The following is a 132,687-nucleotide window of genomic DNA, read 5'->3' on the forward strand; positions in this document are numbered from 1 at the left end:
CAAATTGTATCTTATATCTTGGGTATCCTAAGTTTTGGGCTAATATCCACTTATCAGTGAATACATATTGTGTGAAAAATAACAGTTTTTTATTGGGAGTGGGAGTCCCCAGCACTCTGTACTTCTGCGGAATAAAACACACTTTGCTTTTACATAACAAAAAATAATTAAGACGTGCAAAATAATGATCGGTCACCTTATAAAGACCAACTTCTTTTGAGGGGGTTGTTTGTTTGTTTGTTTTTTGAGACAGGGTTTCTCTGTATAGCCCTGGCTGTCCTGGAACTCACTCGGTAGACCAGGCTGGCCTTGAACTCAGAAATCCACCTGCCTCTGCCTCCCAAGTGCTGGGATTAAAGGCATGCACCACCACACCACCGCCCGGCATAAAGACCAACTTCTTTAATGTTCTCAGAAACACTCTGGTAGCTAGGCTTAGTTCAAATGTAATTCATTTTACAATGATACACTTTTTTTAGCCTCCTGTACGTGTGTTCAAAGTTTTTAAAAATCATGTATATTTAATAGATTATGGTCCTCAAACTCTTCAGAGATCTTCTGAATATGGCATTTAAAGTGTTTATTGAAAAAAGTTTCCAGTGATAGATAGAAATACCAGCTCCTAAAGAAAACTCAAAGGTCTCCAAAATAGACTTTGAGGCACATTAATTACTGGAGAAAAAAAATACCCACTACCTTACCTGCCACCAGGACCCTGCCCAAACTGTGAACAAGCAGGATACTAGAGTTGATTGCTTCACTTTACCTATACAAGGAAGGCCAGTCTCCTAAGTTCTTTCTCTACAGGAAAGTCTCTTAGATCTTCTGGGCCTTGAGGCCAAAGACTGACACTACCCAGAGACTTCTGCCCCTAACAAAGCTATTGAGACCACAGGAACCCCAGATAACTGTCTAGGTAGTGGGTAAGTCTTTGTCATTTAATGGATTCGTAGGCCATTTGGATTATATTTCCTGCTATCATGTACCTTTCTCAGATCTCTGATGGCATTGAAGGCTAGGTCAACTGTACATTTGTCACTTTAGCAGCAGCAGGCAACCAGCTTCTCTTCCCCAAAGCTTCAGCTACCTTGTTTGTTCATCTCACATGTAAAAATAATCAGGCCTTGCTTTTTCTAGAGCTACTTAAATCTCCTGATGAAAAAGGCAGATGGGTTTGTCTTGCTAATAGGCTTCATATTAAAGAATAAATAGGTTTTAGATGGTCTCAGAGTTTCTGCTGCTGTGAAGAGACACCATGGCTGTGGCAACTGTAATAATATTTGCTAGGAAAATATTTCATTGGGGGTGGCTTACAGTTTCAGAGTCCATTCTCGTCATGGTGGAAAACATGGTGGTATTCAGGCAGACATGGTGTAGAAGAAGCTGAGAGTTCTACATCTGGATGGGATGGACAGACAGCAGCAGCAGGAGGAGGCTGCCCACTAGGCCAAGCTTGAGCATAGGAGACTTCAGAGCTTGACTCCACAGTGACATACTTCCTCCAACAAGGCCCCACCTTCCAACAGTGCCACTCTCTATGTGACAAGCATTCAAACACATGAGTCTATGGGAGCCATTCCTATTCAAAGCACCACACAGATGTAACTTTTATGAACTTGCTTTGCAATGAGTGCTTTCAGTAAGCAATCACTTGTGTCTCTTGGTCAATGATTGGAAATGATTGTGGAATGCAGAAGCTTTTAATGTTTTTAGTGTATTATGTGTATGTATGAAACGTTTGGCATGAGTGCATAGTAAGAACTTTTACCTAATGATCCATCTTGTCAACACTGAGACTTAAAGGAGCTGCTATCCTAGAGAGCAAGTGCCATGGGTATCATTGTTGCAGGGTATTTTCGATCATATTGTGAACTGGTTACTGTGAACTGTTTCTGATGGTGGTATGGCTCAGCCTTTGATCCTAGAGCTTTCTCTTTACTATAAACACATACTTGGTTTTTTGTTTGTTTGTTTGTTTTTGTTTTTTTGAGACAGGGTTTCTCTGTGTAGCCCTGGCTGTCCTGGAACTCACTCTATAGACCAGGCTGGCCTTGAACTCAGAAACCTGTCTGCCTCTGTCTCCAAAGTCCAGGGATTAAAGGCATTACCACCACTGCCCAGCTACCACAAACCTGTCTTTAAGCAAGTGTAAGCCATACACCTTTAATCCAAAAGCTAAATAAAGTCAACCCTAGGTCAAGAAGTACACCAGGTACCCAGGGAGTGAACATAAGTTACAGAAAGGAGGGGTTCTGAGCAGAAGGGTATTTTAAGATTGTGCAATGAGAAGAACAGGGTTTTTTTTTCCCTTCTGGGAAGTTGGTGGAGTAGGGGGGTCTGCTGGTTGCTTTCTTTGCCTCTCTGAGCTTTTACCACAGTGTCTGGCTTCTGAGTCTGCATTTGGAATTTAGTTTTTTTAAAACAACATTTTGGCACTTCAACGTGTGGCAAGACCCTGTGGACTGAGAGATCACTCCAGCTGTAGAGAAACCTAGAAGCTATCAGATTTGGTAAGTTATCCAAAGTCCTCAAGGAGAGCGTGAAGGATGGGAAGTACCAGTCTAGAAAGCTTTGGGACCCTGTATAGAGATACTCTAGATGGCCTGAACATAGAGACAGAAAATGAAAAGCTAAATGATTTAACTGATATGGGCTCAATACAGACTACAATTATTACAATTTATGGGGACGTGATTTGTTGCAGCAGTGGAAAACACAGATTAACATTCCTCCAATCTCAGAAACAAACCATAAAATAGATAATGGTTCTGAGAAAAATATGAAAACGTCTCATCAAGAACAGTAACAGGTTGCCAGGACACAACGTGTGTCGGTCTTTCAAAGGTGCCACGTGGTTAACTGACAAAAACCTGTTGAACATTAGCTTTTGAGTTTTCTTCTTAAATAAAAAAAATGTTTTTGTTGTTTAGTATTAAAGGCACAGGTAAGAGATTTAAAATGTTTAAAGTAAATTCAAAGGGATACTACGCTTCAAAATTTCTTTTCTAAATCTCTAAGATTTAGAGCGATTTGGAGCTAAGATAAACTATTTGAACAAGGTGGTGAGAGCCCATGCCTTTAATGCCAGCAGATCTCTAAGCTAGGTGGTTTATAGATTCAAGAGTATCACAGTGGACAAAGTGGTGGTGCTTCATACCTTGAATCTGAGTGAGCAGACTTTCACCACACCTCTGGCTCCCGAGTCTTCCTTCATTTCGTAAAATCAAATGTTTAGATTTTAGGTTTTTAAACAACATATCATGGTATTTGTATCTTTACAAGCAGTATCTCAGAGGTAGCCAAGTCACACATTGGGAATTCTGTTCTTGCTTTATGGTACTGGAGATCACCATGCCCCACCAGTGAGCTACATCTATTTGTTCTTGACTGGCCTGGGACTCAGTAAGTACACCAGATTGACCTTAAATTCGCAGTAATCTTCCTATCTCTACCTCCCAAGTGTTGGGATTACAAACATGAGCCATTACAACTGGATTCTACAACTGTAGCTCTAGTTGGCCTCTACCTTGTGAGAATCCTCCTGCCCCAATCTCCAAATCTCTAGGATTAGAGGTATATACCACCATGCCTGACTCATATTTCTTTACTAGTATTCCAAAAGAACCAGTACTGATTTCTTTGTAATTTCATTAACAAAAAGCAAGTTATAGGTTAAGTTTATGCCAACATTCAAATAAAAAATCAAAACATAGATTAAAGTTTTTTTGGGGGGGGTTGTTTGTTTGTTTGTTTTCAGTGTTTTTGAGACAGTTTCTCTGTGTATCACTGGCTATCCTGGAACTGACTGTAGACCAAGCTGGCCTTGAACTCACTGATCCATCTGCCTCTGCCTCCCGAGTGCTGGAATTAAAGGTGTGTGCCACTACAGCCTGGCTAAAATGCTGACTTTGATTTGCTCCTTTTCTTTTTTGTTCAGAGTCTCCGTGAGAATCCTAAATAGGCCTGGCACTCACGCTCTCCTTGCCTCCTGCATACTGCACTTATAGGTGTGTGCTCCAACTCTATCAATTCTGAACTTTATGGTGACTTAAGGTGAGATTCGTGGGTGAGGCAGGAAGCCTGAAAATTCAATGCCTGCCTTGGCTACAAGTGAGTTCAAGGGCAGACTGGGTAACCTACTGACAACAAGTCTCCAAAAGAGTCGGTTCTCCTTGGCCTATACTATACAAAGTGATGTTATTGGTATATTTTAAGGTAAACTATTGCAATCTAATGCCCTCTTTTTTTTTCCTTTTTTCTTTTTGAGAAAAGACTTCATTCTACAGCTCTGATTGGCCTGGAACTCCCTTTGTAGAAAGGCTAGCCTGGGACTGACAGACACCCACCTGCTTGTGTACAGAAGGAAAAAAAACCCCACCTATTGCAGTGGTACACCTGTAATCAACACTTTTGGAGGTAGAAACAGGAGGAAAAGGAGTGCAGGCCAGCATTGGCTACAGGAAACCTGTCCTCAAACAAACAAATGTAGCTATAGTGGCTTGCTTCTATAGTGGCTAAGCACACACCTTAGAGATGCATGCTCACCAGCTTATCCCAGTAAATAAAGACTCTGTCATGTCTGATGGGAATTTTGTTCTTGGGAGCAAGAATGAGGACTGAGGGAAAGAACTGCTTAATCTGTAGAGTGCTCATGGGTAAAGTGCTTGTTATACAAGCATGAGCAGTACCTAGGGAGAAGCCAAACACAGAGATGGGAATCTCTAATCTCAGTGATGGGGCTACAGAGACAGGTGGATCTCTGGAGCTTGCTGGCCAAGGCAGTCTAGTCAACCAGTGAACTCCAGGCTCCATGAGACCTAAAAGTGGGACAATGTCAAGGAAGTTATAGCTTCCTTCTGCTGCTGTGCTAGAACATTCTGACCAAAGGCAACTGAGGGGAGGAGAGGACTGATTTCCGCTCACAGGCCACAGTTGATCCTTAAGGAAACTCAGCACCGGAACTTTTGAAGCAGAAACCAGGAAGGAACCCATGTTGCTTGCTGGCTCACTCAAGCTGAGTAGCCCAGGACCACCTGCCCAGGGAATAACACTAATTGCAATGAGCTGGGCACTCCTGCATCAATTAACAACTGAAACAATTCCCCACAGACACTGTGTCAAGTTGAGAACTGAAGCTGATTAGAACAACACCCAATGTAAGATGTGCACACACACCCCTGCACATATTCCCATACATATTTGCACATACATGAATACAGAACATACATATGCACACAAAAGAAGACCTTGAACTCAGAAATTTGCCTGCCTGCCTCTGCCTCTCAAGTGCTGGGATTAAAGGCATGTGCCACCACACCCAGCTCAAGAATGACATTCTAAGAGAAATACTGACATCCATGTGGAGACTGTCACACTGGTAGTTAGAAAGCTTTATATTTATCTTTGGAGATATTTATCTTCTCTGGAGATCAATTCCATGGGGGAATGGCTTGCAGTTAATGAAATAAAGCAAAGAACTTGTGTGTCAGTTAGAGAATAAGAGATCTTGGGGGCTGGCGAGATGGCTCAGCGGTTAAGAGCACTGACTGCTCTTCCAAAGGATCTGAGTTCAAATCCCGCCATGTGGTTACATGGTGGCTCACAACCATCTGTCATGGGATCCCGATGCCCTCTTCTGGTGTGCCTGAAGACAGCTATAGTGTACTTACATATAACAAATAAATAAACCTTAGAAAAAAGAGCTCTTTGAGAACAGTAGTTCTCAACCTTCCTAATGCTGCAACACTTTCATGCAGGTCCTTATATTGTGCTAATGCCATCCTAAATGATTTTCATTGCTACTTCATAACTAATTTTTCTATTGTTATGAACCACAATGCAAATATCAATATGCAGGATATCTGGCATGTGACCCCTGTAAGAGGGTCGATGGGCCCCAGGTTGAGGAGTGCTGTTCTGGAGTCAGGACTGAATGAAGCTCAATGGTAGCATACTTGTTGGCACGAGAAGGCCCTGGGTTCCAGCCCCATCATCACACAAAGAAAATTCTTTTTTTTTTTTTTTTCCGGTTGTTTTTTTTGAGACAGGGTTTCTCTGTGTAGCCCTGGCTGTCCTGGAACTCACTTTGTAGACCAGGCTGGCCTTGAACTCAGAAATCCGCCTGCCTCTGCTCCCAAGTGCTGGGACTAAAGGGGTGTGCCATCACCGCCCTGCTCAAAAATTCTTACTTTAGACTCGTATAGTGAAATAATATGAAATGAAGTATATAGGACAAACTTGTATAAATTATATTTGCCTCATGGTAGGAACCTGGAAGCCAGAGCAAGCAAAGAGAGGAAATCCTGAAAGACCTGAAAGTTCTGCTCCCCTTCTCAGTCTCCACTGCAAAGGAACGAACTCTGTCTCACATGGGACGCTTCCCTTACCCAGCATTCAAGGTTCTGGTAACCCTGTGCAAACTATCTCCAGTAAAAGGTCACAGGTTGCCATCATGTCACTCACACATATGCCGGTATTATGGAGTCAGATTTCAAATTTGCATAGGGGAGAGAGAGAGAGAGAGAGAGGGAGAGAGAGAGAGAGAGAGAGAGAGAGAGAGAGAGAGAGATCCCCAACTTCTGGATAAGATTGTGTGAAACATCCTTAGGGAGCCTGTCAAACTGCAAGGAAAAGTCAGAGGTTTTTGACTTTGTCCTTTATCTCAGAACTATTGGGATGATTAACCATGAAGCTCGAAAAGTAAGCAAATTGCTTCAGATAAAATATAAGTAATACTAGCCATTCCCTAATTTTGCTTCTTCAAACTATTCACCAGAAATAAGGGCTGCTGGGAAAACTTGTTTTCCTAGTTTTATTACTTTGTGTCTAGGAAATTATAAGCAGTGGTTCCTTGCCCTTAGAAATCACCCAGGAGCTTTTTCAAATAACTCCGATGCCTCGTACCTCACATTCATCCCATTAAGTAAAAATCTCTAGGGTAGTGTCCAGGCATTAATGTTTTTTTAAAAAGCTCCCCGGTTCAGTCTATGTGAATTGTTGAGAACTGTACCTTCTGTTGCCTTATACTAATATACTGTGACCAGACTTAAGGTCTTTTTAAGCAACAATTTTTGAGCCTTTTCAACACGTCCGCGTCTCGTACAGTCTATGTGGCTGTGCTCACTAGTGGCATTTATCCAGCTCCCTAAACTTGTCTTTCCATGATCGGTGGGGAAATACCGACGTTCGTTCTGGTCCCTTAAAGTAAACATCTAGTGGGTGTTTGGGGGGGGGGAAGGGTAGAGGACCCGCCTCTAAGACACGGAAGAAGGCGGTGCCAGGTGAAGCAACCCGGGTCCTGGGTCAGACCCCGCCTCTGGCATCGCCAGGCTCCGGAGCCCGGAACCGCTCCCGCAGCTTTAAGGCTGCGGAGAGTTACGGACTACATTTCCCACAATGCACACAGGGGCGGGCTGGGGCTGGCCAAGAGGCTGGAACCGGGCCTCCGCCACCAGAGGCCGGTGAAAGCTGTCTTCCTGCGCCGGTGGCCGGTTAAGGGTCGGCAGGAGAGATCGGTTCCTCCGCCGTGGCCATGTCTGTATCCTCCAGGGGCGGTAGCCCCGCGAAGTTGCACCCTAAGGCCAGGCACTGCTGGACACTTATATCTCCCCAGGGGTCTGGCAGAGGGCAGTGACTGGCACCCTCGGTAGGTCCTGTGTTTCCCCAAGAAACAGGTGAGTTCGACTGCCAACCCACGTGGCCTGGGGGCGGCGAGAGGCGGGCAAGCTGTCATCTTTAGAGGGAGGGGCTTGAAAACAAGGGGGGGGGTCCCGGCCATCTACTGCCCCGATAGGGGTACTGCGGCTCTTTGGGGTCCTTAAGAGGGCTGGTCCCAGCTAGGCACTACGAAAGATGAAGCGAGAACTCATTCTTTGGCCGGGAGAGCAATGTCCCATAGGCAGCAGACACCAACCCCCAATTCGGACATATTCGGCCCACAGAGTTCTCTTTAAAAGCTACGGAGGATGGTGGAGTGAGACAGGCAGGTCTGGAAGGGTGAGCCAACCCTTTCTAGGTAGAGTTTGCTTGGGAACTGTGAGTAGCCTTTGTCAGGAAGGGGAGTGGCCTCTAGAGGTGACAAGGAGCTAGGCTCATTGTAGATCCAGGAGGCATCTTGCTGAAGCAGGCACATCGCAGTCCCAATTGAGCCCTGACTGTCAGACTTTCTGAGTCGTTCTCCCAAGTGCGCCAAAGGGGTCAAGACCAAAAGTGAAGCGCTCTTAGAACAGGAAAAAGGATCAAGGTTGTTTGGAGCTAGTAAGGAGTGGTTTTTGCAAGACCCTCCTCTCTCAGGAGCAATCTGAAGGAGGAAAAGCATCAGCGTTTTGTTTGTTTGTTTTTGTTTTATTTTGTTCTTGGTGATTTTGTTCATAGGCTCTGCTAGAGGCTTCTAGGGAAAGTTGCATGCCCTGGGAGCACTTAGAGGAACTGCCTAAAAAAGTGTTCCTGTAGAGACCACTGGGGCTGTTCTCAGACACCTCCCTTGCATAACGGCTTCAGGACCAGCTTTCCAGGAGCACTAGCTGTAGAAATCAAAGTCTATTGGAGGTGGGAGGTGGGCTTTATCTGCTCCACTCAACCTTCTTGCCTGAGTGGGTGGGTATCCAGAAAACGGTTCGCTTCACCAGGCCTTCTGGTTGGAACCCCAGACTGACCTTGGAGAGGATAAAAATGCTATATGATCTCACACAGAAGGAGAACTTTTGTGGAAAAAAAAAAAAGCACCGGCTAGCTCTAGACAGCTGGCCCTGCTCCCTTCCCTGTGCAGGTCCTATGCTGGGGACACTCAGAAACACTGGATTTATTTAACACTCAGAAGCACAAAAAGTGTCCTGAAGGAGCATGTTGTCAGGACGGCATAGCTGGTGTAGAACTTGTTTGGAGTTTGAAGGCAGAAGTACAACGCCACAGAGAGGGCATTGTGCAGACCTAGGAGGTAGATAAATTTGGGAGAGATAGCTAGAAGCAGCTGAGAACTGGCAACCTGGCTCTGCAACTGCAGAGAAGGTAAGAACAGCTTGCTTGATACCCGGGAGACTGAGGCCCGTGGCTCTTTGACCTGATGTCCTGGGGCAGGGGAGAGGGGGACAGGAGGAGGGGTCCCTCAAACTAGAGTTCATGATTCCTGAGGTGAGAAGTATGTTTGATCAGGTCATTCCTCAGGCCCTGGCTGACTGAGAAAACTTCCAAAGGATTGATTGGCAGGACAGAGGCCACTGGATCTGTGTGTAAATCCAGTCTGAGTGCTAAGAAGAACCACAATGTGCTAATAACTTCAGCTGAGTATAGGGTATGCGTACTCTGTATAGCCAGACCACATGTATTATCTCATTTAATCTTCCCACCCCATACATCATTCCTGGCTGTTTGCAGCCATTCGGTACCATTTTATAAGTAAGAAAACGGACCAGGAAAACCAGTTCCTCTAACTGCAGAGCTGCTTTGCCTGACTGCTTCCAACGACAAGCTGTCTCCACAGGCAGGAGTTTTCTTGCCTGACCCCAGGTACACTTGAACTGGGTGTTCACAGACCTTTCCTTTTCTTTATCCTCCAAAGATATCCTCCAAAGATGTGTTAAATGCCGATTTAATTCCTCCTGCACTTGTCTAACATAGCAGGCCACAGAGTGACCTTCAATCTAGGAAAAGAAAAGCCCTGGTGAGCAGATATACTGCTGATAAGGTATTCCGGCAGCAGCCTGAAGTGAGGGAGTGAGTCACTGTGCTAGCCTAGGAAGAGATATGAGTGACTTAGGGTGTTGGTAGACTGAGGGCAAAGGTCAAGTGAAGAGATCCGGCTATGCTGGGCTGATGTAGAAAGGGGGCAGGAAGAAAGGGTAGAAAATAAGCTCCGAGAAATGAAGGAGAAAGGATCAACGGAGGGGCCTCCTGTGCCGTTGGGGGAAGTGACTTTCTTCTAACTGAGGTATTAATGTAGTGAGCAGAGGAAGAGCCTGACCCGACCTACCTTTCAGAGGCTCACCTCGATTACAAAGGCCGACCTGGTGGAACACATTACTACTGGTTAGGAGGTTGTGGCAATAATTTGCTAGGGAGATAATAGCGGCTTAGACCCATCAGATAATCAGGGAAGAGATAAGAAATGGTCAACTATTGAACCGGGTGTGCTAGGTGGTGGTGGCGGCATTCCCCTTTGATCCCAGCACTCAGGAGGCAGAGACAAGTGAATCTCTTGAGTTTAAAGATAACTTGGTCTACATAGTGAGTGCCACGACAGCCAGAGCTACACAGAGGAACCATGTCTCAAAGCAAAACAAAATAAAAAAGTAATAGTCAACTATTGGATATAGACATTTACAACTTTGATGTGTTATTCTGGGAAAGTTGGTCATTCTATCAGGAACCTCTTATTGTCTCCCTCCCACTATTATTTACTTATTTTTTTTTTAAGATTTATTTATTTATTATATGTAAGTACACTGTAGCTGTCCTCAGACACTCCAGAAGAGGGCGTCAGATCTCCTTACGGATGGTTTTGAGCCACCATGTGGTTGCTGGGATTTGAACTTGGGACCTTCTGAAGAGCAGTCGGCGCTCTTAACCACTGAGCCATCTCGCCAGCCCTATTTATTTATTTTTAAGATTTTAATTTTATTTATTTTGATTATGTGTGAATGTTGGAAGAGGAAGTGGCGTATGTGTGTGCAGTGCCTGCAGTGGCTAGAAGAGGGCACTGGGTCCACTGGAGCTGGAGTTCTAGACATCTGTGAGCTGCCTAACCAGGGTGCTAGGTATCAAACCCAGTCTTCTCTAAGAGGAGTACATACTCTGATCTAAACTGCTGAGCCATCTCTCCAGCCCCTATTTGTTGCTTTTTATGAGACAGAGTCTCATATATCCCAGGTTGGCTTCAAACTCATTACATAGCTGAAGGAATTGAATTTGTGATCTTCTTGCTCCTGTCTCCTAAGAGTTGAGATCACCCACATTTGTTTGTTTATTTGTGTATGTAAATGTGTGTATATATGTGTGTATAGGTGCCTGAGGAGGCCAAAAAAGAGCATTGGGTCCCCTGTGAGCTGGAGTTACAGGTTGTTGTGAGCCCCCCCCCCCTCCAACATGGGTCCTGGGAAATGAGCTATGATCCTCTGCCAAAGCAGTAAATAAATAAATAAAAATAAAATGAAATAAAATAAAATAAAAAATTCTTAGCCACCAAAGCTATCACTCCAGGCCCATCCATGGCTCTGTGTGTGTGTGTGTGTGTGTGTGTGTGTGTGTGTGTATGTATGTATGTATATGTGTATACATGGACGGGTGCACATATTGAGGCCACAGGTCAACTTAAAATATAATTTCTCAGGTGTTGTCCACCTTGGTTATTTGCTTTTAAACTTTTTCTTTTTAAATTTGGGGTGAATGTGAAGGTCAGAAAATGACTCACAGGAGTTCTAGGGATCAAACTCAAGTTGTTAAGTTTGGCTGCAAGCAGTGATCTAGCTGGCTGGCCCAACATTGGTTATGGTTTTGATTTCTTTGTTTTGCTTTATTTTTTGTTTTTGAGACAGGGTTTCTCTGTGTAGCTTTGGCTGCCCTGGAACTCTCTGTAGACCAGGCTGGCCTTGAACTCACAGGGATCCGCCTGCCTCTGCCTCTTAAATGCTAGGATTAAAGGCGTGTGCCACCATTCCCTTGCCCAACCTTGGTTTTTGAGATAAGGTCTCTCTTTATAGCTCTCTCTCTCTCTCTCTCTCTCTGGAACTCATCTTGTAAGGCTACTTTGGCCTTAGAGCCCCAGGGATCTAGCTGTCTCCACTTCTCCAGCCCTGAGATTATGCGGGTGCACCATGCCAAACTTTTTACAGGGATTCTTGGGATTCAACTGGGTTCTCATGCTCACAAGGTAAGCATTTAACAACTGGGCTATCTCCCCAGTCCCATACATGATATTATATAGTACAGGGTTCAAACCCAGAACTGTATGTGTTATAGGCCAGCACTCCTTCAACTAAATTACATACCTAGCCCCCAGTTTTGTTTTTATTGAGACCAAGTAGCATTCACTGTAGCTCTGGATGGTCAAAGCCATGGCTGGTGGTGACACCCTAAGTGCTGGGGCTATAGCTATGCACCAGCACCACAGCCTCTGGCCGCATTATAGTTTATCTTATCTTCCTCTCTCTGGTAAAGATAGGTTCTCAGGTATCCCAAGCTGCTGCTCCTCTCTCTGGAGTGCTAAGCATGTCTTGTCACCATGTCATATTTTGAAGATCAAACTGAGCTGCAGCCTCATCCCCTGCTGTTTGTTTGTTTTGGTCTCACTGTAGCTCAGACCGACCTTCCTGCATTGGCCTACCAAGTTTGAGATTTTAAGCCTAAGTCATAATGGCTAGTTGTTTTTGTGCTTTTTAAAAAGACAGCATCTCATTCGGACCGAGCTTACATCACACTCACTTTTCTAGCTAAAGATGCCCTTGAGCTCCTGACCCTCTGCTCTCATCGCATGCAGGCACCACCAGTTTAAGTAGAACCTTCGAGCATACTAAGCGAGCAGAGCACTCTACCTCCCGAACCATATTCCTAGATCTCCTGCTCCTCTTCCTCCTCCTCTTCCTCTTCTTCCTCATTATTATTGGGGGTTTTTGTTTGTTTTTTGTTTTTGGAGGTTTTTTTTTTTTTTTTGAGATCTGGTTTCTCTGTGTAGCCCTGGCTGTCCTGGAACTGACTCTGTAGACCAGGCTGGCCTTGAACTCTGAGATCCACCTGACTGTGCCTCCAGAATGCTGGAATCAAAGGTGTGCGCCACACCACCCACCACCGCTCAACTTTTTTTCTTTATCTTTTCGTTTTTGAGACAGGGTTCTCCATGCCCAGGTTGGCCTAAAACTGCCTTTGCCTCCCAAGTTCTGGGATTAAAGGCGTGTGCTGCCACCACTGTCTGGCTAGCTGTATTATTTTCTTTTTTTATAAATCTTTTTTTTTTTTTTTTTTTCGAGACAGGGTTTCTCTGTGTAGCCCAGGCTGTCCTGGAACTCACTCTATAGACCGGGCTGGCATTGAACTCAGAAACCCGCCTGCCTCTGCCTCCCAAGTGCTGGGATTAAAGGCGTGTGCCACCACCATCCGGCTTCTTTTTTTTTTTTTTAATTTATTATTATATATAAGTACACTGTAGCTGTCTTCAGACCTGCCAGAAGAGGGTGTCAGACCTCATTGCAGGTGGTTGTGAGCCACCATGTGGTTGCTGGGATTTGAACTCGGGACCTTCAAAAGAGCAGTCAGTGCTCTTAACCTGCTGAGCCATCTCTCCAGCCCTGTATTATTTTCAATGGGAAAAATAATGCTAGTAAAGTTAGAATATTGCAATATAAGATGTTTAAAGTATCTCCTCATCAAAGGTCATTGTTTTTGCTTTTATGTGTTATTATTATTGTTTTTGCTTTTATGTGTTACTATTGTCTGTGCGTATGTGTTCATACCAGAACACATCCACATGGAGCCCTCAGAATCGTTCTCAAGAAAGCTGTTTGCCTTCTATGAAATAGGGTCTCTCATCACCTACCAGTTAGGCTATCGGCTGGCCAGCAAGCACCAGGCATCCTCTGTCTCTGCCTCCACAGTACTGGAATTACAAGTGGCAACAAAGCCAGCAGCACCTCACGCTGGTTCTGGGGATGGGATTCATGCCTTCTTGTTTGCGGGGCAAGCATTTCACTCGCCGAGCCATCCCTGACATCCCCTGTTGGTTTGGATTGACTTATTTTATTATTATTAATTATTATTATTATTTTGGTTTCTTTGAGACAGAGTTTCTCTATGCAGCCCTGGCTATCTTGGATCTCAGACCAGGCTGGCTTCAAGTTCAGGACCCTCCTGCTCTGAGTACGCCACCGCAGCCTGTCTAGCTTAGTGTTTAAAGATGTGAAGATGTGTTTTTATTGTTTTTGTGTCTCGGTAAATGCATGCCACTTGGGTGCATGCCTGTAGAGGCGAGAAGAGGACACCGGTTTCCCGAAGTGGGACTTACAGGCAGTTGTGGGCCTAATGTGGGCCTGAGAACCAAACTTGGCTCTTCTAGAGAAGCAGTAAATATTTTTAAATGCTGAGCCATGTTTCCAGCCACTCTCCCCAATAGTCTGTTTTTTGGGGGGTTTTTAGGGGTTGGTTTGGTTGTTGTTGTTGTTGTTGTTGTTGCTGTTGTTTTTTACAAAGTCTCATTTGGGCGAGACTGGATTTGGAGTTTCTTGCTTTGTAGTTTAGAATAACTTTGAACTCCAGGACCTCTGGCCCAACTCAAGTGCTAGGATTTTGGGGGTGTGCCACCACACCCAAGAAACCTTCTCTAGAAAAATTGGGAGCTTGGTTGGGGCATATAACCTAAAGATAAGAAAGGAGAGTTCCAGGTGTATGCCTGTAAATCAGGTGGAAGCTTTGGGCTAGAAATAAAGTTGGATCCATTAACGTGCAGAGGTAACTTACAAGAGTGGAATAAGATCCCAAAGGCATTGAGGACAGAGAAGAGAAACGAGGACTGAACTCTGGGCCCTCCAGTCAGAACTGTAGAAAGCACACACATGGGTAATCCCTGAGTCAAGAGAGCCAAGAAAAGAGAATGGTGTTCTAGAAGCCAAGAGCCAGCCGTAAGTGCTTCAGGAGAGAAGGAGTAAGCCAGGGTTGGTGGCATAGTCCCAGTACCTGGGAAAAGGCAATTCCCTCAAGTTCAAATCCAGACTGCACTATTTAGTGAACCTCAGACCAGCAGAGCAGCCTTAGCCACAAAGTGAGACACTGTCTAAAAATATAAAGATAGGACAAGGGCTGGAAGAGAAATAGGGGGCTGGAAACAGAGGAGAGGGAGAGAAGATAAGAACATATCAGGGGGATCTATTACCGCTCAGGGGTGAGGTGAGTTGACCTTAGAGGTCATTGGTGGAATAGTGTCTGGATGTGGTGGATTCCAGAGAGAACAGGGTAAAGGCAGATGCTGTGGCAAAGACCTCACTGCTTAGGAGTTGGCTGTGGACTTTCCACATTTCCCAGCCCCCTTCGCTAGGACACTAATTCTAGGCAGCTTTGATTCTGAAGTATTTCAGAGCTTATAAATAATCTTCTACCTATGTTTCCCCATGTCTCTGTATGTGAAAGGCAGTGTTCTGAAATGGTAGAGGCATAAGATGTTAATAGAATGGACCACTGCTTGGTCTGAGCCACTCAGAATTATTACCAGACAGGGACTGAAGAGATCGTTCATTCAGTCATTGTGTATTTTCTCAAAGCCATGAGGACTGGAATTGAGGTCCAGCATACACACGTCTTAGTTTGGGGTTTACTGCTCTGAACAGACACCGTGACCCAGGCAACTTTTATAGTGGACAACATTTAATGTAAGCCCTAGCCAGGTGTGGCTCACAGGAGGCAGGAAGATCCCTGAACCTGAGGCCAGCCTGGTCTACAGAGTGAGTGTGGAAAGTCCACAGCCAACAGGACAGCCAGGGCTACACAGAGAAACCCTGTCTTGAAAAACAAAAAAACAAAACAAAAAAAAAACATATATATGAGTATATAAAGAGTATATATGGGCTGGTGAGATGGCTCAGTGGGTAAGAGCACCCGACTGCTCTTCTGAAGGTCCAGAGTTCAAATCCCAGCAACCACATGGTGGCTCAAAACCATCCGTAACGAAATCTGACTCCCTCTTCTGGTGTGTCTGAAGACAGCTACAGTGTACTTACATATAATAATATATATACTCTTTTTTGTAACTCTGGCTGGCCTTGAGCTTGGCTCTGTAAATCAGGCTGGCCTCAAGCTTACAGAAAGCCACCTACCTTAGCTTTCCTGGTGCTGGGATCAAAGGCATCCACTGCCATGTCCACCCTGGTAAATGCATGGTAGAGTGTGGCATGAGAGAACCATTGTAGAAGTGTTTCAACTCTTGTGTCAAGTTCTTCCCTCCTGTAGTAACATCAGACAAACCCGAGCTTCGTTTCTCAGCTCTGTAGACTAACCTGATTAGAGCTGTGCTCTGAATTGTAGACTCAACCCACATACACTTCATAGAAGGCTAACCTGGTTTTTTTTTGGTTTTTCGAGACAGGGTTTCTCTGTGTAGCCCCGGCTGTCCTGGAACTCACTTTGTAGACCAGGCTGGCCTCGAACTCAGAAATCCACCTGCCTCTGCCTCCCGAGTGCTGGGATTAAAGGCGTGCACCACCACGCCTGGCTGAATTTTTTTAAGACAGGATTTCACTATGAATTTCAGGCTGGCCTTGTCACTATGTAGCCCAGGCTGGCCCAAACTTTGAACAACCCTTCTGTTTCAGTCTCTCAAATATTGTACTGGCTAACCTGACAGTGTTACTTCCTTCTGGTCCTTTTTATGTATTTTAAAATGTGTTTTATTTTATTTTATTTTATTTGACATATAAACATTGTACTTTGTCTTTTTGTGTATATAGGGGCTCATGAGATGGTTCCGTGGGTGAAGGCACTTGCTGCCAAAGTTGAGTTTTATCCTTGAACCCCACATGTGAAAAGACAGGTGCAGTGGTCAGTATCTGTGATCTCGGCACATCTATGGTGAGACAGGAGGCAGAGGCAGGAGAATCGGCAGGAAGTTGTGGGTCATCCAGCCTGAGCACACTGCCCAGTGACAGAAACAAGAGGGATTCTGCCTCAAAGTGGTAGGAGAAAGCTGACTCCTGAAGTGTCCTTTAACTCTGCATGCATTGTCGCACCTGTGTGCCTTCACACACACACACACACACACACACACACACACACACACACAATAAATAAATAAATAGTTTATATTTGTTTATTTTGAAACAGGATTTCTCTGTGTAACAGAGGCCTGACTTCCTGGACTTAGAGATCTGCCTGCCTTTCCTTTCTAAGTACTGGGATTAAAGGTGAATGCCACCACACCACACACCTTTAATAATTTTTAATTATTTTAAAGATTTATATATGTCCATCGCTTGTGTGCCTGGTATCTGAATGGAACTAGAATTATAGGCATTTGTGACCCACCATGTGGGTGTTGGAAATGGAACTCAGGTCCTCTGGAAAACTAAGTGCTCTTAACTGCTGAGCCATCTTTTTTTTTTTTTAAAGATTTATTTATTTATTATATGTAAGTACACTGTAGCTGTCTTCAGACATACCAGAAGAGGGAGTCAGATCTCCTTACGGATGGTTGTGAGCCACCATATGGTTGCTGGGACTTGAACTCAGGACCTTCAGAAGACCAGTCTGGTGCTCTTACCAGCTGAGCCATCTCACCAGCCCCTGAGCCATCTTTTTAGGTTCTAAATAACTAGGTTTGTTTGTTTGTTTTGTTTTTTGGTTTTTCGAGACAGGGTTTCTCTGTATAGCCCTGGCTGTCCTGGAACTCACTCTGTAGACCAGGCTAGCCTCGAACTCAGAGATCTGCCTGGCTCTGCCTCCGAAGTGCTGGGATTAAAGGCATGCGCCACCACGCCCGGCTAAATAACTAGTTTTAAATGCAGATGAAATGTACGGTTTCAAGCTGGTGGAGCACACCTGTGACCCCAGCCCTGGAGGCAAAGGCAGGTGTGTTGGAGGCCAGCCTGGTCCATGTCTCAGGCCCCAGGGCAGCCAGAACCACATGGAGAACCTGTCTCAAGAAAAAAAATTAGAAGCATGTTTTGAAACAAACTAATAATAGCAGCTAACACCGTCAGGATAGCTAGGAAGATTGAGTGGGAGAGAGAATGAATAACATTTCTCTCGGCTTCCGATGTTTCCAAGTTTTCTGCAGTGAATGTGTGTGTCTTCTTATAAGCAGAAAAGGAACATGATGACTGCTAAAGTGTCTACCTACTATGTACAAGGAACACTATGGCTGGTAAAGTCTACCTGCTATGTACAAGGCCCTTCAACTCCCAGGAGAGGGAGAGGGCAGAGGGGAGGGAAAGAGATAGATCATAGGTTTTAAAACAAGGTTTTACTATGTAGCCACAGCTAGCTGGTACTTTGGGGAATTCTTCTAACTCAAGTCCCCCGAGTCCTAGGATTATAGGTACCAGACACCACATCTAGAAACAAACAACTTATTATTTTTTAGTGAGTGAGAGAATCCTCAGAAACCATCCCCAGGTCGTTGACTTAGTGGGGTCCTGGTAAGAAGCGTACTGTACTACTCCCAACCCCATCGATGTCTCCGCCAGAACACCTTACTCCTTTACTCTCTGTGATGTCCTTCTTTTACCTACCTCATAGGACAGCCCGAAAGATGGCTGCAGACATGCAGAGGAAGAGAAGCAGCGAATGCCCCGAGGGCACACTGGCTCCTTCCAATGGCCAAAGTGTGGAAAGAGCTGAGAGCCCCACGCCAGGACTGACCCAGGGAACGGAGCCAGGTATGGGCAGAGACTGGTAGAATAGCCAAGCCTCCAGGGAGAGGCAGGGCTCACAGTCTGTCTTCCTTTCCTTCCTACATGTTGCTCAGTCACTAGTCAGGTATTTGTCACACTCTGGGGACTATGCAGAAAGCAGGGCTCAGTTTACAGCTTTCCTTTCTAGCCATTTTCTGTCAAAACAGGCTCTTTTTTTCTTATTGATCTTACCTAAAAGTCTATACTTAAAATACCTTTTTTTATTTTTTGTACAGGGGAGGGAGGTTTGAGATAGGGTATAGCCCTGGCTATCCTGACTATCTCTGTAGATCAGGCTGGCCTGAAACTCACAGAGATCCACCTGCCTCTGCCTCCTGAGTACTGGAATTAAAGGTGTGCACCACTGGCACCCAACTAAAGTATCTTGTAATAAAACCTCAAACTGTTTGAAAAGAAAAAGAAGAGCTGGATGTGGTGCTGGCCACCTGTGATCCCAGCACGCGCGGGTCATCCGTGGGCTGAGGCAGGATTGGTGTGAATTCATGGCCAACCTGGGGCTACATAGTGAGTGAGTATGAGGCTAGCCACTTACTTATATACTAAGACCACGTCTCCAAAACAAGGAAAGTATGGACAGGGTCAAATTCTTGCCTGGCATGGCTTCAGGCCACAGGCAGTAGTCAGAGGCTATGGTAGCCCTCCCCCATGGTAAATAAGTCCATGCTCTTGGGGGTTACCATTGGAGTGACTAATAAGTGGTCAGTGTTCCAAAGGAAATCAAAGAGAGAAGAATGATACTGACTGTGGTTGAACATCAGGTGTATAAGTAACTACATCTTCCCTGAGAGCTGACATATGACAAGTACTTGGCCACAGTGGGAGGGGGTCGGGGGGGTGCTGATGATGCCTTCAGGTAAACAACCTGTGCAGGGCTCCTGAGCCAAATGTTAAGTGCGGAGGGGTCCAAAGTGCAGGTTAATAAAGGCCAGTATGTTTGGAATGGGCAAGGGGTAAGCTGTTCAATGTTAGCGAGAGGTTGGCAGATACCAATTTCCAATGCTGCCATGAGACCTGAGGCTTTTAAGTTGTAGATTAGCATGGTCCACGGCAGACAGGGGGGGAGGAGGTGTAGCTTGGCGCCAAGCAGCGGAGCATCTCCTTGGAGAGTGGTGAGTGTCTGGTAACAGCTGCCTCTCTAAGCACCGGTGCTTTCGGTCTGCAGGTGCTGGGCAGGAGGGTGCAATGTTCGTCCATACACGTTCCTATGAAGACCTGACAGAGTTAGAAGACAGAGAAGCTTCTGGGGACAGCCCCAAAGAGTGCGTTGGGAGTCCCCCGCCACTGGCTACGGACATGCGCCAGATTAGCCAGGACTTCAGCGAGCTAAGCACCCAGCTGACCGGTGTGGCCCGGGACCTGCAGGAGGAAATGCTGCCAGGAAGCTCTGAAGACTGGCCGGAGCCCCAGGGCGCAGCTGGCCGAGGAGCAGCCACAGAGCCCTCCCAAGAAGGCTCAACTGAAGGGGAAGAGGAGGACGCTACGGAGGCGTGGCGTCTCCACCAGAAGCATGTGTTTGTACTGAGTGAGGCAGGGAAGCCTGTGTATTCTCGATATGGGTCTGAGGAAGCCCTTTCCAGCACTATGGGTGTCATGGTTGCCCTGGTGTCCTTCCTGGAGGCAGACAAGAATGCCATCCGCTCCATCCATGCAGGTGAGCCGCCTGAAGAGGGGTGTGGGGAAGGCTCCAGTGGCAGGGCTTGTTCATACCAAACTTTGGACAGATGGACAGACAGACAGACAGACATACACACACACACACACACACACACACACACCCCTAGAAACCTGGGTTGTCTTTGGCTGAGAGACAAGTACTTCCATCTCTTGGGCCATAAGCTCTCACAGCACAGTAGGTAGGATAACAATAGAGGCTCCCTGAGGTGGTGGGAGAAGTTTTGCCATCAGAAAGGATGAAAGCCTCCTGGGGCAGTGACAAAAGAATGAATTAAAAACAAACAAGCAGTAGACCCCAGATCTTTAGCCCAGATCTCTTGCTAATTGAGCACTTACCATAAAAACGTGCTTTCTTGAACTGGGGTCTGGTGATGTCCACATACCCTGTAAATCCCAGCACTTGAGAGATGAGGGCAGGAGAATCAGCCTCAGCTGCATTAGCCAGTCCCAGGCCAACCTTGGCTACTCAAGTGAGACACTCTCAGAAAGCAAACAGATTGTGAAGCAGATGACAGGGAAGTGGGGCGACTGGCTAAGCACACCCAGTAAGCCCCTTCAGAGTTCCCAGCAAGAAAACTGTGTGCCCACTGGGAAAGCCTATCCGGGAGGGCATCTGGGAGGAGGGCTGAAGCTGACCCCATCCCCACACCCTCAGATGGCTACAAGGTAGTATTCGTGCGCCGGAGCCCTCTGGTGCTGGTGGCGGTGGCCCGCACGCGGCAGTCGGCCCAGGAGCTGGCGCAGGAGCTACTGTACATCTACTACCAGATTCTGAGCCTTCTTACCGGCGCGCAGCTGAGCCACATCTTCCAGCAGAAGCAGAACTACGACCTGCGGCGCCTGCTCTCGGGCTCGGAGCGAATCACCGATAACCTGCTACAGCTAATGGCTCGAGACCCCAGTTTCCTGATGGGTGCGGCGCGGTGCCTGCCCTTGGCAGCGGCCGTGCGGGACACGGTGAGTGCCAGCCTGCAGCAGGCGCGTGCTCGCAGCCTGGTCTTTTCCATCCTGCTGGCCCATAACCAGCTGGTGGCGCTCGTGCGCCGCAAGGACCAATTCCTTCATCCCATCGACCTGCACCTGCTTTTCAACCTCATTAGCTCCTCCTCCTCCTTTCGTGAGGGCGAGGCTTGGACCCCCGTGTGCCTGCCAAAGTTCAATGCGGCCGGCTTCTTCCACGCACACATCTCTTACCTAGAACCTGACACCGACCTCTGCCTGCTGCTGATCTCCACTGACCGTGAGGACTTCTTTGCAGTCTCTGACTGCCGACGGCGCTTCCAGGAACGCCTCCGAAAGCGGGGAACCCATTTGGCCCTGCGGGAGGCGCTGCGCACACCTTACTACAGCGTTGCCCAAGTGGGCATCCCTGACCTTCGCCACTTCCTCTATAAATCAAAGAGCTCAGGACTCTTCACCAGGTGAGAGGAGGCACTGCTTCAGGGAGACAAGAATACAGAGATGGGGGAGGCTGGTTGGTCATGAGACCTGAGACGCAGCCCTGAATCGGACCACTCCTTTGAGAGTGTACCAATCTTCTGGGGCGGATTTACTCTGGCATCTCTCGATGGGCACACACCTCTCTTACTTCAGTACTTATAAGGCCTGGAACAACTTGGGAAAGAGGCTGGAATTCAGGGTTTCCCACGTCCTTTGCCCTGTAGCAGCTCTGCTTTTGAGGTAATTTTGGTCCAGGCCAGAATGCAAAATCGACCCCCCCACCCCCACCCCAATAAAGGAGCTGGCCAGATGTGTCAAAGTCTGGCTTCCCTTCCTGTTCCCTCCATTTTGGGCTCAGGTTTCCCAGCTTGCCTTGCTCCACTCTAGACTTGCTACTCTGTTAGATACCTAAACTCAGAAACAGCCTCTCCAATGAAGGGTCACCATGAGCCTGGCTAGGGAGTGGGTCTCCCTTCTGAGCTGGGTCGTCTTCTGTAGCCAGAAGACAATCTCTTCCAGTAGGGGCGCACCTGGCGAACAGGCAGTAAGATCTCCCTGTCCAGAAATAGATATTTCTAGATCTCCAGAGAAGACAGTGAAAGGCCTTCCCATGTGAACCCACTTCTCCATTTGCAGTCCTGAGATTGAGGCCCCGTACTCCAGTGAGGAGGAGCAGGAGCGACTGTTGGGCCTCTACCAGTACCTGCACAGCCGTGCCCACAATGCCTCTCGCCCACTCAAGACCATCTACTACACAGGCCCCAATGAGAACCTCCTAGCCTGGGTAAGGTAGCCCTAGAGAAACTGGTCTTTATGCGGACCCTGGGAAGATGCCACAGGGGCATACCGACCCTAGATGATGACCCTTTGCCCCTCCTCCAGGTGACAGGTGCCTTTGAGCTCTACATGTGCTACAGCCCACTGGGGACCAAGGCATCAGCTGTCAGCGCCATCCATAAGCTGATGCGCTGGATCCGTAAAGAGGAAGACCGTCTCTTCATCCTCACGCCCCTCACCTATTGATGGAGGTGGGAAGGCATTCTGGGCATGGGAAGCCATGGGAGCTTCCAGGTGAGGCTGGCTTCCCCTGCCCAGCCAGCAGGCAGGGACTGTGGGCTGGTGCGTGCATTAAAGTGCGTTGAGAAAAACACTGTTGCCCTTTGTCATTGGTTCTTTGTTCTGTTTTGTTGGTAATTTTTTTGTTTTGTTTTGTTTTGTTTTAAGATTTGTTTTATTTATATGAGTACACTGTAGCTGTTTCCAGACACACCAGAAGAGGGCATCATATCCCTTTACAGATGGTTATGAGACACCATGTGGTTGCTGGGAATTGAACTCAGGACCTTTGGAAGAGCAGACAGTGCTCTTAACCACTGAGCCATCTCTCCAGCCCATTTTGTTGGCTCTCTCCATATAGCATTGGCTGTTGGAACTCACTATGTCCAGGCTGTCCTCTAATCTACAGAGACCCTGCCTGTGCCTCCTGCATGCTGGAAGTTAAGTTGTGCGCCAGCATGCCCAGCCTTGCCACTGGCCCTTCCCAACCACTCTCACATATAGACACGGTCCTCTTCCTGCCTCTTCACATTCCCTGTTCATGGACACACATGCTCATTTGAGCCCCTCTTCTCCCACCCTTTTGCCAGCATCAAGACACTCACATGTGGAATCGGATTCTAGGCTAGGGCTGATTTGGTTCCACCAAAGTCCTGCCATGTGTAAAGGGTTCGTAAGCACCCTGCTGTCTTTCCCTTGTCTGCCTCCATCTTTCCATACCCTGTCCTCCCAGTGCTAGTCACTCCTTTACCCCTTGGTGGAGCCCAGAATAATGCAGTCACCAGCACGCTGGTTGTGGCTCTGGTTAATGGACTGCTGTAGGGAAGGCCAGGCTGAGCTGAGTAAGACAAGCAGGAATGACCTGGGCCAACTTCTGGGTAGGAGCCCTGGGCAAGGCAACCCAGTGTTGAGTATGATTGGATTCCAAGTCTAGTCTCCCTATAGCCACGGGCCTCTGGGAAGCATGCTTAGGCCTTCCCATGAAGAGCTGTCTGCCTTCGTTCCTGTATCTCAGCCAGGCAGTTCATCAGCACAGCACCCCAAGAAAGCAGCAAGAGAAGTCCACTTGATCTCTGGAGCCGAGAGAAATAAACGTACAAGGTCACTAGATATGCTAGGTTGTTCCTCAGCCTGTCCTACATGAAGTACTGTGGACACTCCAGGAGCCTCAGCAGTAAAGGACTGGTTCCATTCACTCCACCATAAGACCTTTGGGCCACCCAGGGCATAGTATGGAAGGCCTCCGACTTGCTCCTGGGGAGTTCTGATCCTGCTACAACCTAACTAGCATTGATTAAAAAAGGAGAAAGCCTAACTAGAGATCAGAGCGCCCAATGAATGTGGTCTTCTGGCTGTCAGAATCACCTCCCTGCAGTCTCAGAGAGTAGGGCCACACGAGAGAACATGTATGAATTAGCACAGGCCACGTTCAGGTACACTGTGGCGTCTGTGCGTGCTTTGCAGCAGAATCGCTGTTTCTGGCTTCCGCCTAGATTGTGTGAGAATTAACATGGCAGCAAGCCTCCTTCCTGGGCTCTTAAGATCCTCAGAAGTACACACTGCACACCTGCCCTGGGTCTCTCTCCTAGCTATTGGATGCTTTTCTTCAACTTGCTCTTGACCAGGGATTTCAGATCAACCCTTTGGGACCAGGAGCATGCAAAGTCAGACATCCTTGGATGTTCAGATCAGCAGTTAGCCCCTAAGTGCTCTGGTAGCCACTCTAGCACAGCTCAGCTTCTGTAGTTCAGCATTGATTCTGATCAGGAATAAGGAAAGAGGGTCAGAGATAAGCATGCGTCCCTAGGACAGTAGGCATCTAGAAGGGCAGGGTTTACCTATTGGGGGCTCAGGGATGAGATGACAGGCAAGTAAAGGAGGTATTCCTAACAGAGGCATCCACATTTGGAAAGGGAACCTGATATAACTGCTCTGCAGTGAAACTGGCAGAGTCCACAAGTCCAGGGATTTTCAACCTCTGGATAAAATTACAGCAGGCAAGTCAATTAGGACTTCAATCTGATGTGTAGTTATGAGAATCATACTGTAGTTAGAGAGAAACCCACTAATGTGATTTCTGGGCTGGAAAAAGAAACTCGTCCTAACCTTCTGAGGTGTTCAGAGAGGTCTGAGCCCATGGAAGGCAAAGTGGCTAGCATCCCTTAGTGGTGAGAAGACGCCAGAGTAGTTTAAGCCCTAAGCTAGCAATAGGCCAAACCCAGTGAGCTTATCTTATGGTAGTGTAGGGCCTCATGCCTACCTTGAAGGTCCTGCAGAACACACAGATGAAAAATAACAAAGGGATTCTCCTGTGGGCGCCACAGTTAAGAAAACTAACCCCAGTGGAGCTTTGTCCTGGGGGGTACAGTCACCATCGTGGCCATATGGTGGCAGCAGAGAACCAACTCTTGGCCGCTCCCACCTCCAAGTGGATTGGGCAAAGGCATCCAAATGTGTGAAGTCTGCCCCCAGTGCCCAGAAATGTCTCACAATCTCTGGAGGCAAGACAACATTCACAAGAGCCCCTGTCTGGACGCTGTGTGGAGAGTATTTCAGTTTTCTCTGCATGACTATCTTTAGACATGTTGACCGTGGAATACTGGAGGGGTGCCATGTTTTGCTTTGTGTTATTTATTCATTTCTGAGCTGGGGAGTCCTACCCTGGGGATGGAGGAAGAACACAAACTGTGTTGGGAGTGTGTACTAAGCCCAAGCTCTTGGTGGCCCATGAGATGCATCTTCCTCAGGCTGGATATAAAAGGCCTTCTTTTATACAGTACAGAGATTAGCATGTCCCTTGTGTAAGGGTGACTCGCAGATCTGTGAAGGGTTCCATATTTTTTGATGATTTTAATTAATACTATTAAAAAAAAAAAAAGCTGGGGCTGGAGAGATGGCTCAGTGGTTAAGAACACTGACTGGGGCTGGTCAGATGGCTCAGTGGGTAAGAGCACCCGACTGCTCTTCCGAAGGTCCAGAGTTCAATTCCCAGCAACCACATGGTGGCTCACAACCATCTGTAACGAGATCTGGCGCCCTCTTCTGGAGTGTCTGAAGACAGCTACAGTGTACTTACATATAATAAATAAATAAATCTTTTTTTTTTTAAAAAAAGAACACTGACTGATCTTCCATAGGTCCTGAGTTCAATTCCCAGCAACCACATGGTGGCTCACAACCATCTGTAATGGGGATCTGACGCCCTCTTCTGGTGTGTCTGATGACAGCAACAGTGTACTCACATACATGAAATAAATAAATAAATCTGAAGGAGAAAGAGAAGGAGAAGCAGTAGCAACAACAACAGTAGCATGGTAGCACACATGCCCAATACTTAGTCCTAGTACTTGGAAGGCTGAAAGGCTGAAGCAGGTGGATCTCTGAGTTTGAGGGCAGTCTGGTCTACAGAGTGAACTCTAAGACAGCCAGGAAAAACCTGCTTTGCCCAGAGAAACCCTGTTTCTATGTAACAAAACAAAACAGGCATCCTAGGATAATACCATCTCAACTATGAAAGGATGAAGGGATGAAGCACTAGCTAAGGCCATGTTAGAAAGGAGAAGCAGGCAGTGAAGTTTGTCCTGGGCGTGGAGTAGAAAAGGTAGAATTCCCCAGCCTGGGTTCCTCCCTCCCCAGCTCTCTTATTCTCTGCTGCCTCGGGACTCAAAACTGCCTATGCCCACCCTGTGAGGAGCCCTCAAGAGCTAAGGAAGCTGCCTGGCTAAGAATACCTCTTCCTGCTCCATTACCCTGAGGTATTGAGAAAGAGTCTTACCACGAGACAGCGGCTGAGTCCCGGGAAAGAGAGGTGGCAAAGCGGAATGGGCTTCCTTCTCTCACCCATCCTGGAAAGAGGACTCTGGATTCCAACCAACTGAGGTGTTCAGAGAGGTCTGAGCCCATGGAAGGCAAAGTGGCTAGCATCCCTTAGTGGTGAGAAGACGCCAGAGTAGTGTTCCAGAGCCACTGGGTCCACAAAGCAAGGCTCGGAGCAGATCAGAGGTGTCCAGGAATTCAAAGACCACACCTCTCCCATACCAGGGCACCAGAGGAGAGGCATTTTCTACCGTCACTCTTCCCTTCTGTCCCATATATGCCTTCTCATGCTGAGGCCACAATGACAGGATCCGAGCCAGAGGGCTAGGTCTTCACAGAAGACCTCCTCTAACTATTACCACCCAGGGCGGGTCAGACTCCATTAACCTTTATGGGTCTTGGCACACAGGACAGGGCGGGTCAGACTCCATTAACCTTTATGGGTCTTGGCACACAGGACAGGGCACAACATACCTTTCTCTGACACTTCTCAGAATAGGCACATGGAAAGATGGTCTCTGACCACACAAGGTCTGTTCCATGTATTCCTTTCTGCAGCGCCCCCCCCCCCCCGCCCGCATTACTCTGTCCAGTGCATTCTGGTCTCCGTCTCCGTTCCCCACATGGTGAACTGGTGCCTGACAGTGTTCCTATGAAAGAGGGCCATGGGGAGAGAGGAGTCAGATTGTCCTGCAGCGTTCTAACCTCAACCAGGTGGGTTAGGTTGAGGAATACTCCTTCCCAGGTCACAACAACAAACCTTCTCACAGCTGGAAAGAGTCAGACAGAGCTGGAAAGAAAGCAGGGCCTTCGACAGGGCTCCGCCCGTAGCCCCGCCCCCAGCCCTGCCGCACCCACTGGGGCCCACCTCCCTTCGACTTTGATCCAAGTAGCTGTAGCAGCGGCAGCTAGAAGCAGCAGCTGGGGCCCCTGGTGAGGTGATCGTGCCATTGCCGTGTCCGTGGGTCCACAGTCAGGTGCTCAGACCACAAGCCAGAGAGAAAGGTTGGGTTTGCCAGGGACCAGGGCAGGGGGGCAGCTGCCCAGGAGCTTTCAGTACCGCTGCGTAAAGCTGGTCTCAGCTCGGATCCTGAGTCTGGTTCGATCAAGTCCTGGACCTTCTGGGATTCCCAAGGGGCCCCAGCTCAATGGGGCTGCCTCTGCCGCTGCTTCAATCCTCTCTTCTGCTAACGCTTCTTTTGCGGCTGTCGGCGGCGTCCACCAACCTGAACTGGCAGTGCCCACGAATACCCTACGCAGCCTCCCGAGACTTCAGTGTCAAGTACGTGGTCCCCAGCTTCTCCGCGGGGGACCGGGTACAGGCCACCGCAGCCTACGAGGACAGTACAAATAGTGCGGTGTTTGTGGCCACACGCAATCACCTGCACGTGCTTGGGCCTGACCTGCAGTTCATAGAGAACCTGACCACTGGCCCTATCGGGAACCCTGGCTGCCAGACTTGTGCGAGCTGTGGTCCAGGCCCTCATGGACCACCAAAGGACACAGACACACTGGTGCTAGTGATGGAGCCAGGTTTGCCAGCCCTGGTCAGCTGTGGCTCAACCCTACAGGGCCGCTGCTTCCTGCATGAGCTGGAGCCTCGGGGGAAGGCATTGCACTTAGCAGCTCCAGCCTGCCTATTCTCAGCAAACAATAACAAGCCCGAGGCCTGCTCGGACTGTGTGGCTAGCCCCCTGGGCACTCGTGTGACTGTGGTGGAGCAGGGGCATGCTTCCTACTTCTATGTGGCATCTTCGCTAGACCCAGAGTTGGCCGCTAGCTTTAGCCCCCGCTCAGTGTCCATCCGTCGTCTAAAGTCTGATACTTCTGGATTCCAACCAGGTTTTCCGTCGCTGTCGGTACTGCCCAAATATTTAGCCTCTTACCTCATCAAATATGTGTACAGCTTCCACTCGGGGGATTTTGTCTACTTTCTGACTGTCCAGCCCATCAGTGTCACAAGCCCTCCCAGTGCCTTGCAAACACGTCTGGTCCGGCTCAATGCTGTAGAGCCAGAGATTGGTGACTACCGGGAGCTGGTCTTGGACTGTCATTTTGCACCTAAACGCCGGCGCCGTGGAGCCCCGGAAGGCACACAGCCCTACCCAGTGCTTCAGGCAGCCCACTCTGCTCCAGTGGATGCCAAACTGGCTGTGGAACTGAGCATTTCAGAGGGCCAGGAAGTGCTTTTTGGGGTCTTTGTGACCATCAAGGATGGTGGCTCTGGCATGGGTCCCAACTCTGTTGTATGTGCCTTCCCCATTTACCACCTGAACGTCCTGATTGAAGAGGGTGTCGGATATTGCTGTCACTCTTCAAATTCTTCTTCCCCGTTGTCGAGAGGCCTTGACTTCTTCCAGACGCCCAGTTTTTGTCCTAATCCGGTGAGCAGAAAGAGCGGGCCCCTGACCTGTGAGTACCCTGTGGAGCTGAATACGGGCTATTTCCTTGCGATCTCTGAAAGGGCCTGGGTGGGAAAAGGCAGTGGGCTAAGACACACAAATTATCAGCCGTGTCCCAGAAGGTCACTCAGCACGAGGCTGTCATCCTTCCTGCCATCTGATTCTTTAAGATAGCTTCCAGGGTTGTGTGAGGAGGGGCTTACATCATAGTTACCCCTGCCAGCACAACTTCCAAATTTCCCTCCAACCTGTCCTGTTCCTAGACCCTCAGGGACACCGAGAAAAATATAGACAGAGGCAAAAATTCAGGGGGCGGATCCTCACAACAACAGAGGCTTGCCAACACAGTTTTACTTTCCTATGAAAGCACTGTTTTGCTCTGCTTTTCAAAGAGGGGTGGTTGGCAGGACTGCCAGAGAACTCCTCCCCGCCCCACCCCACCCCCACTCTGTCAGGTTCCAGGGAACCCTGGAAGTCTGGGAGTTTTTTGGAGAGCCTGTATGATCTGTGATTTACCAACCCATTCTCCACACGGTCGTTATGGGAAAAATCTGGGACATAGTGGAAAGGCAGTTTTAGCTCCGCTCTAGAAAGTTCTGGGAAGCCTCACCCTAGTCTTATGCAAGCAACGATAAGCAATTGAGGAAGGATGAATAAAGGCGTGGGAGGGGGTGGTTTCGATTGGTCCACCCTGGACATTTTGTCACTGTAGCCAAGGCCCTGCCCCAGGTAGGAGGTCTCACAGCTGGTGTTATAGCACATTAGGGAAGAACAGAAGGAACAGGAAACAGAATGTCTTTAAAACGCTACTGAGGGGCTAGGACTTTTGAGAGGTTAGTGGGAGACATTGAATGGAGCATTGGATGAGCCATCAATCCAGCTCACAGTCACATTCTTGGAGGCTCTGGCCACCCAGGGCCCTTGCTCTGTTGTGACAATTTTTTGTTTGCCTCCTACTCCCAACACCCCTATTGGCCATACTAGGAACTGGGGGTTGAATCTGGGGCCTCCCACCTGCTAGTCAAATGCTCTACCACCACCGAGGCATATCCCCAGCCCCTCTCCTCTCCCTTGATAATTTTAATTTTGAAACAGTCTCACTAAAGTTGCCCAGGCTGGCCTTGGACTCATTCTCTAAACCCAATCCATTCTTAAACTTGTAATCCTCCTGCTTCACCCTCTGGAGGGGGTGGGGGGTGTTCTTGGGCCTGTGCTGCAGGCCTGGCCATGGTTGTGATACTCTTGACTGGCTCGTTTGTAGCTTCTGTTAGTGGAGGTGTGAAATTTACAGCTGGTGTTGCAGTCAAAAGTCATTTTTCTTCAGAATCTGAAGACCAAACCCAGGACCTCACACATACTAAGCCTCTACCACAGGTTATATCATCAGCCTTTTGTTGTTGTTGGTTGTTGGTTTTTGAGACAGGATTTGCTATATAGCCAAAGCTAGCCTTGAGAACATTGTGTAGTTCAGGTTGGCCTTGAATTCAATATTTCCCTGCTTCCATCTCTCAAATGCTGGTATTACAGGCATACACTACCAGGCCTGGTGCTTATTTTTTGTTTTGTTTTGTTTTGTTTTGTTTTCATTTTGAGAGATTAAACTCATGGCCTTAGACATATAAATGTTCTCCTGCTGGGCAACACCCCCAGCCTTGGTGTGTGTGTGTGTGTATGTGTGTGTGTGAGTGGGGGACATCTTTAGCCCGTGTCCCTCAGCTGAGTATATTTAGGTTGAGAAGTCCTATGAGCAAGAATGTTTGGTCTGAACCTAGACAGGAAGTCAGAACCTCTCCCAGCTTAACTAGTGCCGAGTGGATCAGGACTGCATCGTGCCAGGCACCTGGAGAACTAATCTTAGGCCCTGCCTATACGCTCTAGGCATGGAGGTATGCCAGGTCTCCGAAGATATGTAAATCAGTGTTTATCCAATGAGTTCAAGTATGACGCCGTGTTAGTACCAGCCACTGTGTGTACTCAGAATGGTTGATCCTAAAGACTAGTGCCTGGCTACGTGGATTCAGATTGAGTGTGGAGCCTGTATGAGGAAGGGGACACTGAAGGCGAGTGTTTTCAGGGATAGGCACCTTTGTCAATCCTAGGGCCCAGATCTAAGACAGCGTGTGCTTACCTGAGCCGCTACCTCCTTAACGCCACAGCCCCACCTGTGCCTGAGTCACGGTGAAAACAGTTGGCAAGCTTCCGGCTAGGGCCAGGCTCCTTTCCTTCTCAAGTTAGGACAAGGTTCCAGTCCACACCCAAGCAGGATATAGACCCAGATTGGGTGGGGTGTCTAGACCCAACACTGCTTCCTCTTGCCCCTCCCCATGCCAGCTTCTGCTTATCACTAAGGCCCAGGAATGGGTTAAACCTGTGCGACCTGAAGGAGGTTCTGAACACCTAGGCCTCTCCTGACCCTTCTTGCTCCTCTAACCCAGCCCCACACTGGCTTCCTGCTGTCCTAGGACCATTCATGGTTCTGTCCTAAGAACTTACAGCCCCCAACACTCCTGCCTAAAAGCCAGGGAGAGGTTTGTGTCCTGCAAACTTCTGAGGCTTAGCCCGCCGCCCCCCCTCCCCGCTCAAGGTTAGAGGGCCTTGCATTTTTTTTTTTTTAATTTTTGTACCTGAGGGAGGTGTAGGTAACTGTAGGACTTATGGAGTCCCACGGAAAGGAACCATGTTGCCAACTTTGGGAAGCCACCTAACCTCAGGATTCAGTCCTCTACACAAGTAGGGAAACTGAAATTCGGGAGGGACATTGGCTAAGATGCACGCACAGAGGCAGAGTGGAGCCAGCAGGAGCTGGGAGAGTACCCTGGATCCTGAAGGGTTCGTGAGGCCTTGGATAAATGAATGGATGTGTGAGTGGGTTGGGTCTAGGAGATTTTATAACAGGTCACCAGACTGGACAGAGCAAGGCAAGGCATTGAAGTAAGGGATCTGGCTTTCTAGACTGGGCCTCCTTTCTTCCCTGCCCTTGCTGTCTCCAGGAGCCTCTGGGCATGGTGGTAGCAGACGAGGGGCAGGCTCTAGGCCTCCTCTAGTCAAGCACGGTGGGGGTCACAGTTTGGGATTGCTGATAGACTAACAAAAGCCCCCAAGAGTCAATGCCCAGGCCTGGCCCCGACTCTCCTCCTTGCCTTTGCCTTTGCCCCAGCCTGGTGGAGAGGCCTCCGGCCCCAGCTCCCGTTGCCACTACTTCCCTTTGATGGTCCACGCTAGCTTCACCCGTGTGGACCTCTTCAATGGACTGTTAGGATCAGTGAAGGTCACCGCACTGCATGTGACACGCCTTGGCAATGTTACAGTGGCCCACATGGGCACTGTGGATGGGCGTGTCCTACAGGTAGGTCCTTTACCCCACAGCCATCTGGTCCCGCATTCCTGTCCCCTGCCCCTGCTATTTTTTTTCTCATAGCTGACCTGTCACAGGTGGAGATAGCCAGGTCACTCAACTACCTGCTGTATGTGTCCAACTTCTCCCTGGGCAGCAGTGGACAGCCTGTTCATCGGGATGTCAGCCGCCTCGGGAATGACCTACTCTTTGCTTCTGGGGACCAGGTGAGGTGTGCGGGCTCAGAACTTAGGGTTCGGGGTAATGGGAGCCCAGAGAGGCATTGGTAGGAAGACCTTACCTCTCCAATCTACAAAGGAACCAGGAGGACCAACAGTTCCCACCTTTAGCCATTCCTGATCTACCCGTTTGTCACCCTAAGGTCTTCAAGGTGCCCATCCAGGGCCCTGGCTGTCGTCATTTTCTCACCTGTTGGCGTTGCCTGAGAGCACAGCGCTTCATGGGATGTGGCTGGTGTGGGGACCGGTGTGACCGGCAGAAGGAGTGTCCTGGCTCCTGGCAACAGAACCACTGTCCGCCTGAGATCAGTGAGGTACAGCCTACCCATCAATCAGGGCACAGTAACCATGGGGCAAGCAGGGCACAGTAACCATGGGGCAAGCGGGGCACGGGGGTTGGGGAGGGACAAGCAGGTTGCGGTGGGGGCTGGGGGGTGTGAGTGTCAAAAAGTCCTGACCATGATCTTCCTCGGGGAATCCTTGTCAGAGGGGATGACACATGGGAAACTCGGGTGATAGGAAAAGTCTGATAAGGACTAGCAGGTGACTCAGAATGGCCAGAGTGTGAGATGCACAAGGCATATGACACGGGACTCTTGGGAAGGCAGGTGGGGCCGAGAGAGTGCAATCTCACACAAAACTCTGGGGCTCTTCTCTCCCTTTCAGTTCTATCCTCACAGCGGGCCTCTAAGGGGCACTACGAGGCTCACCTTATGTGGCTCCAACTTCTACCTGCGACCCGATGATGTCGTACCTGAAGGAACACACCAGATCACCGTGGGCCAAAGTCCCTGCCGACTGCTGCCTAAGGACTCTTCAAGCCCTAGGTATAACATGATCCCTGCCTTCCCTATCCCCGATGAGATTGACCAAGCAGCCCCTCATTTGTGAGACCCACTTATGTGAAGGATATGGGACAAGCTGTAATGGCTCTGGCTTCTTGTGCCTGAAATGTCCCTGTCCCTTTTTGAGCCTGTGTGTACTCTACTTGCTTGTCTGTTTAGCTGTGGACTAGACAAGGTTAGCCCACTTGATCCTGTCCTACTCGATCCTTCCTGCCTTCAGGAGAGGGCATGGGTGGAGACGCTCCTCTGAGGTTCAGAGAAGCCTCGTGACTTACGGCAGAGGCGTAGCCAGCCCTACATGATTCCCAACGCGGTGCCCTTCCTGGTCTTCCAGGCCAGGGTCCCTCAAGGAATTCATACAGGAACTTGAATGTGAGCTGGAGCCCCTGGTCACCCAAGCAGTGGGGACTACAAACATCAGCCTCATCATCACCGACATGCCAGCGGGCAAGCACTTCCGAGTGGAAGGCGTCTTTGTACAGGAAGGCTTCTCTTTCGTGGTGAGGCCACAGGGCCCGGTCTTTGCCCTTGGACCATGGGTGGTACAAGAAGGGTGGGCTTGGAATGAATGGTTTGTTTCAGCTGAGCCACTTCCACATCCTCTCAGGAGCCAGTGCTGACATCAATAAAACCCGACTTTGGCCCGCGGGCTGGGGGTACTTATCTCACCCTTGAAGGCCAGAGCCTGTCTGTCGGCACCAGCCGAGCCGTGCTGGTCAATGGAACCCAGTGCCGGCTGGAACAGTAAGTGTTATCAGGTAAACTTATGGGAAGCCACAGGACCCTATCTTTGGGAGACTCCAAGTGGTATCTGCGTCCTGAGGTGGCTCTCCTGGCTGCTGCCTGAGGTCACCTCAAGTCTCAGGTACAACACAGTCCCTATCTTCCCTGTCCCCCAACGGAGACAACCAAGCAGCCCCTTCCTCGTGAGACTCTTTCCCACCCAGGGAGCCTCACCAGGTGGGTACCTAGTTTCTGCCAATATGGAGAGAAGAGAGTCAGTTGTATGGTCAAAGTAGGGATCAATACCAGGAGAGATCTGCTGTCCTCTCCAGCCCAGAGACAAGAGAGCCCACCACAGAGGCCACTGTCTCCGGCCAAGGATATAGGAGCTTGTTACCTCTCTGCCTTCTTGAAGGTCTTACTGGGAGCCTCCTATCTCCAGTCCGTGGAGTGTAGATGGATGGAAAAGACAGCCAGCACAGGAAGTGGAAAGGATTAGTGAGCTCTGGAGGAGGTAACCCTGCTCATCTTAAGAAGGTGTCCCTGTGCCCAATCCCTCCTTCCTGCAGGGTCAGTGAGGAGCAGATCTTATGTGTCACGCCTCCTGGAGCTGGCACGGCCAGGGTCCCCCTTCATCTGCAGATAGGGGGTGCTGAGGTGCCTGGCTCCTGGACCTTTCACTACAAGGAAGACCCTATTGTGTTGGACATCAGTCCCAAGTGTGGCTACAGGCAAGTTCCACCTCTCTGAATACTTTGGCCTACAGGACATGAGAGCGCCAGCTCCCTGAGTCCCTTAAACCCACCACCCTACCCCTTCTCACAGTGGCTCCCACGTCATGATCGATGGCCAGCATCTGACTTCAGCATGGTACCTCATGCTATCATTCCATGATGGACAAAGTACAGTGGAGAGCAGGGTGAGCAGAGCCGGGGACGACCAGGAGGGAGGAAAGCTGGAGCAGTCCCCTGATGTCCAACTTCACCTGGGCTGAGGAGACTGGAGCAGCCAGGGGTTGGCCATTTGCCTAACTACTTTCCCATGGGTCTCAGCAGTGTGCGGGGCAGTTTGTGGAACAACAGCAGCGTCGGTGTCGCCTGCCTGAATATGTGGTCCGAAACCCTCAGGGGTGGGCAACAGGGAATCTGAGTGTCTGGGGTGATGGAGCAGCTGGCTTCACGCTGCCTGGTTTTCGCTTCCTGCCCCGACCCAGTCCACTCAGAGCTGGCCTGGTTGAGTTGAAACCTGAAGAGCATTCAGTTAAGGTTGAGGTGGGTTTAAAGGTTAGGGGAGGGACAGCGGGAGATGAGGCAGAGCCCAGACTCTGGCTGATCCTTCTGTCTGTCTCGGCAGTATGTCGGGCTGGGCGCTGTGGCAGACTGTGTGACTGTGAACATGACCGTGGGTGGTGAGGTCTGCCAACATGAGCTCCGGGGGGATGTGGTGATCTGCCCCCTGCCCCCTTCCCTGCAACTTGGCAAGGATGGTGTCCCATTGCAGGTAGGTGACACAGCTGGCCCTCTCAGGAAACCATGAGCTGAGGGTCTGCAGTCTGGGTTTAAACTGCCATCTGCTTTCAGGTCTGTGTAGACGGTGGGTGTCACATCCTGAGCCGAGTGGTTCGCTCAGGCCCAGGCAGGGCTTCACAGAGAATACTCCTTATTGCTCTTCTGGTCTTGATCCTGCTTGTGGCTGTGCTGGCCGTTGCCCTGATCTTTAACTCCCGAAGACGGACAAAGCAGCTAGGTGAGATCCTTACATTCATCTAGACTAAGCCTAACAGTAGACTCCCCCCAGAACAGCAGCATCTTCAATCTCCAGACTGGGGGTGGGGGCGTCTCCCACTTGGTCCCCGGGAGCTTGGCAAGGCGCAGCACCATAGGCTGTCTTTCCACAGTCCTTGCTCCCAATCTGGATGACCCGGCATCCCTGGATCCGTCCCCCAGAGCCATGCCCCTGTCTATATTCCGCTGTGGCTCTGACTACAGAAGTGTCCTTGGCGAGATGGGGGAGGCAGCAGGAGTCAGAGCTTGCCTTTCCCCACAGGTGCTCACTCCCTCTCCCCAACAACACTCTCTGACATCAATGATACTGCTTCCGGGGCTCTGAACCATGAAGAATTGTCAGAGAGTAGGGATGGGACAAGTGTCCCACTGCTGCGGACAGAGTCTATCCGGCTCCAGGATCTGGACAGGACGCTCCTAGCCGAGGTCAAGGATGTACTGATTCCCCATGAACAAGTGGTCATCCATACTGACCAAGTCATTGGCAAAGGTGTGGGGGATGGATTGGGAGGTGGGGCAGGGGTATTGCTGTGTACTCGATCGAGACAGCTGGAGCAGTCCCCACTTCGACCCGCACACTAACTTATGTGACCTTGAGGCTGCCAAACTTCTGAGATGTGGTCATCTTTGGAACGAGGTTTTGGAGAATTTGCTCTTTGGTGGCTTCTGGTGTGGCTGTGTGGGCGCGGGAGGACTGTAAAGGGCCCCACCATTGGGCTGCCGCTTGCTTTTAAGGTCACATTGGCCAATTTGGGGGTTCTGAGGTTGCTAGTTATAAAGGGCACACTGTGAGTCTGGGCACCGAGTCCTTCTTTACCCTCTTGCTCTTTCTAGGCCACTTTGGTGTTGTCTACCATGGAGAATATATAGACGGAGCACAGAATCAGACCCACTGTGCCATCAAGTCTCTGAGTCGTAAGTGAGGCATAGGAAGGGCGGGTAGAAGGGTGACCTCAGGCTGCAGGTCCTCTGTTTCTGCTATGCTGCCACTTAATAAAGTGAGCCTTGCGTGGAACCTTCTCCTCCCCGCACTGTTTCCATCTGACCCTTGTAAAGGACCTTCTTGCCCTTGGCCTGACCTATGCTACTCTGCAGGCATTACGGAGGTGCAGGAGGTGGAGGCTTTCCTGCGGGAGGGGCTGCTCATGCGTGGCCTACATCACCCAAACATCCTGGCTCTCATCGGTATCATGCTGCCCCCGGAGGGGCTTCCCCGGGTGCTGTTGCCCTATATGCGCCACGGAGACCTGCTTCGTTTCATTCGCTCCCCTCAGAGGGTCAGTGATCATTGTCCAGGGTGGGAGGTGTCAGCCAGCACCCACCTCTGCCTACACTCACCAGTCTCCTTGTGCCCCCAGAACCCCACTGTGAAGGACCTTGTCAGCTTTGGCCTGCAAGTAGCCTGTGGTATGGAGTATCTGGCAGAGCAGAAGTTTGTGCACAGAGACCTGGCTGCTAGGAACTGCATGTGAGTGGCTCAAGTAACTGAGGTGAAGCAAGAGGGCAGGTTACTCGAGGATCTGCAGCTCCTAAAGGCTACCTCAAGGGGAGGACCCAGCCTTTGCTCTGCGGCCTTAGGCACTTTCAGTCTTTCTGGTATAGGGTTAGACACTGTGGTTCTTAAGGCCTTCGAAGGGCTTGGGTCAGATCGGGGCAAGACATGGTGGGAAGTCAGTTCTTAAGCAGGTACCCAGCCAGTGAGCTACAGCCCCAGCTGGGTTCCAGTTCAACCTGTGATTCCCTCTCCTCAGGCTGGATGAGTCATTCACAGTCAAGGTGGCGGACTTTGGTCTGGCACGGGGCGTCCTAGACAAGGAATACTACAGTGTTCGCCAGCATCGCCATGCTCGCCTGCCAGTCAAGTGGATGGCACTGGAGAGCCTGCAGACCTACAGGTTCACCACCAAGTCCGATGTGGTAAGGTGCCCTCTGCTCCAGAACTGCTTGACCCCCGTAATGCCTTACAGGATGTTGCCTTGCTTTTCTGCATGATCCAAGCATAGAGACTCCCCAAGTTAGGCAACCCCCATACCTCATCTGTCTTGGACAAATGTGAAATAGAATCTGATGCCGGCCAGGACAAACAAAGTTTGTGAATTTATTGGTTCCGTATGAGTAACCCAGGGCTTGCAGCTCTGAAGTTGTGAGAGTCAGGGGAAGAAACTTGTGTGCTATTGAGGATTGAGCTCTGGGCAGAGGGGTGGGAGTGTCGCTTCTTTCCAGTGAAGGACTCTGAGAAGTGGAAGTCCTGGGGGACCCACCTGCCCCCAAACTTGGGGTGATCATTTGAATCAGTCCCCTCACTTTTCTCCAACAGTGGTCATTTGGGGTGCTGCTCTGGGAGCTACTAACACGGGGTGCCCCACCCTACCCCCATATCGATCCCTTCGACCTCTCTCACTTCCTGGCTCAGGGCCGCCGCCTGCCTCAGCCTGAGTACTGTCCTGATTCACTGTGAGTATGTAAAAGGGTGGGGCAGGGCTGGACTCCAGACAGGAGGAGGGGGCAAAGGACCAAGTTCCTAACTTTCTGTCTGACCCTTTGGTTGATTGGGACAGGGAGCGCCTCTGGGGCTCAGTTTACTCATCTGTGTACTGGTCCCCCCCCCGCCCCCCTCCATGCAAGGAAAGGCTCTGAGAGGACCTCACGGTTGCCATGGTAACAGCATTCCAACTCAGTCTGGGTTGAGGCCAGTGGTTTGGTTTCCCAGATCGCTTTTTCCCACTCGACTCCTGCAAAGGGAGAGGGGCTGTTTTCCATCTCTGCCACTCACTTAACCTCAAAGAAATGTTCTGCCAGCTCCCACACCAGCCCCTCTGCGTCTCCCCATCAAGGTCTTTTTTTTTTCACTGCACGTAGTTCAGACTCCTCATTCCCAAGGGACGGCAGCAGCCGTGTCATCCGTGCCCGTGGGGTAGGTTTGACTCCCTAATCAGCCGGCATACCCCAGCTGTGCTCAAGTCTGCATGCTTAGAACAGGGAGAACCAGGTCACAGGTAGAGCGGCTGATGACTCCTGTCCCAGGATGTGCTCCAGAAAGGGAACGAGTAGCTCTTCCTTACAGCTCTCCCCATCTTGGCCTTGACCTTTCTATCATCTGTTTTACTAATATATATAGTTTGAATTATGGAAATTAACTTCACTGCCTGCCTACATCTAAGACAGGCTCTCTGAACAGATTAGGGTGGGGATTTCTACATGGTAGGGCTTCAGTGGTAGGTTTGGGGGTTGGGGGGGTTGGGGTGGGGGAGAAACAGGGCTTGTCAGAGGAAGAGGGCAGTTGTGATGCATGGGAGGGGTGGAACTCATTCTATATAGGACTGTTGGAGTTGGGCTGGCCCTGCAGAGACCAAGGGGCTAGGTCTCTATCCCAGGCATTAATCAGTCACTGGTCACAGGCTATACCTAGTGAGCAGATGTGAGATTGGGCAAGATATGTTCCTGACTGCCTAAAGAAGGCTGAAGCTAAGAGCCTCCCATCTGCAACAGTCACAGCCACTGAGAAAATGGAGGAGATCCGGGTGGCACACTGCAGAGTGCACTCCTGGGCTCCGTTTTGCCCAACTGTAAAGTGGGTTTTATAACACTCCCCTCAGAGAGTGGGAGACATGTATAAGATACTGCGCACAGACACTTAGACTCTAAGTCCAGGCAGCATGCCATCCCTATGACAACAAGGCATGCTCTCAGATGCAGCAGGCCAGCCTACTGCTTCAGAGCCTCAGCTCCAGAACCACTGTAGGGACTGTTCACAGGCTTCTCTTTCAGTCCCCATTTAAACTCTCCCAGGACTGTTTTGTGCTGAGATTGTTTGATGTTTTTGTTTCGTTTTTTAAAGACTGGGTCTCTGTAGTAGCCCAGGCTAGCCTTGAATGCAGGCTAATTCTCCTGCTTCAGCCTTCTAAGCCCTGGGATTAAAGGCATGTTTCACTGCGCTCACTATGTGTTAGTTGGTTTGTTTTTGAGACTGGGTACCACTATGTAGCTCTGGCTATCCTAGAACTCACTGTGTAGACCAGGCTAGTCTCAAACTCTTTATGTAACTAAAGCTGATCTTGAACTCCTGATCTTCCTCCCTCCACTTCCCAAGTGCTTGAATTGAAGGTGCATGCCACTGTGACTGACTATGCAGGGTTTAATCTTCATTTTATATCCTATCTGGAAGAGGTGTGATGATCCTATTAGCTCCTAAGCCTCTTAGCCATGTGCTGAGGGTTTCACAAGTTTACCCCGTGAACCTAGAGCTGTGAAGAGGCCATCTAGGCATAGAAAAGTCAAAGAACATACCCGAAATCACATAGCTAAGGCCCCGGGCAGACTCAACAAAAACTCACTACTGCTAAGGCAACTGAACCTCTGCCAGGTATCCCAGTGTCTGTTTCATTCAACAGGGATGGGGCTGCCCAGAACCCCTGGGTAGGAGTACACCCTCTACCTGACCTCCATCTTCTTACAGGTATCACGTGATGCTTCGATGCTGGGAGGCTGACCCAGCGGCACGACCCACCTTCAGAGCCCTAGTGCTGGAAGTAAAGCAGGTAGTGGCCTCACTGCTTGGGGACCACTACGTGCAGCTGACAGCAGCTTATGTGAACGTAGGCCCCGGCGCGGTGGATGATGGGAGTGTGCCTCCGGAGCAGGTACAGCCCTCGCCTCAGCATTGCAGGAGCACATCAAAGCCCCGGCCTCTCTCAGAGCCACCCCTGCCCACTTGACCAAAGCCCTGAGTAGGCCACAGGCACTAGACCTGCTAAGTGGCCTTGAGCAAATTACAAGCTGCCTCTGGGCCTAGGACAAGCCTCAGCATGGAAAACCTCCACTCTTTAGCTTTCTGGGGCTACTGAAGGTGGGAAACCAGGCCCATTTGAGCCCCTCGTTACAGCATGAGCCAGTGAAATTTTTGTAGCATGTATTTATGTAATGTCTGTTTTGTACCTGTTTCGGAATACAGAGGATCCAGCAGTGATCACAGAGATACTACAGTGTAAAATAATATAAATAAATAAATGAATGAATATTCGAGCACTAGTTATGGTGTATGCTGTGAAAGAAAGGCACATTGAGGGGATGGAGTATTGCTTCGGAGAGACTGCTACATTGGCGAGGGAAGACTCCGAACAGGTGATAGTCTTGCTGTAGCTCTTTCAGGTGGGGATAATCTATTAGAAGCCAGATTCAGGTTAGAGATTTTGGGCAGAGTAAGTAGCATGTACAAAGGTCCTGTGGCTATAAAGGAGCTGGATCAGCCCAAAGGCTCCAGGGCATAGGGAGGATGAATGTGCCCAGATTCAAGTATAGGGTCTTGTGGACTGTCGTATGAACCAAGCGGGTAGGTTGAGTCTCCAAGTATGCGACATCCAAGATGGCTTCTTCCAGGGCTCAAACTAGCCACTCCACTGCTCCCCGCTTGGCAGTTTGTTCTAGGCTCCCTAGGTAGTACACATACATGTACATATGTTGTCATGGTATGTGGACTCGCCTGCCTCCCTTCCCTGCCAACACTGCATTTGCAACCTTGAGAAGGAAGATCTCACAGAGAGAGAGGCGTCAGCTCTACACTTGCTAGGAGCAAACTCTGAAGGCCCAGCTTCCCCAGCTATTTATATTCTCAAGGACACCATACCATAGCTACTGCTGGAGGGGTGTGTTTATCTGGAGAAGAGGAAAACCCCACTTCCTACTGCTCCCCTATGCTCTGACTACCAAAGGGGCTGGCATGCTCGGGAGCCTGGGAATAGGAGAGAGATTTCAATAGTAACTCTACTTTGCTTAAGCCTCCCATAGCTTTGTCCATTCCTCTAGTTGGATGTCTCCTAGGTCCGTAAGGAGGGAAGGCTTCCTTCCCGGGAGCACCTTAGAAATTCTCCGTAACAATGGAACTCTAGATTTGGAGCCAGAGCTCCTTCCTAAAGCAGAAGGGTGTCTCCTGGGGGCTGCCACCCTCTAGCTGTCTGCCACCCTATCTACAGGACCCCGAAGGCCTTGTGTTCAAAGTTAAAAAGAGATGCTTCCGCTGGGAAATGGGTGTAAAGGTGAAGAGGGGCCGGGCAGTGGGAGGCAGGTGGAGTCAGCTTCTCAGGTAAGGAGGCCGCAGCCCTGCAGCCCTGCAGCCCTGCAGCCCTGCAGCCCTGCAGCCTTGGCTACTGACTGCTTGGCCACATGTGGGTGGAGACAGGACAGCTGTGTTGCTCCTAAGTGTGGAGAGAGGTACTGGAGCTTCCTGAGGCGTCCCCGAGCTGCAGCCCCTGGACCAGTTGGTGGGGGGCGGGGGTTTGCATGCTTGTAAAGACTTGTAGTCCTGTATTTCTATGCCTATGCCGTGAGCTTGTGTGATGTGAAGGGCTCATTCCCTTCCTGGCTCATCTGTTCACTAGACAGCCCCACAAAGGAAGCACGCTCTGAACAGAAGGGTGACTGACCATAGAAAAGGGACCCCAAGCCAGGCAGTGGTGGCGCACGCCTTTAATCCCAGCACTTGGGAGGCAGAGGCAGGCAGATTTCTGAGTTAGAGGCCAGCCTGGTCTACAGAGTGAGTTCCAGGACACAGCCAGGGCTACACAGAGAAACCCTGTCTCGAAAAAAACNAAAAAAAAAAAAAAAAAAAAAAAAAAAAAAAAAAAAAAAAAAAAAAAAAAGAAAGAAAGAAGAGGGACCCCAAGAAGGAATTGAGAGGTGGAGTTAAGGGGGTGTCGGGTTTCCTATGGAGCTAGAATGTGGAACTTGTGGCCTGATTGTCACGTGGGGAAGCTTCACGTCCTGGCGACATTCCCTATTAAGCTGGAAACATCCTCCCTTGAAGGGTAAAATCAATTCTTTGAGCAGTCACCCCCTAACATGATCTTCTAGGCCGAAGGGCCCTCTAGAGTCAGAATTATCGAGGAAGGAGCTCTGTTAAGTAGTAATTTGGGGTACTGGGATTTGTCCCCCAACACACTCAGCAGCTCCCAGGCTTGGAGCTCCATTTTCAGTCCTCCGGCAGTCCCAAGTGTAACTGGGGCAGTGGATCTCAAGCTTCCTCATCCCGCGACCCTTTAATGCTGTGACCCTTTAATACAGCTCCTCATGTTTGGTGACTCCAACCATAAAATTATTTCCTTGCTACTTCATAACTGTAGTTTTGCTACTGTCATAAATTGTAACGCAATATCTCATATGTGAGCCCCCTCCAAGGAGTGGTGACTCAGGGGTTGAGAAGATCTGATCTAGGGTGTCAGGAGTTGGAACCACCTTAGGATTTCAAATTGGTAACTGGGCCACCGGGGAGACAGATAGGGAGGATTAGTTCTAGGTTCCTAGATGGGGTGGGCATACTTGGAGGCTTCTTAATGGCCTTTTGCCTGGCAGAGGCTGAACTATCTCTCTTCTCGTGTGTGTATGTGTGTGTGTGTGCGTGTGTGTGTGTGTGTGTTTAGGTGGTGGTGTGGCTGAGACTGCTCAGGTACAGTGAATGGTTAATGGAAAGGAGAAGTCCTTAACAGACTTGCTAGGCCTAGGCCTCCCACCAGGGTAGCATGGCGGGGAGAAGAGTTTCCTTTGAAGACCCTGGAGTCCAGCCTTCCCACCAATAGCTGTGGACACAAGAACTAACCTTTCAAGTCATACATGATGGTGCACACCTATAGTCCTCGCACTTGGGGTCTGGAGGCAAGAGGATCAAGAGTAAGTCCAAGCTATAACAAACAAACACATCAACCCTCTGTCTTGTCTCCTTCTAGGACAACCAAGTGGGGCTGAGGGCAAGCAAATCCCCGTAAAGACTAGGGGAGGCCATGGTGGGAGCTGGTACTGAGGAAGCAGCCGGTGACTCACAGCCTCCTGACTGCCCACTGGTGTCAGTGCTGTCTCGCACCTGGAAGGCATGCACTGTGTAGACTGACCTGCTTTGATGGGGGAACCAGAAGTCTGGCCCGAGATTCCCAATATGCTTTATCTTACCCTTGCTCCACTGGACCTCAGGGGGCCTGGCCTGCTGTGCTTCCTATTTCGAGTTCAGTTGGTAGGAACTGAGGGAAGTTACTGAAGCATCAAAGGGGCTCAGCATGGGCACCGGCAGAGGGATCCAGGATAGCCAGTGTTCTCAATGTCAGGGAGACCTTCACCTCTCCCCTCTGCTTCCTTTCAGTTGGCTTAGGTGGCCAGTTGACTACTGGGCATTTAGGATCTAGGATCTAACAGAGAAGTAGCTGGTGGCCAATATCACAGGATCCAATTAGCTTTGGATCCAGCGCTCCCTCTCCCATGCTAGGAGTTCCTCCAGGGATGATGTTGTGCCTTGGAGAATCAGAGGCCCCAAAGGAGTTGGCACCGTCTCTGGGCTGTATGACGGTGCTATCAGCTATGCATTAATAACTTTTGCTTACCTGTTCTGTCAAATCAAGAACCCCCCCTTTTCTCAAAGGGGAAAATGAATGCCCCAAGCAGCTCGTCACCCCACCAAGGGAGTGGGTGCCTTGGTCTCTTTATATCATCATTTTCTCTCCACAGGCTCTGTTTCTTACAGGGTCCCTGAAGGGAAGGCTCTCCTCACACCCCTCTAGCAGACATGGTTGAAGATCTCTGCACTGTAATCATAAAGCCATGCATGCCTCTGGCAGCCTGCCCTCACCCCTTACTTACACTGGCATTTGGATCAGGGTCTGCTCCCAGTAGAGGCAAGGAGCAGCCAGCTGTGAGCAGTAGCCAGGGGTAGCTGTGCCATGCCCCCCCCCCTTCTGGGCTGGTGCGGCTGGCTATCTTTCACGCAGGGTTACGTAAGCTTGAGTCAACTGGGGCTCAGAGCGGTTCATTGTGGGCTATTTTTAAGCTGCAACCCATCACGGCAGAGGGGTCACTGCACCAGCGGCTTGCAGGGAAGGGTGTTTAAACATCTGTTATTTAAATTTCTCTGTGCCTTACAGCTCACAAGCCACATCCTCTCAGCACTGTGGCTTCTGCCTTCCACATCCCAGATTACTAGTGGATTATCTTGCCTCACCCTTTCTCCATTCCCTGAGGCTGGGGTTCTTGTCTCTGGCTGTCTTCCTCTGGGGGTGTACAGGTGAGCCAGGGAACAGGAGGTGTCGACTCCTTTACAGCAGGGCCTTGTCTCCATGGGGTGGGTGAACCGTGGTCAGGATAAACGGTAGGGCAGCCAGTGGTCTGGGCTTTGGGGTCTCTCGTACTGTTCCAGAGAGGAGGGAAGGGGACACAAGTAGAAAGTTGAGGCCCCTCTCAATTTCCCATCAGCACCAAGATGGGGTGGGCTCACAAGAACCATTAGGGTCTTTTCAGAAGCCTTCCTTTGTCTAGGCTCTCCTCTGCTAGATGGAATGGCCTCCGTACACAGCTCTGCTACTACAGATCTGCAGCCTCAGAACCACATAAGCTGATGTACAAGGCCGAGAGACAAAGCTCCAGGGAAATAAGCCTCGCTTTCTGATCCACTGTTAAGTATATGACTACACTGGGAGGCCATTGAAGGCGCCTCTGATCTTAAGTTTTTTTGAGATGTCTAGAGCATTCCCAGGGCACAGGGTATTGAAGGCAGGTGTACTGGAGGAGTGCAGAAGCAGGGATTTTATAAAGCTAGCTGGCTCCGAAGAATACAAGGGAGCCCAAAATAGGGTCTGTGGTGGACAAGCGGACCAGGCCGACCTAGGAGCCACAGGACTCCTGGGAGAGCATAAACTGCCCCCTCAATGCCTTTTCTGTCACTTGTCCACGTTCCCTAGGTCCTATTGGGCGACAGAGATTCATTCTGCTTGATCCACGGGGGGGTGGAGGGGAGTTTTCTTCCAGGGTTTCTGGGTCTTCGCCCCAAGAGTTGGGGGAGGTCCTTCCACAGTGCCCATTTGGAAGGTGAGGGGAATGCAAGAGAGAAGGCAAGCTGGGCATTTGTCTTCACAGGGGAGACACCCTGTGGGCTCACCCTCTAACTGTCTTCCTCAGCTCCTCCTTGCCCCTCCTTCCATGCCCCCCACCCTCTACTCCAGGCCTTCAGCCTGGGGAATGGGCTTAACTTGGGGGAGGGGATTCCAGGTTACCATGGCAACACATTGGCCCTCCTCACTTCCCAGAATCAGAAATAGAATTGGACGCCCTTCTTCCTGGAGAGAGACTATTTAAAAAACAAGTGGGGTGGTGGGGAGAGACAAGGACGACATAGGGGCACTATCCCCAGGAGCTGAGCTAAAGGGGCCTAGGCTGGAAGCTTCTTCACCCCGCCCCCTCAGCTGGATGAGATAGGCATGGGTTCCAGCCAGTCAAGGCTTCTAATGACAGAGAATGTAACCTGGCCACATAAACTATGATGCAGCGGGCCCATATTCAGTACTGTCAAGTTCCTAGGAGGGTGCTTGCTGACTTAGTACTCCCCATAGAGAGCAAAACCTTTCCCAAGCCTGAGCTACTGGCTAAGCTAGCAGGGGCTAGGAAGCAGCTATGAGGGACAGCTTTGTTGGTTTTCTTTAATTTCTTTTTTTTTTTTAAGATTTATTTATTTTATGTATATGAGTACAGGGTAGCTGTCTTCAGACACACCAGAAGAAGGCATCGGATCCCATTACAGATGGTTGTGAACCACCATGTGGTTGCTGGGATTTGAACTCAGGACCCTCAGAAGAGCACTCAGTGCTCTTAACCGCTGAGCCATCTCTCCAGCCCCTGAGAGACACAGTTTTAAAGTGTGGGGCTTAGAGGGCTGCAGCTCCAGAAGGAAAGACCTGTTGGCTCTTCCCTAAATGTTCATTACTGCACAGCCTCCATGTGGTACCCAGTGGTAATAGCACCACATGTTCTTACAGTAGAGTCCAGAGTCAGGAAACCTAGCTTCCATGACTCAACTATACAATAGCCTCATGGGCCATACTTTTCTCACTGGGTACTCACTGTAGTACCCAGATCGCTGAGTTGCTGTCAGGCTGTGTCCCCGCACAGAGGGAGAATGGAATCAATCTTAGCCACAGCTTTTTGGAGGAGGAGGGGAGGTTTCGAGGCAGGGTTTCTCTATGTAACTGTAGCTGTCCTGGAAGGTTGCAGACCAGGCTGGCCTTGAACTCACAAAGATCTGCCTGCCTCTGCCTCCCGAGTGTGCCATCACCGCCCAGCTAATCACTGTTATAGTTCTAAAGTATGTTTGCTTCATAAGTGAGAAGGGCTTGCTTTCTTGGGCCAGACCCGTTAGCTGGCTCTGCTCTCTCTTCCTTTAGGAGACTTCGGGACAGTTGTGCACAAAGGATCGCAGTCCTGGAAAGTCGGGGGCGGGGGTGGGTGGGGGGAGTATGCCTCATTCAGAAAATGAGGTAGAAAATGAGCTCAGTCAACCAACTTGAGCAGGGGGCGGATCGGGGGCGGGGTCAGGGGCGGGATGTCTCTTAGGACATCCCACTTCATCCCCCTCCCACCCCCACCCCCACCCCACCCCCGTTCTTCCCAGGTACAGTTCAACTTTGAGATTACATAGATATTAGAGGCTGCTGCCGGTTTCTTCATCATGAAAAACCAAGGAGCTTGCTCAGACCAGAGATGAATAATCTTCTGCAAGGATGGATGTGTTTGAGAGAGCCTGCAGACCCATGGTCTCTTCCACCTTCCCCAGCCATAGCACAGTGATAAGCAGTTTGGTTCCTTGGCATCCAAGCAACCTATTCCCTATCTTAACTGAAGAGGGAGGGTGGCACAAGGGGCCTGGAATGCGGCTGAGTCAGGCTCTGCTCATCAGCCAATCAAAAAGGTGCAGATGCAGCGCAGTGCAGCCTTAGTCCCTGGTCGGTCACACAGCCTAGCACCCCACAGCCAACTGTAAACACTATTTTTAACCTCTGTGAAAACATGTTGCTTCGGAGGAGGGCAAGCCTACAGCTGCGTTCTCCACAAACCTCTTTCCTGGGTGGAAAGACTGAGCCCTAAGGGGATCAGAGCCCTGGAAGACAGAGTCAACAGCCAGCTCAGAGCTGGAGGAGGAAGGAGGGTTTGATGGCCCGAGGCAGAACGTCCAGTAGTCGGGTGTGAATGACCTGTTTTCTGGCTGCAGAGCTGTGTGGACCCTCAGGGTGGCCCTGGGTCTAAGTGGGATGATGATCCAGGTACATCGGATTCCTCCCTATCCCTGTTTCCCCATTAAAGAAAGTGTGCCGGGGGGGGGGGGGGGTGTTACTGATCAAGCCTAAAAGCTTTCTTTATTTTTTTTTAACATGTCTACTCATATCAAGGCTTTGTCTAGCTTGTCTCTGCTATATATACAGTACTGTTCTGAGCACACACACTGTGTGCTCAGTCTCCTACTTGCCATGTTCTCATTGTGAAGCTGGCCCTCTTCCTACCAGATCCTCATCATTCCCCCATCTTGTAATTTGTAATTGCCACTTAGTTAACACTACGGCTACTGCATCCTAGCCCTGTGCCTACCGCTATGCTCTCCTGGCCAGGATGAAACTGATACAATGTGACAAGAGCTAGAACATTCCAACTTGAAGATTCTGAGGAGAGGCTCCACCTCCACCACCCCCATACCCACTCCTCCAAGATACTGGCCCTGGGCTTCAGGGACATGTGGCTCTGGGGAGGGGGCTCTATGAGGCACAAGCAGAGGAAAACCATCTGGAGCAGCAGAGACTGCCAAGGAGCTGCTGTCCCTGGAGCGGGAGCGGAAGCAGGGAACACAGGAGAGGGGAGCCGGAGGCTGAGTCTGGGTCCCTCACCCTCTTCTGTCTCTTAGAAAGTAGTAAGACGCTTTGCTCTAGCAAAGGGCCCAGTGTCAGCGAAACCCTCCGTCTCCCCCGACTATTCTTCTCCCTTGACCTTACCTTGACCCCCTCTGAGACACTGCCCTCACTGAGGGGCTGGTCTGGGGTAGAGTGGTCACTGGTTCATAAAGGAGGGACAAAGCTGGTCTATAGAAGTCCTAAAGTCCCCCACCTCCTAAAGTCCTCAGGGAAGCCCCCCCCATCTTCAGGGGGTGGGGCCCCTGTTATCTCATATGTTGTCACTCTCCAGGTCACTGGGGGCAGTGATTGTGTGGGGTCACCATGGCAATGAAGTGGGGGCAGGGCACCTAGGGCATGGAGCAGGACTATGGAAGACACCAAGAAGGTGGGGGGCCCTGATCCATCGGGCCCCCAGGGCCATCCACTGCCTAGCAGCCAGCAGCTAATGGGTGGCTTCAAAGTGTCCCAGGGACCATGGATGAACCCTAAATCCCTCTACTCGAAGCAAGGGCTGTCACTCTCCACCGGGGCCATCAACTCAACCTGTCAGGCTCCTGCCTCTCAACCCGTGCTTCAACTACTCCATAATTCTGCTCAGGTCAACTCCCAGTGTGACTATGCACGGGCCTCCCAGGACACCCCGAGATTCTCTTCTAACCCATACCCAAACCCCGTTGTGGGAACCCAAGAACATCTCCTCATGGATGATGGGACTCAGACTCTGCCAATGCCCCCAGACAACAACGGCACAGATGACAAAGCCCAGTACAGATTCAACCTCTCCCAGAATCAGTTACAGATTGGGAGGGAGAGCAAGGCTCCAGCTAAAGTCCTGGTAGGCTGGGGCAAAGGAACCTGTAACATTGGCCAGATGGCCTCTGGGGGCTCCAGAAAGAGTCGATGGCTACCCTACTTCCTCTCGGGAGAGAGTGGTGTAGTTGAAGGTCAAGCACCTCTTCTGACTCAGGCTCCAGTCCAAGATCAGAGGCAAGACAAGGGTCCAAGTCTGGCTCAGTCTCCTACCCTAAACAAGGCGACTTCTTCACCTTCACTGCCTCTTCCAACCTCAGTGCCAGCTTCTGTCGCACCTGTCAACGGATTACCAGCACCTGCTGCAGTTAAACCTTACACCTATAGCCCCAACTACCTGACTAATACCACTGTAGCCACTAAAGACCTGCCTCTTGATCTAAGGAACGGGGGCAACCAATTGTCTGTTCTCTCAGATTCTTCCAAAAAGGACAAAGTATATTTTTTCCTTAAGGAGACTCCTCCCACTCCAACATCTAGTCCAGCAGAATTTTCACCCAAAATCCAGGACCAAGAAGTTGCCAAGATGCAGGTGCCAATCCAGCAACCTGAGTACCCTGCAAAGAAGTGTCTAGTCCCCAGGCTAGATAACTTAACATCAGCCTCAGATCCTCTAGACTCTTTCAAGATACAGGAGAATAGCCACAAGGTTTGCAGCTCTCAGCCAGACAAGCAGCCCCCCAATGCCTGCAACAACAACAACTGCTCTAATGTGCCACTGCCGGCCCTACAAGGAGCCTACAGCAAGCAGTCCCTACCCCAGTCTCCCAGAGGAGTCATACAGAGTCCCATTTCTGGTGCCCCAACCTGCCAGCTCCAGGATGCTGTAGAAGACCATGTGCTGGTATTTGATATGGCCACAGGCAATACAAGGATGGGGTTGTTGTGCCATGATCCCATGGGCTCACGGGCAGTGCTTGTAGGTCTCACACCCAGCCACCCATCAAATCATGTTTCTGATAATACGCTGTCTTCTTGGTCATTATCCAGGCCAACTCTCTCCCCTAACAGTGATCACCCCAGCCTCTGGTCTACCACAGCCGTGCTGTCTAGTCCTGTACCCTCCAGTCTCTCAGCTGGAAGCTACCGAGAGGTAGCCCTGGTTTCCAAGGAGGCCAAACATAATCTAGAGTCACGGACTTCCCCTGGCACCGAAAGCCCTATCAGGATGCTTGCCAGACCTGTTGTACCGGGGACACCCGTCCGATATGGTGAAAAGATACCAGCCCAAGTTCCTGATCCTAGCTGGCCCAAATCTGATGCTGAAAAGATGGGCACTGACCACACTATCTGGAAGCTGGACAGTCCCACGGTCCAGCCTAGGAAGTTGCAGTGGATAAAGCCGGATCCTGTTTCAACAGTCGATATCCAGGTGGTGTCCAGATCGCCACTCCAGGAGAAAGCAGGCAGCACTAACCAGCAAGCAGCTCAGCCTAGCGTTCCTCAGGCTGAAGGTACTGGACAAGTCTTCCTCACTGGACAGAGTTTCCTCAACGGGCAGAACCTCCTGGCTAGACAACCACCTGCAGCTGAGCAGGGCTCCCTATCTGGTCAGCTTCCCTCTACCAAGCAGCTCCCACTTACCTGTGCACCTCATCTCAATGAACAGACTCCTCTTCCCAGACAACTTTCCCTCACTAGACATGTGCCCGTCCCAGTGAAGCCCCCCACCACCAAAGAGCCCCCCTTCACGTCTGGGGAGCCTACCCAGCCCTCTACTCAAGAGAATGAACCTTTGTGCAATGCTACACATGTGGGAATACTCAGAGTACCCCTGACTCCTGAGGGGACCTGTATTTACGTGAATAGAGATAAAGTTGAAAACAATAGGGTTCAAAGGCCCAGCATACATCAGCCCCAGTCCTGGCAACCTAGCAATCCCCATAGGGCCCAGCAGGAACAACTTTCTTTGATCACGTTTACTGGTTGTAAGGATTTGCCCATATCCATGGTGGCCACTGAGTCCACGAATGGACACCAGTTCAAGATGGCCTCTGAGGACATTACACATGCATCAGTGGTTGCTCACCTGGGCCTTCTCCGTGGGAACTGCTATGAGTTAGTATCCACTGTGGACACTGTACCAGTGCAGTCAGCTGTGCTCTGTAACCGCTCCTCCAGCCCCTACCAGAAAATGGCGGCCATCGTGATAGATACTGGCACAGGATTTACCAAATGTGGACTGGCCCAAGAGAACCATGTCCTCAGTGTGGTACCCTCACAAGTCCAGATGCTGCAACACCCACCCCAGGGCCAGCCCCAATATGTGGTACCCGAACACCAAGAAGGGTCCTACTCAGTACTGAACCGAGGAGTAGTCTCTGACTGGGATGCTCTAGAGGTGTTGTGGCAACACCTGTTCTACTGTAAACTGAGAGTGCAGCCTGAGGAGATGGCCGTGCTTGTGGCCGACTCTCCCATCTCACCACGAACCAACAGAGAGAAGGTGGCTGAAATACTCTTTGAGCGTTTCCATGTGCCAGCTATGCAGACGGTTCATCAGGCTCTGTTAACGCTCTATGCTTATGGGCGCACCACTGGGCTGGTTGTGGGAAGCGGCCATGGGACCTCCTATGTGGCACCTATCATCACTGGGGACCTGGCTCCAATTGACACCTACCGGCTGGATGTGGCTGGTGCTGACCTCACTGATTACCTGACTCAGCTACTCATGTCTGGTGGCCACTCGCTCCCCAAGGGAGGGATCGTCAGACAGATTAAAGAGGCCTGCTGTTACGTGGCTATGGATACAGCAACCGAGATGGCCCGGAACCAGTCCCAGGTTCAGGTGGACTTTGTGCTTCCAGATAAGCATGTCATCACACTGGGCTCCGAGCGCTTCTGTTGCCCCGAGGCTCTCTTTCAACCCAGTCTGCTAGGCCTCAACCAGCTAGGCCTTCCACAGCTGGCCCTGCTAAGCATCAGTCGGTTGGAGGTCAAGCAGCAGGAGCAGTTGCTGGCCAATGTGGTGCTGGAAGGTGGTAGCACCCTGATAAATGGTTTCCCTGAGCGCCTGAGACAGGAGCTGGGTCCTGGTGCCACTGTGCTGGGTTCTCCCCACCGTGCAGTTGCTGCCTGGCTTGGGGGTTCCATCATGGCATGCCGGGACTCCTTCCAAAGCCTGTGGCTCACTCGCAGGGAATATGAAGAGGAAGGCCCGTGGGCTGTCTACAAATATCAGCTGTGAGCACATAAACTGGTTCTGCTTGCTTTACGTACTGTTGCATGCTTTAGGTGGAGGGAGGTATGGAGAATGTAAGACTCCAGACACAGGGTCAATGAGGGGGATTCTGGTGCTCCCAAGGCATACCTAACCTCAATACTCAAGAACCTCATGAGCCCTGGAAATCTTCCCCTTCCAGAGACCCCCCAGAACCCCTTGGTTGTCATTGCCTCCAGTCTGGTTTGACCTTTACCGCACCCCAAGGGCAACCACAGAAAATGGCTGCTGTGGGGTTTTGCCCTGTTGCCCTGACGACAAGTGCAATTACCCTTGATTGCCAGCTTGTTGCCATGGTAATTTCAAACATAATGTAATAACCCACACAGCCTAGAGTGAGTCATGAGGTGGGGGTGGGGGGGCAGCCCCTTCCCCTAGCACCAGAGGGAGGGATTGCTTCCGGCTTCCCTTCGTGGGCCTTCTTCTGGGGGCTGAGGTCAGCAACATGGATAGTAGCTTAGCAGTTCCAAAGATGGCTGGGGGTTTGGGGCATTGCTCCCAAGTGAGGGTCTCTGTCAGAGTCTAGGCTTCTTGGGGAAGCATCTGGTAAATAACATATGTGCCTCTTAGACTCTAAACCCTAGAGGGGGCTTTAGCTGGGTTATCAGGGGCTTCAAAATAGGAGTGCATGGGAGCTGCCTTTGGTACCAGGTAGGAAGTAGAGAGAACAGTTAAGTAGATCCCAGATGGAAAGCACACTAGAGCTGAACTATTGAGGCTCCAGCCTCCTCTGTAGGCTCTGTGGATGCTGAAGCTCACATCTTATCCTGCCTTTTAGTTTGGCTCTCTGACCCTCCAGCTTTGGTGGAAGCCAGAACTGTAAACTCTGGGCTCCCTTCTTCCTAGACCCTGTCAGCTCCTGAACACTGGTGGCCAGAGTTCTCCTTGGGAGGACTCTTGCAGAGGCCACCAGCAATGCCAAGACTTTGTGGTTTTTTTTTTTGTTGTTGTTGTTGTTGGTTTTTTTTGTTGTTGTTGTTGTTGTTGTTTTGTTTTGCTTTGTTTTTTTAATCCCTGTGTCTAAAGGATAGCTAGAAGCCATTCCCTTCACCCAGTCTGGCTTTGAACAGAGAATGTGAGAATAAAGTTTAGGGCTGACTCAGTGGATGGCCTAGAAAAACTGAAAGGATAAAGTTAAACTGGTCTTGCCCGGTAGTGGTGGCATAAGCCTTTAATCCCAGCACTCAGGAGGCAGAGGCAGGTGGATCTCTGTGAGTTCAAGGCCAGACTGGTCTACAGAGTGAGTTCCAGGACAGCCAGGGCTACACAGAAAAACCCTTTCTAGAAACACCCCAATTTCCCCCAAATTAAGCTGGCCTTTAAAAATATTACTTACCATATCCCGCCATAACTCCAAATCTCTCCCCACCCCATGTGTGCATGTGCGTGCGTGTGTGTGTGTGTGTGTGTGTGTGTGTGTGTGTGTATGTGTGTGTGTGTGTTTGTCTGTATATAAAGGCCAGAGGCCAACCTTATGTTGTCGTCTGTTCCTTAGGCATCATGCTTTAGTTGTTTCTCATACAGGATTCCTCACTGGTCTGAAACTCACATCTTAGGCTAATGGACAGTTGGCAACCCCCACACATCTACCTGACCATTACAAATACTCATCACTATGCCCGCTTTTTGATTGTTTGTTTTTTTCAAGATAGGGTTTCTCTGTGTGGCTCTGGTTGTCCTGGAACTCCGTCAACCAGGCTGGCCTTGAACTTACAGAGATCCACCTGCCTCTGCCTCCAGAGTGCTGGGGTTAAAGGCATGCGCCACCACTGCCTGGTTTTTGTTTTGTTTTGTTTTTTTAAACACAGGTTCTGTGGATGGGATTCAGGTCCCCAGGCTTGTATAGCAAGGTCTTATTACTCTGCCCAGAGGGCAGCTGGAGACTGCTTGAAGTTAAAACCTTGAAGCTGATCCTATCTTGTCTGTGTCTCCCTGGGAAGCTGAGGGGCAAGCCGTGCCTTTAGCTTGCCCTCCACAAGTGACAAAAATATGTCTGTCCTCATGCACACCTAAAAGCAAGGGGCTTCTCTGAAGCAGAGCTTGGGAACAGTCAATAACATAAAGTTATCCTACGCCTGGCGTACACTGAGCATGAGACCCTTCTCTGTCTTGCTCTTCCAGCCGGATTCAGCCTCCAGCCAATCTCAAGCTTTGTGTCAGATGGGAAGGGGAACCACAGCTCGAGGGACCAGTTGCTGCTTCCATGCACATATGCCGGCAAGCACGCCTGGGTGCACACAGAGCACAGACACACATGCCCGTGGGCATCGCTGCATACACTGTGCTGCTTCCATCTCCCTTGGTATAAGCTAGCACACATTCACGTGTATGCATATACCCTGCCACGTGCTGTCACCCACGTGCACACAGTGTGCACAGGACCAAGAAGAAGTGGAAGGCTGCCAGCAGCAGGCAAAGCTTTAGGGAGCCACCCCTTCCACTGACTCTAAAGCCATAATCCAGGTTCTTGGCCCCATTCTTGGATAGATTGTGATCCTCAAGAAAGATAGAAGATGTGTTTGAGGTATGTCGGTTCTGCCAGCCATGTCTTGGCTACACCATAAACTTGGAGGCTCATTATATTAGGGATAATAGAAAAGATTGCACGCCAGACTTTTCCTTCCTTCTGCAAACATTAGTTGAGCATTGTGAGATTAGACATAGGCTCTGTCAAGCTTGCCAAAAGGTTCCTTCCTACCCAGTCCTGGGATGGGTGTTAATGGCCAAGACTTTTCGTACTCAGGGGCCCAGATACAATGATAACATGGCCTAGAGGAAGTGACCAGAGTCGGGGAAAGACATGAAGAACTCAACAACTCTTCTGGAAGAGGTTATCCAGAAACCCTGAAGTAATTTCTCTGGCAATCTTCTGGCTTCAGCCCCAAGTTCTTCACTTGTTGGGTCCCATCTGTCCTCAGCTACGGGTGGTAATGCAAGTAGGCTTGCTTAACATGTGACCCTGTTCCCAGGATGGCTAGGCCCGGCAGATCACTAGCAGGGTAAGATGGAATGGAGCCTGGGTCTAGACAATGGAAAACCTAAATGTGGCCTTTATTTATTGTCTCAGAATAGTCCTCAGGACTTGATGGGCAGTGGGATGAGCCTTTGGTCCTCTTGCCTCCTTGAGAAGGGACAGAAATATGGTTAAGAACTTCATTGGAAATTCCTTCCTAGTACTTCCACGATACCATAACCTAGCCCAGGTCACCTGGCTCATGTTGCTTAGGAAATATTTAAGGATTATTACAAAAAGAAGAAAGCAGACCCCGTGCTACATCATAGGTGACTTTTAGTTTGGGAAATTCAGAACTATACAGAGGGGACTGACTGAGCCAGCCACGAGGCTGGTAATTTAGTTGGGAAAGATTTTGGCTTCACGGGAGTTGGATGTAGGATGGTCTGAGGGCCTCACTGTCTTGTCCATTCCCAAATTGACCACAATTGCACACATAATCCTGTGTGTTTATTCCTGTCTAGGAGGTGCTCCAGGGACTGCCCATGTGGTTCTAAGTAGATCCAACCCTTTGGATCAAGTTTGGGGAAATGGGCAGGGCTCTGGTCTCCTCCAAACTACTGCTAGCCAGGAGACTCCTGTGCAGTTCCAGGACTCAGGTTCTTCTCCAAGTCCTCACTCCTAACTCCTTACTTCGGGATTAGGAAGGGCCCCTTCGCCTCCTGTTGCTGGGTTTTGAGTCTGATGGGCCTAAGTGAGCCTAGCAGGTGTTCGCCGCCAACCTGCATGCGCCCTCCCTCGAGTGGGATTCCAGTCTCCGGGTCTGCCAGGGTGGGGGCGGGCCGGGCGAGGAGGCCCCGCCCCCAGCCCGCCCCCGGCCCGGGGTGCGAATCCGCTGCCAGAGAGCGACTGGCGATGCTGGAGGTTCTGGAGTCGAAGCGGCTGCAGCTGGCGCCGCGTCTGCCCCGCGTGCCCGGAGCGGATTCTGCCGGCCGCCCCCGGAGCCCTGCTGAGCGGGTTATCGCTTCCTGCCTGTGACCGACCAGCTTTGCAGGTGCGGAGCAGGGAGGGCTGGGCCGGTGGGGAGGGCGCCTCCTGGATGCACGTTGGGGGGCCTTGGGAGATTGTTTCCCTGGTTAGAGAATCCCCGCGCAGGATGCGCGCGATCGCCGCGAGGACTCTGGGGGTCCTAAGCAGGGGCACAGCGCACGGTTTCTGCAGATGCGAGGTCGGGTGGCGTGCGGGGTTGGGCTAAAGTTCCCCATTACCTCTGACAGCTTGGGAGGGTCCCAGAGAAAGCCTCTGCAGCTCCGAATTGTAAAAAACATAAACCCTCGAAGATTCGTGGTGCCCCTTATAGGGGTAAAGGGCCAAGGGCCGAGCGGTCCATCCTCGCTCCTAGAGCGGTCTTCAGCCCCTCCCCAACTGCCCCTGGGGGCCCCCTCCCTCTGGTTTGGCAGTCACTAATTTCCATGACAACGGAGAGTTCTTTATGGGCGACAATCCGGAGGGGGCTGGGCGGGGCTGCTGCGGGGCTGGGGGAGGAGGTTCAAAGCCCGAGTGGACTATTGGCCCCCAAGCTAAGTTCAGGCTTCCGAGCCTTCTGAGGGTCTTTTGTCAAGGGAGGGGGGGCGCAGCGCACTGACACACGTGCGAGGTGGGGGTGCGGGGCGCACATGTTTCTGCTGGGAGGTGCGGGGCTTGCTGCTCACACGTGTGCCTCCCGCATGTGTGTTGCTGTGCCAGCGGGGGCGAGCCAGCAGCACTGGGGAAGGGGGTCAGAGTGGTACCATGGTGAAGAGCAGGGACTCTGCCTGGAGTCGCAGGGGACAATTAAAGCATTAGCCTCTCTGTCTTTTTCAGCTTGCTATTGCTTGACAGGAGACCCTGGGCTTTTGAGCCCCAGCCCCCATGAAGGGCTGCCAACTGCTCCCCGACCCCAAACCTGTTCTAGCAGGTTCCTTCCTAGAGAACAGGGCCCCCTTTTCCTCACCAAAAGCTCCTAGCTGGTCTATACGACTCTAGTGAGTCTTTTGCACACCAGCCTCCAAACACAGGCTCAGGCTTTGGGGCCCCCAGGACCATCTTTGCAGAAGTAGGCTGGCTTCCCCTCCCCCTCTGAGTTGATTACTGGCAGATTCAGTGACTTCTGAGCCTCCGTTTCCTAACTTGGAAATTAGTATCTCCATTCCCTTCAGAGCCAGGATGGGACAGAGGTCTCCCTTTTTTCCCCCTCATTTAGTGTGGATCCCCAGGTGCCCTACCCTGGCTCTGTACATATCTGCTGCAGGCCCTTCTCTGTGTCTTCATTCCCTGGTGGCTACCAATTAGCCGGCTGGTGGCAGTCCTCTGCTCTGAGGGAAGATCTCTGTTCAGGGAAACTGAGACCTGGGGGGTGTTGGCGTGCCTTTGTCATCCTGTTTCTGGCTTGCTCATGGTGCTGTTTTGGCTGCTGCTTTTGGCCATCCAGAGATCTACCCAAGACTGAGGCTGGGATGAAGAAGGGCCCTGGAAACCCCAGGCCTGGAGAGTTCAGTTGATTGAGGTGGAGTTTGCTGGGGACCCTGGGTAAGGTTGGGCCAGCGGAGACAGCTTCTAAAGGAATTAGGCAGGCTTCTGAGCTTCGTGTCTATCCTGCAATGCCAGTCTTTTCAACTTTTGGACCTCTTCGCCTAAGCCGCTCTCAGGACAGGGAGAGAGACTGGGGACTGGCTGGCTGGGGACCGCAACAGCTGGCCTCTTCCACACCAAGAAGAAGCTCCTAGAAGCTGACCTCTTTTTACTGGGCCTCCTGTGCCAAGTGCACTTACTGTATGTCTGGGGGGGGGGGGATACTCAAGAATCTTGAAAGCCAAATGCCAGGGGTCGCTCCTGGCGCAGGGGATCCCAGCACGCGGCTTTGGAGGGTTTAGTCTGCTGCTGTGCATTCTGAGCCTTCTTCAGAATCTTCTGCCTGCTTCTCTCTTGTGGTTGTGTCCCTTGTACTCTGCCGCCTCCTTTTCTACTTCCAACAGATTCTGCCCTTGTCTCTCTTGGTCTCTGCACCTTTCTTTACTAAAGTCTCTAACTGCTCCCCCGCCCCCCTTTACGGGGAGCAGGGTCTCAGAATCTGTGGGGAAGGAGCCAGGCCTAAATGTCAGTTTGGGAAGAGGGACCTTTGCTAATACCTACCCCTTACTCCTCCCCTTGTTTTAAAACTTCCATCACCACAGCAACCTTATATTTCATTGCCTTCTGCAGATTCCTTTCCTCCAACCAAAGGCATGCAGGGCTTCCAGTGGCTTCAAAGATTGGGACCCTGGGTTCTAAGGCCAGTGACAACTGGCTCTTGGCTTTGCCTACATGTGGAGTTCTGACTATTCTGGAAATAGCAGTGGACTGCATGCTCACGTCTAAGACTGCCAGGTTGGGGGTTAGCAGGGGCTCCTCCATACTCCTAACACAGGTAGAGAAGAGTCAACACCAGGAACTATTCATGGCGGCTCAGCTTGTTGCCCACCCAGGACTGTATGATATCCAGTGTCTTAAGGCAATTGGACAGTAGGTTTGAAGCTTGACTCTGTCTCGTGTTACCACATACACTGGAAGGAGGTCACTACCTCCCCTAGGCTTGTGGCTGTGAGCTAGATGGGATTTGGGCTGGGGCATGTCCGTTTGCAGTAGCAAACTCAGTCCTAATCACTAAGAGAGGAGAAGAGGGGAGGGAAGGGAAGAGGGTGCCTGCAGGCTGGTGTTCACAGCTGCCACTAAATTGGGAGGTGTTGCCCACAGTCAGGAGTCAGCGGGAGGCCTCCTGGGCCCTTTCTGGCCTCTCTAGAATTACAGCAAGCTCTAGAGCCCCACATGGCAGGTACCAGGGGAACAGGAAACTTCATTACTGGATATGAAAGGTGAGACCTGAAATGGGCTGACCCTGGTGGGAAAAACCCTGAAATGGGGTCTTTTGGCCTCCATCTTGATTGGGTTTCCTCTAGCTCAGACTTGCCTGAAAATCCAATAGAACTCCTAGGGACCCTTTCTGACTAGGGCACCAAATAGACAAAAGCTGCCTGAGACCTGGGTCACTGAGCCCAAGAGACAAAAGTCCAAGAGCAAACAGTAATGGGAGTGCTGAGCCCGGAAGCTTCCAGGGTCTGCTGGAGTGGAGGGCAGTGGTAGTGCTCTGCCCTGCTCTTCTGTTCCCTTTGGGTAGCCCAGAAATAAGGTTTATTTCCTTTGCAGAGAAGGAATGGAATTCTATCTCTAGAAAAGCAGCTGCCATGGGGCTCCTGTGCCATACCTGGGCCAGTGTGGAGCTGACCAGATTCTGTGGTGTTAGAAAGAAAACTTTTGTTGGGTGCTAAATTTGGGGCCATGAGGATGAGAAATGCCAATCTCCTTCTGCTTTGCCCTCCCACCCTTCCTCAAGCTTTGGGGCTAGTCCTTCTTTTTGCTGAGAGGTACCAAGGGGCTCGGTGTCTACAACCTACAGCCCCATGGGGTAGCAGTAGGTAGCAGATGGCGAAATAAAGGAGTGTAAAGGGGATGAGAGAACTGATTGGAAACATGCTTTCTTTTCTCATGACCCTGAAATATCTAGGTGTATAAGTGAATTCAAGTAGACTGCTGGGGAAGGATAGTGATTGGGTGACATCTGGGCAGCCAAGATAGAGGGGAGTGGTGGCAAAGTAGATTCGTCCCTGTTTCATTATTGAGACCCGTAGGATAGGGCTGTAGGCTGTCAGCACTGTGGACTTTCCATAGTAGAGACAGACCCTAACACCAGCTCAGACCCCCTTGGCAGAAATGTACACGTATAGCCAAAAGCTGGCACCAGGATCAGAGACAAGCATATACAAAACCTCCCACCTACACCACATTGGCAGAGGCGAGAGCTGTTGAGCTGGGGAGGGAGGGGGAGCCTGGAAAAGGTGTCTCAGAACAGGGCCATTTGCATCTGGCCTTGGAGCATCAGGATTGTTTAAGACAACTTGTTACAGAGACAACCTTATGATGCCAGAATTGGTACTGAAAGAACACGCAGCCCTGGTCCTGATTCCTTGCCCGTGTGGAGGCTGTTTCACAGGGCAGCCCAGGCGGGTGGAGCTCTTACCAATGCCCACACTTCCTGCCACGGAGTAGACATATTTGAGCTGTCGAGTCACCTGTTGTCGGACATTTAGGTAGTCGCCGATTCCTTTTTAATGTTATAAATAACGCTGTGGTGACAAATAGAATTCCCATGGGAGGCTTTGGGGGAAGGGTATTTGCATCGGTGGGGACAGTGGAACAGAGCAACAGAACAGGGAATGAATGGTCTCTGCCCAGTCCTCTTGAGAAACCTGCAAGCCGGGTACCATCCTTCTGCTTAGTGAATGGCCTTCAGATTCTAGCCTGGGAGGGTAATCTCCCACCCCACCCCCGGGAAAAATGTCCTTAGGATACAAGAGGACTGATGCTGGCCTCTCCCTCCAGATGTTACAGTGAGGAGATGGGGAGCTGGCAGGGGTGGTTGGCTGTGCTTCTGCTCCCAGCTGCAACAATGAGATGCAGGAGCAGGGATTTTGGACATAGTGGCAAAGACACACAGCCGACATCTTCAAAGCCTCGCTCATTTGCCTCTGTCGTATTTTGCTAGATGGCTTAAGCTCTGACTCCATCTCACTGATGAAATGCGTGTATTCCCCAAGCTCAAGCAATCCAGAGGAAGGAGTTATGGAATTTGATCTCTAATGCTGAGGACACATTTAAGGGAGGGCCTCCAGGGAGGTTGTGGGATCCCTGGGAAATAGTGTAGCTGGCTTCTGCCTGGGAGGAAGTGATTGGCGTCCAGGACTATCCAAAGGGCTTGTCTGGGGCCCCCAGCTTGCCGAGTCCTCCTTGTTACCGAGAACTGATACCGTAAGTGCCTTCAGAAAGGGGAATATGTAGATGCTCAAGGCCCTGGCCCAGCTCTTTCCACTTCAAGCACTTTTGGAGGTAGAGGGGGCATGGGTGACAGAGGCAGAACAGTTTCGGTGTGACCTCAGGGTACGGCTTGCTATAACCACAGGCTGGCACAAAGCAAACTTTTGGGAGGCAGACTCTGGGGTTAGATCTATAAAGGTAGATGCAGCCATCTATCTCAGAACAAGGACATTGGGTACCTTTCCCTTTGGATGCTGGGACCAGTCATTCTGCATCACAATTTAGGCTTGATCTGTAAAGGGACAGAGTGGAGGCAGGGCCCAGTGCCCCAGGTGCAGAGTTCCCTGAACCTGCTGAGCCAGCAGTAGCCAGACCAAGCCTCACCTGGCCCTGCGCTCCTGCAGCACTTGAGAGCTAGGCAGGCTTGTCTTACCCTGGATTGTCACTCCTGCATGCCTCCCCGCAAAGCCTTCTGCTCCCAGCCCCGATCCTAACGCTGCTCTTCCCTACAAGGAACGTGTCCCTCTGTGCATACCATATACATGTCTGAATTCAATATTTAATAAATCCATCAAACTAATAGTAATAAAAATTCTAAGACAGCATCAGAGCACAGCACATGCCTATAATCCCAGCACTCAGGAATAGGGGCAGGGAAACTCGGAGACCAAGGCCAGCCTCAGTTATATACTGAGTTTGAGGCCAGCTTGAGCTATATGAGACTCTATCTCAATGAACAAATAAACAAAAGATATGAATTTACACTTTCAGTTCTTTGCCCTAAAGAGAAATCGTATTTCCTTTAATGTCTTAGAAAAGGCCGGTTGTAGTGGTGCACGCCGGTAGGATTTGCTGAAGGAGGCAGAGGCAGGAGGATCACGAGTTCGAGGCCAGCCTGGGCTACACATTTTAGCTGGGCAGTGGTGATGCATGCCTTTAATCTCAGCACTTGGGTGGCAGAGGCAGGCGGATTTCTGAGTTCGAGGCCAGCCTGGTCTACAGTGTGAGTTCCAGGACAGCCAGGGCTACACAGAGAAACCCTGTCTCGAAAAAAAACAACAACAACAAACAAACAAAAAAAATGTCCTAGAAAAGTACACACACACATACACACACACCACAAATAAATAATGTTTGAAGCTTGAAAATTATTTATTTAATGTTTGAAGCTTGAAAATTATTTATTCATTTTCTTGTATGCGTGTACATGTACATGCATGTGTGTGTGTGAGCACTCATGCCTGTGTATACTCAGAAATCAGAAGAAAAGCATTAGTGTTCTTTGACACACTTTCCACTGATTCCTTTGAGACAGGTCTCTCTCTGAAATTGTGGCTTGCATTTTCTTGGTTAAACTAGAAGTAACAAGTGCTAGCGGTCCTCTCTCTGCCCACCCTTGCAGCTGGGGCTTCAGGCATGTGCAGGATGTGTGACTTCTTACGGGTGCTGGGATTCGAACTCTGGTCCTCATAATTGTGCAGCAAGCTCTGTCTCTGTCTCTCTGCCTCTCTGTCTCTCTATCTCTCTCAGTTTTTCAAGACAGGGTTTCTCTGTNTAGCCCTGGCTGTCCTGGAACTCACTCTGTAGACCAGGCTGGCCTCAAACTCAGAAATCCACCTGCCTCTGCCTCCCAAGTGCTGGAATTAAAGACCTGTGCCACCACTGCCTGACACAGCACGCTCTCTTAAGAGCTGAATCATCTTTCCATATCCCTGCAAGTCCTTTTCGTTTGTTTGTTTGTTCGTTTGGTTAGTTTTGAGACAGGGTTTCTTCATGTAGCTCTGGCTCTTCTGGAACACACTCTGTAGACCAGGCTTGCCTTGAACTCAGATCCACCTGCTTCTGTCTCTCAAATGCTGGGCTTAAAGCTGTGCCACCGTGGCCCAGCCTGCACATACATCTTTAGTGATATATAAAGGGATTGGGGGAGTTGGGACTGGAGAGATGGCTCTTTAGAGCATCCCAGCACCCCAGCTCACAACTATCTGAAACTCCAAGATCTGACACACTCACACAGACATGCATGCAGGCAAAACACCAATACACATAAAATAAAAATAATAAAAATTTAAAAAAGATATAAAGTACGTTCATTTATAACTACCATTCAGGCTTAGAAATGGGTCTTCCAGAAGCCCCCTTGTGTCCTAACTCAGTCACCTTATCCTGTCCCTTAGGAACCATTATGTGAGTCTTTGAACTTATTTTCAGCTTTTTTGAACAGTGTTACTTCTGTGCTTGAGCCCCCAGCAGTGTGTGGAGTTCAGCTTGTTTTGAGCTCTGTATCAAAAGACTCACACTACATGCATCTTTCCTGTTTCTATCAACACTGCTTTTTGCAAGATACACTGTTTGGCTAAGTAGAGCCATAGCTCCCTCATTTCCTTTGCAGCATAACATTCTATTATACGGCTATGCCACAGTACATCCTGCTGGGGGTAGATATTTGGGCTCGTTCCAGCTTTTAGCAATTATGGATATGGCAATTATGAGAGTTCTTAGCCAAGTGTCCTGAGGCATAAATGTATGCCTGCCTCTCTCTCTCCCGCCCTCTCTTTGACGGGAACTCTCTATGTTGCCCAAGTTGGCCTGGAACTCCTGAGGGACACTTGGCTCAAATGCATGCATTTCTATGGAGCAAATATCTAAAGCACATAGGGTGGGCTTGAGAAATTGTGCAGTGGTTAAAAGCACTGGCTGCTCCTCCAGAGGGCCTGGGTTCAGTCCCCAGCACCAAAACAACGGCTCATAACTGTATAACTCCAGTTCCAGGGGATCCAACCCTCTCTTCTGGCCTCCAAAGATACTAGGCACACATAGACACAGGTATACATGCAGGCCAAACAACTATACACATAAAAATAAATATCTTTGCGCAGAGCGTGGTGGCGCACGCTTTTAATCCCAGCACTTGGGAGGCAGAGGCAGGCAGATTTCTGAGTTCAAGGCCAGTCTGGTCTACAGGGTGAGTTCCAGGACAGCCAGGTCTATACAGAGAAACGCTGTCTCGAAAAACCAAAATAAATAAATAAATAAATAAATAAATAAATAAAAAATAAATTTAGCTGGGCGATGGTGACACATGCCTTTAATCTCAGCACTCAGAAGGCAGAGGTAAATAAATAAATAAATAAATAAAAAATAAATTTAGCTGGGCGATGGTGACACATGCCTTTAATCTCAGCACTCAGAAGGCAGAGGTAGGTTGATCTCTCTGAGTTTGAGGCCAGTCTGGTTTATAGAGCTAGTTCCAGGACAGCCAAGGCTGTTACACAGTGAAACCCTGTCTCAAAAAAACAAACCAACCAAACAAACAAATAAGTAATCTTAAAAAAATAAAAGAAGTACACAGAATATGTTTGTTTGACAAAACTGGCCCTATCCTGTCTTGTCCTTTAAGACAAAGTCTTCTGTAGCCTAGGGTAGCCTTGAGCTCATCAAGAAGCCGGGGCTTCCTTGAACCTTGATCCTCCTGCTGCCACCTCCTAAGTTCTAGGATTTCAAGTGTGCACCACACCTGGCTCCCAGCTTTTTAAAAGGGAAATTGGCCTCTTCCAACAGATTTCATTTTGTCCATAGCTTCACCCACATTTGGTATCTCTAGACGATCAGAGATAAGTAACTAGATTGGGGAAGATCTCATAAGAACTCAACTCTAGACAAAGAACCCCAGACAGGTCAGGAAGGCTGAGAGCAGGAGAAAGACAGAGCACACCAGGTGACTATCCAGTACCAAGTGGTCCGCCCGAAAACATGCAGACAAGCAGCACGATATGGACCTAGCAGGTTATATTTATATAATCAGGAATAGGTGCACGTGTGTGGGCACATATAACAATAACCAAAGAATAAGTGGTCATAAATTTGATTAGAGCAAGATGGAAGGTAGGCAGGGGGAAATGATATAATTTCAAAGAAATTCCTGGAATAAACTTAAATTTATGTTCATGGACTAGCTGCAATGTAGAGATTTTTTATTTATTTATTTATTTACTTACTTATTTATGGCTTTTTTTGAGACAGGGTTTCTCTGGGTAGCCTTGTCTGTCCTGGAACTCACTCTGTAGACCAGGCTGGCCTCGAACTCAGAAATCCACCTGCCTCTGTCTCCCAAGTGCTGGGATTAAAGGCGTGCGCCACCACTGCCTGGCTCTTATTTTTTTGAAATAGGGCTTCCCACTGTAGTCCAGGCTGGCCTCCGACTCCTGGCAATCCTCTTGCATCAGCTTCCTGAGTGCCAGAATGATAACGTGAGTCACCACATTAAAGACTTTAAAAAAAGCTGTGTGGTTTTTAAAATCACATTTGTCTATTTATTGAATGGGGGGCACAGCATAGTATGTGCATGGAGGTCGGAGGTCAGTTTCTGGGATTTGGATCTCACTTTCTATCATGTGGGTTCCAGGGATCAGACTCAAGTTTGGAGGTCAGTGCCCTTACCTGGTGAGCCACCTGGTTGACCCTAGAGAGACTAATGGTTTAACCCCATCATTGGAGAGGTGAAGGCAGGAGGATTTCAGCAAGTTCTAGGCCAGCTTGATGTACATACTGGGTCTAGGACATCTAGGGCTAAATAGTGAGACCCTGTGTCAAAAATCAAAACTAAATAAACAGATTGTCCTGTAAGTCTTTTCAAACGCATATAATGAAAGAACTACTTCTTAATATGTCAGCTTAGGGAATTTTTGCATAGTGGGGACTGTTGTAGTTCAGGCAGCCTGGTTGAATGGCTGCATATGTGGCCCGATAAAGCAGGGTGGATCAGTATTTACCTACTTTGCCCTTCACTTGACCTGAGCTGAGTTTCCTAAAAGCAATTTCAGTGATGGGGGTTGGGGTGAGAAAATGGCATAGCTGAGCCAGATCCCATCCTGTTTGCACCTTAGAGCCTAGCAATGCCGTTTGGGTGTGTGACTCTGGGTGACAAGAAGAACTATAACCAGCCATCGGAAGTGACTGACAGATATGACCTGGGACAAGTTATCAAGACGTGAGTGTTGGGCTGCTGGACAGTGATGGGGTGAAATAGATCAGGGCTGGGAAAGAGGGCCTGGAGTGTACCCTGTCCTAAGGCCGGGTGTTCCTGCTGGCTTCAGTGAGGAGTTCTGTGAAATCTTCCGGGCCAAGGACAAGACAACGGGCAAGCTGCACACCTGTAAGAAGTTCCAGAAGCGTGATGGCCGCAAGGTGCGGAAGGCAGCCAAGAACGAGATTGGAATCCTCAAGATGTGAGTGTGAGGGCTGAGGGAAGAGTCGGGTAGGAGATAGCAGGGGAGGGCTTGAAGCGCAGGGTACCTCAGAAAGGACATGTTAGTCTGTTACAACCACTCAGTGTAGAAACCAGAGCGTCTCTTGGGTGCGCCCAACCCTAACTACTGACCCTCCACTGTCACTAGGGTGAAGCACCCCAACATCCTGCAGCTGGTAGATGTGTTTGTGACCCGCAAGGAATATTTCATCTTTCTGGAGCTGTGAGTACCATTCTGGGGTTCCAGGATTCCCCAGTCCCTAGGGTCTTTTCTTTTTCCTCCCTTTATAGCTAAAGAAACCCATTTTTGAAACCCTTTGGTTGGGCAGCCCTGGGCCCTGCCCAACCAAGTGCCTGGTACAAATCAGGCCTCCCAAATGCTCCTGTCCTACCCCCCGACCCTGCCCACGCCGGGCTCAGGGGCTGGTGTCCCTCAGGGCCACGGGGAGGGAGGTGTTTGACTGGATCCTGGACCAGGGCTACTACTCGGAGCGAGACACGAGCAACGTGGTGCGGCAGGTCTTGGAGGCTGTGGCCTACTTGCACTCGCTCAAGATTGTGCACAGGAACCTCAAGGTTAGGCCAGAGCCAGAGGGATGGGCTGGGGCTGGCATGAGTGCCACACTGGGCTCTGGTCCGGCTTCTGAGGCCCTCATGATGACTTCTGCCCACCCTTCCTACCATTCTCTCCCGAACAGCTGGAAAACCTAGTGTACTACAACAGGCTGAAGAACTCAAAGATTGTCATCAGCGACTTTCACCTGGCTAAGCTAGAGAACGGCCTTATCAAGGAGCCCTGTGGAACTCCGGAGTATCTGGGCAAGGAGGGATGGGACAGGGGATGGTCTGAGGGACAGCCTTCAGGGGGAGACTTTGGGGTAGAGAAGAAGCCTCTGTCCTAAGAAGTGGGTATAGACGCTGCTGTATATGGCCACGCTTGAGTCTAACCAGCAGATAACCATTTTTTTTTTTTTTTAGCACCAGAAGTGGTAGGACGGCAACGGTACGGTCGCCCTGTAGACTGTTGGGCCATTGGCGTCATCATGTATATCCTGTGAGTGGCAGGGCACACAATTGGGCTTGCAGCCAGGTGGGCTGGACAATTATGTCTGTGGCCCTCCTAGGTGACCCTACTCCATGTAGGCTTTCAGGCAACCCGCCCTTCTACGAGGAGGTGGAAGAAGATGACTATGAGAACCATGATAAGAATCTCTTCCGCAAGATCCTGGCTGGTGACTATGAGTTTGACTCTCCGTACTGGGACGATATTTCTCAAGCAGGTGAGGGGATACCTGGCCTGTGGGCAGAGTATAGGGCTGCATGGCGGGAGGCACTGCTCTCAGCGTCTGCTGGATTACTCCTCCTGCTCCCCAGCCCATCCTTCACAGCTAGACAATGAGATGGGGCACCCTTGCCTAGCCCATCCCTGGCTTTGTCCCCAGCCAAAGACCTGGTCACCAGGCTGATGGAGGTGGAGCAAGACCAGCGGATCACGGCAGAAGAGGCCATCTCCCACGAATGGTGAGCAGGGCCCCCTGGGAGGAGTGGGCGAGCCTCTGTTGCTCTTTGAATGTCTTACACCGGAAGTCCGCATCCTTGAGGTCTTGGTAAGGGAAGGCGTTCTAGAGCTCTGGCCAAACCAGATGCTCTGCCTGGTGACCCTCCATCACACCGGGAAGGGCTATACAGACTCCATGAGGCACAGACCATTCCCATCAAATGCACTTGCCTCCTTTCTAGGATTTCTGGCAACGCAGCTTCTGATAAGAACATCAAGGATGGCGTCTGTGCCCAGATTGAGAAGAACTTTGCCAGAGCCAAGTGGAAGGTAGGCTTTGGCTCGCATTCCCCTTGGCCCAGTTCCAAGTGCCTCTTCTTGCACCCCACAGTTCCTTGCTGCTACTGCACCTCTTCGGCTGAACACCAAGTTTTCTCAGGCGGCTGCAGCTGCCGCGGTGATCAGGAGCTGAAGTACTGAGTAGCTGGATAGCCAGCAGCAGCTGGGACACGACAGAAGGGGCTGGGCTTAGCTGTTTGGAAGGAGTGGGTCTAGTGAAGCTCACCATGAACCTTTCTTCACTGTCCTCCTTGCAGAAGGCTGTCCGAGTGACCACTCTCATGAAGCGGCTCCGGGCACCAGAGCAGTCTGGAACAGCGGCGACCCAGTCTGCTTCAGACGCTGCCACTCCTGGGGCTGCTGGTGGGGGCATCGCTGCTGCAGCTGCAGCTGCAGCTGCAGGTGGAGCTGCCTCAGCCTCTGGGGCCAGTGCTACTGTAGCCACAGAGGGTGGAGCTGGGTGTGCTACCAAGAGCGATGACATAGCCTCTGCAGATCGTAGTGCTACACCAGCCACAGATGGCAGCGCCACTCCAGCCACAGATGGCAGCGTCACCCCAGCCACGGATGGGAGCATCACCCCAGCCACTGACGGGAGTGTCACTCCAGCTACTGACAGAAGTGCTACACCAGCTACTGATGGAAGAGCCACACCAGCCACAGAAGAGAGCACAGTGCCCACCACTCAAAGCAGTGCCCTACCAGCTGCAAAGGCAGCAGCCACCCCTGAGCCGGCTGTGGCCCAGCCGGACAGCACAGCCCTAGAGGGTGCCACAGGCCAGGCTCCACCCTCTAGTAAAGGAGAAGAGGCTACTGGCCGTGCCCAGGAGTCTCAGAGGGTGGAGACGAGCTGAATGGGCAGCCTGTTGGGGGGGTTTTGAGGGATGGGAAGGAGGGTGGGAGTTTGGATGAGGGGCTTCTCACTGTATATAGAGTCACTGGCATGATGCCCTAGCTCCCTCATCCCAGTGGGGCATGCCTGGGGGCCATGGGAGAGCAGTCTCGTCTCCTGTGTGGATGTATGTGAGTGGCGGGCAGGCCAGAGGCAGGGCCAGCCCCAGCCCCTGCATGGATTCCTTGTGGCTTTCTGTCTTTCGCTAGCTTCACCAGTTTCTGTTCCTTGTGGGATGCTGCTCTAGGGATACTCAGGGGGTCCTTGCTCTCCTTCCCTCCCTGCCTCATCACTCCCCCAGGCAGGCCCTGCAAACCTCATCCTTTCCCAGGCCCTAAATGGGTGGCCTTGCCCTGAGAGCTGGTCCTCCAGCGAGGCCCTGTCAGCAGTGTTAGGCTCCTGCACGGGAAGGTGTGTGTACCTGTGGTGTTTGGGCTGCTCTTAGGAGTGTGCAAGAGAGGATGCAGGAAATCTAGGGCAGTGTGCTTTAAGTCAAGTCTGGTCACGTGGTTGGGAGCAGGCATTGCATGTTAGCTGTGGGGATCCTCAGAAGTGGGAGAGAGAATGGGTAGAAGCTTCCATCTTTTTTCCCTGGGTGGGGGTGGCGATCTTCCCTCTGAAGATCCTTGTGTTATTTCATAGCCTCCTGAGTCCTGTAGCGGGTTGCTCTGTATCCCGACTCTTAGGAGACTCTAAAGGAAGAGAGAAACATGTCGGACGCAGCAGCGACACCTAGGAGAACAGAGTACAGGGCCAGCACCAGTGCCCCAGCCTACCTGGCTCCTTCCTGTGAGCTGGATAGGGAGGGCTGGTGTCCCCCCCCCCCACATCGTCTTCCTAGATGCCATTACCAAGAAAGAGACCTTTGCCATAGCCACCTCATGCAGGCTCAGGCAGTAAATCCTATTCCTCCCAGGGAGGCGTGGCAGCACCTCATAGGCTGCATTGGGAGCATGCTTTTCACAGCAGCAGATTTTCTGCTCTTAGTGTAGCGATATGGGGAGGCTTTTCCTCTTTGTCTACCATCAGAGGCTGAGGTATTGCTCAGCCATGTGAAGTAGCTCTGGCTGGGATGAGAAAGTAGACTACAATTCCCCAGCTCCCTGAGGGATGCTCTCAGCAGGTGCCCTTGGTCAGACCCTACCACAGCCTGAACAGGCAGCCACGCTGGTCCTTGCCCTTGCTCGGCACTCCATGGTGGTCCTGCCCTTCTCCCTGCATGCCCGTGGGTCTGCTCTGGTATGTGAAGGTTGGTGGGCTAACTGTGTGCCTACTGAACCTGGCAAATAAACGTCACCCTGCAAAGCCTCTGGCCACCCTCTTGCCTTTGCTTCCTCTGTCCTCTTGGGGAGGAGCCTATGGAAGGCAGTGCGGGAGGGACGAGGCGGTGGGACGATCAGTTTTTGGGTAGCGGTTGATGCTTAGTGTGTTGCTTGGAGTGAGAGTGGAGGTCACCTTCTCCAGTGTCTACCTGGATGGTGTTGATGGGAATCCTCTGGACGCTAAAAATCCCATGAGAGTGGTGTGTTTCCGCTATCCTGAGCTGAGCACCGAAGGGCTGACGCTTTTCTGATTCTTGTTGACAAAGAGCCTTTGTCTTAACTTGGATGTAGAGGTGGAATCTACTCAGGGCCAACCACTATAGGAAGTGACCTTGCTCATGGGCACAGTGGGAAAGAGGGTGGGATTGCACAACAGTTCTGTGCTTCTTGATGCCTACTTCCTGTGAATACCTGTGCTTTCCACTTAGACCAAAAAGATTTCATTCTGTCTTCCCCGGCTGGAGCAGACCTGCTTTATAAAGTTATGTATGTTTCTTCTGGGGGAGTAATACTGCTAACGATACCGTAAAAATCGCTAAGGAGCCTCACTTCAACTCAAGACAGGCTTTCTCAGGGAGGACCTTAAATTATCTGATGTGGGAATAATAAAGAGGGTTTGCTATTTCCTGGTCTTTGAAGCATCTGTACCTCCAAAATCACCATCCTACAGTCTCAGGCATGAGGCATTCTGGGAGGAAAGGGCTAAATTACTAGCTCCAGTGTCTACCTAATCTCAAAGGTTATTAGGTCATATTTGAATAAAGCCAGGGCTAGTGTAGTGGTTCGAAGGGCTAGGACTTAATGTGTTCACCTTTCCAAGATGATCCATAGTAGAAGGTTTAGAAAGTGGGGGCCCCTCTTTCTGTCTGGGAACTGTGGGCTGCCAGCGTATGGCCTATTACTTTCCATAGCCATGGTACCATCATCCCCTTTTCTTGGCATTCCAGTCTATTTGACTGCCCCGAAGTGCAGCAAGAAGGGGTCTGGGTCACTTCGCACCGGCTCTAGCTTGAGACAATCCCCGGCTTAGCAGAGATAGGGGTCAGACTGTAGCTTCACTGTTTTACGCCACAGGGGATCGTAGGGTTCTGTGGTAGAAACAGGGATCCACTCCTAGAAGACCCCAAGGAGCTAAATCCCAGGATTCCGCACGGCTGGCGGGCTGTTTATCACAGCCGCTCCAGCGCCCCGCCCCGAAGTTTGTCCAATCAGAGAGAAGTACTCAGGCGTGGGTTTGTTATTCCTTCCGGTTCACTACCGGAAGTCGTGCAGTGGAGCGAAATTTGAAGGAACCTAGCGGCGGCCGGTTCGGCCACCAAACTGTGTCTGTCGCTGGCAGCTGGCTCCCTGGGCTGCTTGAGTCGAGCCATCATGCCTATCCGCGCTCTGTGCACTATCTGCTCCGACTTTTTCGATCACTCCCGTGACGTGGCTGCCATCCACTGTGGCCACACTTTTCATCTGCAGTGGTGAGTGACGGCGGTGTAGGGCCCCGTGCGTGTCCTAGAACCACTTAGACGCTATGGGGGTGTCGGGCCTAGAGATAATCCCTCCTCTGAACTAAGACAAGTGACGACGACATTAGAGGAGCCTCACCGGAAGCTTTCCAACCTGGGCCGAAGTGAGCCAGGTGGAAGTGATACCGGTAGCCCACGGTGAAAGAGTGCTTCTTTATTGCGCTAAGAAATGACTTCAAAACTATTAGTTTGAGCGAAGATGAGCTTTTACTGCACTAACGGGCTATTGTATTTTATTTGAGAGTCAAGAGACAGACCAACAGCTGGGGGCGGTGGTGGCGCATGCCTTTAATCCCAGCCCTTGGGAGGCAGAGGCAGGCGGATTTCTGAGTTCGAGGCCAGCCTGGTCTACAGAGTGAGTTCCAGGACCGCCAGGGCTATACAGAGAAACCCTGTCTCGAAAAACAAAACAAAACAAAACAAAAGAAACAGACCAATTTAAGCTGATAGGTTTCTGGCAATCTCTAAGGGTCTGTCGTTTGCTGGAATGCTTTGGATTGTTTCTATCCAGAAACACCTCGTTGATCAGACACTCCTGTACACCTGGCTTCCTGATGTTCAGTTGTCTTATGGGCGACGAAAGAGTACCTTTGCAACTGAGCAGGCTGATCCAAAGCTCCCAACCAAAGAGAAAATAAGGTAGAAGAGAGGTCTCCTTTGGGAGACTGGGAGGTTTGTGAGGGACAATAGGGCCCACAAAGCAGGAAGTGGTGTGAACACTTCTGAGTGTCTCCTATTTGCAAAGCTTTGTTTAAAACCGACCTTAGAGTCTGTTGTGTTGCATATCCCAGTACAGGCAGGGGAGGAGGGAAGGTGTGGAGACAGAATGATCGGGAGTTTTAAGGTCAGTCTCAGCTATATAAGTAAGGCAAAAGTCAGCCTGAATTTTCCCAGACCTTGTGTCAAAAAGACAAACAAACAAAACCACACAATACAGTGTTGTGTGGCCTGAGCTCCATTCCCAAGGAGCCATTGTGTAGTTAGGTTAGAAGTAACCCTGCCACTAAAGCTGCTTGCTATCACCTGCTCTCTCCCTAAGCTTTCACCGTGGACTTTCCTGTGTAATTATGTTTTAGGTCTGTTTCTTGAAATCATATTTGGCTTTAAAAATTTGGTATAATAATGCTTGTACTAAACTGAACCTTTTTAAGCCTTAAGTGTGAGCTCGCTGATGAAGTCTGTCATATTCAGTATTTTCTATTTTGTTCCACCTGTTGGATTTTGTGGGGTTTTTCTTGTCTTCTTGTTTGTTTGTTTTCAAGAAAGTGTTTCTCTGTGTAGCCCTGGCTGTCCTGGAACTCACTCTGTAGACCAGGCTGGCCTAGAACTCAAGCTAGATCTGCTCACCCCTGTCTCCCAAATTCTGGGATTAAAGGTGTGTGCCACCACACCCACACCTAGCTGATTTTTTAATCTTGTTTTTAATTTTAAATTATGTGTTCTATGTGTATGTCTTTGTGTGGCTATGTGCATATGAGTACGGGTAACCTCAGAGGCCAGGGTCATCTGATCCCCGTGGGGCTGGAGCTAGACAGTCGTGAGTCATCTCAACCAGTAAGCTGTCATCTCTCCAGCCTTTTAAAACAGACAAACAAACAAACAGGCCTTGCTGTGTAGAGCTCAGGCTGACTGAATTTCTGGTTCTGTTTCTTCTGCCTCCTAGAGCTCAGATTGCAGGTATATGCCCCACCTCCCCTGTCTCTCAGATCCATGTCCTGTGCCTGGAAGGCAAGTGTTCTACTACTGGTTATACCCCAGACCTTATAGCTATTTTTTGTTTGTTTTGTTTTGAAAACAGTGTCTTGCTATGTAGTATTGGCTAGTCTGGGATTCATGGCAGTCCTCTTGCCTCAGCCTTCTGAGTGCTGGGATTGCAGGTGAGAGCCACCACTTCTGGCTTCCACCTGTGCACTTTGTCTCATGTACCCTTGGCTGGCCTTGAACTTGCTGCGTAGCCAGAGATGGCCCTGAATTTGTAATCATTCTGTCTCCGTCTCTCAAGTGTGAAAGTATGTACCATCCTTTTTGGTTTATATAATGCTAGGGATTGAATTTTGGGCTTTGTGTATGCTCAGCAATTGAGCTACATTTCAAGACCTTCCTGCCCCAAGTATCTTTTTTTTTTAAGATTTATTTATTATTATACGTAAGTACACTGTAGCTGACTTCAGACTCTCATTACGGGTGGTTGTGAGCCACCATGAGGTTGCTGGGATTTGAACTCAGGATCTTCAGAACAGCACTCAGTGCTCTTAGCCGCTGAGCCATCTCTCCAGCCCAACCCCGAGTATTCTTGAGTATATTTTTTTGTTGTTGGAGACAGAGTCTCACTATGTAGCTGACCATGAACAAGAAGATCCACCTGAGCTCAGAAATTAAAATTGTGTGCCAGCCCACCAGCACTATTGTAACCATCTTTAGACGCTGATTCTGTAGCAGTGAGCACATTTGCAATGTGATATACCCTTCAGTGTCATCATCTGAACTCGCCATCAGCCGCAGACACTCATAGCCCACTGTTACATGCTAACTCTCCTTGTTAGTCCTCCCTGAGACCCTCTGCTGCACTGCCTGTCCCTGAGTTCCCTATCCCAGGAATCCCATAGGTTGAGTCTTGTATTCTGTGTCCTTTTGAGTCTGATGTATTTCACGTAGCATTATAATTTTATCATTCACCCATCTTATAGCATGTATCAGAATTTCATTTTTGTTGTGGCCAATATTTAATTGTATGCATGAAAATACCATATTTTGTTTATTCACTTGTTGATAGACAGGTATTTCCAGATTTTTGACTGCTGTGAATAATGCTACTCTGAACTGCTGTACAGATACCTTTCTGAGCCCCTGGTTTCCGTTCTCTAGGATGTATACCTGGGAGCTGAAAGACTGGGGCAGATGGAGATTCTATATTTAGGGGTTTTTCGGAACTGGCATACTATTTTCCACAACAGCTGCCGATTTCTCTCTCTGTCTCTGTCTCCCTCTCTCTTTCTATGTCTCTCTGTCTGTGTGTCTCTCTAGGTCTCTCTCATATCTCTGGGCTGCACAAGCTGACTTTTAAACACCATTTTATTATTTTTATGTTAGACATTGTAATCGTCTTGTCTTGGTCTTGTAAATGCTGAGGTTCCAGGCCTGAGACACTGTCTTGCTTACTCTATTCCACTGAAGTAATGTAGAAGAAACTACAGAGAAGTACACATGTTAAAAGTTCATAGCTTGGGCTGGAGAGATGGCTCATCGGTTAAGAGACCCAACTGCTCTTCCAAGGGACCTGAGTTCTAATCCCAGCAACCACATGATGGCTCACAACCATCTGGACAGCTACAGTATACTTACATACATAGAATAAATAAATAAGTAAATCTTTTTTTTAAAAAAAGTGCATAACTTGTAGGGTTGTCCCAAGCCCAGCACATCTGTGCAGCCAGAATCCAGATCTAGAAGCATAGTATAGGACTGGGAGGGAAGTTCACGGGTAAAGCACTTGTCCCGAGTGAATAAGGACCTGGGTTTGCTCTCCAGCTCTGCAGAAAAAAGAGGATAATGTCTGCATTAGAAATCTCACGTGCCCTCCCACCAGCACCCTCACACACATAAAGGTACCACTTTGAGGTTTTCTGTTATACAGATGAGATCATACAGACTATTATGTGTTTTTGTGCATGTGCCTAACTTCTTTTCGATATGTTTTAATGATTCATTGATAATGTGCTTCTTAGTTTTGTTTTTTTGTTTTTGTTTTTTCTGAGACAGGGTTTCTCTGTGTAGCCCTGGCTGTCCTGGAACTCACTCTGTAGACCAGGCTGGCCTCAAATCCGCCTGCCTCTGCCTCCCGAGTGCTGGGATTAAAGGCGTGCGCCACCCCTGCCTGGCTAATATCCTTCTTCGTTAACTCACTCTCCTGTGTCTGATTAGCTTTAATTTTGTAGTATGTGGTCTTTGAATGTATTTGTAGTTTTTTAATGTATTTATAGAAAAGATTTGGACATGCGGGATGGTTTTTGAAGGGGAGTTTGTCTCTTATTCCTGGGGTAAAGAAGGCTGCCCCACTCCCATCCCTGGTCTCTCTCTCAAGCTGAGGCTTGTTTGGAGCTCGTGATTCTCTTGCCTAGTCCGAGTATTACAGTTAGACACCGCCACACCTACAGGGAACTGTTTCAATTAACATTTAATACTTATCCATACCAATAACTGATGTAAATCTGTCCATGTTTTGCTTTTACCACTACCTAAGACCCCTAAAGTCCTAACCTGAAGTAGGGTATTATCAAAGACTATGTCTCTGAGAGGCTCTGAGCTTTGTTACCTACACTGTACAGCCCAGCTGCAAAGAACAGCCCTGGGCCAAGACTTCAAACCTGAAACAACAGCGTTGCTCAGGCCTGCAGGACCGTCCTGCCTGTAGTGATAGCCTCTCATTGTAGGTAAGGCAGGCCGGCCTTAGAGAGGAGCTAATAACAGTGGTCATGTGACCTGTATCCCCAGCCATGCCAGGATTACTAGTCTTTCATTCTGTTTTCACTGTAGCCTAATCCAGTGGTTTGAGACAGCACCAAGTCGGACCTGCCCACAGTGTAGAATCCAGGTAAGGATGGTGGAGTGGGGACATCTTTGCTGAAGACCTTCCTCTTCTTTCCAGAAGGCAGGGATGGGGAAAACATCTCTGAAATAGAAACATTTTGACCTTTTGACCCTGTTGGTGTGAGGCCAGTTGATGCTCCCAAACATCTGTGAGTCACTCAGGAGGCCTGCTTACGCCCTCCGGTGGCTGGAAGATAGACTTTCCCAACCAGGCTTCACTTGTGTATACTTGGCTGCCTCTAATGTTTAGCAAATGTCCCTGTGCATAGACATGACTTCATCCACCAGCAAAAGGATGCATGTGGAAAGTTAGGTCTGAGAGCAGACCTAGAACATGAGGCAGGCAGTCGAACCCCACGCTCAGGCCTTCCTCTTCCTCACCTTCGCCACACTTCACCATTCTTCTCTGTCTCATTTTCTCATCCAGGTTGGCAAAAAGACTATTATAAACAAACTTTTCTTCGACCTTGCCCAGGAAGAGGAGAATGTCTTGGATGCAGAATTCTTAAAGGTACATAGAATTTATCTCCTCCTACTAAATTCCAAACCCTCTGGAAGTTCACCTTTCTACTTAGAAAAGGTACCTAGAGCCAGGCAGTGGTGGCACATGCCTTTAATCCCAGCACTCGGGAGTCTGAGTTCGAGGCCAGCCTGGTCTACAGAGTGAGTTCCAGGACAGCCAGGGCTACACAGAGAAACCCTCTTTCAAAAAAAAACCAAAAAAAGAAAAAAGAAAAAGAAAGAAAAGGTACATAGAGTGTGTGGAGCGAGGCCTGTGGAGCAGGTAGAGCTGTCAGGTGCAGGTAAGCAACCTCGAGACAGTCATCAGAGGCACACACTGTAAGAGGAGAGGGGACAAGCAACCAGTGGCTCTCCCCCTGGGCTCTCAGGGCTTCTAAGACCCTGAGCTGTGTGACGGACTTACGGTCTTCCTGGCCAGCCCACTCTCTTGATGGTCGCTTAGTGATGGGTTAGGAAACCCTTCCATTCTCACTAGTCAGGGAAGATGTGTGACTCCACCATTCCCTAACCTGACTGGGCCTCGAAATTGTCTGGAGAGCATGGTGTAGTGGCAGATGCTGGGCCTTTCCAAGCCCAGCCGGAGAGGACAAAGCTCCAGGATTTGGGATTTCTAACCAGGTGGAAGACCAGATCACAGGGAGGGTAACCAGGTTATCTTCTTCTATATTTCTCCCATTTTTCCCCCATATCTAAAATTTCCTTCCTTTTTGTTTGGGGAAGCTGGATTGGCAGAATATCTTGATGAAGTTGAGTTGGAGTTTGCCAGTGGTTGCTGGACTGTAAGGGTTAATTTGCTGAGAATTTGTCAGATTACAACTCATTTGACCTCAACCCACTGGGTGTTGTGATGTCCTTGAAACCTCTGTGCTTCAAGATGGTTGAGCTTTTGTGTTTGGAGCCATCCTGTGCATCGTCATGGTAACTGCTCCCAGCTTTAAGAGGTGTCCTCCCTGTGATGGAGATAACAAAGGCAGCTTCCAGTCTTTTCTTTAGCTTTCAAAGCCAAGGCTGTGAGACACAGAGGCCACGTCTTGAATAGTTTGGAGCAAGGACTTGGAAAGCATCCTGCTGAGGTGTGGAAGGAGCCAGGAGACTATGGGGCGTCTGATCTCTGCATGTTCTTCCCTATCTACCAGTTCCATTCCCAGCTGTTAGGTCCACAGTCCCCAGCCCAGCTGCCAGGAGCTCCTGCCCCAGATCCCTGGGCAGAGATGCTGGTAGCGGGGCCCTTACTACTGGTCACACAAGAAGTTCTGAGTCTTCTGTTAATGTTTAAAGTGTGATCTGGAGGGAGGTCTGCCCAGATTCTTCCACAGTGGACCCTTGCCTGAGCCGGAAGTGTGCTGTAAAAACCTTTGTTTGCCTCTTGCTCCCAGGGACATTGGGCTCTCTAGACTCCCAAGTGGGAGCCCTCCTGGAGCTTGGAGGGAGGTGGACTAAAGCATCAAAGCCCAAGATGAAGAGAGCTAGTAATGGTCCCGAGTGCTGTGCTATGTCCCTGATGGGTCCCTGTGTCCTGAGTTCATGCCGGAGAGTGAGGATATGGCAGGGCCAGCAGCCCCGGAGCCTCTGCTATTGGCTGGACAGCAGGCCAAGCTCTACTTCCCGTAGAATTCATTCCCTACATCTTACCTTACCTTTTTAAAAGACTCAGAAGGAGGCTGGAGAGATGGTTCAGTGTTTAGGGTGCTGGCTGCTCTAACAAATGATAGGGTTTGATTCCCAGCACCTAAGTGGCAGCTAACAACTGTCCATAGTTCCAGTTTCAGGGAATCTGACACCTTCTTCTGACCTCAGGAGGCAATGTGAATACACGGTGCATTGACATAAATGCAGGCAAAACACTGACACATAGAAAATAAATCATATTAAAAGATTTATATATATCTTATGTATATGAGGCTGTTTACGTATGTATGCCTGCATGCCAGAAGAGGGTATTGGATCTCATTATAGACGATTGTGAGCAGCCTTGTGATTTCAGGGAATTGAATTTGGGACCTCTGGAAAAGCAGCTCTTAATTGCTGAGCCATCTCTTCTGCCTAGAAATAAATAAATCTTAAAGAAAAAAAATAGTCCCATACCAGGCATGGTGACACATGCCTTTAATCCCAGCACTGTAGAGCGCAGAAGCAGAGGCAGATGGATTTTTGAGAGTTCAAGGCCAGCCTGGTCCACATAGTGAGTTCCAGGACAGCCTGAGCCACCTAGTGACACCTTGTTTGAAAAAAAGAAAAACAAAATGTGCCTGTCTCTGTTGGCTTGGCTTTAAAGTGTATTGGGTTCATTCATCTTCACTGACCCTGGGCTCTGCACAGCCTTATGGGAGGCTGAATGGAGGCGAGCTGTAATGTGTTCCTGTTGCTTAGTATGTGCATTGTCTTGCAGAATGAACTGGACAGTGTCAAAGCTCAGCTTTCCCAGAAAGGTAAGTTAGCAAGAGACAAGAGGCCCTGGGAAGTCCCTGGCTTGGGTGTTGGAGGGAGGGAGTGTGAGAGGGAGGCCTTTGACCTCTGGCAAAGCCAGGGGCTCGTCCTGCTTTGTATTTCCCAGAATCTTGCTAGCTCTTAACACCAGTTAAAAAGGAGAGAGATGACTGAAGCTGCCTGCCTCGGCCAGGCTGGCCTCTTCCCTGCTTGGAACTCTGTGCTCAGGAGTAGTTTTGGGAGGGGCCCCACCTGATGCGTTTGTATCTTCTGGGCTTGGTACTGCTGGATTTGACAGGCATTTGCTTGGGTTCTGGAATGACCCACTGGAGTGGGAGAACAGTGCCATCTACCCAGACAGTTCCAGCAAGAAGAAGGAAAGCCAGCCTCCCAAGTGAAAGCTCGCTTAGACTTCCTGGTGCATGGCAGAGAGAAGCGGGCACCCAGTTTGCTCTCCTGTGCCTTGTCCTTACCTGACTCAAGGAGGAGCTGCTGGGTGTCAGGGGTTAAGGTTCTCAGACATGAATGGGCCTTTCTTTGCCTTGCTCCCCTCTGCTTCTGCTTCAGACAGGGAGAAACGGGACAGCCAGGCCATTATCGACACTCTACGGGACACCCTGGAAGAACGCAATGCCACCGTGGAGTCCCTACAGAACGCCTTAAATAAGGCAGAGATGCTGTGTTCCACCCTGAAAGTAAGTCCTCAGAGTCAGTGGGAGGTACGGCCACAGCCACGGCTGGTTTGGAACACACAGCGATCTACCTGCCCCTGCCTCCCAAGTGCAGAGATTAAAGGCATGCACCACCATGCCCAGCCTAGGCTCACATTTCTGATCATATCTTCTATTTCTGCCTTAACCATTGCTTTTGTTTATGTTATACAATAGTAAATAAAGTGAAGGCACATCTCTGCTTCCCAGGGTCCTTCCAGACCATTCTCCTCCAGACCATAAGGAAAGGGGCACAGTGGCTGTGCTTGTGGGCTTTGTGTCCAGTAACAAGGCCTCCCAAACATTTCACAGGGGGCCTGCTCAATGGAGACCTGAGTAGGCTGGGCCATGTTTCCAAAAGTGTCTCATACTCCACTGATGAGGCCAGTCTGAAGAATCTTCTATTAGGACTCCAGTCCTTGGCGGGGCTGCTCTCTGGAGCCAGATCAAACAGCATCCTAGGGAGGAGCAAAGGCCTTTGAAGTCCGCTGTGCTGAGCTGACCGAGCAGATCAAAGCCTGTAGAGCAAGCAGGCCTAGACCCAGATGAATTTTGTATCAGCCTGGGTTCGTGAGCCTCTTGCTCTCGGAGGGCCACGAGGCGATTGATCTGAACTCACGATTGATATTCTAGCCTTGTAGGCAGGAGCAGCCCTTGCTGGGTGCCATTTGAAAGGGATGGGAGCCATCCTCGTGAACAGACGGGGCCCTAGGATATTCGTTTTCTGTTCCTGCTTGGAGGCCGAGCTGCATCACATGGCCTAGCCAGTGGGAGGGAACAAACTAGCACCAGGTTACAGAGCAATCTCTGATGCATCCCCAGTCAGACATGGAAAGGTCTCATGCTGAGGACAGTTCCTGGCTTGGCTCTCCTATTCTGGCACTTCTTGTCTATGTGTATAGATGAGATATAGGTTTGAGCTCTTGACTTCTTCCATATGCAAGCATGTACCGTGAGACCCTTGGCAGATCACAGTAGTCCTGAGTCGGTAAGCTTACAGCGAGGCCCATCTCCAAGGTGAGGAAACTGCTGCCCTAAAAGTCTCTTTAGCAAAAAAGCATGGGCCAAGAGAAGGCTGTGGTTCAAAGCCTGGCTTGGATTCTCAACGTTTCAGACACAGAGAGACACAGACACATGCACACAGAGTCCACACAGAGACTAGATCAGCATGAGGGGGCTCTTGGCGGTTTATCTCCTGCCCTATCAGCATCTTCAAAAGATAGGCAAGTATGAAGGTCCACTCCTAAAATCCCAGCACATGGGAAGAGAAGACAGGAGACAGACCAAAGGGAGGTTATCCTTGGCTGCATGGTGAGTTCAAAGCCAACCTAGGGTATATAAAACCCTGTCAAAACCCAAAACCATACAAAAGATACAGTACAAACAGCTCTCGGTGGCCATGGTTCTGAGACACTGAGAAGGTGTCTTGTGCCTTCAGAAGCAGATGAGGTTCCTGGAGCAGCAGCAGGATGAGACCAAACAAGCTCGGGAGGAGGCCCACCGACTCAAGTGCAAGATGAAAACCATGGAGCAGTGAGTCCCCAGCTGGCTTCTGTACTGTCCTTTCATACCTAGGGCCCCAGGAGCAGGGGTGGGGGGCGATTCTCAGGGCTGCAGCTGAAAATGGGTCTTGTTCACCTTTGATTCAGACTCCCAGGTGCCTTTGGCCACAGATTTCCTATTTTAACCTCTGTGGGCTCCTTCCCTTTTTGTGAGTCCTCTCATTACACTTCTTGTCCTGTTGCCTATGGATAGGTGGTTTGCCATGCCTTTCCCTCCAGGAGCCTCTCTGTGTGAAGTCCCTGACCTTGAAGTCCTCTGTCAGCACCTCTTTTTCCTCAGAAGCATCCCTGGAGCTGAGCTCATCTCTGCTGTAGAACCTTTCCTTGGGCACACCCACCTGCTAAAGCATCCTAGCAGCCCAGGCTGTTTCCATAGCAACAGCAGCAAAGGGAGGCAGACTAACCATCAGCCTCCAGATTTCAAATGCCGTGGGCCGGGAATGTTTTTCAGAATTGAGCTCCTACTCCAGAGCCAGCGGTCTGAGGTGGAGGAGATGATTCGAGACATGGGTGTGGGACAGTCAGCGGTGGAGCAGCTGGCTGTATACTGCGTGTCCCTCAAGAAGTGCGTAAGCTCCAGCGTGCCTCTGCCTCTTTTGTAATGCAGATACTGTGAAGGAGCAGGTTGTAGAACCGTGTTGTCATAAGATGAACTCTAGCTCTTAGGCCACTTCCGAGGCCCCTCTGACCTCCACTTTTCTGCGTGGAGAGGGGGGTTTGCCCTAGTTGAGAGAAGAGTATGGATGCGAGTTTTGTCTCTGAGGAGCTCATGCAGCTCTCAGCAATGAGCTCCCTCAGATCTGGAGTCTTCCCCATCAGCCCTGTTTCTGACCCTGCCTGACTTCCATAGCAAACTCCCTATATCCTTCACTATGGTGGTGACAGGAAGCTGGAGAAAGGAGCTGCTTGCCTAAAAGGCACAGAGAATCCACTGCCTCCATTTGGGGTTGTAGGGAGCCCCCTAGTGAGGCTTGCACGCTCAAGGCACAGTTCCTGCATGTGATCAGTTTTTGTTCCTCCACCTCATTACATATGCAGGACCTGCCAGGGGCCCTGGCAGGAGGATGAGGAGGAGCTAATTTGGTGAGGCCTTTGTTAAGCTGCCGCTATGGCTTAGTCACAGCACCGACCATACCAGTCAGGGTGTTCTGTTCTGTCTCTCTTCTCATGGCTGCTTTGCAGAGAGTATGAGAATCTGAAGGAAGCTCGGAAGGCCTCAGGGGAACTGGCTGACAGGTTGAAGAAGGATTTGGTGTCCTCTAGGAGCAAGGTGACTGACTGGTGACAAAGGGAAAGGGAGGTGGGTCTCCTGAGCTAGGCCATCCACGCCCACATCACTGGGTCAGAGAAGGTGGCCTACAGACACTGGGTATGCCTTTTACTGTGCACTGTCTCAGACTCTGGCTTGTCACTTGGGTCCCCAGCGCACACTCATGCCACCTTTTGCTCTTCTTGATTCCTAGATGCATCCATCTTAGCTGGCTTGGAGAGCACAAGCCTCCAGTATGGTAGCGCCAGCAGCCCACTTTATACCCCATCGCAAACCGAGGGTTCTTGGGCCTGCTGCTTTCCTTCTGTAGGCCGTACTGTGTAGAGAGACACACTTGCCCCCAGGCAGCCCATATTCATACTTAGTTGAGGTCTGGGGTCTCCCCTGTGCCTCCGGGCTTTTTTTAGACTCTACCCAACCATACACTGGGTAGCAGCAGGTAGGGGCAGGTCATGTGGCACCACTGGCTTCTCCTTTCTTACAGTTGAAGACTCTCAACACTGAGCTGGATCAGGCCAAGTTAGAACTGAGGTCAGCCCAGAAGGACTTACAAAGTGCTGACCAGGAGATCACGGTGAGACACCCTGGCCTGTGGAAAGTGAGGGGACCTGAGGGGTGATGTGCCTCTAAGGGCAGGGCTGGACTGTTTCTGCCTGGAAACCCCTGTCACAGTCGGTGGTGTTTCCGGGCCCTCTGTACCTCCTGGGTTGGAGGTGGGTCAGCATGTGCACCCTAGTCTGGCCTTGAGCCTGTACCTCCTTAGCAGAGGGCTAAGGGCACCGTGAATCTTCCTCTGTCGTCTGCTCAGTTCTTACCTCCAAGGCGGTCCCTAATCGCCAGAGCGAGTATGCCACCAAGCGGAGTTCTCAGGCCTGGCTGGTGTTGGTGGTCAGCCCTCACTCTGTTCCCTGTGCCCTTTACATAGGCGTTTCTCCTCAGTGCCACAACCTTTCTCTCAGGTTCTCGCTCTCCTTTCTCCAGAGCCTAAGAAAGAAGCTGATGATCCTCCAGGGAACCTTGAGCCTGCCTCCAGCAACCAATGAGAGGGTCAGCCGCCTGGTTTTTGAGAGGTTTGTTACCCTTATGGGATGATTCTAGATCACAAGCTAAGAGAGCCTGCATTCCTGGCTTTGGTGGGATAGATGTGTTTATGGACCTTCTAACCAGACAGCCAGCCAGGCTCTAACTGGAAAGAGGCGTTGAGAGAATTTGGGATCTGACCAGGAAAGGCAGAGAAAGCCTTTGAGTAGCCTGAGGACAGGGCAGGGGCAGTGGTTGTCTTGGAGTATCCTGGAGTTTCTCACCACATGCATCTGTCTGCCCCCATCTCTGAAACATACTTGAAAGTGCTCACTCTAAAATGAGCCCCCTCAGCCTGGTGGTGTTGGTGCACGTCTTTAATCCTAGCATTTGGGAGGCAGAGGCAGACAGATGTATCTATGAATTCAAGACCAGCCTGGTCTACAGAGTTCCAGGCCAGCCGGTCCAAAATAAATAAATAATCCCTGCGGGTTCAGGAGTGTGCTTTCAGGCTGCCAGCAGAGGGAGCCAAACGACCCAGGGATTGGTGTCCCTGCTAGGAGCAAGCTTCAGTCTTCCTGAGTGTTTTTCACAGAAATGGGCTGGCTAAGAATATCCTCGAGGCTGTCTTCTGCCTGCTACAGGACCCCAGCAAGGAAGCCAAATTAAAACTCCTGTCAACATCCCAGGGTTTTACTTAAGTCACTTTTCAACATATTTTGGCAAATCAGTATGCCCTCTCTTTCTGCCAGTGCAGTTTACCCATTCAGTGCCTTCCAACACTCCATTTTGTTCCTGGGTACTGTGGTCCCTGACTCCCCATCTCTCCGTTCCTCAGTACTGTGTCTCGGGACAGTCATGGAACTGGTACTGTGGCCCCTGACTCCCATCTCTCAGTTCCTCAGTACTGTGTCTCGGGACAGTCGTGGAGTGGGCTTAGGTTTAAATGGTTTCCTAGGATCCTGCCGTGTCACAGCCAACCATAAGAAAACACTTCTTCCTGCTTCCACAATTGCTTCTTTTCTTTCCTATCTGAAGGCTCTGTTGTGCTGGCCAGCTTCCTCAGCCAGATAGTACATTGTGTGTGTGTGCTTGTGTGTTTGTGTGCCTTATATTTGTGTAAGAGTGTGTGTATGTATTATATATACATATGTATGTGTGCATGAATGAGTGTGTGTATGAAAGAGTATATGTGTATATGTGCATGCATGAATGAGTGTGTGTGTGGTTGTGCATGTCACAGTATAGAGGTCAGAGCATAACTTTGTGGATCATTTCTCTCCTTTTACTTCAACATAGGTTGAAGGGATCTAACAGAAATTGCCAGACTGATGCAGAAACGCCCTCACCCTCTGAGCCATCTCACCAGCTCTTATTTTTTTCCTTAGCATCTCTCTGTAGAGCCCAAACTACCCTCCTGTTGTAGTTTATGACAACCTGAGAACTGTGGGACTGTGGTGAGCACATGGTCTGCCATGCGGTCCAGCACAGGGGTGATCTTGACAACTCAGTAGGCTCTGTCCCTGATTCTTCCTCCTACCACACCCAGCCATCTGCCATGCCTTCTCTGAAGTCCCATATAACATGAGGGCCTTGTCAAGAGCTTACATACATATTGTATGTGCCCTTAGGAAAACGACAATCTCAGAAACTGTATACTATAGAGAAAACCTTAGAGCCTAAGCTGCCTCAGGCTGGGGATAGAGAACCATTCTCTAGAATACCCACAGTTCCCTGATAGTGATCCCTGTAGCTTCTGTTCTGCGAGCCTCGGGCTCCTTTCACACAGTTGTCCTCTGTGCCTGGCTGTTATAGCAAGGAAAACACAAGCACATGGGACACCTAGGTACCCAGGGACTTTACATACCCGCTTTTGCTAATTTCCCTTACTCCCAGGCTTTTCTGGGCCATGTCCTGTACTAGGTATTGGCTGCCAATGCAGCCTTGTTTTTGTAGGTAGGATGATTAGGCCCAGAGTCTACTAGGCAGCACCATATTATAGAAGAATCCGGTCTGGAATGCCCAGGTGGGAATGAGCCCTGTGTCTGGTCGATGAGCCTCATGCCAGGGCCACACCTCACCTGGGCACTAAGACGATAGTTCTGGTCTCTCAAATCAGGAGGCACTGCATTAGCCAAACCTTAGTCCTAAGCTGGCTGGGCTGCCCATCAAGTTGTGTACAGGATGACAGATTCCGTTTTCACTAGTATCTTTCTAGGCGCGAAACCTTGGGTAATAGGACTGCTGCATTTAGCGTTAGCACCTTTAACTTGGCATACTCTATTCTGAATTCCAGGTTCTCCCTCCTAAGGCCCCTAGATCTCCAAAACAGGCTGCTGGCTCCAGGGTTGGGGGCATTTCCATTTTTCTCTGATCTACAAGTGCCTCTGTCTTTCTCTCTGACTTGTTGCTGTATAGTTTGGTGAGATTCTTAAACTTTCATAATACAGATGAGATGTGTACTCACACTCATCACATTCATAAAATCACCACTAAATCTGAAGGAAGAGAAATCTAGGCAGAGAGGATGGCGAGTTCACAGTCCTTGGGGCGTTGCTAAGGTGGGCTTAGAGGAGAGGGGCAGGTGGCAGGTGGGTCAGATCTCTGCCAGTCTTCCTATGTCAGCCTTGCAGGTGCAGAGTCATCCTAAGAGCAGTAGAAACTATTGGAAATGTTTCTTTTTTATTTATTTATTTATTTATTTATTTATTTATTTATTTATTTATTATATGTAAATACACTAGCTGTCTTCAGACACACCAGAAGAGGGCATCAGATCTCATTACGGGTGGATGTGAGCCACCATGTGGTTGCTGGGATTTGAACTTCGGACCTTTGGAAGAGCAGTCGGGTGCTCTTATCCACTGAGCCATCTCACCAGCCCGGAAATGTTTCTAGAAGATAGTTCTGGGACCTGCTGCATATCCCTCATTTCATCCCGTCTCCTACCAATTGATTGCTTGAGCTGTTCTCAGAGCTGCTTCGTGCCCCCCAGCCTGCCCCTGTAGATTCTGGCTTCTGTGTGAGGCTCACATTCCCCTGGCCGCGCTCAGTATCTCGTGGAAGGGTCTGGATGTTGCTGGTGGTGCCCATGCCTCGTTTGCTGTGGTGGGGTTGGTCACCCTTCGCTTCTGTCATTTGGTGCTTTACATGTGTGTCTGCACACCAGAAGAGGGCATCAGAGCAGCTGCCATGTGGTTGCTGGGAATTGAACTCAGGACCTCTGGAAGAGCAGCCAGTGCTCCAGCCATCATTTTACTTTATTATTTTATCTTTTTGATGCATTATGATGTATTATATAGCCCAGGCTGGTTTCAAACATGTATCTGAGTATGATCTTGAACTTCCTATCTTTCTGGCTCTACATCCTGAGTGCTAGAATTACAGTCATATTCTACCACATCTGATGTATGCAGAGGTGGGATTGAACCCAGAGCCTCATACATGCTAGGCTAGCACTGTACTACCTGAGCCACATCCCCAACCATGCTTCTGTTATTTTAGGGCAACTCCAAGGGACCCTTGCCTTTCCTTCCCTCGGTTTTTCAAAGCTACACCATAGCTCTTGCCCATTGGGGTGCAGATCAGAGGAAAGGGAGCTATAGGGGAAGTGATAGAAAGACATCTCTCATGGGCCCTAAGGGCTCCTAAATTCTGGTGAGATAGGGCAGGACTAAGAGGCGCTGAGTTCGTGCAGGATGTGCCGACAACGGCCACACAGGTAACATCTGCCTAAGACTTTGGCTTAGAAAGGAAGGCTTTGAGTTTGAGTGCCTTGTCTCATTTCCTGAGGCCGGTAACGTGACGCTGTGTAAATTGGTCATAGGTGAGTGTCACAGAGGTGATGGAACACTCAGTGCCTTGAGGCAAGCCTGTGCTGTAGTTAAGGAAGCACCACAGAATCCTAGGCATATGGAGGAGAGGGCACCACGTCATACAATTGGACATGCATGTATAGTTTTGTCTTCTGAGACAGGATCTCTCTGGCTGTCCTGGAACTCACTATGTAGATCAGCTGGCCTCAAGTTCACAAAGATCCACCCACCTCAGCTAGGATTCAGAGGTGTGTGCCATGATGCCTGGTTTGTGCATACATATATTTTTTTATATTCTCTTTTAGGCAGTCTTGATATATAATGTGGGCTGCCCTCAAACTGGCTTTGAACTCATGATCTTCTTGCCTGAGATCATAGGTGTGTGACATTAAATTGACCATATGAGTATTTTTCTATGTTGCTAAAGTTCTTCTTTTTTAATTATTTATTTTTTATAAATAAGTACACTGTACATGTCTTAAGAGGAGGGCATTGGATCCTATTATAGATGGTTGTGAGCCACCATGTGGTTGCTGGGAATTGAACTCAGGATCTCTGGAAGATCAGTCAGTGCTATTAACCACTGAGCCATCCCTCCAGCCCCACTAAAGTTACTCTTGAGAACACTATGTAGTGTCTTCATCCGTGAGCTCCTGCAGTACCAGCCACCAGCACACCATGTGCCGTGAGAAGCGACAGCATCTTGCCGGCTCCATCACTCTGCAGTAACGTGGCTGAATGGCTGGCACTGAGTGCAGAGGAAGTGTGTGTGCTCAAAGGGAAACGTGCTGTTCATTCCTTTGGTCTACATTTTTCCCATTGTATTTATTTTAAGCGTGTGTACATGTGTTATACATGTACAAGTCAGAAGGTAACTTGTGGGAGTCAGTGCTCATCCACCATGTGGGTGCTGGGGAGTCAAACACAGGTCATTGGCCTTTACCCAGTGGCCCCCCAAACCAGCCCCCTTTTTAATTTGGTTTTGCTTTTGTCTACTTTCTTTTTCCTGATTTTCAGTGGTCACATAGCTATGCAAAGGCTGAAGCCACTTAGCTTATTCTTAGAGATTAAGCCTGCTTATATATAGGCAACACTGAGTCCCAGCCCTTTTACCTCTCAACCTTAAAATCTTGGAAAACTTCACTCCTTATAATCCCAAGTACTGTCTCCAAAATGCAGGCTCTTTGGCCCTCTGGTATAGTTCAGCACTCCCAGGGGCCCTTGCGTGCTCTAATATGGTCCGAGGCATATAAAAAGGGAACTCTGTGATTTCAGGCTCTGGGGTGACCCTGAGTCAGGTATAGGCATTAGGAGCCCCAGGAACTCAGCTGTCTCTTCCTCTTCTTCTGTTTTTTTTTTTTCAACGTGTGTGTGTGTGTGCATGTTGCGTGTGCACCACAGAATGCATCATGACAACTGGAAGGATTCATTTTTCTCTTTTTTCCATATGGGTTCCAAGGATTGAACTCAGGGCTTCAGGATTGGGAACAATTGTCTTGCCACCTGAGTTAACGTCACTGGGCCAAGCTGAGCTGCTTCTGATCCCTAAGGATCTGTGATCTCTCTGGGTCGTTACCACAGCCCTGAATAATGAGACTTTTTACTGCCTTCAGCCCAGCCCCTGTGGAGATGATGAACCCGAGGCTTCACCAGCCACCCTTCAGTGATGAGATTGATCTCAATACTACCTTTGATGTAAATACCCCTCCAGCCCAGACCTCCGGCTCCCAGCATTACCTCCCCAAGAAGCTGTGCCTGGAGAGGGCACGGTGAGTATTGGTCCCCGAGGTTCCTATAATCAGGAAGGCCATAGCTAAGTTACCGGTGGGTCCTACCCTGGGCTCTGAGTGGTTGGTGCAGCTGCTTAGGCTAGGATACAGCTTTGGTTCCAGCCCCAGCCTCGTTGGCTTGAGTGCTCATTCTGGGAGTCCTGCTTAGTTCTTTAACCCTAACAAGCCTCAAGACGATGTGTTGGGATGTGAGTCTCAGTAGGGGAAGTCTGGATTGGTAGTGAGGCAGGTATCCTAATACTCTGAGTGCCTGCCCATCAGAGTCCTGGTGTGGAACTCTGAATTTTTCTCATGTGCCTCTGAGGTTCCTGCTTAACGCAGGACCATGTCAAACCATGATCCCATAACCCTACCACCTAGGGAAACATCCCATTTAGGCAGACAGGAGGACTTCTGTGCAGCTGTGAGGTGGGACCTGCTCTAGACATGCCGTGGAACAAGGAGAGGGAGGCCATCTTGGCCAGGCACATGACTGTGCCCCTTCATGTACATGGGTCTGTGCTACTCCAGAAAAGGAGGTCTTTTTACATTTTTAAACATTTCATTCACCTGTTTTTTTCTGGGGGTGGGGTGGGAGGTTCACGTGGCCGTCAGAGGACTGTGTATATGTGTAGGAGTTGGTTCTCTTCTTGCACTGTGTGGGGACCAAGGATCCAAGTTGGGTTGACAGGCTTGGTGGCAGAATTTTATCTGCTGAGACATCTCTCTGGTCCTAAGAAAATCTTCATGTGAGACTTTGGATGTAAGAGAAAGGAACTGTTATGTTAGGCCATGACAGTGAGAGGGAACCCAAGGGCAAAGCAGCTGGGCATGGCCCCCATGCTGCACACCGCTGGCCTGGTCGCAGCAAGAAGCCCAAGTCGCACGGCTGCAGCAGAGAGCTGTGGGGTCCGCTCCATCCTCTGGCTTCCTCTTGTTCCCTCTTGGCTGCCAGTTGAGGCTGTAAATGCTCATCCTCTGCATAGGACGTTGGCTGGGCTCCCTAGAACTTGGTGAGGAGCCTAAGAACTTGGGGAGCACTGAAATGAGAGCCCAGACTGAGGCATGGTCCTGTCTCCCCGACCCTGGAGCTAATCTTTTCTGACTATACTTGGGGAGGAACTGCTGAGGCAGAGCCATGATGGCAGCCTGCCACATAGAGACTCCTCTGAAGGGTGTGTGCCCGCCATCTTGCTTACTTGCCATCACGTCTCGTGTCTTGTCTCACAGCTCTCCCGTGCAGAATGTCCTCAAGAAGGTGCGCAAAGTCTCCAAGCCGGTAAGGGCCGGGTTCCTCAAAGGCATGCAGACAGTCCCACCCAGGCCTTACCAGAACAGGAAAACCCATCCCTCTAACCTGGGGGTGGTGGCTACACCACTGTAATCCAGTGTTCATCCCTCTAACCTGGGGGTGGTGGCTACACCACTGTAATCCAGTGTTCATCCCTCTAACCTGGGGGTGGGGGTTATACCACTGTAATCCAGTGTTCATCCCTCTAACCTGGGGGTGGGGGTTATACCACTGTAATCCAGTGTTCAGGAAGCTAAGGCAGGAGGAGAATAGTGAGTTCTGGGCATCCCGGACTTTAGTGAGACCATCTCAAAGCAAAATAAAGAAAAAGAAAAGCTCTACTTCTGAGAGCACAGACTATGTTCAGGTTCCCTCCCTGGGCCCAGGACTGAGACTCTCAGAGCCGTCCTTGGGCCCTGGCTTGCTTTCTCCTACCTCCAGTCCTTTCTCCATCACTGCCCCATGTCCTGTGCTGCTGTCTGGCTTGTCATGTCTGACTCTGGCATTATTCCTACAGGAGTCCCAGCTCTCACTAGGTGGCCAGCGATGTGTAGGAGAGCTAGATGAGGAACTGGCTGGTGCCTTCCCTCTCTTCATCCGGAATGCTGTCCTGGGTCAGAAACAGCCCAACAGGACCACAGCAGAATCCCGTTGCAGCACAGATGTGGTGCGTGTGGTGGCCAGCCTTGAGGGTGGGGCAGGGTCGTCAGCTCCCTATCCGTTACTCTAACCCACTCATCTCTTCCCTCTCCCTAGGTAAGAATAGGCTTCGATGGGCTTGGAGGACGAACTAAATTCATCCAGCCTGTATCCTTTTTCTATGGCCATGGTCTGAGATGACCTTAGGGGCATACGCCATGCCCTGATCTGTATCCTCAAGTTACTTACTTCCAGTGCCTACAGCCTTGCTCAGTGTATCTGCACTTCCTGACCCAGGGTCTGTGCTTTCCTGCCCTGGGTTCCAGTCCCCTCTCAAGCCTCTTCCTTGACATTGCTTCCAGAGGGACACAGCCATTATCCGACCAGTGCCTGTTAAGTCCAAGGCCAAGAGTAGACAGAAATTGAGAATAAAGACTGTGAGTTCTGCCTCCCAACCCAAGCTGGACACCTTCTTATGTCAGTGAACGGTGACCAGAGTCATGTCTGCAATTAGTGGGCCAAGACCTGGCCAACCGGAAGTGTTTTTGGAAGATGGCTCCTCTTGGACCAGTCCAAGAGGGATGCCCAGAAAACACACTTCCTGTGTCCACTGTGCCCCGCACCACACTGGGAAGCCACGTGACCAGTTTACTGTTCCGATCAGCAGGGCCTACTTCCAGTTGCAGGGTTTTGCTTATAGCTACAACCAGGTGTGGCTGGACTCCTTTTGTTTTTATAGAACAGGGTCACATTGACTCTTAAGTGGATGGGAGTGCTGGAGGATCCTATGCAGGCTGGAGGACCCTGAACTTGAACTCCTGCCTGCCTCCAGCTTATTGCTTCCAATTATGGGGTGAGGCGGTGATAGGGAAAGGATGGGGAAGTTTTCTGTGTAAAATAAAAAGGCATCTTTTCTTCTAAGCTCTGGCTGTATAAATTTGTACCAAAACCTTAGAAAATTTCTAGGCTTAGACCTAGTATTTTAACTCTAGGCATGGCATGGCTCTCTCCCAGGCATCCTTGCAGTCCAAACTATAAACAAAGCAAGTGGGTGAGCCCAGTGAGTTCCAACAAGCACAACAGATAACCACAGACCAACTGTTAGCCTTAGGGCTTGGGTTCAGGACTTTCACCAGGAGAATTTCCCTATTGGCCACTTGCCTGAGTAAGATGGCCTAAGCCGTTCCTGTTATTGGACAGGAGCTCACCGGCTTCCCTCTCACACCACGTGCCTCATGCTGAAGACATCCGACCACTTGCCAGGAAATGGGAGGAGCCTGAGGCTGTCTGGACGGATGTGGTGCTTAGCTTTGATTGGCAACTCCGCGTGATCTAGGGTCACGTGGAAAGGGCTTCTCAGTGAGATCTAGATTAGCTTGGCCTGTGGGCATGTCTGTGGAGGGTTATCTTGATTGTGCCTACTATAAGTTGGCACCATTCCTCCCCTAGGCAGAGGATCCTGGACTGTTTAAAGAGCAAACAAGCCGGGCGTGGTGACGCACGCCTTTAATCCCAGCACTTGGGAGGCAGAGGCAGGCGGATTTCTGAGTTCGAGGCCAGCCTGGTCTACAAAGTGAGTGCCAGGACAGCCAGGGCTACACAGAGAAACCCTGTCTCGAAAAACCAAAAAAAAAAAAAAAAAAGAGCAAACAAATTGCTGAGCACAAGAATGCATGCACTCTGTCTGCTCCTGAGCGCTACCCACTGCTCCACCCTCTGCCTAGACTTCCCTGCAATGAACCTGTAACCTGAATCTTGAAGCTAAAATAAAAACTTTCTCCCCTAAGTTGCTTTGGCAGAGTATTTTATCACAGTAACAGGAAGGTAACTTAGACAGCTATGGGTATTGAACCCATTTGGGAATGATAGGAGCCAAAGAGGTTTAGGGAGGGGAATTGCACCATCTAGTTGAAAACAGGCTGGCTGCTAGCACATGCAGGCTGGGCTTAGGTGAATTATCCACAGTATTCTCTGTACAGTGGGTGACAGCTCCAACCACCAGTGGTGGGAATCTGTAAGTCAGGCTGTAGGTGAAGAACTCAGGAAATTAAACAAGTGAGATAGAGAGACAGTGGGTCTCTAATTCTATTTACAGTGTCTAGAACAGGTAAACCTGTAGAGACAATATAATGGCTAGGAGTGGGGACTGGAGTTGCTGCCTACTGCTGACAGTTTCTGTGATAAAAGGAATTTAGAAATATGGTTGTCCCTTCCCCTTGAAAAAACTATGACCCATAAAGGTACACAGGAAGAAAATGTGTTTGTAGATTAGAAAGCTTCGTATTTTTGGTTGGTTTTGTAGTGTGTGTGAGAGAGGGGAGAGTTGGGGTGGACTCATTGTGAAGCTCTGGCTGGCCTGGAGATCTACCTGCCTCTGCCTCCCAAATGCAACACAACCCCCAGTGACGTCACAGTTTCTAAGAGGTGAACTCTTCCATTTGTGTCAGGTATTTTGTCACAGTGACAGAAAGCTGAGCAACATGGGGGACTACCTCCAGAGGGATGGACATGGTCACTGGGGGACTGTCTCTGGAGGGAGGAACATGGTCACAAGGGGGACTGACTGCCTCCAGAGGGATGAACATGGTCCCTGGAGGACTGCCTTCAGAGGGATGGACATGGTCACTTGAGGGGCTGTTTCTGGAGGGATGGATGTGGTCACTGGGGGACTGACTGCCTCCAGAGCAGATGAACATGGTCCAAGGGTTCCCTTGAAAGTAAGTTGTTATAAAAAGAGCAAGACTCACGTGGCAAGCCTGGGTCCATGTGTAGTAGTACAGATTTGTATTCACATTGGTATAGAGGTGGAAGTTATTGTCAATCACAATGAGTTCCAGGGCAGCCTGGATTACATGAGATTCCCTCCCTAAAACAAAAACAACAACAGAACTTTGAAAATCACGGCTGAGTATGTAGCTCTGTTGGTAGAGTGCTTTCCATGCCCAGCATCACATAATCTGAGTGTGGCAATGCCATCCCTTCTTAGGAAATAAAGGCAGAAGGGTCAGAAGTTCAAGGGCATCCTTAATTATAATGAGCCAACCTGGACTATGTGGGACCCTGTCCCAAAAAACAAAAATAGAGACTGGAGAGATGGCTCAGTGGTTAAGGGCACTTGTCGCTCTCCCAGAGGTCCTAGGCTCTGTTTCCAGAACTCACACGGCAGCTCACAACTGTCTGTAACTCCAGTTCCAGAGGATTCTACACCCTTTTCTGGCTTCCACAGGCACCAGGTATATGTGGCACATATACACACAGGCAAAACAATCATGCATGTAACATTAAAAACAGATCAAAGCCAGGTGTGGTGGCACACGCCTTTAATCCCAGCACTCGGGAGGCAGAGGCAGGCGGATTTCTGAGTTCGAGGCCAGCCTGGTCTACAGAGTGAGTTCCAGGACAGCCAGGCCTATACAGAGAAACCCTGTCTCGAAAAAAAAAAAAAAAAAGATCAAAACAACTATAGGGCCAGTGAGACAGTGCAGCGGGTTACTCATTGCCAAGTCTGGTGGCCTGTGCTCAGTCCCAAGTACCCAAGTACCATCACAAGGTAGTTCCCATGCTTGCTGTAATCATAAAAAATAAAATAAAAGCATCAAGGCTGGGAGTAGCGGCTCGCACCTTTAACTCTGGCACTCAAGAAACACAGACAAGCCCTGTCTATGATTTCAGCCTGGTCTGCATAGCAAGTTCCAGACCAGAGCCAGAGCTCTGGCTACATGATGAGACTTTTATAAAGACAAAACAAGCAAAAACAATATAACTCAACTGGCTGGTGATGGTACATGCCTTTAATGCCAGCACTCAGAGGCAAAGGCAGGGGAATGTCTGAGTTTGAGGCCAGCTTGGTTTACACAGAGAAACCTTGTCTTTTTTCAAAACAAAACAAAACAAAACAAAACAAACAGTAGCAAGATGGATCCAGTGTCTTTGAGCCTGCTGTGGTGACAGTGACTACTTTCTTATTGGAACTGAGCCCACTCCACAGGAGGGAGAGAATTCATGTCTGGTATTATAAACCTGATCAAAAAAAAAAAAAAAAAAGAGTGATTGGGTAGGTCATAGGCCCTCATGGTAGAATGACAGTCGTGTCGGGCCACTGTGGGCTTTTATCAGAGAGGTTTCCTTTTGTGGAGGACAGTGGTCCCTGCAGGGACTCACAACCGGTCAGTGTGTAGAGAGGTGACCTGAATATTCAGCTCTAAAGGAACATCTCGATCAGCTCTAGCCAAGGCTCAGGGAACGCCGTGAAAAACAGGACGCGATAGCTTTAGAAGTGGAGGATGGAGTCTTTGTAGAACATGATCTTCTGGCCACAAATGGCTGTTGTGCTCTTGAACTCACAGTAGTTGTGACCTGCGGAAGATCTGTACAAAATTTGGGCTTGTGAGCATCCTATCATGGGAGGAACAGGGACTCATGAGGCCTCGCCCCTCCAGGAGGGCGAGACATCTTCTTCTCGCCCATCCTCTTGTATGAAACATCTACAAAACTCACCGGGTCACCCAGAGGAACAGCAAGAGTGGGAGGATAGAGAAGCTAACGGGTGAATATGATCAAAATGTACACATATGAAAGTGCCGTAACGAAGCACATTATTATGTGTAATTAATATATGCTGATGGAAACACACCCACAAATACGCATGAACAGTACACAGCAACACCCTGTGTTATTTTCACAACTTATTTTGAGTCTACAGTTATTTCAAAACAAAAGTTTAAAATATATATATGACACATGTCTTCATTTTGTGGCTGCCCTGAGCTTCTCATTTCTCAGGTCTGACTCAGAGAGTCACTGGCCTCTTGTAACACTGGGACTTATCCAAGCGATAAACCCCAGTTGGCCTGCAGAGGGCTGACATCTGTCCTCATTCACTGGGAGGACCAGGAACCAACTCAAGTCTAGTTTCACTTTTGGTTTCCTGAAATCACAGAGGAGCCAGAAAGAGAGCTGTAACCAGCAGCAACCAGCGCTTTGGTGCCTGTTTGCATCGACGCTAAGCCTTGTTTTCCTTCCCTCTCTCCTGTGAGCCTTACAGCCTCCTCTCCAGCCCCACGACTGAGGATGGATGAAGAGTTATACTCCAGGCAGCTGTGAGTCTCAAGGTGGGATAACAAAGTCGGGTGGCTTCCAGACCTTTGGTCCCCAGCTGCCACCTCCTTCTTCTTAATCACAGGTATGTACTGGGCCTGCCTGCTATGCAGAGGATCCAGGAAGCCAAAGTCTTGCTATGTGGCCTGCAGGGTCTGGGAGCTGAGGTGGCCAAGAACCTGGTCCTTACAGGTGTGGGCAGCCTCACCCTGCATGATCCCCATCCCACCTGCTGGGCTGACTTGGCTGCTCAGGTAAGAGTTCTTGGGGGTCTCTATGCTGCCTCCCAGAGCAGAGGCCAAAGGGGGGGGGTCTCCTTGATCAAGCTGCACTGAGCTGTCCTTAGTGTTTCCTTTCAGAAGAGAACTTGGGAAAGAGCAGGGCTGAGGCCTCTCAAGCACAATTGGCTGAGCTCAATGAAGCTGTCCAGATCTCCGTCCACAGGGGTGACATCACTGAGGACCTACTGCAGGGTTTTCAGGTGCTTACCCCAGAGCCACTTTGCATTGCTAGCCTAGTACTTCCCTCCTGCCCTTAAAGGCAGAGAGAAGGTGGCGAGTGATTCCGGGCCTGCTGATCAATCACGGTGTCCATCTAGGTAGTGGTGCTGACCGACTCCAAGCTGGAAGACCAGCTGAAGGTGGGACCCTTGTGTCACAAGCATGGAATCTGCTTCCTGATGGCTGAAACCCGGGGGCTTGTGGGGTGAGACTATCTGTGTACCCCACCACATCACTGCCAGCAGTTGGTCCTAATGCTTTGCCCAGCCCTCAGCTTGCCCCTATCCTCCCCGACTCAGCCTCAAGCTTACAAGGATGCTCTGGACTACGGTCTTGCCCTTGTTTCTCCACCTCAGCATGCAGACCTGCTTTAGTGCACCCTGCAAGCCCAAACCAAAGTCTCCACAGCTTTCCTATAATTCCTTCCCTTCTGGGCCTGGCCTAGTGCCCCCTACTCACAACTAATGAGCTTCCTCAGTAACTTCCGCCACCCACACTAGGCGGTTATTCTGTGACTTTGGTGAGGACTTCACAGTTGTGGACCCTACCGAGGTAGAACCCATGACAGCTGCCATCCAGGACATCTCTCAGGTGGGTGCTCAGATGTAGAGGTTTCCCTGATGTCCAGAGAAAGGTGCCAGGACCTGTGGAAGGTAGGTACAGGCACTCTGAAGACAAGCCATCTCTCACTCAGGGTTTCCCCGGCATTGTCACCCTGAGAGGAGACACCAAAAGACATTCCTTCTACGATGGGGACTTGGTGATTTTCTCAGACATTGAAGGCATGGTTGAACTCAACAGTTGTTCTCCACAGTCTGTCCGTGTGCAGAGTAAGCCAACACTGCTCCAACCACTGCCTCAGCTGTGTGGAAACAAGTTATATTTAGGGGGTCATAACTTATTAGGATGGCTCTCTCACAGAAGACGGGTCCTTGGAGATTGGAGATACGACAACTTTCTCCCGTTACTTGAGAGGTGGGGTTGTTACCGAAGTCAAGAGACCCAAGACCGTGAGGCATGTGCGTACAAGTACACCTGGGGTGGGAGCACCTGGCTATGTGAAGGGGTGCATAGTGTTCTAGACCTGACCCTGAGCCAAGCAACCCCGACCCCCTACAGAAGCCCCTGGACATAGCTCTGCTTCAGCCCCATGTGGTGGCTCAGAATACTCAGGAAGTACAACGTGCTCACTGCCTACATCAGGCCTTCCATGTACTGCACAAGTTCCAGCAACGTCATGGCCGGCTACCCAAGCCCTGGGATCCTGTGAGTGGCCCCACATCGCACAATACAGTCTTTGCCTTTCTGGGTCTCACCTTTCAGATCTCACCCCACTGGAGGCTGTGCCCATAGACGTACCAGGCCTGCCGCCTGGAGATGCCTGCTTGCTCTACCCTTAAGCCATCACAAGCAGGTTGGAAGCTGTGCTCATTTGAGGATGCCTTCAGTGTCTCTGGCTGGTGTTGGACATCCTTCAGTAGCACTTCCCAGCCTAGCAGCAATGTCAGGCTTTCCCACTTAGGAATCTGCTGCTTCTGTGGAACAGGGTAGATGGGTGCCTGAAGGCTTTGAGCGAAAGGTTAGAATTCAAGCTGGGGCTACTAGGCCCACACATGCTATGCCTGAGTGCCATCCCACAGGATGATGCAGAGACTGTGGTGGAGCTGGCCCAGAAACTGGAGCCACTAAAAGGGACAGAAGAAGAGTCACTGGATGAGACTCTCCTCCGCACAATTGCCCTGAGTAGTGCTGGTACCTTAAGCCCCATGGCAGCCATTATGGGAGGAGTGGCTGCCCAGGAGGTCCTGAAGGTAGGCACATGTGGGGAAAGGGAGAGACTGGGAAAGCGGGCAGGTAGTGTGTGTGCCAGAGGGCACCCATACCCAGAAGCAGCCACAGAGCACGTTACCAACCCAGCTGTAGCCCTCAGATGGGATCCAAGGGGAGTAGGAATTAGGAGTTGGCAGAGGCCCTCAGACTGATGTACCCACCCCTAGGCCATCTCCAGGAAGTTCATGCCCCTGGATCAGTGGCTGTACTTTGACGCCCTTGAATGTCTTCCAGAAGAGGAGACGCTCCTTCCCAGCCCTGAGGACTGTCAGCCAGTGAGAACTGGGGGGTGGGGGTAGGTGGGTGGGTGACACTGTTCAAAATCAGAGTTAGAGAAGAACCCAGAAAAACGCCTCTGAGGTCCAGATTAAACAACTCAGGATAATGACACATAGTACAGGCTGTCAGCCATCAGTGGCCATTATCTGTGTTCCCTAGAGAAACTGCCGATACGATGGGCAAATTGCTGTGTTTGGAACTGATCTTCAAGAGAAACTGAGTGACCAACACTACCTCTTGGTGAGCTGGGGGATGCTAGTGGGGAATTGTCTTTGGGAAATCCACACCACGTGCTCTGGCTAAGACTGTTCCCGGCAACAGGTGGGTGCTGGTGCCATTGGCTGTGAGATGCTCAAACTCTTTGCCCTAGTGGGCCTCGGAGTTAGGGCGAATGGAGGTGTGACTGTTGCTGACATGGATTACATAGAACGCTCCAACCTCAGCAGGCAGTTCCTCTTCAGGCCCAAGGATGTTAGGGTGAGTGCTGGCCCATCCTACATCCTTGCGTCTCAGGTCATTCTCTCGTAATGCGCCCTGTCCTCTCTTCCCAGAGGCCCAAGGCAGAGGTGGCCGCCGCAGCAGCCCATCGTCTCAACCCAGACCTACGAGCGACTCCATATACCTGCCCACTGGATCCCACCACAGAGGATATCTACGGTGACAGCTTCTTCTCCAGGGTGAACGGTGTTGTTGCTGCTTTGGACAGCTTCCAGGCCCGTGAGTGCCTCACTGGGAGCTGAGCCCCTTGCCCAAGCCCCTGGTAGCCTCACTCCTCACCCTCTGCCCCTTTGCCAGGGCACTATGTCGCTGCTCGATGCACCCACTATCTGAAGCCACTGCTGGAGGCCGGCACCCAGGGCACCTGGGGGAGTGCTTCAGTGTTTGTGCCCTTTGTGACAGAAGCCTACAGAGGTCCTGCCTCGGATGCAGCTTCTGAGGATGCTCCCTACCCTGTGTGTACCCTGAGGCACTTCCCCAGCACGATGGAGCACAGCGTGCAGGTAAGTACATGGTACCCTCCCCATCTCAAGCCTCAACTGCAGATCTGTTCATCTAAAACTTTATCATTCTCCCCCCCACCCCCACAGTGGGCCCAGGATCAATTTGGGGGACTCTTCAGACTATCTACAGAGACCATCAACTGCTACCAACAGTAAGGCCAACAACAGAGGTAGGTAGGTGGGAGTCCAAGACTCCAAGCACAGAGTTCAGCCTCAAACGTCCTCCTTCCTCTGCAGGACATGCACTTCCCTGTTGGCCACGGATAGGACAGAGACACTGGCCTTACTGCAGCAAGTGATAGGTGTCCTGAGAACTCGCCCACAGACCTGGCAAGACTGTGTGGTGTGGGCTCTTGGCCACTGGCAACTGTGCTTCCATGATAGCGTCATGGAGCTGCCGAGACACTTCCCATCGGATAAAGTAGGTAGTCAGAGGCTGGGCAGCTGACGGCTCCAGGCGATCAGACAGCCCAATGGCCTTTATTTCCATAGGTGCTTGAGGGTGGAACTCTGTTCTCATCAGGATCCAACAAGTGTCCACATCCCTTGCAGTTTGACCCCAACCAAGTGAGTGGTGTCAGCAGACCTGAGTACCCTGAGGGCAGACTCCACCTCTGCATTCTGCTAAGATACATGCATGCTAGGAGAGAGCCATGCTTGTGCAAATTCAAGTGTCTGTCCTTGAGAGAGGCAGGCATTCAGACAGATCCACAGAAGGGCAGGCAATGCATCCCATCCCGTGTACCCACGGTCCTGCTCTCTGCCTGGCTGTAGGACATGCATTTCCTCTACGTACTGGCAGCTGCCAACCTGTATGCACGGATGCATGGGCTGCCTGGCCCACAAAGTCGGCCTGCACTCAGGGAACTACTGAACCGGCTGCTAGAGTCTGATTCCAGGCCCCAGAACCTCTTCTCTGCTGAGCATGGTGAGGTCCCAGTCTTGAACAGCTCTTCTTGCCCCTTCTCCACATGGGTCTTCAGACTGTGCTTAGAAGGAAGATGGGGCCTAAAAGCCAGACAGCCAACTTCCTTTTCTCTGGTCCTCTTTGGTTTTATTTGTTTGTGTGCTCATTTAGTTTTTATCTTGTATGTATGAGTATTTTACCTACATGTATACCTATATACCTATGTGCCACTGGTGCCCACAGAAGCCAGAAGAGTGTATTGATCCCCTGAAACTGGAGTTACCATGTAAGCACTGGGAATCGAACTAGAGTCCTTTACAAGTGCAACAAGTGCTCTTAACTGCTAAGCCGCCATCTCTCCAGTCCTTCTCTGGGCCTCTTACTTTGTTGATTAGTTTATTTCCGTCCTCTAGTCCCTCAGTAGGTCCTCTCTCTGCTGCCTAAAACACATCCCTGTTCTCTTGAGAGACTTTCACAATTTGAAAAAAAAAATTCTAAGGAGTGCCTAGCTGTGACCCCGGGTAAGGACAGAGCCACTTGGGTAACCACAGGGGAAGAGTGGGGCTGCAAGGACATAGATGTCAGCATCAACCAAAAGAGTCCTTAGTTAGACCAAGTGGTGGCGGATGGCAGGTTTGGCAAAGCCCAAGAACGGACACTAGGCTCTGGAGTGCAGGAAATGAGTTAAGGACTGAGCCCGTGCCCTGCTCCCCGACAGGCCAGGAACAGTTGAAGGAACTGCAGGAAACCCTGGACAACTGGAGGAAGGGGCCCCCGCTGAAGCCAGTGCTGTTTGTGAAGGTGGGGTCCCAAGATGGGGTGAAGAACTGGGCTGGTGGGGAGGTAAGGAAGCAGGACAGTTTGAGAAGCTGTGTTTCCCCCTGTCAAGGCTGTGTAAGCAGCTCACACCCCTAGCATCTCGGCCGCACTGTGTGGCAAAGGCGGGAGTGGTGGCTACCCAACCACAAAACTGTCCAGAGGCCTGTCAGTGGCCTGCAGGTGGCCATGCTGAGGGATACCACTGCAGTGGTGACACTCCTGTGATCTGGGCCTGGCAGGATGATGACAGCAACTTCCATGTGGACTTTGTGGTAGCAGCGACAGACCTGCGATGTCAGAACTACGGGATCCTACCAGTTAATCATGCTCGGGTAACTTCACCCCTTTGGGGCTCAGGCCTAGAAGTGAGAGCCAAACCTTATCTGAACCTTGAGCCCAGACCAAATGCCCTGTCCTTGACAGATCAAGCAAATCGTGGGCCGGATTATCCCAGCCATTGCCACCAGTACAGCAGTTGTGGCAGGCTTACTGGGCCTGGAGCTGTATAAGGTGGTAAGCGGGCTCCGATCCCATGGTACCTTTCGTCACAGTTATCTGCACCTGGCTGAAAACCACTTCATCCGCTCAGCGCCTTCTGCCCCAGCCATCCAGTCGGTGAGCCTCTGATGCCCCCTGTTCCTACTGGGCCTGAATTTTCCCTCTACTTACCCAAGCAAACAGTTCTCTCTCTAGCTGTGGGCTCTCTCCAGGCCCCAGACTATGGGGGAGTCCTCTAGACTGCATCCAGCGCCCTTCCTGCTATGAAGCTAGACTGGGACCTGTCAGACACAGGAAACAGCCATCAGCCATACCCCCCAGCCTCCCTGCAGTCCAGGGTCTGGGGGAGCTGCAGCTTTAACTCATTAGTGGAGCCAGACATCCCCCATGGCCCCCTCCTTCTCCGTAATATCCTGGTGGGAAGGAGGAGGGAGGGGCAACTGTAGACTCAGCCCCAGAAAGAATCTAGCTTCCTTTTGAGGAGCCCTGTTCTGTTCACCTTAAGCCAAGTTAAAGGGCATCAGGCTTGCTACCAGGAGCGTGGGTCTCAGCCCTATGGGACAGAATGTTTATACCACTACATAGGAGTGCACCAAGGTCTGGGCATCCCTGGTATGTGGACATGAATCAGACATGCACAGCTGTGTGCCAGATGGAGGAACAGGATCTTCCTCAATGTGACTATGTGCGTGTGGGCACATACGTGGGTGCTGTTGGATGTGTGTGTGTGTGTATGTTGGGGGGGGGTTGTTCCTATGAAGACAGGATGGCAATGCCTTCAACTGTGTGCCCAGGCTCTGCCCCAGTTGGCATTTCCCTGAGGCACAGGAAAGAGGACAGAATAAATGCCCTCACTAGGAGAGAGGACAGAGGTCACCAGCTAGCCTAGGGTCCTTCTGGACAAGCACACAGAATGCTTTTGTGAGGTGCCCCACTGTTAACCAGCACAGAGGCTGCCTTTGTCCATAGAATGGGGGTGGGTAAGAGTCCCCATCCTGCCTTTAGCCTAGTCTCAGCTCGACCCCAGTATGTTTTCTGATGGTTGGGAGGGCTGATGCCTGCTACATCATCAGCCCTCAGCTATAGGTACCAAAACTTTTGACCTGGGAAGAAGATGGGACAAGGATAAAAGTTTCTGTAGACTGTATCCCTGTTAGCAGGGACCCTCTGAGTCAATAGGGTTCCACTGTTACCATGCCCTTGGTTTCTGCATGCCAGCGAGCAGTCCGAAGCCCTGTTTGTAAGGGCGAGTAGCATGAGCTGTATCTCCCAGCTCCCAGCCTCCCCTTAGAGGAACAAGCCACTTTATCGGAGACTCCAGCGACGCAGCTCCAGCTTCCTCAGGAAGCAGCCCCAGTCTCCCCCTCTCCAGCTGGCCTGTGCGATGGACGTCTGTTTCCCCATACAGGGCCCCATAGCTCCATTTCCTGTGCTGGCCCCAGCCTGGGCGGGGAGGGGGCTGAGACTCTGGGCCCAGATCCCACCTTCCGCCCCCCCCCCCCTTGGCCGCAGCTTCCTGCCTCTAGAGCAGCTCCTCCTCTAGGAAAAGCTGCTAGTTAACTGGGCCAGGGGTTGCAGGTTTGTGTGAGAAATCTCTAGATCCCTCTCCCCTCCATCCTGTAGTTCTGTGACCTGAAATGGACCTGTTGGGACCGCCTGAAGGTGCCCGCTGGGCAGCCTGAAAGGACACTGAAGTCACTGCTGGCCCATCTCCAGGTATGCCCTGTCTCCACTCAGCCCCTGGCCCAGCCCAGCCCGGCCCAATGGGCATCTGACGTATACCTTCTAGGAAGAACATGGACTGAAGGTGGAGATGCTTCTCCACCGTGAAGCTCTGCTCTATTCTTCAGGATGGTCATCTGAAAAGCAGGATCAGCACCTGTGCCTCAGGTGAGCCGGTCATAGCCAGGCTCTACCATGTCTCTGGAGGTTGAGCATGGGTGACAAGGTCTTTTTCTCAACCCCATTTTAGGCCCCTCACACCTTCTTGAAGCATTCTTCCACCAAATGGAGCCAACAAATGGGCCTGGGAGGGGGTGGAGCTAAGGGGACTTCAGTAGCTGTCTGCTTGGCCAACCCCCTTGGCTCCCCATACCCTGCCCAGCCCCCATCTCCCTTCACAGCTTGCTCTCGAGGGACACACAGCTTCCTGCCTCTTGCCTGCCCCACCAGCTGCTCCTAAAATAGTTTCAGATGTTTCCTGCCTTGGGCAGCTCCTGCTCCTGGTTGGGGCTCTTGAGGGCTCACCAGCACCTTCTCGTCCACACTAGGTTGCCCTCTGTCTGCCTTGACCCACCTACAGAATCTTCCCTAAACCCCCTCCCATACCAGGGTGACAGAACTGGTTCAGCGCGTGACCGGCTGGAAGCCCAAGCCTGGGCTGAAGGTTCTGGTGTTCGAGCTGAGCTGTGAGGGCGAGGAGGAAGAAACGGCCTTCCCACCTCTGCATTATGAGCTGTGATGAGGTAGCCACACCACGCCACCACTTGGCCATAACGAACTCTGCATAAAATTCCTGCATCTTCAGCCCACAGCAGATACTTCAACAATAAAAAGGCACAAGTGAAGTGGATGGTAGAAAATGAATGGTAAGGTACACACAGGTGATACGGGTAAGACAGGAACCCTGTTAAAGGAAAGGGAACATTCTAGACTGGCCTGTCTTAGTTGTGCTCCACAGGGCCAGAGACACTTCCTGAAGCCTCAGGAGTATGGAACCAGCAGTTTAGGAAAAAAAAGCCTTTATTGTCCTAGCTGGAGGGGCAGGGTCAGAGGTAGCTGACATCATTGTAGATAATAGGTTGGCGACTCCGACAGTTCATGAGGGCTGCAAATCGTGAGATGTCTGCAGGCAGGTCAGGTTCTGGGCGAGGTGGACAGGACAGCCTCTTGCTTGCCATAGCTGTCCGTCGAGCCCTGGCCAGCCTACGCCGTAACTGCTCAGAGAGACCAAGCAGGAACTGAGGGGGTCGAGCCCGTGCTCGGGGTACATCTCCATCACTCCCCTCACTGGTTGCTTCAGGCAACTCCATCCAATTGTGAACTAAATCAGCAAAACAGTTATCCCCTAGCACCAGGGGCTGCCGACTGCGGCCCCTGTTCAGAAGGGCTGCCGTCCAGTCCTCTGCTTCCAATCCCTGCCAATGTTCCAGGCAAGCATCTGGGGTGGACTTGGGCCTCGGACGGTGGGCAGGAGGTATGTTGGTTACAGCCGCCCTACTGCGCATAGGAATGTCACTGACTGAGAAACGCTGGCTATGAGGTGGACGTTCTCTGGGTGCTTGGCGCTGGGGTACAGACGGCTCTTCCTCTCGCCATGTACTGCCCGACACCTCTGAGAAGCCAGAGTCCCAGTCTAGAGCATGCTCCCTAGGACATCCCAAGGACACACCCTTGTCTTCTGCTACCAAGCCTTCCTCCTCTTCCTCTTCTACACAGCAGACAGAGTCCTCTTCCAAAACATCCGAGGCCCTGAACTGGCGCTTTGGCTGTACATTTTGATCAGTTCTGGGTTTTGGTTGTAGTGGGCCAGACATTGGAGGTGAGCCTGTGTCCCGAGCACACAACTGGAGAGAAAGATAGGGCAAATGTTGGTCAGGGATCTCTTAGTCCCTGACTCCTTAAGTGTCTAACCAAGCCAGCCCTGAGAACGGAGGTTTCAGAAGGACTTGAAAAACCTCTGGGCAGCAAGGCGGAACTGTAAGCACAGGGCCCACATGGGGGCACTGGCACTCGAGGCTCATGTGGCTCCCATCGGCAGAGCTGGTGGCAGTCCGGCAGGCTGCAGCACGCAGGGCCGGGCAAGTCAGCACGCGCCACCAGGGCGGGCAGGCAGAGTAGAGGAAGGAGGTACAGGCCAGCCCGTGGTAGGGGATGTCCACAGCAGCATAGCACTTCTTTAGGCCCTGGGTGCTCCCTGTTGGTCCCCAAAAGAAACTTCTCTTCCCCAACTCTCCTCCCCCCCCCCCACCGCCCCCTCGCCGCCAGCACGGCCAGCTGGGCGCCTGTTACCTGATGCCCAGAACAGTTCCCAACCGTCAGAAACCCGAAGCGGGCCATCTGGGCCATCTGTAGCGCGCTACCCTGCCCCCATCCTGACTCTGATGGGCACCCGGAGTCCACCCGGTTGCCGTTTGTTGTTCCATCCAGGCGGCAGCCACGCACCCCACACACATCTTCACAACCACACCCACTCCAAAGACTCACCAGTTCCCAGCGAAGCTGGCTCAGGAAGCTGTCAAGCCGAGCGCTGTGCATGCTGGTGCTGTACACTCTCCAGGTCGGCCGGCTCACCCGCCGATCACCCGCGGGAGCGGCGCAGAGTGGGCCGGGTCGGCCCGCGGGTGGTGGCGTCCTCACCCTTGCCTTACTCTAAGGCTCCTTGCTCTCCGTAGCTCCTGCCGCTGCCGCCCCAACATCTGGCAGCCGCGCCCCGCCCCTCCCCGGCGCCCTAGCCAATGGAGGCGGGGCAGGATGAAGTTGTCCTGCCCTCTTCAGCCCCGCCCTCCAGCCCCCGTTCGGCTGGTGGAGCCTGACTGTAGTAGCACCGGAGACCAGAGTGCAGCTCAGGGCCCCTTTATGTCTCAAAAAGTTTAGTTAACCCAGCTGTAACGCAGTTCCGACACGATCCCCTCCCGCCCCCGCACGTTCATCCCGTGCAATTTGTCCCCTGGTGATATAGCGGTTTTTTGTACTGGGGCCGATGCCTCACCCACGTGTGGGCACTTTCTTCTTTTTTGTTTGTTTGTTTTTTGTTTTGTTTTGTTTTGTTTTTTCGAGACAGGGTTTCTCTGTGTAGTCCTGGCAGTCCTGAAATTCACTCTGTAGACCAGGCTGGCCTCGAACTCAGAAATCCGCCTGCCTCTGCCTCCCGAGTGCTGGGATTAAAGGCGTGCGCCACCACCGCCCGGCGCGCCCTATCTTCTGATTTGACAATGTTGTGGCCCACTCGCGGTCTGTCCAGGCTGTCCTTGACCATCCCTGGGAATGATAGGACCGAAATTCCTTCCGGCTGGTGAATAGTCAGCGAAGAGCCTTAAGACAGAGAGAGTAAGGGAATGGCCAAGGCAAAATCCCCTCCAGCTTCCCTCCGGCCTGATCTGAGCCGAGATAGGCTGGACCGCCCCCTAGTGGGGATCGCGCGACTATGGTCTGCATCCTCACTACACCCTCACAACGGCATGCAGGAATGGAAGAGGAAAACTGCTCTTTGGCTCGATTGTTTAAAGCCTTTCCCCTTGAGGCCACTCCATAACCAGAGGTACAGTCGAACTGGAGACAGGTTGAATCTATCTGCAGACAAAAAATAACAGGAGAATGAGGACAATGAGTTCAGTTAAGGGATAGAGAACTCTTAAAAAGATATGGCTGATATCAGATCAATCCATTTGAGTCCAGTGAGGAAGGGCATTTTAGGTGAAAGGGTCTGCCAATGTAAAGTATATTGAGGGACAGGGCTAGGCAGACCAAACGAAAGGAAAACACAGATGTGTGTGACGGAAGGGGCAGGGGTCTGTGGATGGAGAGAAGTCATTAAAACCATAAGACGACTTAGGGGAGTCTCTGGGCTTTATTTTTGGTGCCATGGAGAGCATGGAGCTTTTTTAAAGGAAGGACTAGGGCTGTTTTCCGCAAAATACAGTTGTTTTAGGAGAATAACTCTGCAATCAAAGGAGGTTCTAGCCTTTATCCCAGGCAAGGGTGTGTGTCTGAAAGCCTGGTTCTGAACCCAGAGGGTAATCAGAAGCATCGTTCTAGACTCCAGAATCTAGAGCTAAGCTCTAGCCTGCCTGATGCAGGTAGGTAAAGCATGGCCTCCAAGTTTCCAGTGTGAACAGCTGATGGATGGCACTGCCATTAAAATCACCCAGGAGAAAGAAACCTCTGTTTCCCCTTCCCATAGACAGCGCTGCCGGTCATGATGGTGACAAAGACTGAAGAGTACATCAAAGCTGGCCTCACACCTGTGTGGTCTGGTCGAAAGCATGTGGGCTAGATCCAAATAGGCCTGAATTCTCTGTAAAACTGGGATAATCTGTGAATTACAGAGAAGCATGGGAGCTAGCTCTGCACAGCTGTAGAAACTGCTGTCTAAATACTTGTGGGAGTCTTTATCCCTTGGGTTGTGGTTCCTTGGTTTTAGTTAGGTGTTTGTTCGGTTTTGTTTTTAAGGGCTATGAAACCAGCGAAGAGACCCTCATCTATGATCTGGTCTGCAGTTAGAAAAACATCATAGGAAGGAAGGGGCGCAGGCAGAAGGACAGCTCTGAAAGCAGAATCTTTTGGCTAGATGCTGTAGGACTTACACACATGTAACTAGAAAGATGCTGTACGATTTACACACATGTGAGTAGATAAAATTCTTAATTTTTGCTTGTTTATCCTGTTTTTTTTTTCTTTTTTTTCAAGACAGTGTTTCTCTGTGTAGCAGCCCTAGCTGTCCAGAGCTCACGTTGTAGACAAGGCTGGTCTCGAACTCACAGAGAGCCACCTGCTTGTGCTTCCCCGAGTGCTGGCAGTAAAGGTGAGCACCACCACCATCCAGCTAGATTTTTTTCAATCCAGTAAAAACTGGAGAGAGAGGCTGGAGAAATGACTCAGCAGTTAAGAGCACTGGCTGTCCTTGTAGGGGAACCTGGTTTGATTCCCAGAACTACTTTCTGTAACTTTAGTTCCAGAGGATCCTCAGCCCTCTTCCGGTCTCTGTAGGCACTGCACACATGTGATGCACATGTGTATATCAGGTTAGACACTCAGGTAGTTAAAACAAAACAAAATAAAATCTGGCTCTTGTCCTCTTGCTCTTGTTCCCCATTCCCCTCCTCCCTCCCCTCTCCATGTGCTCATAGCCAGCCTCTCCCCCCTCCCCTTTCCCCCCTCCCCTCTCTCCCCTCCCTTTCCTCCTCCCTCTCTTGTGCTCATGGCTGGCTTCTCCTCTCTCTCTCTCTCTCTCTCTCTCCCCCTCTCCTTCTCTCTCTCTCCCTCCCTCCTCCTCTTCCTCTCCCTCCTCCTCTCTCCTTCCTCCTCCTCCTCTCCCCATTCCCTGAATAAACTCTATTCTATACTATATCATATATATAGCATAGTATATATGATCCCTCAGGGGGAAGGGATGCCTCAGCATGGGCCCACAGTCCGCACCCCTTCCCCCACATCATACTGCTTCTCTTTCTGTAATGTGGCTTTTTGGAGAACAAAGAGCTGGCAGCTTGGGGTAGGGGTGAGGGGAAAGGGGATGAAGGGACAGGACAGGAGAGCCACATGAAGGGACACAGTGGCAGGGATTTGGGGTTAAGTTCAGGTGGTAGCTGAGGTTCTGCTCCGGCAAAGGCCAGCAGCCTTGTGGTATACAAACGTCTCTGAGTCTTTATTACTAAACCTCAAGCAGGAGTCCCAGAAAAGCCCCCACACTACTCAGCAGTCACTTCCAGGATTCCAGAACTCAAAAATTAAATGTTTACTGTTTAAGTCACTCAGTCCATACTAGTTTCTTATAGTAGTCTGGAAAAAAACACTATGTTAAAAACACCTTGAGAGCCCAGCAGTGGTAGTGCACGCCTTTAATCCCAGCACTCGGGAGGCAGAGGCAGGCGGATTTCTGAGTTCAAGGACAGCCTGGTCTACAGAGTGAGTTCCAGGACAGCCAGGGCTATACAGAGAAACCCTGTCTCAAAAACAAACAAACAAACAAACAAACAAACAATCTGAGCTGGGCATGATGGCACATACCTTCTTTAATCCCAGCACCCAGGAGACAGAGGCAGGCAGATCTCTGTGAGTTCAAGACCAGCCTGGTCTACATAATGAGTTTCAGGACAGCCAGGGCTATGTAGAAAGAGACTTGTCTTGAAAAAAAAAAATCTTCAAAAGAAAAAAAAAGAAGAAATTCTAATTGTGGATATGTGAGTCTTGAGGAGAAGCAGGGTCCGCTGCTAAGTGTGTGAGTGCAGAGCTCAGGAGAGAGAAACACTGAGGTGGAGCGGAGTGGATGTGGACGGTAAAGCCAGTGGGTGGCATCTTAGGCCATGGCCTTGGAGGAGACGGAGGTGGTGAATGTAGACAGAAGAGGGGAGAAGCAAGTAGTTTCCAGGCCCGGAAACATTTCACTGGTTGGAGGTAGGAAAGATGAGGCAGAAGTGACAAGGATAGAAAGACATAGAAGAACTCTGAACCAGCATGGGTGTGTCGGAGGCGATGGGAGCAAGCATCGGGCATTTAGGAGGAGTGAGAGCAAAGGATATGTGTCTGGAGTTGGGGAAAACAGTTTAGTCGCGAAGCCCTTACACTACAAGAATTAAGACCTGAGGATACTCAGAACCCATGTTCAAAAAAAGCCAATCGTGGCGGCAATGGTTTGTTGTAATTCCCCGGTGCTGAGAAGGAGAGATAATGGCAGACAACCTGCTGAGCTGGTGATCTCCAAGCCTTGTCTACAGAGTGAGTTCCAGGTCAGCCAGGGCTACACAGAGAAACCCTGTCTCAAAAAACAAAACAAAACAAAAACAAAACAAACAAACAAAAAAAGAGATATTCTGTACCAAATAACAGAACCAACCAAGCTGAACAGCTCCTGAGGAATGCGCCTGAGGTTGGCCTCTGGCCTCCACATGAGTACCAATCCAAACACACACCTCCACTTACACACAAAAGAACAACCTTCTGGCTTCAGAGTGTGCAATGGCTTGTGCCTGCAGTCTCAGCTACCTGGGAGGCTGAAGCAGGAGTAGCCTGGGCAACATAAGGAAACCCTGTCTCTTTTGACAGGGTAAGACCCGGTGAGGTGGCTTATTGGATCATGAAAAACCTAAGACCCGAGTTCAAGTCCTATAGCCTACAGTAAAAGAGAGCTGACTTCTGAAAGTTGTCCTCTGACCCCCACACACACGCTATAGCATACGCCCAAGTTCACACACACACACACACACTAAAATTTTTAAAAAGATAACTAAGGCTGGTGAGATTGCTCAGTACCAACATCTGCTGCTGCTCTTGCAGAGGAACCTGGTTATAAAAGTAGCCAGGCAGTGGTGGCTGCCTATGCCTTTAATCCTAGCACTTGGGAAGCAGAGGTAGGCGTGTCGTCTCTGTGAGTTCCAGGATAGCCTGCTCTACAGAGTGAGTGCCAGAATAGCCAGGGCTATACCAAGAAAACTGTGTTTCAAAAAACAAAAAACAACAACAAAAAAAAAGATAAATAAATAAATAAATAAATAAGAAAGAAAGAAAGAGAAAGAAAGACAGAAAGTAAAAAAGTAATTAAATCTTCAAAAAAAAAAAAATAAATTAGGGGTTAGGGAGATGGCTCAGCAGTTAAGAGAACTGACTGCTCTTGCAGAGGACCTGTGTTCAATCCCTAGTACCCACATGATGGCTCACAACCATCTATAACTTCAGTTCTTCTTCTAACTTCTATGGGCATATGGTCACAGATATATATGCAAGCAAAATGTTTGTAATGTAAAATAAAATAAAATAAATAAATCTTAAATTAAACTGACAAAAGGAAACCACTGGTCATTGAAATCCCCACCAAGGGCAGTTTTGTGGAGAGAGGGGGGAGCCTGGCGCATGTGATAGGAAAACTAGTTCTAGGTGAAGGGCTAGATAGAGCAAGCAAAGAAAAATTGAAAAAAAAAAAAAGGCAAATACACAATGGTACAGGCCTGTGATTCCAGCAGAGAGGCAGGACAGCGGAAGGACAAGGAATTTGAGGCCACTCTGGACTACATAAAGAAACCTTGTCTCAAAAAGGCGTTTTAAATGGAAATATAATAAACTGACAAATCTTAAAGACACTGGCTCAGTAAATCTTAGTCTGCAGATTAATCTTAGGCTGGTGTAGTTGTGTTCCAGAGCAACACATAGCACATCTTCATTTCCTCTCAGAAGAGTCCTTGGTACCCTGCAGTTGATATTCACACAAGGAACCCTTAGTTTTATTCCTTCTATCAAGGATTCTTTTGTTTGTTGAATGTAGACACAACTTTTGATTTTTTAATTTAACTTTATTTTATTTTTTGTTTGTTTCTTGAGGCAGGATTCTCTGTGTAGCCCTGGCTGTCCTGGAACTCACTTTGTAGACCAGGCTGGCCTCGAACTCAGATATTCACCTGCCTCTGCCTCCCAAGTGCTGGGATTAAAGGCGTGCGCCACCACCGCCCGGCTAACTTTTGATTTTCTTGGTGGCCGAGCTTAGATTTTTATAGGCAGATACGGTTCTAATGGTAAGAGGAGGCAGCTGGAACGCAGACTCTGCGGGGAAGCAGGTCTTGGGGCTAATTTTCCTGGGCACTGGGTTTGCTCTGTCTGCAAGCACAATGTGGCCAGTTTTACCATCCGCAGCTTGTATCCCCTTAGGGTCGCAGTAATGAATGGAAGAATTCACTGGAAACAGCGGAGGATGGGATTTTCCAGCAGCTCCAGGAGCCTGTCCCGAGGATCTAACTGCTCTGTCACGGGGTGGGTGGAGCCAGAGCTGGAGTCTAGGAAGCCACCTGATGGCTATGTTTAAGCAACTAGCCAGGCAACAGAGTTAGCCTGAGAAACAGCTTCCTCCACCATTTCTTCAGGCTACCATGGCACTGCTCAGGCTCCTGGAGTTTCTTTTTGCTTTACTTATCCCTGGTAAGGAGCAGTCAGATGTGTGTGTGGGGGGGGGGGGGACCCCAGTCTGGCAGTGAAATTCTGACCTGTAGATAAGCTGTGGAGGGCAGAGGCTAAGGAACCCCTGACCCTTGCTCCTTCTCTTGGCTGTTTCTTCAATCACGTTCTTCATCTCTCTTCACCTGTCCAATGTCACCTGTAGGAAACAAGGAAGGACTTTGGCTGCTTGGCCTCTAGATGTGGTCAGGCCCTAAAGAAAAAGGCTATTGCTGTGTTTCTAAATGTGGCTTCCTCCTAGTCCTCTACAGCCTGCCCTGGACTATGTATATTTCTGAGAACAATGGCCCTGGGACGGTCCTTACACCTTTCTCCTTCAACTGTTCCTCCTACATGCCCACCCTGGAGTTACTCAGTGTGAGACCACCCACCAGCTTCTTCAATAAACCCAGCATGCATGCGGATAAGGGAGTCTACCTAGTGATGGTAAGGCCATGGATACAACTAGGGATTGTGGGACCAAAGCCAGAAGTGGTCAGAGAGACAGAAAGCCTAGGCCCTACATGTCTTTTGTCGATCCACCACAGGTGTCCTTGAGTAGCTCCGCTCGGCTGGATGCCCTTGCAGTGAACCAGTATGAGCTGCAGCTGCAGTACAGATGTGGTAACTTTGTGGTAGACGGATCAATCTTCGTTCATGTGCAGCGGGACCCTGGGCGTATCCGCTGTGCTGGTGCTTTTGCCAGCCCAGGTGAGGCTAGGAGCAGCGGGTTGGGAGAAGAAAGGTGAATATGCCCTCAACCGCGCTTCCCTAACCTCCTCTCTGGACAGCTGGGGAATTCATTTATGTACCAGAGACCATCACACCCGGGGCCCTGGTGTACACTCTGTTGCTGCCAGGAGTCCAGAGAGCCCAGGTAAGCTCTGGACACGGGGCAGTGAGTGACAGGATGTAGGAGGAGAGCTCTGCTCCTGTCCCAGGCACAAACTCTTAAGACCCTGAAGTAGTCAGTTGAGCCTCTCTATTATACATGTTCCTGGATAGAGCCACTAAGGGCTGCCTCTCAGCAACAATAGCAGTTTACCGTAGGGACTAAAATCTTATGAGTTCTATGTATTCTAAGTTCTCCATGACCNCTTTTTTTTTTTTTTTAAATCACTTTGGTAATGCTAGAAAGACCAGTGTTCCTCCTTCCCACCCCACCCACCCCCTTTTTTATTGGGAGTGTATGCACACAGGTATATGCCATGCATTTTATTGGAGTGTATGCACACAGGTATATGCCATGCATATAGAGTTCTGAGGACAATCTAAGTGTTGTTTCTCTCCTTCCACCATGTGGGTTCCTAGGGTCAAACTCAGACTGTTCCTGCTTGGCAGCAAAGGCCTGAGCCAACTCACAGGTTTTTCTTACTGTCGTTTCCTTGTTTGCCTCCGAGACAGCCAGGGTTACGTTAAGAGATTCTGCTTAAAAAACAAACAAACAACAAACAAACAAACAAAACACCCTGAAGGGTATTTGGTTTTGTTTGTTTTAGCAGAGTTGAGGATCAGCGCCAGGGATCACAGTGGAAGGCAGAAGGCCTAGCCTAGGTACAGAACAGTCAAACAAAAGCAGCAGTCTCCTGGGTTATTATTGAAGGATGTTGACAGGCAGACTTGGGATGCTGGGGACTGGAGGGGACCACTAACATCTCTGTCCTGTCAGATAAACATTACCAGTGCCCAAAACCCTTCCCCCGGGCCTTTCTCCATTGATGAACAGGGATTGCTGCGGGCACCATCCCAGGGCCTCAGAGGCCAGGCTCAAAAGGTAAACGTGGCTTTGGACCTGGGGATGTCTATGGATTGGGTAGAAGCACCATCTTGTGGGAAATTATTTGTTTTTGACTATCTTTACTGATAAGCTTGTCCCAGACCGCTTGCTTCCTGTGCTGACTGTCTTCTTGGCTCGGCTCTATTCTATGCTGAGATCGGCAGGTCTGTGGTTCTGGGACCTCACAGGTGCTCTAACAGATAGTGCAATGCTTATGGCAATCAAACTTGGAGGGAAAAAGCTTTGGGTAAGGTAGCCAGTGAGGATGAAGTTCCCCTTTAAAAGAGTCACTTCTGCAGTCCCCTGGGTTCCATCCACAGCACCAGAGAAACAAACACCCTTCCACCCTCTTAGTAACTGGCTCTTAGAAACTCTAATCCAGTATTCACGCTGTGAATGACTTGGAAGAATTGGTGGTCCAGAATAGTAGGGTTCAAAGGGATACTTGTCAACAGAGTGGTAAGTCACACTCCCTTGTTAGAGGTCCCAAGGAGAATTGCCTATTTGAAGGGAGGACTAGGAGTGGATATAGTGGTGGACACATGACATGATTTCCTTCCTGTCCTGTATACACTGACAGACCTTCCAGCTGCAGATTTCAGTGTCCTTCGGAAAAAACCAAAGCTGCAGAGGGATGCTGACAGTGAAGGTTTTGCCTGCACCCTCCAGCCAAGTCTCCTTCCTGTAAGGCTCCTTTACCCTGGGAATGAACGCTGGAGGATTCTGCATCTGCCCCCAGGGAAATAGTTGGGGTAGGCTGGAGGGCTGCTGGCCATCCTAACTCCTATAGGAAGGGAGCCCTTGGGAAGGGCCTGGGGAGCCTGCTGGTTGCACGCAGGAGCTAGATTTCAACCTTTGGTTCAGACAGAAGGCCCAGAGCGTTACCATCTCAGAGGATCTGGTTCCTGGGAGCGAGGTGGTTCAGGTCCAAGCTACGGGATTCAACTTATTCTATGAAATCATCTCCCCAAGGCCCAGTTTATTCTACTCTATTGGACAAGGTGAGGGAAGGAGTGGGGTGGGTATCGAAGATGTCCTTAACTGGGAAAGGGCGAGGCACAGATGTGGCTCCTTCCTGAAAGTTTGGATTCAGAGCCCTGATCCTAGAGGAAGAGGCAGGAATGGCCAGGATCGAGTGGGACTAACCTGGGGCAGAACAGAGGTTTGTTTCTTCTTACACCCTCTCTACACTCTCAGCTGACGGGGTAGTGAGGACCACCGCACCCCTGGATTTGGCTCGCGTTCAGGGCGCCGTGGTCACAAAACTGCAGGTGAGGGCCTTTGAGAGGCCCCGGCCCTGGGCCAGTGCGGTGTTCGATCTCACGGTTAGCGTGCGCGCGGTAAACCAGTGGCCCCCACGCTGCCATCCAGCGCTACTGGTGTGAGTACCCGGAAGCCATGTCCCGGCTGGTTGGAGTGAAATCCCCTAGCCCATCATTGGTCCAGACTCCTGTCTTGCCACCTGCCCTCTACTCCCAGGACTCAAATTCCAGAGACCTCACTCGTGGGCACCGTGCTAGACACACTCACGTGTGTTGACCCAGACTCTGCAGGCGGCCCCCTCGACTACCAGCTGCGGTTCCACAGCCCTCCTGACTCTGCCAGCCTCCGTCTTCGTGAGAGAATCCTAGAGGTGCCCAACACACACTCCTAGACTCCATGCAGACAAGGTGGGAGGGCCAAGGTTTGTTGGCATTGAGAGCATGGAGGTGGGGTGAGAGTAAGGTTGTGGAGACAGCCTGCAGTCTGGAAAACTGGGTCAAGGTAGGCTATCTGTGGACACCCTGGTTTGAGGCACCCTGACATGCCTGATCCTGACTTCATCTTACTCTCTGGTCCCCTTGGCCAGGTGAATGCTACGTTGGACTGTGACACACCTGGGGCTTGCTTCCATCATTCAGCTTCCATCTTGGTGGTCGATGGTGGTCAACCCCAAATGACCAGTGAGTGACGATACTTAGGCCTGAACGTTCAGAACAAGGCTATTTTGTCCACCTCCACTATATCCCCAAGACACAGCTTTTTTCCCTCAGGATTGTCTCAGTTTAAGAACCCTCGGATGTCTCTCTTGAGACTGGCACCATGCCACAGAAAACCTTCCCTCCAATATATGGCCATGTTTACTTACTAAGACCCCCTAGGGCAGGTCTGGGTACCTCAGGCCATCTCCTTAACTACCAAGTGGTCCCCAGCTGAGATTCCAGTGCTGGTGATGGTGACACCCGTCAACGAGTTCTCCCCAGCCTGTGTCCCACGCACATTCCGGGTTCGGGAGGACGCAGGGCCCCACACTCTGCTGGGCTCCATAGTGGGCACGGATATGGACTACCCTCATAACAGCCTCGAGTACTACATCTCTGGTGGACCCTCCACCTTTGCTGTGGATCGTCTGAGTGGTACTTAAACCCCAGGGCTGGGAGGGAGGGATAGGGCCAGAGTTGCCTCTGCAGGCTAAAGCTTTGATCATCCCTTATAGGAGAACTTCACCTCCTGGGGCCTTTGGACTATGAGCAGCAGAGGTTGTACAAGATCACCATTCTGCTGATTGATCACAGTCAAGACTGGGACCTCAACAGTCACCGATCAGGTTCATGTGCCATAACCATTGAGGTTGAGGTAAATGACCTCCAAGGCCTAGGAAAGACCATTTTCCCTCTGGCCATTTGCTTTTTCCCCCCCGCAGAAGCCTTAGTTTCTCCTAGGGGCTGGTTGGGGGGAGGGGCTTACTGTGGAAAACATTAAAGCCTGTTACTTGCCACTTGGGCTCAATGTTTACAAAGAAAGCTGATGGGCTAGCCTGGGAGTTTGAGGAATGGGCTGTCGTCTCTCCTAATGTGGTGGCCTTTCTCCAGGATGTGAACGACCACGCCCCCGAGTGTGAGCCTCCATTTCAGGAACTCACTATCTACACTCCCATGGGTCATAGCATGGAGGTGACTAAGGTGTCATGTTGGATCCCACAAGAGCCACAGCGCTTGACCCTCTCCTACAGCATCGTGGGAGGTGTGAATATGTGGGGGTCACTAAGCTGTTGGCGAGAGTCAGGATAAGTTAATAATACCTTCTTCTCCTACTACTCTGCTTTCAGGGAATAGCCAGAGCCGGTTTAGACTGCAAGGAGCCATCCTGGTGTACAATGACACTGTGTTGGGGCCTCCATGGCCAGAGCAGCCCTGCACCTATGAGCTATTGATCCATGTTGCAGATGTGGGCCCTTCCATCCCCTACCTCAGCACCACGACCACCATCATTGTGCATCTAGTTCCTTGGAAGGCCAGCACGGTGGCCACCAGCACCCACCAAAGCACAGTGAGGGGGTTCTCAACCCCTTGGGGGTTCTCAGGTTGGGAGAGAGGATCTTGAAGGATGAAGACGCCTGGTTTTTTAAGGTGGAGTTGTGAGAGAAGACATTCTGAGAAGACTGCTAGATGCAAAAACAAATCAGGGGTGTGAGGTACCCTACTCCATAGGGAATTTGAAAGCTGGGTTGCCAATGGCAGTGGTGAGTCTGTGACCCTCCTTTCAGGTGTCCTCAACAATGACACCCCTGATTGTGACAGAAGTAGAGGCTTTCTGGAAGCCAGAGCCCTGGTTTGTGGTAGTGCTGACAGCAACTGGTGCAGTTCTCCTCCTGGCTCTGGGTTGGCTCCTCAGCAGGACCCTCCGGGGGTAGGTTCCTATCTCTGCTTCCTTCTTCGCTAGCCTACATACAGACACTGGCTGGATTAGGGGGTTTTACTCAATATTGGATGACACTGCCAACTTAGGTGGGTAAACAGACCGAGGAAGGCGGCTACTGTCTCTCCAGAAGTATTCAGATTGGGGTCACCGGGAGTGGTCTCCATCATCGGTGGGGTCCAGTCTTGGAATTGGATGGCCATGGCTGGCTGGCTCGGAGTTTGACATTTACCACTGTTCCCAACACCTGTCTTCTACCTTATTTCTTTCTTTCTTTCTTTTTTTTTTTAAAGATTTATTTATTATATGTAAGTACACTGTAGCACTGTAGCTGTCTTCAGACACACCAGAAGAGGAAGTCAGATCTCGTTACGGATGGTTGTGAGCCACCGTGTGGTTGCTGGGATTTGAACTCAGGACCTTTGGAAGAGCAGTTGGGTGCTCTTACCTGCTGAGCCATCTCACCAGCCCCTTCTACCTTATTTCTACTCTGCTTCTGAAGAGTAGACAAAGTTTCCGAGCCCAGGGTAGGACAGATAACAGTGTGGACATCTCATGCGGGTACTAGGCATTTCTACTATAAAGGGACAGATGATATTACTCCTTGGTGTTAAAAGGCCTACTACTTTCTTGGCCTTCCTTCTTCTTTCTGGCCTTTTAGGTTGGCCACGTCCCTACAGGCACCAAGCAAACCAGCCAGAGCTCAGTTGCTAAACAGGTTAGTCTCTGTAGAGGTAAACAGGTTTACCTCTATGCCTGGGAATCCATCTCCTAAACTCAGGCTGGGGTCCAGCTCATCTTGTACTTCTACTCCAATCCTCTATAGCATCCAGGGAAATGAAGGATCTATTGAGATGCAAATGGAGGCACCAAGAATAGAGATGTCCCAGGTACCCAGAACTGCCATGAGCCTGGTATGCCAAGTCACAGCTCAGGTTGAGGGCAGTGAGGCTGCTCTAGGGTACTTCCTATCCCTGCCATGCCTGCCTTCCTGCTTGGGAGTGGCTACCCCTGTGAGTGCCCACACCACCACCAAGATAGATCAGGCAGGTGGGCATGGGCCTTCACATCTGCTCCTCATGGGCAAGGTTCCACTCACTCTGCCCCTTTCTTCTTTTCAGCAACATTTTGATGGCAGAGCCCAAGATGTCCGTAAGTCTCTACTTTTCATAACCTGTTCTCTGCCTGGGCCCTCAACCTTTCCCAGAATGTCCCCCTCCCTTTACCCATCTCCTTCTTTACTGCTGCCACCACCAAGCATCCAGCACTGCTGTTTGCACTGAGTTCTTCTCTCACCCCCCATGAACTCTCGGTCACCCTTCACCCTTTAGGCAACTTTTGCTAAGCACCAGTTGGGCCAGGTGACAACCAGACCTAGTCTTGTCTCAGCTCATCGGGGAAGGGAGATGGTGATAAGGGGAGAGCTCCCCACGCAGTCCAGCTTCACCAGTGAACTATAGCTGACTAACCTGACATTGGCTGCTCTAGAGGACCTAGTGTCTCCTAGCTTTCTGTTCATTTGAGTCAAATCTCTCGGGATTCTTTGCTGTGAAGGGAAAGGGGAGATAAGTTTGGGTCACTGTGCAAGGGGTGACGACACTGCTGAAGCCAGCCATCTTTTCTTCCCTCCTCTCTCCTGCCCATCTGGGCTCAGGTATGGGGAGAGATTACCTGTTCAACACACTCACGGGAGCCCGGCGTTGGCTGTGAGGCGGAGTAGCTGCTTTACTCTGTGGGGAGTTCCCTTTTCCCATGATCATAGCCTGGATTTCCAAACCAATTTAGTAATAAAGACGGCAAACAGAACACTGCCCACCTTGTAATCTTTGTGTGGGAGAAGCTCTGAGATCTGTGTTTCCTGGTTGTCACTTGGAGCAAGAGCCACCTCCTGTGGAACAGTAAGATGGATGACTTTACTCTGAAAAAGCGTTTCGTGTTTTGACAGTGGCTGATACTTTGTAGAAGAGGCTCTTATCTTTGCAGTGATGGAAGGGTCTCCAGTTGACCTGTCTATTTGGAGAAATTTACTTTTCTTCTTTGAGACGGGGGTCTCACTGTGTTGCCCTGATTGGCTTGGAACTCTTTGTGGACCAGGCTGGCCTGGACTCACAGAGATCCCCCTACCTCTGCCTCCTCGGCGCTGGAATTAAAGGCGTGTGCTACCCATACCCAGTAAGACTTGCTTTAAAACTTTTAAAAAATATGATTATTGAGACAAGGTTTCTCTACATAACCTTGAACTATCCTGGAACTCACTGTGAAGACCAGGCCTTGATGAATTCACAGAGGTCTACCTGCCTCTGCCTTCCAAGTGCTGGGATTAAAGGTGTTCATCACCATTCCAGGCAACATTTTATTGTAAATACATGGTTTACTTTTGTAGTTTGGGCTGTTTTGGAGCTTGCATGCTTGCCTTGGCCTCCTGAGTGCTGGGATTATAGTCACATGGTTGGCTTGAAACTGGTACATTTGTGTACACACAAACTCAGATATCATGTCCCCTCCCTACGTTGAGATAGTGTAGGCTACACAGAGTAGCCTAGGCTGGATGATTAGTGAGGCTCAGGATCCACCTGTCCTCCCCTCTCCAGCACTGGGAAGACAGGTAAGGCTCATCGTGCCTAGCTTTTACTTTTCTTAAAATATACTGCAGATTTTGGGGCTCTCTGGGCTGCTCAACATTGTTGGGTTTTGAGGGTCCTGTGTGGAGAGGTTTTGTTGGGAAGGAGCTGGAATTCCTGATGGGAGAGACGAGAGAATCTGTGCTTAGCCATTCCTGGTTCCTGGATTACTGAAAGCCTCTTTCTGATGCTGAACCCGTGGCTTTGTATCTGTTTCCCCTGAGTCTCTCTATTGCTTAGCTCTTCCTGTGCGAATCTAAGTTGTTGCACTTAGCCAGGGGTTTTGTGACAGCCGGGAGAACAGATTTTACTGTGTGCAGTGCTGACACCATGCTCAACCTGGCGTCATGTTTATCTCCAAGAGATCCTATTGTCTGAATAGAGGGTATGACTAACCATATTAGCTTCAAGTTCTCTCTCTCTGCCTCTCTCTGTCTTTCTCTCTCTCTTCTCTCTCTCTCTCTCTCTCTCTGTTTTGCAAGGCAGGATTTCTCTGTGTAGCCCTGACTGTCCTAGAACCTGCTCTGTAAACCAGGCTGGCCTCAAACTCAGAGATCTACCTGCCTCTGCCTCCCAAGTGCTGTGGCTAAAGGTGTGAGCCACCATGGCCCAGCTATTGTCACATTATCTCTGTCTTTCCCCTTCTGTCAGCTCTGTGGGCCTGAACCCTATCAGAAAATTGGATAATCTCCATTTTGGAACAGTTATGGCACCCTAAGCCCAGGAAGAATATGAATGCCCTCTGTGGGGGGAAAAATGACCTGGGCTTTATTATTTTAGAGTCAGGGTCTCATGATGTAGCCCTGGCTGGCCTAGAACACACTATGTAGACCAGGCTATCCTCAAAGTCAAGAGATTGGCTTGCTTCTGCCCCTCAAGGGATTGAAGGTGTATACAGCCATGCTCTGCCTAAGAAAAACTCTAAAAATTATTTTTTATATGTATGTGTGTCTGTATGAATATATGCCACATGTGTGCTGGTGCCCATGAAGATGGTGTTGGATCCCCATAAAGCTTTGAGCTGGCTGATGTGGGTGCTAGGAACAGAACCCAGGTTCTCTGGGAGAACAGCAAGTACTCTTAACCACTGAACCATCTCTCTTAATGTGGTGCCTATCAAAAGAAGAGTGTTAGACTCTTCAGGTTCAGCAGCCTGAGAGGCTATAAGTGGTTTTTCCTTGGCTTACTCTAAGAGCTTATTAAGTCTGTTTCTTGTTCATCTTCATTTTATAGACAGAGCAACTAAAGAGAAGCTAAAGCTCAAAGTTCTCAGAGTTAGGGCGTTTTGGTGTGGGACCAGGTGCTGTGATGTATCCTAACCTTGAAGCCAAAAGCCCCGGGTTAGGGGTCTACTTATGGAGAACAAGGGATGGCCATTTTTGGACTCATAGTTTGCCTTGGAGATAGATCATGATAGCCAAGGGCAAAAAGACACTGTGTCACAGGAACTTAACGGTGCTGGTGCTCTGAGGCAAAGAAGAGCGGTCACTAGGTGCTGAGACTGGTGCTGGTTGCAGATTGAACTCTTATGCAAAATAAGCCGGGGAAAGGGGAAGCCAAATCCGAAGAGGTGGCACAGACGGCTGTGCCTCGGGACTGGTGAGAGACAACGCTGGGAGACGCTTAGAAAACACTAACTCCTGAGCTAGAAGAGTAGAAAGACCCATCGCCACCACTTCCTAAGACTGTGTGACCTTGTCTCAGGCTCTTTTCTGCGCCTCAGTTTCCTCACCAGTTAACTAGGGACGATCCCAAGCACAGAGGCAGGGGACAAAGCAAATACCGTACCGATGACATTCCCTAAGTGTGTGTGAGAAGATGATAAACGCTGCCAGCTCAAAACCGAAACGATTGCGCAGGTGAGAAAACCAAGGGCGCTCCAGCATCCCCCATCGCTGCTAAAAGCTCCGCTGATAGCAAACCTGAGAATGGCGCGCATGCGTCAATTCCTGCCGTCACAGTCACGTGCCCCAGGCATTCTGCACGAGAGGCACGCCCTGACTGACGGAACAGTTGACGAATCAACGCGAAGAACTCCTTCAGGCGTCCCAAGGAGAGGCTGTTGATTGGAGATAACCTCAGTCAGGGGCGGGTTCTTTGCTGTCCTTGGTTACTATGACGCCCGGCCCCCGCCCCCTCGGCTGGCCGCCATCTTGTTGTTGATCCGTACCCAGTGGGCAGCGCCAGGAGCTGGACCGAGCGGCCGGTGCGGGGCCGCTGCTGCGGGGCTCAGCCACCTGCGCCGCCTGCCAGGGGGCGGGCCGAGACCTGGAGGCCCAGGGGGGCCCAGCTCCCGTGGGGAGCCTTGGGCGCCCGCTGCCCGAGTCGGGCCGGTGAGTGACAGGAGTCGGGCCAAAAGACCCGCCCGACACCCACGGCGAGGGTGGCGGCGGGCGCGGGGTTGTTGCTGGCGCGCGTAGGTAGGGTCGGGACTTGGGGCGAGCATCACTGGAACACCATTCCAGCATCCTGGTTGGCCTTCCGCCGAGCCTCCCAGATGAGGTTGACACGGAGGCTGGGTGGGCAGCCCGGGTGGAGGTCGGAGAGCCCTGAGCCCTGGGACCGGCCGGCGGGGTAGCGGGAAACCTGCCTTTCAGACCGAATCCCTGGGTGCCTGAGACCCGGAGTGCTGAGACGTGGTTGCTGCCAGCTCGTTCTCCCGGCCGTAACGTTCCTCCAAATCAGCGATAAACGTTACGTCGCTCTTAAGATTTCACACTCCTGCGAGTAAATTTTCAGGCCGCTTGAGACTGAGATGAGACGAAACAGGCCTAAAATGCCTTCTGAGCCAAGCAGGGTGGTATCGGGGCCCTGTGCTTTTTGGTAGGGCGATGATCCTCTGCCTGGCACCACCGAGATCCCTCGGAAGCCTTCCGTGCTCTTCAGGGCTCACTGTTTACTGCTTCTTGAAGAACCTAGCTAAATGTCCACAGTGGCTGAGTTTTATTTGGGGTATAAGTTGTTGGGTGCTCGACCACCAACCACTTCTTTTGGAGTATGTGGTTTAGGAGGATAAGGATGATGATGATTTGATTAATTTTGTCTCTTAAAGAGACAGTCCGTTAGGAGACGTAGGAGTGTTGGGACTATTAAAAACAAAAACTGAAATAGGGTATTGGAGCTCATGCGCTAGGCTGAAGGATAAGGATTGCCATGGGTTGCGGGCGGGCCAGCCAGAGCTACCTAGCAAGACCCTGTCTGGAGACAAAAGCAGAGCTGAAAGCTGTTGATGCTTGATGAAAACAGCGAGCCAGGCTTACGATGGAGGCGGGGCTGGCAATCCCCAAAAGAGTATGCAGCTCTAGAAAGGGTCCTGGCTGCTGTAAATCACATTTTTACCCAGGGTCCCTTAGGTTCGCCACACAGGTGTCTTGTATGTTGTCGTCATATGAAACCCACAAAAGACGATTAAGGAGGCCAAGCAGGAGGTGTGCTCGTAATGTCTGTTAGGATCAGGTCACCTCTGAACGTTTAATTTTAGGAGAGACCAGCACCCTGGTCTGGAGATGATACCTTTGGGAGACGGGGGCTGGATGCAGCCGGCCGAGGCAGCAAGTTATGAGGAGAGGGGACTTGAGTAATATTTATGTATTTCATTGCTCTTTCATCTTTTGAATGATTAATAAAATTTTAGCCTTGGTGAAATAAGTTTCTTGGATAGTTATTAAGGGAGAGAGATGCTAAAGTCTGAGTTGTCCCACGACCAGCTCCTATTGCTTTTGGGGGGGGGCTGGGGGGGTTAAATTATCCACAGGGTTACTTACATTTTTGCTCTTTCTGCTAAAATAGCAAACTCTAATCCTCTTACTTCATTTTGGGTATTGGATCTCTTAGTGATATAGAAGGAGACTATTAATCAAGTTGGCAGCATTGACTAATGTGTACAGTCTTAGGGAGTTCAAGTGCCCATTAAAGTTTCTCCTTGGTCTAAGCCTATCTTAGGACTGCTGTCCCAAGAAAATAATAATACAGGAGAACTTTTCACTCTTATAATGCTTTTATTAGCTCATGAATATGAATACAGCATCATGCTAGGTTCAACGGTTATCCAAAGACAATAGCATCATTTCTGTGATGGGTATTTTAAGTACTGCATCTTGAAGACCAGGTCCTCTGTCTCTGTCTTTGCATAATTCATTTGTAAACTTGAGCACTTATTCAGCACTCTAGGTTATTTTGGATGGTTCTCCTTGTGTATCATAGGCTGTTCTGGAAACTCGGTAGTCACTGTCATCCTTACTTTAGGTGTACACTTAGCAGGCTGCCTGGCCCAGCTCCCCTCCCTCCCTCCCTCCTTCCCTCTGTCAACCTCCCCATTCCCTGGCCCCTTCTTTCTCTGTTTTTCAGACAGTGTCTTTGCATATCTCTGACTGACCTGGAACTCACTCTGTAGACCAGGCTAGCCTTGAAATCACAGAGATCTACCTGCCTCTGCCTCCCAAGTGCTGGGATTAAAGGCGTGGGCTGATTTAGCGCTTTTAAACTATTAACAGCTAGGATCAGAGATGGTGGTTATTCTACACTGATCAGAAGTCACAGGTGCAGGCTGCAGAGACAAGCAGATCTCTGAGTTTGAGGCCACCATAGTCTACAAATTGAATTCTATGACACCAGGGCTACACAGAGAAACCCTGTCTCAAGAGAAAGGAAAAGAAGAGAAAGAAACAGGATTATAGGATGAGCTCTGATTTCCTGATGAGCATCCAAAGAGTTGCTGCCCTGCAGCGCCAGCCCATGTCCCCAGGCTTTATCCTTAGCACCCACTAACTGAATAGCTTGCTCAGCATTCCATATGTATTTTACTCCCCAGTTCCTCTTGCCAGCTGAGTGTCTCGACCTTTGTCCTTGTTCCGGATTCTGTTACTTTACCTCCATCGCTTATCTCCAGAGTCCAGTTTAGGTTCTCCCTAGCTTTATAGAACATCTTTCAAACATTTAGATTCCTGGAGAATATTCCACTCCCTTTGAATAGCAAACCATTAAAGCCGCGTAAGCAACAGAGAAGGATTTGCTGTATTTTTACTGTGTGTGGATGTGCCAGTGCTTGTGTGCATGTGTGTGTGCGCCTGTGCATACACATGTCACAATGTGTCAAAGTCAGAGGACAACGTCTCCTGTCATGGGTTTTAGAGATACAACTTTATTGTCTTGTTAGTGTGGTAGCACCCTTATCCCCTGAGCCCTTTACCAGTGCTGTTTTGTTTTTTGAGACAGATTGTCCCTGTATAGTCTAGGCAGGTCACCAGCTTGTGTTGTAATCCAGGTTGACATCTAACTCTTGATTTTATTTCTTCAACCACCTAAGTGCTAGGATTATACATGTGTACAATCACAACCGATTTGATATTTGCTTGCTTTATTTATTTATTTTTCACTTTAATGGGTGGTTTACCTGAATGTACATCTGTATACCATATGCAAGTACCTCCCATCGAGGTAGGAAGAGGGTGTTGGCTCCTCCAGAACTGTAGTTAGAGTTATAAGCTACTGTGTGGGTGCTGAGAATTGTGCCTGGGTCCTCTAGAAGAGCAGTAGTAACTGAGCCATCTCTCCAGTCCAATAACTCTTGGAGCTGGGTAGTGGTGATGCTTGCCTTTAATCCCAGAGGCAAAAGCAGGCAGATCTCTTGAGTTTGAGGCCAGTCTGGTCTGTAGAGAAATGTTCCACAGAGAAACCCTGTCTTGAAAAACCAAAACCCAAAACTTTTGGAGTCAGGCATAGTAGCCGACTCCTGTAATACAAGTTCTTGGGAGGCAGAGGCAGAAGGATCACCATGAGTTCAGGCCAGCCTAAGCTCTAATGATAGACCCCATCTCAATAGTAATTGTAATAGTTTTTAGTCATGCCCAGTGTCATGGGCCTATAGTCCTTCCTATCCCAAAGGCTGAGATAGAGGAATTATAAGTTTAAGGTCTGTCTGAACTATAAAGTAAATTTAAGGCCAGTCTGTACAACTTAGTAAAACCCTATTTCAGTATTGTAATAAAGTAAGAAGGGAGCAGAAACGATGGCTCTGTAAGTGTTTGCCACAAGCATAAAGACTTGAGTTTGATTCCTGGTACCCACATAGAAAGCCTCCTCTAGGGCTGGAGAGATGGCTCAGCAGTTAAGGGTGCTTAACTCTTCCTGCTGATGTCCTGAGCTCAGTACCCAGCACCCACACGGCAGCTCATAATCATCTGTAACTTCAGTTCTGGGAGATCTGATGCCTTCTTTTTGCTGAGTTTTTTTGTTTTGGTTCTTTGAAATCAGGGTTTCTCTTTGTAGCCCTGGCTATCCTTGCTCTGTAGACCAGGCTGGCCTTGAACTCAGAGATCTGTCTATACCACCTCACCTGGCTCTGACATCCTTTTCTGGTCTCAGGCACCAAGCCCATACATGGTATACATACATACATACATACAGGGAAAGTACATATATGAAAAAATAAACCTTAAGAAAGAAAAAAAAAGTATCTTCATGTAATGACACAGGTTTGTAATCCTAGTGTTGGGAGTAAAGGTAGGTAGATCCCTGTAGTTTACTAGTTGATAAACGCAAGCCCCAGGGCACCGGAGAGACTGTCTCAAAAAAACCCCAAGGGGGGGCAGAGAAATGGCTCAGTGGTCAGTGAGAATGCCTGTGAGAACATGCAGAGGATGAGTTTGTGTCCGTAGGGAGGATCACTGGCATTTGCTGAGAGCCTGCTTGAAAAAACCACGGTCTTTGGTTTTTCTTTGTTTGTTTGTAATTTATTTTATGTATGAATATTCTGTCTGCATGTATACTTGCATGCCAGAAGAAGACATCAGACCCCATTATAGATGGTTGTGAGCCACCATGTGCGTGCTGGGAATTGACCTCCTGATTAGAAGAGCAGCTAGTGTTCTTAACCATTGAGCCATCTCTCCAGCCCAAGCTCTTGGTTTAATGAGACTCTGCCTCAAAGGAACAAAACAAAGTGATGGAGTAAGATACTGTTGCCCTTGTCTGGACTCTGTATGCACTGCATACATGGAGACACACAGCAGCATAACAACAGAAGAAGGTGGAAGACTTGTAGGGAATGACTTATGTACAACGCCCCTACCCACCAGAAGTTTTTGTGTGTTTTTTTTGGTTGTTGTTGTTTGTTTGTTTTTTTTGTCTTTTTTTTTTTTCCGAGACAAGGATTCTCTGTGTAGCCCTGGCTGACCTGGAACTTACTTTGTAGACCAGGCTGGCCTCGAACTCAGAAATTCGCCTGCCTCTGCCTCCCAAGTGCTGGGATTAAAGGCGTGCGCTACTACCGCCCAGCACCAAAGTTTTTGGGGAAAACTTGGTAGTAGAGTTCTTTTTATTTATTTATTTATTTTTAAAATTTTTAATTTAATTTATTTTTGTTGTTGTTGTTGTTTTTTTTTTTTTTTTTTTGAGACAGGGTTTCTCTGTGTAGCCCTGGCTGTCCTGGAATTCACTCGGTAGACCAGGCTGGCTTCAAACGCAGAAATCTGCCTGCCATTCAGGCAAAACAGCTATACGCATTTTTTTTTTTTTTTTAAAACACCCTGGTTTCAGAGATCCTCATATGGCCACACCCACACAAATGTTTATTTTAGTGGGACAATAACTGCTTTGGAGAGGGAAACCTTTTTTTTTTTTTAAACTTGAATATAGATGGAAACTAAATGTTTATAGAGACGTACTAAATTTGTCTGAGGCAGAAGTGGAGTATTATCACACAGGGAAGTGGGAATGGGAACTTGGTGGCCATGGATCTCACCGCTCTCCACATGGAAGGAAGAACCTGTACACATTGACCTACGTGCACTGATCTCAGGAGGGCTGTGTGGTCCACTCCCTGCCTGGCTAGTGCAGGTTTTGGCTCTTAGAAAATGTGTTAGGTGAGCATACTGGTGCTCGTAGACCCTCCCCTTGCTTAGGACTTCCTTCTCATCATTTGCCAGACACTTTAGGAGCAGTGATGGGCAGAGTTGGTAAAAGGCTTGGTTTGGGCTTGGAGCAAGAATACAGGTAGGTACTTTGTCTACATTATGTCTGCTATTGTAGGTTTTTAAGTTTATTTTATTTTTTGACTCTAGGTTTACTTCATAGTCCAGGCTGGCCTAGAAATGGCATGTAGCCCATGCTGCCTCACTCAGTCTCAGCAGTCCTCCTGCCTCTGTCTCCTATTTGGTGAGACAGCCGTGAGCCACTGTGTTCAGCACACATACCTCCACGGCAGATTATCACTGTGTCCCTCTTTCTGGTCTAGAACTCACTATGCAGACCAGGTTGGGCTCAAATTAAAAAAATTCAAAAGTTCTACTCTCTAGCTGGGATTAAATGAGGTTGCTAATCTACTGGCAGCATGCATTCATTTTTAAATATAAATACTTGGTTTTGCTTCAGTAGGATTTGAGTAATGAGTTCCAGTTGGGGAAACCAAAGCTATCTTAGTTCTTTACAAATTTTTTACATGTGTGCATGTGGGTGTCAGACCACAACTGGCTGAGCCATCTCACTGTTACCTGGTTCTTTTAGGAAAGATGATAGATTAAGGTGTTTTTTGTTTGTTTTTGTTTTGAGACAAGATCTCACTGTATATCCCTGGTTGTCCTGGAACTCACTACTATGTAAACCAGGCTGGCCTTGAACTCACAAAGATCTGCTTGCCTCTGCTTCCTGACTGCTGTGCCACTATGCCTGGCTTAAGCTGGCTCGCTTCCTTCTTTCATTCCTTCTTTCCTTCCTTTCCTCTTTTAAAAAAAAAAGATTGTGTGCATGTATGTGCAGATGTCCACGGAGGTCAGAAGAAGGGCATTGAATCCTTTGGGACTGGAGTTACAGTTATTTGTGAGCCATGTTAATGTGGGTGCAGGGATCAAAACTCGTCCTGTGTAGAGCAGAAAGCACTCTTAATTGCTGATCTCTCAAGCCCCTAGATTAAGATTCTTATATTTGTTGCTATGGTTTGAAATTACATATAAGACTGGAACATCACCACCATGACCACACGCACACACAGAGTTAAAAAAATCTTATATACTTACACACATATATGCTTCTAAATTTCTGAACCCATTTATAAAAGTTTTATTCATAGATTTATTCCTGCCTCATGAAAGGAGAGTAGGCTAGCAGCTTGAGGCTAGGCTAGACTGTCTCTCTCTGTCTTGGAACTTTTTTTCGTTTTAATTGTTTTATATGTGTGTGTGGAAGTGCACATGCTGTGGTGTGTGTCAGGACAACTTACTGGAGTCCTCTTTTTCATCATCAGGCTTGGCAGCAAGCGTCTACTCTCTCAGCCACCTCACTGTCCTCCAATCCTTCCCTTCCTTGAGATAGGGTCTCACGCAGCCCAGGCTTTGAACTTTTGATCCTCCTGCCTCTATTTCTGTACAATTACAGGTGTGTATTCTCATACCTGACCAGACTGTGTAGTCTTTAGACCTAAAATTGATGTCAGTCGGTGTGGTGACGCTTGCCTTTAATCCTAGCACTCAGGAGGCAGAGGGAGGCTGATTTCTGAGTTTGAGGCCAGCCTAGTCTACAGAGTGAGTTCCAGGACAGCCAGGGCTACACAGAGAAACCCTGTCTTGGAAGAAAAAAAAAATTGATGTCAGTTGAGCAAGAGCATCTTGCAGTTGATAAAAACTGGATGTATTGCCGGGCAGTGGTGGCGCATGCCTTTAATCCCAGCACTTGGGAAGCAGAGGCAGGTGGATTTCTGAGTTGGAAGCCAGCCTGGTCTACAAAGTGAGTTCCAGGACAGCCAGGGCTATACAGAGAAACCCTGTCTCGAAAACAAAACAAACAAACAAACAAACAAAAATTAGATGTATTATGATTGAATGAACAGTCATTAAGCAACATATTCTGAAGCCAAGAACTCATATAATAATGACAGTGCTGGTGTGTATGTGGAAAATCTGAGCCCTGTGTACCTTATTAATGGGAATGAGAAACAGTGCAGCAGCTTAGGGAGACAGACAGACAGACACACACACCCTTTCTTTTTCTCCCCTCTCCTCTAGCTGTGTAGCCCAGTTGGCTCTGAACTGAGTTCCGATGTGCCACCTTGCCTGGCTTTGACAGTTCTTTAGCTTATTGAAATAACAACGAAGGAGGGATGAAGAAAGGACTCAGCAGTTAGGAGCTCTAGCATGCTGCCCTTTCAGAGGATCTGAGGTAGGGTCCCAGCACTCAAGTCAGGTGGCTTGTGGTCATCTGTGGTCTAGTTCTGATGCTACCTCTGGCCTCTAGCAGACACCTACCCACTCACTTAGACATAATAAAAAATCTTAGAAATAATAACAAAGAGGGGAAAACCCCAGAATGTCCATCAGCATCATGTGATGACTAGATAAGTAAAATATGTGTTTGTTACTCAAATATGTGTATGTTACTCAAAAAGGGAAGGAGGCTGGGCATGGTGACACACAACACTTTTAATGCCAGAACTTGGGAGGCAGAAACAGGTGGGTCTCTGTGAGAGGTTAGCATGGTCTACATACTGAGTTCTAGGACAGCCAGACTACATAACATGGACTGTGTCTAAGAAAAAAACCCAAATAAACAAGAAATACTGATATATATTATATTTGAGCCTCAGAAATGTGTAGGGTTTAAAAATCCAGGTATAAAAGTCTGTATTTATGTGATTTTGTTTCTAAATAGTATCCAGAGCAGACAGTTTTATAGGGATAGCAAGACTTGTGATTTCTCAGGGCTTCCAGGTGTGGTGGGGTATGAAGTGACAAGAGCATGCTTATTATTTCTTTTTGAGATAAGTAAGTGTGTTAAAGTTGTGGTGAGAGTTGCATGTTTTCTAGACTGTACTAAGAACCAGTGAATTGTACACTACCATGGGTAGATTGTGCGATAGGGGTCAGCTCAGTAAAGCTGTTACTGAAAACATAGGCTTAGTCTGAGATGGCTCTTTGAGTAAAAGCTTTGGCCACCAAGCTTCATGATTCAAGTTCCATCCCAGGACTCAGAGTAGAGGGAAAAAACAACTCTTACAGGTTGTCTTTAAATCTTCACAGCTGCTGTAGCATGTGTGCCACACACATTTGCACACACACAAATAATGTAATTTTATTAAAACCGTGTTCAGTAAAAATATTTAAATACATATTTACTAGTATATGAGAAAAATAAATTCTTACTTTTAAAAGGTTTATTTATTTATTTATGCATACGAGTACACTGTAACTGTACAGATGGTTGTGAGCCATCATGTGGTTGTTGGGAATTGAATATTTTTAGGGACCTCTGCTTGCTCCCATTGACCCTGCTTGCTCAGTCCCTGCTTGCTCAGTCCCTGCTTGCTCAGTCCCTGCTTGCTCAGTCCCTGCTTGCTCAGTCCCTGCTTGCTCAGTCCCTGCTTGCTCTGTCCCTGCTTGCTC

At 49.9% G+C, this 132,687-nt stretch overlaps 9 protein-coding genes, 1 long non-coding RNA gene and 1 pseudogene across 13 annotated transcripts in view; 9 read left to right on the forward strand and 2 right to left on the reverse strand.

The window, feature by feature from the left end:
- Positions 1 to 7,394: 7,394 nt before the first annotated feature.
- On the forward strand, positions 7,395 to 22,649 carry Mon1a (MON1 homolog A, secretory trafficking associated). The gene is made up of 6 exons (XM_021171957.2): positions 7,395 to 7,673; positions 18,205 to 18,344; positions 19,543 to 20,031; positions 20,710 to 21,475; positions 22,131 to 22,278; positions 22,377 to 22,649. The coding sequence occupies exons 2-6, from the start codon at positions 18,218 to 18,220 to the stop codon at positions 22,515 to 22,517; spliced, it is 1,671 nt and encodes a 556-aa protein (XP_021027616.1). The 5' UTR covers positions 7,395 to 7,673; positions 18,205 to 18,217; the 3' UTR covers positions 22,518 to 22,649.
- A 2,647-nt stretch (positions 22,650 to 25,296) lies between these two features.
- LOC115031989 lies at positions 25,297 to 25,392 on the forward strand (annotated as a pseudogene).
- Positions 25,393 to 27,258: 1,866 nt separating this feature from the next.
- Positions 27,259 to 40,750, forward strand: Mst1r (macrophage stimulating 1 receptor). 2 transcript variants are annotated; one of them, XM_021172185.1, is made up of 19 exons: positions 27,259 to 28,750; positions 31,926 to 32,114; positions 32,201 to 32,329; positions 32,485 to 32,655; positions 33,008 to 33,168; positions 33,521 to 33,686; positions 33,794 to 33,930; positions 34,479 to 34,640; positions 34,735 to 34,828; positions 34,965 to 35,180; positions 35,263 to 35,409; positions 35,490 to 35,655; positions 35,956 to 36,183; positions 36,528 to 36,608; positions 36,789 to 36,970; positions 37,052 to 37,161; positions 37,445 to 37,610; positions 38,011 to 38,147; positions 40,150 to 40,719. In XM_021172185.1, exons 1-19 carry the CDS (start codon positions 27,515 to 27,517, stop codon positions 40,406 to 40,408), a joined length of 4,137 nt encoding a protein of 1,378 aa, XP_021027844.1. In that variant the 5' UTR covers positions 27,259 to 27,514; the 3' UTR covers positions 40,409 to 40,719. The 2 variants fall into 2 exon arrangements, with proteins under 2 accessions (XP_021027844.1, XP_029336924.1); XM_029481064.1 differs by having other exon boundaries at positions 27,281 to 28,750; positions 34,962 to 35,180; positions 40,150 to 40,750.
- Positions 40,751 to 48,671: 7,921 nt separating this feature from the next.
- LOC110302018 lies at positions 48,672 to 52,725 on the forward strand. Its single transcript, XM_021172769.1, has one exon. It carries the CDS (start codon positions 48,744 to 48,746, stop codon positions 52,371 to 52,373), a length of 3,630 nt encoding a protein of 1,209 aa, XP_021028428.1. The 5' UTR covers positions 48,672 to 48,743; the 3' UTR covers positions 52,374 to 52,725.
- A 3,517-nt stretch (positions 52,726 to 56,242) lies between these two features.
- Positions 56,243 to 70,538, forward strand: Camkv (CaM kinase like vesicle associated). The gene is made up of 11 exons (XM_021172770.2): positions 56,243 to 56,413; positions 66,132 to 66,235; positions 66,342 to 66,473; positions 66,642 to 66,716; positions 66,931 to 67,069; positions 67,192 to 67,312; positions 67,472 to 67,547; positions 67,637 to 67,773; positions 67,936 to 68,014; positions 68,234 to 68,321; positions 68,588 to 70,538. The coding sequence occupies exons 2-11, from the start codon at positions 66,141 to 66,143 to the stop codon at positions 69,182 to 69,184; spliced, it is 1,539 nt and encodes a 512-aa protein (XP_021028429.1). The 5' UTR covers positions 56,243 to 56,413; positions 66,132 to 66,140; the 3' UTR covers positions 69,185 to 70,538.
- Positions 70,539 to 71,810: 1,272 nt separating this feature from the next.
- Positions 71,811 to 92,594, forward strand: Traip (TRAF interacting protein). The gene is made up of 15 exons (XM_021172543.1): positions 71,811 to 72,013; positions 76,595 to 76,652; positions 77,076 to 77,159; positions 79,560 to 79,599; positions 80,165 to 80,292; positions 81,746 to 81,840; positions 82,321 to 82,434; positions 83,052 to 83,139; positions 83,624 to 83,713; positions 84,121 to 84,209; positions 89,588 to 89,743; positions 90,974 to 91,022; positions 91,552 to 91,701; positions 91,791 to 91,841; positions 92,036 to 92,594. The coding sequence occupies exons 1-15, from the start codon at positions 71,916 to 71,918 to the stop codon at positions 92,156 to 92,158; spliced, it is 1,413 nt and encodes a 470-aa protein (XP_021028202.1). The 5' UTR covers positions 71,811 to 71,915; the 3' UTR covers positions 92,159 to 92,594.
- Positions 92,595 to 96,580: 3,986 nt separating this feature from the next.
- Positions 96,581 to 105,171, forward strand: Uba7 (ubiquitin like modifier activating enzyme 7). Its single transcript, XM_021171657.2, has 24 exons — positions 96,581 to 96,772; positions 96,856 to 97,024; positions 97,117 to 97,251; positions 97,369 to 97,475; positions 97,771 to 97,861; positions 97,965 to 98,100; positions 98,192 to 98,289; positions 98,390 to 98,536; positions 98,911 to 99,081; positions 99,268 to 99,375; positions 99,539 to 99,619; positions 99,701 to 99,856; positions 99,931 to 100,096; positions 100,175 to 100,380; positions 100,468 to 100,532; positions 100,618 to 100,801; positions 100,873 to 100,947; positions 101,155 to 101,308; positions 102,006 to 102,088; positions 102,346 to 102,438; positions 102,530 to 102,721; positions 104,228 to 104,320; positions 104,394 to 104,494; positions 104,936 to 105,171. Exons 1-24 carry the CDS (start codon positions 96,744 to 96,746, stop codon positions 105,063 to 105,065), a joined length of 2,970 nt encoding a protein of 989 aa, XP_021027316.1. The 5' UTR covers positions 96,581 to 96,743; the 3' UTR covers positions 105,066 to 105,171.
- Positions 105,172 to 105,328: 157 nt separating this feature from the next.
- On the reverse strand, positions 105,329 to 107,048 carry Inka1 (inka box actin regulator 1). The gene is made up of 2 exons (XM_021172792.2): positions 106,811 to 107,048; positions 105,329 to 106,170 (listed from the first exon to the last, which is right to left on the reverse strand). Exons 1-2 carry the CDS (start codon positions 106,859 to 106,861, stop codon positions 105,373 to 105,375), a joined length of 849 nt encoding a protein of 282 aa, XP_021028451.1. The 5' UTR covers positions 106,862 to 107,048; the 3' UTR covers positions 105,329 to 105,372.
- Positions 107,049 to 113,167: 6,119 nt separating this feature from the next.
- On the forward strand, positions 113,168 to 120,494 carry Cdhr4 (cadherin related family member 4). Its single transcript, XM_029481389.1, has 19 exons — positions 113,168 to 113,227; positions 113,505 to 113,689; positions 113,791 to 113,953; positions 114,034 to 114,119; positions 114,912 to 115,016; positions 115,600 to 115,703; positions 115,884 to 116,020; positions 116,217 to 116,400; positions 116,499 to 116,652; positions 116,869 to 116,962; positions 117,212 to 117,415; positions 117,496 to 117,635; positions 117,872 to 118,022; positions 118,108 to 118,328; positions 118,546 to 118,688; positions 119,359 to 119,415; positions 119,524 to 119,587; positions 119,819 to 119,849; positions 120,352 to 120,494. The coding sequence occupies exons 1-19, from the start codon at positions 113,179 to 113,181 to the stop codon at positions 120,405 to 120,407; spliced, it is 2,328 nt and encodes a 775-aa protein (XP_029337249.1). The 5' UTR covers positions 113,168 to 113,178; the 3' UTR covers positions 120,408 to 120,494.
- LOC110301046 lies at positions 118,742 to 123,231 on the reverse strand. Its single transcript, XR_002378664.1, has 5 exons — positions 123,107 to 123,231; positions 120,167 to 120,243; positions 119,446 to 119,543; positions 119,176 to 119,193; positions 118,742 to 118,955 (listed from the first exon to the last, which is right to left on the reverse strand). It is a non-coding gene; the product is annotated as an uncharacterized LOC110301046 (long non-coding RNA).
- A 186-nt stretch (positions 123,232 to 123,417) lies between these two features.
- Ip6k1 (inositol hexakisphosphate kinase 1) overlaps positions 123,418 to 132,687 on the forward strand; it is a 48,671-nt gene continuing 39,401 nt past the window's right edge. For 2 of the 3 annotated variants that reach the window (XM_029481390.1, XM_021171267.2), the window contains exon 1: positions 123,470 to 123,651. The gene's annotated coding sequence lies outside the window, so the exon portion shown is untranslated. Of the gene's footprint in view, positions 123,652 to 132,687 lie in introns of all 3 variants that reach the window. The other variant, XM_021171266.1, reaches the window with a different exon arrangement.

This window comes from Mus caroli, chromosome 9 (genome assembly GCF_900094665.2).
Source record: "Mus caroli chromosome 9, CAROLI_EIJ_v1.1, whole genome shotgun sequence".
NCBI classification, from domain to species: domain Eukaryota; kingdom Metazoa; phylum Chordata; class Mammalia; order Rodentia; family Muridae; genus Mus; species Mus caroli.

What these genes read in the sequence shown, in the direction of transcription:
- Mon1a (XM_021171957.2), top strand. Translation starts at nt 18,218, where the DNA reads ATGGCTGCAGACATGCAGAGGAAGAGAAGCAGCGAATGCCCCGAGGGC. An exon ending in CATCCGCTCCATCCATGCAG is followed by an intron (nt 20,032 to 20,709) that starts GTGAGCCGCCTG and finishes CCACACCCTCAG; the next exon opens with ATGGCTACAAGGTAGTATTC. An exon ending in ATGAGAACCTCCTAGCCTGG is followed by an intron (nt 22,279 to 22,376) that starts GTAAGGTAGCCC and finishes CCCCTCCTCCAG; the next exon opens with GTGACAGGTGCCTTTGAGCT.
- Mst1r (XM_029481064.1), top strand. Translation starts at nt 27,515, where the DNA reads ATGGGGCTGCCTCTGCCGCTGCTTCAATCCTCTCTTCTGCTAACGCTT. An exon ending in TCTTTGCTTCTGGGGACCAG is followed by an intron (nt 32,330 to 32,484) that starts GTGAGGTGTGCG and finishes TGTCACCCTAAG; the next exon opens with GTCTTCAAGGTGCCCATCCA. An exon ending in AGGATGGTGTCCCATTGCAG is followed by an intron (nt 35,410 to 35,489) that starts GTAGGTGACACA and finishes ATCTGCTTTCAG; the next exon opens with GTCTGTGTAGACGGTGGGTG.
- LOC110302018 (XM_021172769.1), top strand. Translation starts at nt 48,744, where the DNA reads ATGGAAGACACCAAGAAGGTGGGGGGCCCTGATCCATCGGGCCCCCAG.
- Camkv (XM_021172770.2), top strand. Translation starts at nt 66,141, where the DNA reads ATGCCGTTTGGGTGTGTGACTCTGGGTGACAAGAAGAACTATAACCAG. An exon ending in CTGGGACAAGTTATCAAGAC is followed by an intron (nt 66,236 to 66,341) that starts GTGAGTGTTGGG and finishes TGCTGGCTTCAG; the next exon opens with TGAGGAGTTCTGTGAAATCT. An exon ending in GGCGTCATCATGTATATCCT is followed by an intron (nt 67,548 to 67,636) that starts GTGAGTGGCAGG and finishes TACTCCATGTAG; the next exon opens with GCTTTCAGGCAACCCGCCCT.
- Traip (XM_021172543.1), top strand. Translation starts at nt 71,916, where the DNA reads ATGCCTATCCGCGCTCTGTGCACTATCTGCTCCGACTTTTTCGATCAC. An exon ending in TGGTGTCCTCTAGGAGCAAG is followed by an intron (nt 83,140 to 83,623) that starts GTGACTGACTGG and finishes CCTTTCTTACAG; the next exon opens with TTGAAGACTCTCAACACTGA. An exon ending in TGCGCAAAGTCTCCAAGCCG is followed by an intron (nt 91,023 to 91,551) that starts GTAAGGGCCGGG and finishes TTATTCCTACAG; the next exon opens with GAGTCCCAGCTCTCACTAGG.
- Uba7 (XM_021171657.2), top strand. Translation starts at nt 96,744, where the DNA reads ATGGATGAAGAGTTATACTCCAGGCAGCT. An exon ending in GACCCAAGACCGTGAGGCAT is followed by an intron (nt 98,290 to 98,389) that starts GTGCGTACAAGT and finishes GACCCCCTACAG; the next exon opens with AAGCCCCTGGACATAGCTCT. An exon ending in CCTCTTCTCTGCTGAGCATG is followed by an intron (nt 101,309 to 102,005) that starts GTGAGGTCCCAG and finishes GCTCCCCGACAG; the next exon opens with GCCAGGAACAGTTGAAGGAA.
- Inka1 (XM_021172792.2), bottom strand. Translation starts at nt 106,861, where the DNA reads ATGCACAGCGCTCGGCTTGACAGCTTCCTGAGCCAGCTTCGCTGGGAA. An exon ending in GCCAGCTTCGCTGGGAACTG is followed by an intron (nt 106,171 to 106,810) that starts GTGAGTCTTTGG and finishes CTTTCTCTCCAG; the next exon opens with TTGTGTGCTCGGGACACAGG.
- Cdhr4 (XM_029481389.1), top strand. Translation starts at nt 113,179, where the DNA reads ATGGCACTGCTCAGGCTCCTGGAGTTTCTTTTTGCTTTACTTATCCCT. An exon ending in AGGGAGTCTACCTAGTGATG is followed by an intron (nt 113,690 to 113,790) that starts GTAAGGCCATGG and finishes GATCCACCACAG; the next exon opens with GTGTCCTTGAGTAGCTCCGC. An exon ending in TGCCATCCAGCGCTACTGGT is followed by an intron (nt 116,401 to 116,498) that starts GTGAGTACCCGG and finishes CTCTACTCCCAG; the next exon opens with GACTCAAATTCCAGAGACCT.